Source organism: Leptosomus discolor, chromosome 3, assembly GCF_034619465.1.
Source record: "Leptosomus discolor isolate bLepDis1 chromosome 3, bLepDis1.hap2, whole genome shotgun sequence".
Taxonomy (NCBI): Eukaryota; Metazoa; Chordata; class Aves; order Leptosomiformes; family Leptosomidae; genus Leptosomus; species Leptosomus discolor.
Window position 1 is genome coordinate 65335275 of NC_141393.1, and position 144179 is coordinate 65479453.

At 40.2% G+C, this 144179-nt stretch overlaps 1 protein-coding gene across 2 annotated transcripts; it reads right to left on the reverse strand.

Moving 5' to 3' along the window:
- Positions 1-42485: 42485 nt before the first annotated feature.
- Positions 42486-116929, reverse strand: PLA2G4A (phospholipase A2 group IVA). 2 transcript variants are annotated; one of them, XM_086462587.1, is made up of 17 exons: positions 116897-116929; positions 109855-109936; positions 91350-91498; positions 87552-87665; positions 80671-80708; positions 78413-78554; positions 70609-70745; positions 66597-66819; positions 65156-65270; positions 60785-60922; positions 60373-60465; positions 56916-56987; positions 54713-54955; positions 49316-49500; positions 45664-45859; positions 45309-45466; positions 42486-42712 (listed from the first exon to the last, which is right to left on the reverse strand). In XM_086462587.1, exons 1-17 carry the CDS (start codon positions 116927-116929, stop codon positions 42581-42583), a joined length of 2250 nt encoding a protein of 749 aa, XP_086318713.1. In that variant the 3' UTR covers positions 42486-42580. The 2 variants fall into 2 exon arrangements, with proteins under 2 accessions (XP_086318713.1, XP_086318715.1); XM_086462589.1 differs by lacking the exons at positions 78413-78554; positions 80671-80708.
- Positions 116930-144179: the final 27250 nt, after the last annotated feature.

A 144179-nucleotide genomic window follows, 5' to 3' on the forward strand; every position in this document is an offset into this window, starting at 1 on the left:
TGCAGCTTTGTTAATCTATAGCAGAAAGAAAATTTACTGCATGACAGCAGGTGCAAAATACCAGTGCAAAACTTAATGTGAAAAAGAAGCAATAACACTCAGGAGAGAAATATGTGCTATGTGTACATATAATATGGACATTTTAGAAATACTTATTTGCTAGTAACAATTACTGGAGTGGGGTCAGATTCTAGCAGCAGTACTGCTTTGGACTAATACCTTAGCCTGGTACTGATCTGGAATTTTTAAACTAGACGTCTTATGCCAAATTATTGTGATGAAACTGTTCTTTGTATAACTAGCTGCAAGTTACACTGTAGTCTGGCAGTTTTGCCATGGTTTGCAGTGGGACTATATTTACAATGATGTGTCATATTGCATAAAACTGGCTGAACCTGTCCATTCAAAAGGCATTTTTACTTTCTTCAAGTAAGGTATGTGTAAAGCCATGCAGTTTAAAAATCTCCTTTACCTCTTTGTCTAGTTTATATGTACGCTTGGAGACAGAGGTGCAAGACAGCATTCTTTTATCTCTGCTAATGTAATTTGAATCTTCAGAGTTTAGAAATCTGGAAATCCTCAAGTAAGAATGTATGTGTGAACAAGAATGTTTTAAGGCCATGTGGAACCTTATCTGGAAATAGGAGGAAGACAATTATGTCCTAAAAGAATGTTGACATATATCTGAAGAAAATTATACAAAAATGGACAGTCAAAAGAGAAACAAGTTATTTAAGAAAAGAAACACTGATGGATAGCAACTTGAATGAACATGCTATCAAAGCAAAGAGGAACCTCCTGTGCAAACCAATTAACCTTGAGTAGGGAATCATGATTCGTACACGCGTAAAAGTTGACTATAGAAATGGCAAAGGTGGAGCTACCTCTAAACTGGATATCTAAAAGTACAACAAACTGCATTTCTTCAGAACTGGAGGGACAGAACGGATCATGTCACTATTCCACTTATATACTACTATATAGATAAATACTGTCTTGTTACCATTGAAAGGGAGCGTACCTTAGTATTTGGTCTACTTATATGTACACTGTTTGATTGTTCTGGTCATCTAACCCTTTTGGGTGTGGTGATTAAATCTGGATGCCACTAGGAAATGTCCAGGCTTTGCAAGCCTATCTCTGGTGATGGTCTTCTGATACTTAAGAATCTATGTGAATTATTGCATTGGTGGATGTGATGCCAGGAGTGAAGCCGAAAGCAGACAAAAAAGCAGGAAAGTTCAATAGTGTGTCTCATTCTAGCTGGCAACAATAACATCGACCAGGAATTGTACAATACCATAGATGGATATCTACAGCATGAAAAACTCCCATAGCTTGAAATTTCAAAAAGGTGGATGAGCTTTCTATTCCCACTATTCAGTAAATGAGGGAGAAAAGTGGGTACAGATCTACATTGCTTATGGGCTTATACTGCTCATATTTTTCCAGCAAGGGAAAATCTTCAAGGAACTACTAGGTTTCTGCTTGCCATCTAAAGAACCAGCACGTTGTAACTTTGCATCATTGACTGAAAGTATAGTGTTCATAAAATGGCTGTCAAGGGACCCACCCTGGCTGAATCTCATTCTAGTTGCTTCCAACAACATTTATTGGAAAAGCTACTCTGACAAAATACACAAATAATAAAATCTACTACAGCAAAATTTAATACAGGAAAAAAGAACAGGAAAGAACAAAAAGGAAAGAAGACATTCATCATTATGCAGACAACACAGAGACAAAAACCAAAATCACCTAAACCAAGTTAAAACCACTAGAACTGAAAAATCAGAAAAAGTTTTTCTTTGAATATTGAAAGTCTAAAAAGTCTTATGACATACCTATTTGCATGAGAAAGTTTAAGTTCAAGGAGATATTTTGGACAATTAAAAAGAGATACTAAAACCTGCATGTTCCTTTAAAGGTAGTAATGTAGGTTTTTGCAATGAGTTTAAATTGATTCAGAAAGAATTTAGACTACTAAAAAAAGTTTCTAAATGGAAATATGCTGAAATAAGGGGGAGGGAGGGAGTATGAACTTGCAGGATGGATTTTTCTACCTGTTGCACTGACTTTACAGGTTATCTTTTAAAACTTCTGTAATGCTTCTAAATCTATGGTTCATCCTTGTTACATATTTTAAGTGTGGAAGCTTTGAAATTTAAGCCAGAAGGATGCAAAACATACCAGACCTTTTTCAACTTCCCAGTTAATATTTGATAATTGGCTATGAAAGCATTTATTTTAACAGAATCCAGACAATCTCAAGTATTTTGGGTAACTTTAAAAGCAGTATTGTTATACAACTTACAAATGGCAATTTTCCCATGCCAACTGCAAATTATTTTTAGCAGTCATTTGGCACAGTGTGTGTCTGCTGCATCATTATCATGGTAAATGTTTTGTTTATTGAAAACCCACTCTCTGTGAACAACTAAGCCAACTAACATTAGGTATTAAATAGCATTCTTCACGGTGGTCCCTGAGCAAATGCTGTTGCACTAATGTATTCAACTACATTATTGCAAGCAGCAGAATATTAGCTACTGCCAAACACTTAAATATTCTTTTTTAAACCAACTATGAATGTCTTAAGGAAACTAGCTCATTTGAGAGATTTGATGTCAAAGTTAGCAGAGCTGAGGTGATGGCATTGCCATTGCCTCCTTGTGCACAATGATGTACAGCGTACGGAGACATGAAGTAAAAAGCATGTCTTGGGGTGTCCCGGTTCCCAAAGGGTCCGGAGCTGGTTCAGCTGAGAGTGGCATGTGGACAGAGAACGGCCTTTCCCATCCTTCTTATCAGCAGGGGAGAAGGATGGAAGAGGTAGCTGTCAGGGACATGATCTTTCTGAGGAAGAGAAAGAGAATAAATGAATTTTTCTTGTGCATTGAGCTGGGAAAAATAGGATTTGTCTCTCTACTATATTGTCTTCCATTAAAAAAGATATAGATAGATAGATAGATAGATAGATAGATAAGAACAAAGAACAGGAACCATACTGAAAGACCTTGAAAAAAACCCCAAAACCAACAAACCACACAGGAGCTGTCATCTTGGATGATCCACCCCTTTCTATAAACCTGAACACTGCCTCCCTTTTGGCAGGAAAGGATAATTTTAAACACCCCTAACAGACATGCTTCACTGCTCAACACTCAGGTTTTCTTACCATATAAAACCATTTATCACAAGTCAGTGAAGACCCAGGAAGAGATGAAATACTAAACTGGCTGAGCTCTCCCCTGTTTTTAAAAATCAACCTATATATGAAAAAAGATATCAAATTTCTCACAAGCACTACATTTCACAGGTTAAACCATAAATGTATTCAACCAAGTCAGCCTTTGAAACTTTTCATTTAGGTCTATGAAGATAAACAGTAGATCAGCATTTTCATTAAAAAGAAATGTCATGGCTCATTCCTTTCTGTGATTGAAGAGGAAGTAGCAACATCTTTCAAAACTCAGGAGAGAAACATATGCTTGCAATGAAAAATAAATAAAAATGTGATTGTTGTTCCATTAAATGTTTCAGTCTGTGATTATAATTACTTCCTGAATGGGAAGAATTCCCATGTTGAAAACCCTATGTAATAGTAGCTAAAGTAGATCGAAACAGAAATGTTAAAGCTCACTGGATCAGCCAGGGGTTGCTTCCCTAGACAAGGTGCAGGGAAGGAAACATAACTGCTCTTCATATGTTCTTTTTTTTACTGTAATTGTGCAGCTGAAGAAACTTTAATCACCCAATACTTCTCTGTTTTCTTTCTCCAACCCATATAATTTAGAAAAGACCTGGAACAAAACTACTTAAATAGCTTAAGTTACAGCAGATTTTGATTGAGACAGGTCAGAAAATCCTTACACAGGCAGTTGTAGAGGAGGAATATTATTTAACAGCTGGGACTGGCCAAGGCAGTGGACTCCAGCTAGCACAATGGAATGAAATATAGGTCCTTCCCTTTGATATCAGCAACAGCCAGATTGGGATGGCTCAAAGACTGGATATGAATGAGTCGTTGTCCACAAAGGAAACCACTGTCATGAAACAGTAGTCATTCTTCATATGTGGGGCCAACACAGATCCTGCAGACTGTTTTGTAGGGCAATGGCCTGTGATAAAAGGATACTGAGGTACAAACCAAGGAGCAAATATAGAGCAAAGAAAATTTGGAGATTTTTGGCAAAATGTCTTCCTTCATTGCAGATCATTTGAGATGAGAACTCTTCACTGGAGGGTATGAGTTTCAAGGAAGGATTTGTCAAGAAATATTTCTTCAGGATGAAATGACTGATTCAAATGAGAAGCTTATGGAGAAAATGAGGGAGGAGGAAGGAGAGAGCCTCAAGAAGCAGTAGCTGACCTTCCCAATGTTATGAGCAGTGCATCTCATTATTATCATAACCCAAAACCATAACATGTAACATGAAAAGCAGGAGATACAACAGCTCCTTCTTACAGGCAACACATGACAACTCCTCTAGCATCCAGAGCAGGATGACATTAACGGGGATGTAGCCAAGCTTCAGGCAAGCTTAGCCAGACTGTCCTCAGCCTCCCCTCAAAGCTGCTTGCAGCCCTCAGTAGTGTACCTCCATCCTATTTCCATTACTCTCCTCCCGGCAAACCCCTCTGCTAGTAGTCTGACACAATTCAGAATGGGAGTTGCACTTGAGCTGCTGGGTATCAAGGTGGTAGCTAATGCTTCACTTATTTAGACTGCAGCATGGCATCAAACACCTAGGGCCACCAGGGAAGCTGCACAGGAGCTTCTGCTTGTGTGGCATGTTACAACAGAACTAGTCAGAAGTGATTGGAAGGAAAAAGAAATGGCAGGTTTGGCTTTAGAACCCTGAGAGAGGCAGAAGCAATAGAGTTAGGACAGGCAGTAGACTATTGACTGCAAAAAAACTGCCTACATGTTGAATCCATCTTTCAGAAAGTAGAACTCCTGGGAATTTGTAAAAACATTGAAAACACAAAGAAAATCTCGTAACTGTGCATCAGTGATTGAATGCTCCACGTGGTAAGCTGGAAGGCAGAGGCCTCCAAATTTCTCTTCTTGAGGAGCAGTAAAATAGACACTGATTACTCAACAAGAATTGCTGAGCAGCCTCAAGCCAAAAGTAAGCTTCTAAAGTCCATACTTTTCTCCCTTTTACTGAAGGCTTCTTGCCCAGCTTGTGTCCAAACCCCAGTCAAGAGCAGAAAACACTAGTAATCTTCACAGAGCATCTTTCTGCAAGAATCCAAGCCCAAATTTGCAAACCAAAGTGAAGACCTGAAAGCGTTTTGGATGTTTATACAGGATTGTCCTCCAGCTCTTTAGTACTGTAAGGTGGTATACTAGATTTTAACATAAATATCTAACTGTACATAAAAGGTATATACAGACCCACCCAAAAAAATCATCCAGAAAACCTACAGTAAAGGAACTGGAAACCTTTGGTGCTGATCATGACTACTTTGTTTGTGTTAACTTTAAAATAGTAATTATTTTCTTTTATTTTAAATATACAAACAAAGAAGTAAAACAATGTCAAGTCAGATGAGAAAATCCTAAGTCATTTCAAACAGTTGACATCTGATGCATATCGTAAGTACAGTTCTGCTTTCAACAGATTAAAGTACTCTCAGATCTATTTTTTGTTCTAGTCAAAGGCAGACACATTGCATAAAACATCAGGGGGCTTTCTTTGATCAGATGCATATCTTTACATTTCGTGTTAAAGAGTTATAAAAATAAAAAAGCCTTTTAAGAGGTAAACTCAGGGGATATTTATACTTTCCAAATGACAGCTCAATTGGGTCTTGAATTTAGTACCACTTTCGAGGTGTAAAAATAATTATTTGTACAGTAAGTTTTCAAGTTATATCTCTAAAGGAGATAAAGGAATAATCCACAGCTCTGTGCAAAACAAGTCCCACTTGGAAAGGGTTGTTAGCTTCACTGAAATAAACCTCTGCTTAATATCGCCAGATTAGAATAGCAAGAGCTTCTGAGCATTAATAGGGCCTTCTTGTGCTAGTCTGGAAGTCCATAGGAATGATAAAACTGTCTTAATTAAGTCTAAAGATTTTCTCAGCATAAGAGATTATCCCTCTGAGAGACAGCCAGAGCAGTTCTTTGTCTTCAACAATTAGATTAGATCTGACGTACAAATGGCAAAGCCCAGAACAGGAGTTTCTAAAAATAAAGCAGGGCAAGGACGGGGTGGTGTTCAGCCTCAACATATAGCCTCATTTATCAGTTTTTTTAAGGCTTTTCCAAAAATAAAACTGCATTTGAGCTATCAAGTTTTTATATTGATTTTCCTCTGTGTCGTGAAAAAAAAAGTTAATCAACTGCTAAGAAATTAGAAGGAGATTAACCATGGAAAAGAACTTGTAATACAAAGGAAAATGGGGCTGTTAAGACCCTCATACTTAGAGTGAGACAAAAGCTATGCTGGAGGGAAGAAGGTTGATGTCTCCGTCCTTTTTTATCTTGCAGCTCTGCAGACTTTAGCACCCAGCAAAATAAATCTAACCATGCAATGAAAGCTTGCTTTTCCTCAGACCACATTTGTTTGTTGGATAACCAAGCTGCACTGAGCACCACCGATGCATGGTAACAGTTTTCCTTTTCTGTGTTACCTAGGCAACTTAGTTTTGACAGTGGAAGAAAAAGAGAAGGAATTCTTCCTAAAACATCAAGAAATCATATAACATTCTGGCAGATTAAAGGAGTTTTATCCTTGTTTATCTAAACTACTCATCAACATACTTAAACTCAAAGAGATGTAGGGCAGCTGTTCTGACCTTTCTTGAGCCATATCTGAAACCATGACAGGGCAACCTCTTTGAACAGCATCTTCTCAGCATTTGCTTGCCAATCCCACTGCTTGTCTCAGAAATTGTAACTTTCATCATCTGAGACATTTAGGGATTTTTCAGGAGGGCCATTCTTAGTGGTTTAAAAGTGTACTTTTTCTTGTGACAGCAATATGTTGAATATCAGGTAGCATTTCTAAAGTCTTGGTCTTTCAAGAAAAATGCTTACTGGTTATGCAAATAAAGGCCAGCTCAACAATTTATGTTTTGAGTTAATCAACACACAGCAATGGATTTATGCAAACAACTTTTTCAGCCTGTAGAAAGCAATTTCATCCTGATTTGCAAGACCGTGGCTAAGAGCTATGAGGATCTGTCCACTAAGAAATCCAGAGACTTTTGATTCATCTTTCAACTGTGTATCAAGCATTTAAGGATAAACATCCTCCTGGTAAACAAATACCTTTGGTCACAGAGCTTGGGAAAAATAGCTCCATTGTGACAACTTCCAACATTCTTTCCTGTCCATGCTTGTGCAAAATAATTTGCAAATACTATTTACGATGAGGTAGGGGTGAATGATGAGAAAAACTCTTTTTTGTATTCATAGGCTTCAGTGTATTCTTTTCAAGTAGTTCAACATGGCTATGTGTTAAAATGCTAATGCCAACCATTTGCGTATCTCGTCTGAATAATAAAACGAGAAGACTTTGAATAAGAATCATACTGTGAATTCCATGTCTACACAAACACACTGCTGACCTTACAGTCTCCTTTACCAACTTCAGGACATTTTCTTGTTTCACTTTCTTGGGAAACCTCAAGCGATATTTTACCTTTATTTCAATGTTTATATTCACTATGATTTATCCTTCACTGCACTGATCCCCACTGCATGTGCTCCTTCACTCCTTGGAAAACTTCTCTCCACCCTCCATGGTTTGGTTTTCACATTGATTTTGACAGTTCTTTCCCATATCTGCGATAAAATCCTGGATTTTAAGTAGCAATAACTGTCCAAAGAAGAAATTCTGTCCATAGTAGCAAGCAGTTACAGAAGGCACTGGGAAGAAACGCCCTCTATCTCACAGGACTACATCCATGCAGTGACAAATAGGAGCATGTTGGCAAACCAACCATTATATGGACACAATAGAAATTTAACCAACCCTCATCTTTGTCAGCTGGCTTTTGGAGCCATTTGTCTATGAAAGTTGGCTACTATATTCAATTGTTCATTACAATTATGCAAAAACAAAGCTATGTGGAAACTAAGTTTCCCTCTGGCTCTAATTCTGCTATCAGAGAATTTTTCTGAGCTGAAAATGCAATGTGAGGCCATGGTTGAGACAGTAAACCTAATTTCATTTTGAGGGGGGAGTCGAGGGTAAAAGAATCATCTCTAGGATGATTAAAAATCTATAATTCTCTCTCTCTTTCAAAGTAACTGCATATAAGGCAATATGAAACAAGCATACAAGCAAAGCAGTTTGCAAAGCATTTGATTTTACCTGAAGTTTCTGCCAGGACCTAGACTCCAGACCTCCATACATTTAGCCTTGCTCACATGAGTCGCCCAGCTACTGCATGGGTATGGTGGAGGTGGTTCCTTGTAGGACATGGCTGGAGGACACATTGTTTTGCAAGATGGAGCTTGTATTATGGAGAACCAGATTTCATGAACGTATTTCAAGTAAGTGTTAGAGTATTACACTTCACCAAGGTGCAGATTTGGGTCTGAACAGGAAGGACCTCACAGCTGCAATTAGACAGCATAACCCAAAACCAATTGTACTAATTTCAGTTAATGAAGCAGTGCAGATGAAAACCTCTTAGATAGCTGTTACACACATACACCCCCCTGGTAAATCTTTGCAAAAAGACTGAAATCTGTTCATAAAGTCAGCAGCACACATTTCGTAGATGTGAGCAAGCCAGGATGTTGTCCCGAATTTTTGCATCTTTGCATTGAAAAAATCATTGCAAACTAAAATCTGTGTTGTGCCTCAATACTCTGGGAAGTGTTACTGCTCTGTAGGTTTTGTGAGGTGGGGTGGTCTTTATTTTCTAAAGACAGCTCATGTGTGTGTCAGCCAGGTCAGAGGAACATGTGGCCTCTAACCCAGGGTCATCAGCTTTCATTCCTCTAATTACTTATCAGAGAGTATGAGAGAGCACAAATAAGAGCTGAACACGAACAAAAAAAGTACGGAATTAATGAATGGATACACTAAACTTCAGGGTTATTCACAGAATGACAGAATTTTGAGGCTGGCAGGGTCGTCTGGTCTAACCCCCCTGCTCAAGCAGGGCCACTTAGAGGCAGTTGCCCAGGAACGTGTCCAGATGGCTTTTGAATATGTCCAAGGATGGACACTCCACAATCTCTCTGGACAACCTGTGCCAGTGCTTGATCAATCTCACAGTAAAAAAGTGTTTCCTGATGTTCAGCAGGAACCTCCTGTGTTTCAGTTTGTGCCCTTTGCCACCGACAAGAGCCTGTCTCTGTCTTCTTTGCACCCTCCCTTCAGGTATTTATATACACTGATGAGTTCCCCTCTGAGCCTTCTCTTCTCCAAGCTGAACAGTCCCAGCTCTCTCAGACTTTCCTCATAGGAGAGGTATTCCAGTCCCTTCATCATCTTTTTGTCACTTGGCTGGACTCTCTGCAGTGTGTCCATGCCTCTTTTGTAGTGGACACAGGTTCAGTTATTAAGTAGGAGCTCCAGTTTTTGACTGGGAAATAAGACTGAAAACAAGAGGAGGGAGTTTCTGTTTTCTCCCAGGCACAGACCTTCCCATGCACTTCAGACAATTTAACCTCAGCTTCATCTGCTCTGCAACTGACCTAGCAATATCCATGCACTCCATAGGAGTGTAGCTGAAGTACCCTTGCATATCCCTTATCAGAAAAGTTTGACTAAGTATCATGGGTGGCTTGATAAAGTAACTGGTACTACAGAAAAAACATTATGACATATGCTACATAGCTACCTGGCAGCTCTTGAAATAACACTGTAAAGTGGGAAGGACACAGAATGGAACAGGAATATTTTCAGCAGGGATTAATTGCTGGTTTTCATAGTTTTGTTAGTGATATGAGGAAGGAAAACTTTCCATCATACCCTCACTACAACTTGCAGGGGAAACAAAGAATTGGGCAGGGGAAAACATCAAAAAGGAGCAGTTATTTATCTTACTTTTATCTTTACATCTATCTTTAGGAGACCTGGTAAAGCAAGCAGCACTCCTCTAAATACAGAGAAACTTAAAATTGTACATCTGTAAGCAAATGGCAGAGCTATCAAACAGCAAACCCCATCTTGTCTTGATGCATATGATTCGAAAATCCTACTAATAAATCAGAGATTTTGGAAGTTTACTACATGTGGAAACAGTCCAAGACTTCAGTCTTCTTAGTTTAACCAAAAGAGAAGTCAAAAGAAGATTTAATCATGATCTATAAACACCAATATAAGGAATTTATCTGTGGCAGCGGACTCTTCAATTTTAGCTAATAAACCTATGAGAAGACACAAAGATACAAGAATAGCCATCAAACAAACTAAGGTAGAAGACAGATTCATTTATTCTAATAGTTCTAGTGGTGGCACTTTCAAATTATCCCAGAAATTTTTATACCTAAATATTTTCAAAAAAGCCTTTTTTTTTTTTTTCTTAAACAGATATTTTCTATCCCTTCTTTTTAATAAAAAAATCACTGAGGTCAACTGTGAGCAAATATTATCTGCCATGAAGTGAACCTTGTTGTACGAAATCTATTCTTCCATACCAAAAATGTGGCGTATCTAACCTGAAGTTTGCAAATCTACTACCATCACCACCTAAATAAACTCCAGTGAGGCACCAAGGCTGATGTTGCCCTTGCTTTGAAAAGCACTACACACTTTACCACAGTACAATGTTAGAAAAATGTAAGACCAATCATAGCTCCTTTATCTAGAAAGTTTCTAAAAAGGGTTATGTAATTACTTGAACCAATTTAGTCTTAAGCTTTGAGTTCCTCTCCCTTACCCTGACAATATGCAGGTATGTTTCCTGTGCAAATTCAAGGGAATTTAATTATTCTCAAACTTTCCCTTTAATTCATGAGAAGGAAACAGCAAACTAGCCAAGACCATCACAATGCTTCATGGCTTCTAAATAACAGAGCCAAGAGTTGCTGCAGTTTCCAGTCAAGGTTTTTAAATTAGGATGATCCTAAGTAGAGGTGCAAGTAAAGCCCAATAGGTTCACTTCAGGTGGAAAGTGAGCTGTTATAAAAGGATGGACAAAGAAAAGTTAATAAAGCCTTGCCTGACATTCAGGTTGAGCCCTAGTTAAATTATATGCAGAGATATTACCTTTTAGAGAAAATAAAAGGTATTGCTGACATTGATAGATCAGAGCCAAAGCTGCACAAGTCCCAGAACTGATAGGATGCTTGATTTTGCCCAAATGAGGGAACAGGAATTACAAATGGCCAACACTTACTGCATTACTGATTTTTATTCTCTGCTTTTAAGCCTGTGAGCATAATTTGAAATTTCTGTTCTATTTGTCCTAGACTGAAGGTTTCTGTCAAGGCACCATCTGCAGCAATGAAATTCCCATCCAGTTCCAATTCCTGACACAAACTAAACCAAACCAAACCAAACCAAATGAAAATTATACCCACAAGACAGATACTTGAAAGTACACAACTTCAAAATACCAAAGTCCTTACTTACCATATATTTACACCCTGTATAAAATGCCCACTGGGATGATTTGGAACAGCTACAGCCAGTAAAAGCCTCAGCAAAAGCAAAAGATCTGAAAAAGTCTCACGGGTCTGCGTCCCCAAGGCTCTGTCTCCAAAATCACTCAATTTGTTCTTTTGGGGGCAATTGGGATTGTATGGGTCAGTTCAGCAACTGCAGGTGCGCTGATCTCTGTGCGTACAGACAACCACGTGCACTGTACAATCAGACACAGGTGAGACGAGCCGTTAGGAGAAAAAGGAATTGTTTCTCATATAAAATAGCATATCTGAATTGCTGTGTTTTATTTTATTTCTTTTTATTTTGTGATCTTCTGGAGGAAGTAAATGACTGGTGATGGGAAGAGATCCAGCAGTCTTGCATAGGTTTTTCCCAGGAGCATTCAGAAAAGAATTGGACTCTCAGCCAGGTAACAAAAATAGGAATGAATATCTTACAAGAGAAGAAAGTGCAGGGTTTTCAACGCTTCATATTTGGCACACCACAAAGCCTTCTTGCCTAAACACAACATGTAAGCAAAGAAACTTGCCCACATTCTTGGTTCATGCTTGCTGAATTGTGTTAGAGAGGAAGGGAAGGCATTGTAGCATGCTCCTGAGCTCATGCCAGAGCCATTGTGCAACTGACTACTACAGGGTGGAACCAGGAAGAGCTCTAACCAGTAGGGTCATGCTCAGCACTTCTCTCACCTCAGTAAATATTAATTATTTTGGGCTGGTAACCCAGCAGAACTGTTCGGCATGCGTGTTTTTTTCTGTCCTTTTATTATTATTTTTTTTTACTGTTAATTAACACATGCTACATTCAGCTGTGACTACAAGTCCTTTACTCTGGTCACTGCTGACACTGACAAGGAAGGAAGGGCTGGTGTGGTGATTAAAAAGTAAGACTGGAGAGGCAAGACAAGGCTGAGGCCACCCAGCAAGTCCCTGATACAGGAATTCAATCCGGGTTTTAAACAGCTTAACCCTGCTAAGGCAAATATCTCTCTGCATGTTGAGACCCTGAACAACCTTAGAAGCTGTTGCTGTTCCCTAACGCTTTAGTTGCAGAGATAGCCATTGATTTGTGATTTAAGGATAACCAATGCAACATAACCTTCGTGAACCTGCCGACAGCCTGAGACAATTTTTGTGCCATTCAGCGGGATATATGGATGGTTTACCCTCCCTAAACTGCCCAGTGTGATAGCAGATTGAAAATCTACTCATGACTTTCTGCACTAGCATGTTTTATTGAAGGTCTCCTAATCAGATTGAAGGAAACAGGGTAGAAGTCAAGCTTGTGAGATAAAACTTAGGAGTTTTACAATGAATTAGGACTGAGCCTACCTAGCAGGTCAACAGTGCCAGAAGCAATAGGCTCACTCCTTCCCTCCTTTCTCCAGGAGACGCTTCTTGCTGTCTCTAGCCAACAGTGGAACTCCTTAAATGCCAGCAGAAAACAAAACTCCCAAGTAGATGGAGGATGGGATCCTGTCCCCTGCCTCCTAGTGTTTACCAAAAAGCTCACTTTTTCAGTGTGAAGATTTGCAGATATTTTTCTAGATTTGCAGGGATTTTTTCTGAATTGGTTTTCTGTTCGATTACTGACAGCATGAGTAAAGTCCTGAAGCTGGTGTAGTGGAAGCCATGACCATGTGTGACAGGACCGAAGTAAACAAATAGGCTTGTGCTAGCCCTCCTCATTTGGCTGTATCCTTAAATGAGGGGAAAGAGGGAGGACAAACATGACAGAAGAGATGCAAGGACACAACAGTTCTCTCTAAAAATAAAATTCCCTAAATGCTAATGTTACAAAACAACAACAACAAAAAAAGATGAAAACATGAGAAACCAAAATTAAAATTAATGACGAACTTCACAACATACTCCTTTAATCCCTGTACTAATAATAGAGAATGTAGAACTCATTAGTAATTCTTCGCAGGATTGAAGTCATAACCTCACAGACGAGTTAAAGAGGATAGCCTTACTTTTTGCTGTTTTTTTCTTTAAATTGTTGCCATGTACTGGATGCATTTAATGTGCTGAGAAAAAGGGCAAGAGAGGTCTCTGCAACTAGGAGATTTAGAAGAAAATTGTCACTTTCTGCTTTTAAGTAACAATTTTGTAAATTCTAGATGTGACAGTAACAATTGAAAAAGTAAATGGGGGGGGGGGGGGGGGGGGGAGGTTGCAGGTGTTGGGAAAGGGTTTGACACAGAAAGAGCTTCCCACACTGAGTTACAGAGGTTTGGTCAGGAATTTAGTATAGCTGCTATAATACACTTCTACAGAGCGATAGTAACATCTAGTGGATGTGGAGGAAACTTCCACAGCAGGACCTTGCGGCTCTATATTCACCATTAGGAATGGAAACAGATTTAAGGAGAGAATAAGGGTATGCCCTTACCCCTCTGCCCCTTTTTTTAAATATATGCATACATCTACTTAAACAGCCATAATCAAATCTCACTGCCACTTTGCCAAATTTAAACAGTATACTTTGACATTTCTGCTGGCAAGAGAGGTAAATTAACTACCTACACGCCAAAAAAAAAACAAATACAAACCCCACAGCAGGTGGGGAGAGGATGATGGGTTGCAGGAAGGGAGAGCTTGGAGGAGGTGCTAAAATCAGTCTGCATGCACCCAGCTTCTGCACTGAAATACTAAAATGAGTAGCTCCCTGAATTTATGGAGTCTCAGTACGTTATTGCCCACACTGCAAAAATGTATAGGAAGCTCAATGCAACAGTTGTATCTTAACACTTTGCTAAGGCAAGCACTATACTTTTACATTATTTATTATTTACTTATACATGCTATATTATTTGTTATAAAATAAGTTCATTATAACTGACAGAATGCACAAGCAGAATGACCCAGTATTTTGCTGAGCTGCTGCAGCTGTATGGCGCTAGAAAAAGATCTCCCTCCTCAAAATCCATAGAAAAAGGCAACAAGCACACAGATCGATGAGGGGGAAGTTGCCACAAATTGCACAGGACTTCTTAAAAGGCCTGAAAGTAGAAATGCAGACTTCTGCCTTATTCTAACACTGAATGCTTTTTGGTGGAGTGTTGGGCAGTTCGGGTCCCAAAGGCTACATGCACGTTAGGAAAGGAGCACAGCAGAATATGACGGGCTCCGTTGAGCATGGCAGACAGTGCATCTTTGGCAAGATGATTTCCCCAAGGGCAAAGCAACTGAACTGCAAACTTGACACCTTCCTAAGAGGAAGCCGATTTTATCAATTGCTGTCTTATAGCATAGTCTGAAAACTTGGAAACTCAGGGAAGGGAAGCAAGGAGAATTTTATTTCTCCATTCTCTTGGAGTCAACAGCTAGCAATGGGAGAGGCACTGTTCACCTGTCCCAGCAACCTGTTGAAGCCTCATCTCTGATGAGAAAGATGGAAAAACATTAACTCTTGTAACAAAATATCTGAAAATTATCATTTGAAACAGGAAACTAAATTTAAAAATGGATATTGGGAAATTTTTAATATTTTAGAAAGCGAAGTGTGAAACCCTTCACATTCCTTTGCGTATCTTCATTAATCGTTTTTTAAAAATGATCTGAAAGTTTTTTGGTTTTTTTTAAAGGATGCTTTGTTTTTTTACTTCAGAAGTAGCTTTTATATCAGAGTCAGTTTTCACTAAACTCAAATATGATCTTGGCTGTACAATACAACCTGTGTCTTTCTCAATAGGAAGAACAATTTCCTATTAGCTGAAAGCAAACAGATTTTGCTGGATCTGCAACCTTGTTTGAATATCACTGTGCTAGAAGATATTCAATATAAGTTTTGGGAGGTCACCTTCTCCTCCTTTCTTATTTTCTTACACATTTACTAGAACTAGGATCTGACTTTTTGTCCCATAGCTCCCTTTTGAGAACCAGAATCCAGATGTTTCAGATTCATAAGGGCTTCAGCAGTAAAATTCCCTCCAAGATCCTTATCTTGACAGATTTCAACCAATTCAACCCACTTAAACATGCAGCTCCTATCATGACACAGAGTGGACCATGTCTCCACTGAAAGCCAGTTGTCTCCAGCCCTTTTGCTTCACTTTGGCTACATTTTTTAAGGAAATTTCTACAGGACTTGCAGTTTCTTTGCTGAAAGTGGTGCTATTGCAATCAGCTGGGGTGAAATTCATGCCACCTAAAAGAATTTCATTCAGTTCAGCTAAAATATTTTACACTATCCATACTCCATTTTTCCTCAGTTGCTGAAAGGTATATAGTCTTCAAAATTATCGTGAATATTTGTGTGTAGTTCAATTTTAAAGCCTTTCCTAGCAAATAGTTTTAGGAGATAAGATCAATCAAGATGTGAAGGCATTGGGATCTATTCCCTGTAGGCCTTTTGGCACTCTTAGTACACACTCAAGAGACAACCACCCATTATAACTGTCTGACTACCCAAACTTTCATAAACCTTATTATTTTTTCTTTTATCTTCCAATTTTGCTCTTTACAGTCAGGTAGCTCACGGTTAGCTGGCCTGGATGACAGTCTTTACTAGGTTCTTTCAGGTGTTTCATCCTGGCTAGCCTTATAATTGCCCTGTTTTAGAGGAATGGGTCACAAATATTAACATTTTCAATAGTAACCTCTTTTAACTATTACATTAGTAGAGAAACATCTAGTTTTAACAAACCACTTGTACTGCTTTTCCTGTTTGTTCTGAAAGATCATAAAAAAGCTCTTTATCCATCACATATAAAATCCAGATTTTACAACAGCCTTCAAGGGCAGACGATGTTACCAACACCCTATTCAACCTATGTGAGCCAAAGAAATGCACTTGATATGCAGGGCCAAGAATTTATTGATAGTCTAATTAAAGTCTTGACAGTCTAATCCAAGAATTATTACTAGTCCAATTACAATCATACTAACATTTATAGTCCAAAGCATCCAATTTTAACAGTTCTTTTGCAATGATGATATGATTAAAATCCATACATACTGAACTTTCTCACATCTACCCCTTTTTCTAGCGTTATGCCCACCCTTCACTGAAGGTCATTACGTTGTCATCAGCACCCCACATTCCTCACCAGGAGGATCATAAACATTGATAATGGGATTTCTTCCTCTTCGCTCCTGAGTGTGTGTGGTTTATTTTTATGACTTTCTTAACATTTTGCTTACTTGCTCTCTCCTCATTGGTGCATAAATTCCATGTTATATCAAGTAATAATGTATATGGTAGAGTTACTGTATGTTGGATACTTGTTCTTTGTTCCTTTTGTTATACCTAAAATCAGCTTTATCCAGTGTCCATGGTCACAGCCTTTAAAGACCAGTAATGACCAGTCATTGTATGTGTCTACAAGTAGTTACCCTTCCATGCCCCACACCCTCAAGGCCTGTCTAGCATCTCATGCTTGTGTTTTTCAGACCCTCTGCTATAATCTTCTATTTTTTGTGTGCCAGTTAGTTATTAGCACAAGCTAATTGCACATACATCCTTGTTCCAGGGTCACTGAATGTTGCACTCTAAAAATAGTAATCCATTAGAAGATGCACATACACGTAGACACGTGCAGACACACTACTCTGGTAACCATTTACTGGCAATACCTACATCAATTTCACTGGTATACCATCAAGACTGTTCTACAACATATTGGACTCCCACATTACTTAAAGAGCTCATAGCAGGTAGCTTTCTTGCTGCTGGTATGTCCTGGTGAAGAACTAGAAGAAAAGCCACAAGCTCTAAAGGAAATGCTACACTTCTCTTACTTACACATGAAACCAACCATCTCTAAATTACTCTACTACCAGCAGCTCTTGATATTTAGTTTCCTTCAATCTTTTGTCAATTTAAGACATCCTTTCTACTACCTCCAGATCACTCTCCGAACTTCAGCTCACCCTCTCTGGGGCAAATCTTGCGGGACCATCAGATTTGGGTTCATTTATTCTTTTTCCTAAATGTTTGTTATTGCTCACTTTAGGTTTCGCTCTAGCTCCTTCTGCAAAGTTTCCAGCAGTGATAAAGCAAGTGTCCAGAAGGACTGGTATCTGCTCCATATGTGCTTTGATTAACAGCTTCTAGCAGCTTCTCCTGAAAATTGCATCCCATCTATGGTGGTCTCATGCTAACTCTTAAATATATCAAGAATTGTGAGATGATTTTGCCAGGAGTCAAATCAATGGTGGGAATGTTGCTTCTTGGTAGTTTCTTTGTTGAAGTCAGACTACTGCAGTCTGGTTTCCCCCACCAGTTCATAACACATTAGATGTCTTTCCCTTACCTCTACTCTCTTCCTGTCATCCCCAAAAATATATTACACTAGCTCAGAATAAGTGGACTAGATCTGAATAAGTGATTTTTTTTTTTTTTTTTTTTCCCAGAAGTAAGAAAAAACTGATTAAGTTTGCCTCAAAAATTCTACCACCAGGAATAAACCGGAAGTGGCATTCAGAAATAGAAATCAGCTACGCCAGCCAGCAGGGCCCTGTGAGACAGACCAGCACTCACCTCAATATAATATACCTACTCAGGCAGGAGTGCCCGGGGACTCACTACACAAATGTGCTGGGCCTGGGGTACTCCTGAGGACCAAGCTACCAAAAGAAAGAGGTCAACGACAGCACTGAACTTAAAGGCTACCTGAAGTGAGAGACACCAGAAAAAGTCTGCGCGGTCTTTTAGTGTCCAACAAAAAAAATAAAAAATTGCATGCTATAGTATGCTAACCAAGCAAATTGCAAGCAGATATATTCCTGCAGAGAGTTTCTCCACCGACTCATCCACCGGGAAAGCAATAAAGCTTTATATCACCTTGGATGCAGCCTTAGGTACTTCATGCAAACTGGGGCCTGACTAATAATACAGCCTTGAAATCAAAATTCCCAAACACTCCATTTTAAGACCATCCAATTTAGTATTCAGGGTTCTTCAGCTGAACTGAACAGGCTGTTTTGCAGCCCTGAGGGACAACATTTTACTTCTCTAGCTTTAAAGATAGATATGATATCTAGAAGAGACTGAATTCTGTTTTACTGTAAGACCAATTTAGCAACATAAATGTGCAAATGAAAGTTTATCCAATGGCATATTCAGTGCAGACTTGCTAAAGTGATACATTAACATCATTCCCATCTCGATCTCTTTGACTCCCTCCCCTCAAAGAAATAAAAATGTAATTTTGAACAAGACGTTATGAGCTGACAATATTGATAAAAGAAAAATTTTGTAAGACTATATTCATTTTGTTACTTACTGCTTGCTTGGAATACAGATCACCTCCTTCAATGCTAATCTATCTTTCCACATTTATTGTTTGTATTAAAATAATGACCCATGGTCAAAACTGAGGTTAAAATTAGAAAGGGAAATTCGTAGCATCTCAGAGCTTTCATAAATATTGACTCCTTGGGATATTTCCTTCAAAATTCCACTTTGCAAGATCAGATCAAAGCACTAAACAATTAAACTGTCCTTTAAGCCACTTGAAGTTTTCCCTGACTTTACCCTTATGTGAATAAATGAGTGGAATAAAATTTCAGCCTGTATTTGGCCCAGAATATACACCCAGACTTTCAAAATCATAGAATCATTAGGTTGGAATAGACCTCTGAGATCATCAAGTCCAATCGTTGACCTAAAACCACCATGCTCACTAAACAATACCCTGAAGTGCCATATCTACATGGTTTTTTAACACCTCCAGGGATGGTGACTCCACTACTTCCCTGGGCAGCCTGTTCCAATGTTTGACCAGTCTTTCAGCAAAGAAATCTTCCCTAACGTCCAATCTAAACCTCCCCTGGTCATTTCCTCTTGTCCTATCGCTAGTTACCTGGGAGAAGAGACCGACCCCCACCTCACTACAACCTCCATTCAAGTAGTTGTAGACAGCGATAAGGTCTCCCCTCAGCCTCCTCTTCTCCAAACAACCCCAGTTCCCTCAGCCACTCCTCGTAAGACCTGTTCTCCAGGCCCTTCACCAACTTTGTTGCCTTTCTCTGGACACACTCCAGCGCCTCAATGTCTGTCTGGTAGTGAGGGGCCCAAAGCTGCACACGGTATTCGAGGTGTGGCCTCACCAGTGCTGAGTACAGGGGCACAGTCACTTCCCTGCTCCTGCTGGCCATGCTATTTCTGATGCAAGCCAGGATGCTGTTGGCCTTCTTGGCCACCTGGGCACGCTGCTGGCTCATGTTCAGCCGGCTGTCAACCAGCACCCCAAGGTCCTTTTCTGCCGGGCAGCTTTCCAGCCACTATTACCCAAGTCTGTAGCACTGCATGGGGTTGTTGTGACTGAAGTGCAGGACCCGGCACTTGGCCTAGTTAAACCTCATACCATTGGCCTCAGCCCATCGATCCAGCCTGTCCAGATCCCTCTGCAGAGCCTTCCTACCCTCAAGCAGAGCAGCAATCCCACACAATTTTGTGTTATCTGCAAACTTACTGAGGGAGCACTCAGTCCCCTCACCCAGATCACCAATAAAGATGTTACACATGACCAGTCCCAATACTCAGCCCCGGGGGACACCGCTTGTGACTGGCCACCAGCTGGATTGAACTCCATTCACCACCACTCTCTGTACTCAGCCACCCAGCCAGTTTTCAACCCAGCTTCGTGTGCAGCTGTCTAGGTCATGAGCCACCAGCTTTCTTAGGAGAATGCTATGGGAGACAGTGTCAAAGGCTTTACTAAAGTCCAGGTAGGTGACATCCACAGCCTTCCCCTCATCGACTAGGCAGGTCACCTGGTCATAGAAGGAGATCAGGTTGGTCAAACAGGACCTGCCCTTCATGAACCCATGCTGGCTGGGCCTGAGTCCCTGGTTGTCCTGCACCTGCCACGTGAGTGCACTCAGGATGAACCGCTCCATAACCTTCCCCCGCACCGAGGTCAGGCTGACGGGCCTGTAGTTCCCTGGATCCTCCTTCTGGCCCTTCCTGTAGATGGGCGGCACATTGGCAAGTCTCCAGTCATCTGGGACCTCCCCTGTTGACCAGGGCAGATAGATGGAGAGTGGTTTGGCCAGCCCCTCTGCCAACTCCCTCAGTACTCTCAGGTAGATCCCATCTGGCCCCATAGACTTGTGGATTTCCAGGTGGCAAAGCAGGTCTTTAACTGCTTCCTCCTGAATTGCAGGGGTTTGTTTTGCTCTCAGTCCCTCTCTTCTAGGTCAAGGGGCTGATTACCTAGCAAACTGCCTATCTGACTATTAAGGACTGAGGCAAATAAGGCATTAAGTACCTCAGCCTTTTCCTCATCCTTGGTGACAATGTTCCCCTCTGTATCCAATAGAGGGTACAGATTCTCCTTGGTTCTTTTTATTCATCCAAACTCTTACTCTAAAATCCTGTATTAGCTAACTAATTTCCTCAGCCTGTGCCTTGACTCTCATTTGTTCAACATAGACATTACGTATTCACTAAATTTACCTGAAATTTCTATTTCAAATCACATTTTTGCATTCATGTAGCCTTTTAATCTCCAGATTATAATTAGTGATTTTGTTTCAACTTGTTTCCAGGCTCCTGCCAAGTAGGAGAGAAAATAGAGATCACATGTTTTTCTTTTTAGCAAACTCCGTTTCAACCTGGTTTTCTTTTCTTTTCCTTGTCTTTTTCTCCACACACCCCCCCCCCCGCACCCTTCCCCTCTCCCCCCCCCCCAAAAAAAGGTCATTTTCTAGGTAAGGAAAAAAACAAGGAGATTTGATGGAATAATTCCAATTTTATTGTTTACTACACAGGAGCTAGAGGACGATTAAATCGAACACTCAGAAACAAGATACTGCGGTGTTGGAAGCCTTATGAGTATCTGGGTGGATAGACAGATATCTCTGAGCCTCCCAACTTTTGCATGTACCAGCCAGCCAAGGAGAATATAGGTCCTTAAGATACCATATGGAAAATGGGCAATGCCACATAACTAAGGCCATCCTAACGGGTGTCCTGTAGGATAAGGTGGCTGAACAGGCTGGTTCATCATGAATGTTTTACAGTTACATAAACTCACAGCCATCTTTAGTACCTAGCTCAGATTACAGGAAAGAAATTATATTACCCAAGGTGAGTAACGATCCCTGCAAGCTCTTCCTCTTCATGAAAACTAGTCTGCAATTCATGCCTTGAAATTCAACTCCAAGCATAATCCATTCACAACAATTTTACTTTTATAGAACAAAGCTGGTCCCTTGAATTGAAGACATAACCAGCTAGATAGATGATGGCAGTGCAGTGGATGTGGTTTATCTTGATTTCAGTAAAGCATTTGACACCATCTCCCATAGCATCCTCGCAGCTAAACTGAGCAAATGTGGTCTGGATGATCAGGTAGTGAGGTGGACTGTGAGTTGGTTGAAGGCAAGAAGTCAGAGAGTTGTGGTCAATGGGACAGAGCCTAGTTGGAAGCCTGTATCTAGTGGAGTCCCTCAGGAGTCGGTACTGGGAGCAGTACTATTCAATACATTCATCAGTGACCTGGATGAGGGAACAGAGTGCACTATCAGCAAGTTTGCTGGTGATACAAAACTGGGAGGAGTGGCTGACACACCAGAAGGCTGTGCTGCCATTCAGAGAGATCTGGACAGGCTGGAGAGCTGGGCAAGGAGAAATTTAATGAAATACAAGGGCAAGTGTAGAGTCTTGCATCTGGGAAAGAACAACCCAATGTACCAGCCTAGGCTGGGGACTGAGCTGTTAGAGAGTAGCATAGAGGAAAGGGACCCGGGGATCCTGGTGGACAGCAGGATGACCATGAACCAGCAATGTGCCCTCATGGCCATGAAGGCCAATGGCATCCTGGGGTGTATTAGAAGGGGTGTGGTGAGTAGGTCGAGAGAAGTTCTCCTTCCCCTCTCCTCTGCCCTGGTGAGACCGCATCTGGAATATTGTGTGCAGTTCTGGGCCCCTCAGTTCAAGAAGGATGGGGAACTGCTTGAAAGAGTCCAGCGCAGAGCCACAGAGATGATGAAGGGGATGGAACATCTCCCTTATGATGAAAGGCTGAGGGAGCTGGGTCTCTTTAGCTTGGAGAAGGGGAGACTGAGGGGTGACCTCATGAATGTTTATAAATACATAAAGGGCGAGTGTCAGGAGGATGGAGCTGGGCTCTTCTCGGTGATGGCCGATGACAGGACAAGGGGCAATGGGTGCAAGCTGGAGCGTAGGAGGTTCCACATTAACAGAAGGAAAAACTTTTTCACTGTGAGGGTGACAGAGCACTGGAATAGGCTGCCCAGGGAGGTTGTGGAGTCTCTTTCTCTGGAGACATTCAAAACCCGCCTGGACGCATCCCTGTGTGACCTACTCTGGGTGGTCCTGCTCTGGCGGGGGGGGTTGGACTAGATGATATTTCAAGGTCCTTTCCAACCCCTAACATTCAGTGATTCTGTGATTCTGTGAATTATGACTGGGGCAGCAGAAAAGAGCGAGTAAGAGAATGTTTTGTAGAGTTGACAGTCATCATTACGCACTTGAAACAATGCCCTTTATTTGATTGAGGAGGGCACGGGGGTCACACAGATCATTCCATTTTCATTTTAGGAAAAAAAACAATTTAAAAAAATAATCAAACCCTGGCGCTTTATTCCCCAGTGTTTTTCTCCTGCCATGCTGGTGTTGCTCTCCTAGTTAATTAAAGCTGTAATGATAGTAAACGATTGGCCTGCCAGAGATGTACCAATTTCCAATTCCTTTCCTTCTTAATGATCATACTGACTCTGGGCATAACTGAGCAGGCTTCTGCTAAATGTCTTCTGAAAGGGGAAAAAAAAAATCAAAAAGCAATGCTGTCACTGCAAGCTGTGCCAAGAGGAAAGCATCAGCTTACCTACTCTTCTTCATAGCATGCAAACGATGGTCTGCTGCACTTGAATAACACCACCGCGATGATTACAGCTTGTCTGAGCCCCTCAGCTAACAAAACCCTGCAGTTTGCTACTCACCTACAGAGCATGCAGGGAGCAGTGCTTGACCTCTCTAGTTGCAGGGTGTAGGTACTCTGCAATGAAAGACAACCCTATGTTTTGTAGGGCTGAAAGCTATTCCACTTTAAAATCCGGGGCTGTTCTCAGACATGATGGATGCTCAAGTCATACCTGTGAGAGGATTTAAGACTGGGTGGCAGGCAGATGGGGAGAATATTTACACTAGATTTTCACTGGTGCATCTTAATCCCATTGCTTTTTGCTTTGCCTTCACTACCTAGACTTTTTCACCTAATCTTTAAATATTTGTAGGCCTTTCTCTGTTCATTTAAAGCCTTCTATTGCTTCATTTAATGATTTCTTAATACTTGATTGAGATGATAGACTAATATGAAGGAATATCCTCATGCTTTTCCAGTCCATTCCACAGTCCTATAACCTGATGTTGCTATTAGTTGCACTGTTCTGTCTCTGCCTCCTGGCAATTAATGTTGTCTCCCCCAGCTAGAGCCAAACTGCAAATAAAGAGGAACATAAAAATGTCAAAGTCCCATCCATTACAAAACGCAGAGGTTGGCACCCCTTGTTGGTGGAATTTACAGACTGCTTTTTAGTTTTATCATTTTATCTCCCTTTAATGGCAAAATCAGTTAATCCTGGATAGCATCATAAAACTTGCAAACAGAGGCAAACCATAAGTCAGCAAGTCATTCTTAGAGCTTTGCAGCACAAATCCATGTTGTAAAAAGCAGCAGCAGTTAACTCATTCCATTTCTGGTCCCCTTTCAAGGACTTGAGGCAGGCTACAAAACTGTTATTTATCTAATTAGCACTACAAATAGAGCTGCAATTCCTTCCCTATAAAGGTAGAAAGTGACCCTGAAGGCTCAAATCTTTTAATTAGTCAGTAAAGTACATTCTGTTCTAGGATGGGAGGTGGACCTGATGGAAGGCTCAAAGGATGGTGACATTGGATGTCTCAGATACTGCAATGGCTTAGATAGTACAGGCACAGGGCAGAAGTGTTCATTTTAAGCTAAAATGCTCACCTTCCATCCCGCCTGTGGTTATGCAGACCTCCTTCATTTGCAATTCCTCAGCTAACACCCCAAGAGTCACTCAAGCACTCAACATTAAGGAACTAACGAATGAGATTTTCATCCAAATGTTAACATGAGATCCCAAGGGAAAGCCATCACCATCTGCTCAGTCTTCTCTCTGCGTGGCACTAGGGGCTCGCAGACCATTATGTGAAACTCTCCAACACATACCATGCTGAGAAAGTCTTCTTTCCTGAGAACAATAACAAAGGAACTGAAATGCATTGTCTTAATTGATTATTTAAACTTTAATCAGTTATATAAGAGTTTGGATGAATAAAAAGAAAAGCAACGGAGAACTGCACCTGTGCTTCTTTGCGTTAATAAAAAGGATGCTGAATCTCATCCTTTGATGTTTTCCCATCAGACTACTTTCCCCCTGTAGGGTATAGTGGGTTTCTTTGAAAGATCTGTCAGGGACTAGTCTTACGGGCTAAAAACCCCCACAAAATTAACAACAACAAAAACAAGCAAAGAAACAAACAAAACAAATGAAAACAAAACAACTAGACAAACCTGATCTGATCCAAAACATCAAGATTCTTGTTTCTGCTCACAAATGCGTGGTTTACACGGGTACTTTTGGAACTGGTTTCAGAGATGCAGGTTATTCTCAGTTCCTTGGTATGATGTTACTAAACTTCCAGCTGATGCTGCAGGGATGTTTCAAATGAGCTGCTGCCACTCATGTTGATGGGTCTCCTCACCAACAAGCAGAAGTCCAGGGCAGAGATGATCATCAGCCCCATGTTCAATGTCAAATGGAGGAGACTTGAGCACATGCCCCAGATGTCAGCATCATATAGAGAAGCTCAAGAGCAGGATATGGAAAATGCATTGAAATCATACAAGCATGATCCAATAACACCTGCAAGTTTTGCTGCCAATCTTCACAGGATATGGCCTACCTGAAGATTGAGTTGTAGAGTAGTGTTGTAATATTGCTCTGCTCTTAACAAAATGATGAATGATGTAAGGTTCTCATTTGCATTACATTTATTTTAATATTATGTTCTTGAAAGCCCAGTGTGAAATGAATAGATCGTGTCGAGAACAAGGACTTCTTCACAAGTCCAGCAGAAGGAATGATCCATCCCCAGCGACCAAGAGGTGGCGCCGAGAAACCAGTAAATGTTCCCTGCGGGACCGGTTGGAGGTGGAGGAAATGCACAGCAGAATGCTGCTAGGATCAGGGTTATCAAGGCAGGTGAAAAACAAGTATCAGAACCTGGCACATTTTCGGTAGACTGTATAAAAAGAGGAACAGCCCTTTTCAGCCTCGATTCGGCGTCTTTCCTGGCTCCTCAGCCTCCAAGCACCTACATTTCAGGTTACTGCAGCCTTGCATAGCCCAAATAAGCAATTTGCTCCTTTCCCACACCTGTGCTGACTGATTTATTTGAGACAGGCCCTTGTCTGCTTCTACTGGTCCCAGCTTCGGTTTTATACACACCTTAGAAGAAATTTGAACACAGAAAATGCAAAATTCCATTACAAAAAGTCCTTTAGGCTTTTTCAGTCCTTTTCCAGTTTCATTAAGCTGAAATTTCTGTTTAAAGTTAGAAGTGAATGTCCAATATTCATATTTTAAGCACAAACTACTGGAGATTCAAAGAGTTTGACTATACTGTCTTGAAGTTTTGGATACTCTTGATGTCTTGAGCACAAGTCTTGCATTTCTCTACCATGGCACTGCAATACAGATGTGGTTGAGTAAAATATATTTACATATAGTCCAGTTCAGAGACAAACAGCCAACAGGGGCATTCAAGGATAAAATAAAAGTAGATGCACAAAATATGTGGGCAAAAAGAAAGACCTTTCAAGGTAACAAAAGGAAATAGTGTTCAATATTTGGAATTAGCGATAACAGGGTGGAAAACACTAAACATAGTATAATGTAACCTTGTGGGCTCTGCTGCCAGCCAGCCATGGGGAGATCTCCATCACCGTGTGCCTCAGTTTTCCTGAATAGAGGAGGTGAACGGATAGGTAACTGGCCTGACTTGCGGCTTCAGGAGAGATGGAGAAAAATAGACCTTTTAGTGTAGAAATAAATAAAGCTAAACAAATCAAAGAGCAAGACTATCACTTCTTGATCTTTCATGCTGTGAATGCAGGCTGATGATCATAAATACATTGAAAGAGATAAAAGAAGAGAATGGGGGGAGGGTCTGTTTAAAATTTGTCTATGAAATTCACTGTCAAGAGATTTCACTGAGGCCACGACATTATAAGCATTTAAAAAATAGATTTTTATACAAATAAAATATTGGCAGGATTTTGCGAGATTAATAGGCCAGTACTTCAGAGTACCCAGTCATTGACTAAGAGCTATAATTGTTATGGGCTGATTTTTCTATATCTGCTTGTATTAAATGAAGACCATACCAAGCTTAACCCCAATTAGCAGCAAGAAAAACATCACATAAATCCACCCCATGATTTTATCAAGGCAAAGGAGCTGAAGCTGCAGAAATCTTTTAACAACTTTATTAAAAGATATTTGCCTAGATTCGTAGCAGCCTCATAGCTGTCGCTTGCCAAAAACAAGAAAAAAGAGGGGAGGGCTGCCAATATTTGAAAGTGCTTTTGAGAAAACACTGAGATTTCATTCTGCACTGAACCCAGTGGACCCTATTCTGACTCTTGAAAAGGAAAACAGCTCTGGATGTTTCACGCTGTAGGCTTCATGCTGTATACACCTGCTTTAAAGCCATATTCCATCTGGAGTGCTGTAAGTGTTTTAATTAAACTATTTTCATGGCACAATAGCAAGACAACAGAGCAGTAAAGTCAAATACAGCCATACAGCCTTCTTTCCTTTGCACATAATTCCTGCAAAGTCTATGGGTTGCTTTTCATCCTGTGGCTTAGGCTTTTTCTCTGCCTGCATGGTGTACAATTTTTTTTCTTCTTTTTCCACTTTGATTACTCTCTACCTAACAGTGGGATGACAAGACTCAAAAGCCATTAGCAATCTTCGTGCGACGATGGTAAAAAACAACACAAGCGTAAGTAGCTAGTTTGCCAGCAAGGTGCTGATTTAACTAGAAATTCTGCAAACAGGAGAATATATTTATTCTCCCTGTGAAGCTTAACAATACGGTTGAATTATTTCACTTAAAAAGGGAGTCTTTCATGCATGTATTAATATGGCAAAAGCCTATTATATTCCTCCATTCCTTATAGCATACTTTTTTTGACTTATGTCTAGTCACCTCCAGCTGCCTTTGCAATTTGCTTGATCTGCTTACTAGCAAGGAATCAGCGAAAATCTCTACCACTTTTCGTGTCTTCTACATTTTTCTCCTCAGCATAAATTACTTTGGAATACCACTCTCTGTCTTCACTATGACATTTTTCAAGCACAGGAAAATTAACCTCTTATCCAACACAGTGTGTGCTCTGTTTTTATTTACACCATTTATCATGAGTGCCAAGCAGTGTAAGAGATAAGCAGATTCCTTCAACGTACTCACAAAAATGACATTTGCATTTAAACACTTCAGCTACCAGAATGAAAGGCCTTGATTGATGTATTTTCTTCCTGCACCCCACCCCCCCGTGTTACTGGGTCTGCCTTAACTTTTCTATCATTTTGATTTAGATGACAACATACAGAGGACAGTTGAACACTTTTGGAAGGGTCAGCTGGACAAACCTTCAAGTAACTGGAGTAGTATGGCAGAATCATTTTGTTTAAGAGGATGAGGAGCAGAATTTGAGCATTGCTGCCATCACAGGATCTGACAGACCTTATAAAGGAGAAATGGTGAAAAAATGTTGGACTCATGAGCCGTTACATAGATTTTGTGTCTACACTGGTGGACTCAACCAAGCAGGGTTTTATATATGGCATGGGTAGCATTTGTGTTAGCACCAGTCACCCCATGCAGCCCAAAAGAGGGAAGGCTTTGGGGCTCATCTAGGCCCTAAAGCAACAGCTCTTACCTCATGAGACACTGGGCACAGCCCCAACCCTGCCATGGGTCTAGACCTACTGCTCTCTTGCTCCACCCTCAACAGTGATGACAAACAGTGCACCACCACCCAAAGGAGTGCAATGACCTCCTTGCTAACCATGAACATTTCCAGCACCCCCTGAAACAACCATTTCTGCAGCCAGATGCCAAACAGCCAACAAACAATGTGATGGGAGGACCTGTTCTCAGCTGGGAAGTGGTCTTCTCTGGTGAACCACGTACACAAACAGGCCTCTGCAAGCAACCAACACCTGCAGAAATGCTACTTGGTTCCCCTCTATAGGGTGGGGGCAGAACCAGACTTAACTTGCAAATTCACATTCACATTCATTTTAGAGCTAAAACTGCCTTTAATTAACACCTTCACTGCAATAACAACAGTAGTTCATGCAGGTGAACTAGCCTCATCTTCGAGTCAACGATCTGTAAAAGTAACTCAGGAAAAAGTTTAATATGTTGTTATTCCTTCTATGGTCATCACTGCGGTTTAGTGTTTGCAGAACTTTAACCATGTAGGATTTCAGCACCAAGCCTTATCCTCAACTGCCTAATTGGTTCCAACTCTTACCAAGTAACACTATGTGGAAGTAAGACTTTCTAGAAATAGAATTTGAAGTTAACTTATTTGCACTGACAAAACCATCCGTGGAATCTTTTTTCATTTTACATGAAATAGAAATATCCTGTATTAATTCTAAAACAAGGAGCTGTTAAAGTAATTGTTAAAATTTTTCATCCTTACAAAATCCATGACCTTTCGAGATATTTCTAGTGGTTTTTACAATTCTGAAAGTTTCCTTAAATTCTGAAACACTGTCATTATGGACTTATTGGGTGAATTCCAAAACAAATTTAGCTATTAATTGGAGAGAGATTGTTTTGAATAAAAATACAGATCTTAGTGTGACTGTCCTTAAGCAGAAATCCAGATGAATACAAGCTACAGTTGATAAAAAAATTTAGTTGCCTTCCGGCCTCAGGAAAAGAAAATAAAACAGGTAACTATTACAAGACAACCTGTGAAATAATCGCAGCCTTATTTGCATGGGTAAATATTAACTAAGAAGGAACTAAAAGTTTGTTTAGTTCTGGGTTGGAGACTTAAAACAATGCTGTACATACCTGGGAAAAACATGATGGCTAATTAGTATTCCTGTTTGCTGAAGAACCGGGGAGTTTGAAAGCGTTACTAGTTAGCAACTAGAAAACAAAGGGCAAGATGACTTTCATTAGTCTTTTGATGGATGTCCAGCTGTTAGAGTCATCTATGGCTATGTTTGGGGAAAACATGCTGAAATTTATTCTCTTTTGCTTGGTCACCCTCCATCACCCCTACTCTTTCACTATCCCTGTGTCTCACTTTGAAATTCTGATAAAGTACATATTTAATCAGAGATTTTCACCCACTACTTGCAAAATCCAAAAAGTCCCACAGGCCACTAGGTGGTATACTCAACCCTCAGAAGCAGGGGAAAATAAAGATGGGAGAGAAGTTGAGGAAAAAGTGCAGGAATTTTTACTACTGGTAAAAATGGAGTTTGAGATTAAACTTCATATTATCAGTGCATGTAAATAATCTACACTACATCTGAATTAACCTCTTTGGGTTTTTTTAAACAGCAGATTTTATGTATGAAAGTATGGTATGTCAATGACAGCAGCTGAAATTGTGGCAGCCTGCAGTAGAGCACACCCAGAAGGCATTGCCCAAGATACAACCCAAAGCCCATAAAAAGCCAGGGGATCCTCCACCGTCTGATATTAAATCCACACATTTTGAATGTTATGTCGGATCTGTCACTTCTAATAGTTGCAATAAATATATGTGTGCATGTGTGTATATATATATATATATATTTACATACAAAATTCTTATGTGTCTGAATTAAGTCCAATGACAGAGTGTCATTTTCTTTCTTGCCTATTTGCATAATAATATATTAGCAATCTATCTGTTAGGTCTTCACAGCTGAAAATACCTAAAGGCAGGAAAAACAATAAGGCACAGAGTAAAATATTAGTGAGCCTATGAAAGAAACCCTTTCCCCATGGATTTACCTTCCATTCCTAAGACCAAATCCTCAGCAGCGATTGATCACAGGAGTTGACTCACCTGGTGCATAGATGTCCTACATTTTCTCTATTTTTTAATGCCTATGTCTGAAATTCACCCTACTATTAATGCATTTGAACATGACAGTGGCATGGGAGTTTATTAGGTGTAAAACACAAGCAGAGACCCCAGAGGACACAACTGTCCTTCAGTGGCCCACATGCAGATATGGCAGTAACCTAAGACATGTACACTGATAGCCCCGGCAGAGGGTATGCGTGAGGATCACACACATTGGTTATCAACAACACAGCCAAGGCCACCCTCCTGTGTGGACACTGACTCACCACCATTCCTGTTAGATAAGAGAAAGGGCGAGCAGCTCTTCCTTGATTTGTCACTGCCACAGAACCATTGGAAATCTGAATTTTCCTACTTTTAGAAGCAGAGGTTTATTTTCTTTTTATTTGTACATGCATTTATCATCATTCATAACATGAGTTGCAGGCTGGCAAAGATTTTTAAAAGGCACAGACCTCTACAAAGCAAAAGGACTGATATGTAAGTAACTTAGTAAATAACCATACTTTACCTAACTAAAGTAACAGTCTTGAACAGCACCTACAGGTTGAGTGAACCGGGGTAAGCCAGAGGCTCAGTGAATGGAAGCACTGACAATGTCTTCTCCATGTTCTCGCTAAACCGCAAAATCCACAAAATGCAAAGCTGTTGAATAATTCATTCATTAATGTCTTGTATCCATATACATAATTCTACTGAAAAAAGTGAGCATACTTACAATTATTTTTATTGCAATACTACTGAGAAGCAGAAAACATTTTGGGGTAAGATTGCTGAAAAAAAAATCTTATGACAAATTGACAGACATGCCTTACTGTAAAAGAAAACTGAAACCAGTTCAGTTTTACACTGAAATAGTTTCTATTCCAAGGTTGATCAGCCTTTTTGCAGCTCAGTGGACTGATTCTGTGGTGGCCTGTCCTCGAGTCATGGGAAGGCCTCATTCAGTTACAGCAGGTTGTGTGCTCCTCACCTGACGGGTGACCAGATTGCTCAGAGGCAATTAGTGTTAATATCCTACAAAAAGTGTGTTGGTGCATCCAGGAGAAAACTCATGAATCATTAAATCCCCATTTACTAAGCTCATACATCACAGCATTTAGCACCTTGCTCTATCTGTGGGAAGGGCTTTATCACCTCTGCAGGATGAATGAAGCTTGAGCTTCCTCAGGCTTTACGGGGAGTAGCACATCGCTCCCTGGGACTAGCTTTACCACACTGGATTACTTTGCTCTGCTGAAAACCATCAGCCTACAGCAGTGAGGAGGGGGGGTTGGTGGTGATGCAACCACCAGAGGAGCCAAAGTTGGCATTAGGGAGGCACTTTAGCACTTCACTGAAGTTTCCTCCTTCTGTTGTGAGATGAAGACCAGAATTTTTAAGTATTTTTATTTTTCATAAACAACCTGTGTTTACTTTGAAGGCAAAAGACCATCACTTGGGTATTACCTGTAGAGCAAAGTTTTGTGTTTTGCAAGAGCTTTCCTCAGTGTCCTGCCGCACAGGAAACTAGGAAAATATTAGCAAAAGCTGTTTTCCACTGTTTGCCATTAGAGAACTGTGATTCAATTGCATCTATTAAGTCACAGCATTTTTGTGGCTGGGCAATGAGTAGATTGAGAGCAGCCCTGAGAAGGACTTGGGGGAAGTGGTTGTTGAGAAGCTCAGCATGGCAATGTGCACTCGCAGCCCAGAAGGCCAACCGTATCCCGGGCTGCATCAAAAGAAGTGTGGACGGTGATTCTCCTCCTCTACTCTACTCTGGTGAGACCCCACCTGGAGTACTGCTTCCAGCTCTGGGGTCCTAAGCACAGGAAGGACTTGGACCCATTGGAGTAGGTCCAGAGGAGGGCCACAAAGATGATCAGAGGGCTGGAGCACCTCCTCTGTGAGGACAGGCTGAGAGAGTTGGGGTTGTTCAGCCTGGAGAAAAGGAGGCTCCAGGAACACCTTATAGCAGCCTTCCAGTACTTAAAGAGGACCTACAAGAAAGCTGGAGAGGGACATTTTACGAAGGCCTGTAGTGATAGGACAAGGGGTAATGGCTTTAAACTGAAAGAGGGTAGATTAGATGTAAAGAAGTAGTTCTTCACTGTGAGGGTGGTGAGATACTGGAACAGGCTGCCCAGAGAAACTATGGATGCTCCCTCCCTGGAACTGTTCAAGGCCAGGCTGGATGGGGCTTTGAGCAGCCAGGTCCAGTGGAAGGTGTCCCTGCCCATGGCAGGGCGTTTGGACTAGATGATCTTTAAGGTCCCTTCCAATCCAAACTGTTCTATGATTCTGTGATTTTTGCTGTGTGTATCTTACATCATGGGCAAACATAAAAAGAGATTTCAATTAAGTTGAATTTTTCAATCTGACATTTATTACGTTACACAACATAGCAGAGAAGTTGGCTTTCATCAAACTGTAGAAAATAAATGTTGAAATTTTACATTGGAGAGAAATGTTAAAACTTTTCCTAAGATGAGCTGTTTAGAAGTGTTTCAGCTACTGAACTCCAACTGCTTATTCTGATATGAAAGGAAACCAAAGTCAAAATAGCAAATTCTCTTCAGGTCTATATGCAAGGTTCAAGCTAGCAACTCTTCTGTCCATAGTTCTCTGTGCATGTTTTTCCAGCTTAGCTGACACTATATATTTTTGCAAGAGCTTTGGCCTCACCCTTCCAGCTATAAGCATGGAAGGAGACACTGCGTTTATATCTTGCCTTTTTTTTGCATTCCCTTCTTCCTGTTACCTTCTGTTTAAGAAATAAAACAATGTCTGGTGGATGTTGTTTAGATGACAATTGTGTTCCTTGTTGACCAGATTACAGTGGTTAGCCAATGAAGGGAAACCCCTCAACTGTCACTTAAGCTCTCTGGCAGCCTTTCTGTACCCCCATCCACATGTTAAAATTAAGGTTGCAGAATGAAGCACTATGCTCCTGGTCTTATTTTATTTCAATCAGCTCCACTCATTAGCTGTCCTGTTTTCTCCTCTGTTTATCATCCATGTCATTGTTCCAGTCCAAATCTCTTCTGGTAAATCCTTTGAAGTCGGTACACTGAAATGTGCTTTAAAATGAAGCATTAAATGAAAAAAAAAAAATTAAAAAGACACTGATTAAAGACCACTTGCCACCTGGGTTACACCATATCAGGGAGGGGTCAGAACTGCCTTGGTTTGACAGAAGGGGAACTCATGGCAGAAAAAAGAATAGCTAGTTTTAGTGTAAAATACAATTATAAAGTCTGGGCCTTTGAATTTTTATTCAAACTGATGGAAATTTGACTGATACTGTGGGCAGCTAGTTATCGTTGCTTGTAAGAAAAACATCTACGTTGAAGTGTATGCTCTATGAAACACCTGAAGCCACAGTCTTCAAGATGGAGAGAGGCTTTCTACCTCTGTTAGTGTGTAAAGCACATACCAGGTGAATCAGTATCCCTCAGTGTTTACCTGTTTTTCACATCCTCCCAGTTTTTAGCCATTTTATTAAACCTAGAAAGACACTTTCCTCATATTTTGCTATATGCACAACTCGCCCTTCTCGCTATGGGTACCAAATAATTTACAAGCAAAAAGACAAAACTCTGACCCTGTCACTCTGCTGCCTTTGGTGACACATGAACTAAACATCAGGGAAATAATCTTTTTTACTTTTAATATTTCCTTTAGCTGGAAATGTGCACTGGTCCACAGGGATGAGAAGAAAAGTGGGTTGGGTTTGCTCCTGAGAAATGACAGTTCATAAGTTGAACATAAATTTTAAATATATGTATCTAGCTGTATAAATATCTGTGTTCTTCATCTAGATGATTATAATTCTTGTATTTCAACCAGTTGGTGGAGACCTTTTAAAATAGCTTCAAACATTGAAATATTTTATTGCTTCATGGCAGCTGGATGTAAAGGGAAGATTTCTATTTTTCCAAGGGGGCTTGAAAGCCAGAAGTGGATAAGGAAGAGGTAGGATTTGTGAAAAAGACAATTGCCTTATTTCCCCTATATACTTCCACTTTGCAAATACAAAGTCTAAGGTGAGTAATGGTATATTATATTTTTGTGGAATACAGGTGAAAAGAAATCATCCAAAGTGTCCTGCAAATCGCAGGATTTTATCTACAATGGGTAGAGGAAAGGAGGGGAGCTTTTTCATGCACTAGCCTGCCTTTAGGTCCTTGCAGCTTGGAGACTTTTGGGACACAGCTATTTACACATATTCCACATATTCTGTTTTGATGATTTAGTGCAGAGAAGGACCAGCACCGTGTCCAGGCCCTGGCTGGGCCAGGGCTGCGGTGCGCGAGCAGCATCTAAAGAGTGCGGCTCAGGGAAGGGGATGCCACAGCTCCAGCAGCAAATCAGGAGAGCAGGAAACCATATCAAGACTACAGGGAATGGTTGCTTCCAAAGCTTCATGTATCTAAATCAGAAAAAGGTAAAACACACCTGGGCCCTCCCACTGATCTGGAGAACAGAATCTCTGTGGACACTAACCGCCCGCCTGCTCTCACCCAGTACATTAGAGCAGATGGTGTCAGCGGGAAGATGAGCGTGCTGGGGTGGGCAGGGAAATGAGCTGAATTTTAAGCTGTTTTTCTGTGGAATAAAGAAACATTGGTTGTGACAGTTTTCTGTTTCTATTAATCATTTTTGATAATGTGACCCACGATTTCTATGATCTCCTTTACTGCTGGATGCGGCCTTTACCCGTTAGGGACTTAATGAAGCCTACTAATTACAGGTATCTCACTAATCTGGGCATTGTTTCTGTATCTTGTTTCAGAATTGACGTGGAAGACTGACAAGGAAAAGAGAGCACAGATGTTCCTCTTGGGGAATTCAGATGATACAACACCGGTGAACAACTTCTCCGTCTCGCTGCTGAAGCCCCTGGCCACACAGCCCTGCAGGCACACCATTGCTCCTAGGGTCACCACTTACTTGCTGTCAGGCAGCATTTGCTTGGCGTAACACGTCAGACTAGGAAAGAAACAGTTCAGGCTCAAAAAGAAAATAAAAACAAAAGAAAAAAAGGAAGCGACTAATAAAGATGCAGTGAGGATTTCAGATGCCAAGTGACTATCTAATCTCATTTATTTTCTGGCAAGCCCTTGTCCCACGCTGCCTGAAAAAAAGGTAAAGAAAATGCATGCAATAACAGAATTGCAGGCATGCAATAACAGAAAATGGTCTATGGTCCAGTGGGTTATTGAAATCTGCTCTAAACCAGCTTGAAAGAAATTTCTCCACCTAAAAACTGGGGGGAAATGCAGCTTTAAACAAGATGTTAAGAGACTTGAAGCTGAGGGAAGAATGGCAAACGAGTTTATCAGCGTTACTAAATTTTGGACCTCTGAAAAGTCAAACAAGCACCAGTTCAAAGCAGGAAGAGGTTACTGGAGGTAAAACTTCTTAATTGGAGTTTTTCAACAGCTATATTAGGCAAATGGAGGAACATGCTAAACACTGTGCAGGCTATTGGGCCATTGATTCCTCCCAGCCTTAATCATCAGCTGTGAGTGCTGCAACGAGACAGCAAAACAGACTTGAGAGGCAGCCCATGGCACGCATCGCACTTCAGCACTGACGTGTTTTTTTTACCCAGTGGTTCAGACCTCGTTTCAGCCTCTGCTCCCTATGCATTTTCTCATCCCGCCCCAGGATCCACAGGCAAACAAGGTTGTGGCTCCTCCACAGCCATCGCCCATGGTGTCCTACCCAAAAGCAAGAGCCCAGGGGCTACAGACAGACAGATGGGCTTTCACATCCGCATCTGCCAGTGTGAAGATACTACTATCTCAGCCATTCAGGCTGTGTCTATTTCTGTTGACAGCTAGCAGAGATTAGTTAGTGTCATAAACAGCTTTTGACTGTAGCACAAAAACGACCTGTAGCAAATCCCTGGGGTTTAGCAAAACAGGTCCAGAAGGAAAGATTTGTATTAAATCCACAGCTGCAAAGAATCAGTGTTTCTACTTCCCAAATATGTTGGCAAAATACACGCCTCTTTTAATGTTATCACGTTAATTCCGTTTCATATTTTCCAGAACACTGCCTAAACAACGTGTTGGAAACAAAACATCCATAATGTGTTTAGCACAAGCTGGATATGGAACATGGCTCCTATATTAACTTCCTCATCTTAAGCACGTGATGACCTGCCTTATGGAAGAGGCAAGTTTCCATCTCCTGTGCAGAGCAAGTGCTGGCCCCATCCATCTGTCCCTGTGACCCCATCCAGAGAGCTGCGAGGAGCAGATATGAGGATAAATTAGAAAATGGTAATAAAAAAATTCTATAAGTTTACTCATGTAGCTTGTTCTGCAATGGCAGAAGTTACAGTTTCACACTGAGTAAGAACAGAGATGCCTATTTTTCCCTGCTCACTTTTGATTTACCTAAAAAATACATCCGGCTGAGAATTAGAGGGGAATACAAGGGACAAATCATCCCAAAGCACTTGGGTTTCTGCTTCTAGCTTGGCCACAAGCTTCAAGGAGCACACATGGGAAGAGCATTGCTCTGACTAAAGGCAAAATATTTTTTGACCGTAATGTTAGTTCAATGTTCAGTTCCCTGAGTTTTTTTCTGACGGGTCTGGGGCAGACCTCACAAACAGGGCTGATTACTCCAGGTGCAGACAGAGTCACAGGGAAGCCCAAGCACCAGCAGGATGGTTCCCCTTTGCAGATGTCAGATATCCCTCCCACCCCAGCACCCAGTGGTCCCACCACAGGTCCCACCCCAGCATGCACCCTGTTTGCCCACACCTGTTTCTCAGAACCAGCTGTGTATGTGGCACCCCTGGGGTCCAGGTCTCCCCTCCCATGCTGGGTCTTCCCCAGCTCATGACTGCCTGCTTCTATTCCCGTACATCTCCTGACAAAACCTAAAGACAACATAAGTCTTTTGGCTTGGCCTTTGGTCCCTAATCTCTGTTTGAGCCAAGTTCGCGTGGCTTGGCACTCATGGGTAAAATGGTCATATAAGGAATTCCTGTTCCCATTGTACTGAATATCGTATTTTTTGGTTATTCTAAAAGTTAACAAGTTGCTCTGTCAACTTCATTGCTCACTGCCTGTTCTTCACCTGCAAAATAGTCTCATGGTTTTTTGTTGTCATGGGAATTCCTTGCCTGTGAACGATGACGACCTTTAATTTTTACCTCGCGTGAGAGGGGCCACTGTACGTAACTTAACTGGATGAGTCACACAAATCTAGCCCGTATGTGAAATGCAAAAGCAGTAAGAGTGATGGGTGAATTTACAGCTTCAGGAAATGTCTACATGCTTTTGCTTTGAGTGAGCATCAGAGAAAATGTGTTATGTAAATGCACGTTGTTGCACAACTCATTCCTCAGTGTTAACTGATCTCACATCCACTTGTGTGTACAGAGCGGCTGCACAGCTCTCATCAAAAATGAGCCTACTGCTGCTCTAAAAGCAGAGATCTGTGGGTGATCTGGCCTATGTTGGAGAGAACACTGCAGCCAGTTTACACTGACTTCTCAAGTTTCATCCCACAGACCAAACACGCTGGGTCAAAACAGAAAGCGTGTCTGTTGCAGCCCCATTTCCCTGCCAAAATGAATTTTCTTCTCACTGATGCAAACACTCTTGAGGTCAATGCTTTTGCACTCTCATGCTTTCCAGGTCAATAGGATTTTATTCTGAGCATTTGCTTCCACTGCTAAAGAAAAATGCCAAGCAGAGATTTCAGATACCTACCCCAGCAGTGAGAGACCGCCTGAAGATCCTACAGAAAATAAACACAACCTCAGGGCCAAGTTTGGTGCCAGGCTTCCCTGGAGTGGGACAGACACATAGTCCACATCTGCTTTTCAAGAGCCATGCTTCCCTGCAAGGCTGAGCTCTTTGCAGTTACTCCAGGCTAGCATGATAGCACTTCCATATCCTGCAGGCATCACCTAAAATAATTTCTGACACCTGAAATAATTCATTCTCTAAATGCACTTTTTGTGGTCTTCTAGGTATAATATGTTTGGTTGGAAAAAAGTGTTGCAGGCATAAACCAGATGAACCAGGGACTGCAGGAAGGGAAAATGAGAAATGAAGGACTAACTTTTTAGGCCAAGGAAAAAATATGTTCTTGGTTTCACATCAGCTGTCAGAAGTGAAAGATTTTCTTTTCTGCGTTATTATTCTTTGATGTACTTTTTAATATAGTGTGACTAAGACTGTTAAGTCCTAGTATTCTGCTCTGCAGCTGAATTGAAATAAGATTTCAATTTCTAAGTTCCTGATCATATTAACATGGATGTTTCCATTTGAAGTTTATGGACACAGAATTAAGAGAGGCTTTTTCTTCAAGACTGTAGTGAAATTACAGCTGTGAACTTACCAATGAACTTCTGGGGAGCCCAAGACACTTAAAATGCTTGAAAAAGTTAGAACGAGGGGGGTGTTATGACAAATTCAATTTTAGGAGAGGAAGAGAAACTCCTGCCCTGGCAGACAGACAATCTGCTCCACAATGAGAAAACCCACACCAGTACCTACAGCACTGCAAGGTCCCAGCAGTGTTGGCTCAAGACAGTTTGGTGCATACTGAGACACTTGTTACTCCCTCCACAGACGTTTCAGTCCACAAGGTTTTCATGGCAATATTTTACTCTTAAACCTATTGGTCACAGCTGACGCTTAGCCTTATTCACCATGGAGTAATGGCAGAACAGAATTCATACATTTTCTATCAGAATGATGCCCTTGCATTTTGAAGTACCTGCAAATAACAGACTGCTCCCAGTTTTCAGCGAAGAGAAGCAACAGGCCAGCAGCTATTTGATCTGAACAAGTTTGGAGGAACTTCCCTCCTTGACCTGCTTTTTAAGAAATCTGAGATTAAAGCCAGCAAAGACCCAACACCCATACTGTTACTCACTGTAGTAGCTCTTAACAGAACACCTCAAAATATCTGGCAGCATGCTGATAACAAAATGTATCAGTAAGAATAAAAACAGATTGATGTGCTGTCCCCACACACCGAACTGCTCAAAAAAGTTGTAGTTATAACATCTAAACTAAAAAGACAGAATAACAAGCTAAACCTTGAATTTCCTGCTTGTGAACTGTCCCACTAGGTTCCACACATCGAGTTGTTCCACATCTCTTCACAAAAAAAGTGGAAATACCATCTAAATGATTACCATGTAAATGATCAAAATAACTGTCTGAAAACAGTAAGTGCAAATATACTTAAGTTTTATTTTTTATTGTCTGTTAACACTGTGATAATATAAACTGTATAAAGCATGATAAAACATTTCCATAAAACAGAGTAGGTACATATTATAAAACAAAATTTAAAAATATTATATTAACATAAGAAAAAATTGAAAAGAAAATATTACAATAAAATAATGGTACCAATTTCTTCCTGTATTCCAAAATTTATTGAAAATGTTTAAATTATACAACACTAAGATAAGTTATTTTTACCTTCTCTCTTGATTTTAAACATGCACTAACTCAAACAGAAATAAAACCTTATTGATCAACACAGAAATTGTTATTAATCACATAATATTGCATGTAGATTTAAGAAGGGATGATGCAGCGGCTGTTAAAAGAAATGCATTATAATTACTTCCCTTCCCATGGTGTTACAGATTTTAGCAATTAAAAAGAGCTCAGAAATTCACAATAAAAAGAACAGCCACTGAACTAGCAATAAACTGATAAATGAGCAGTTATTGTAAAAACTGTCACACAACTATCAAACAAAAGATCAGCTACGCTGCAAATAGTCTCTGTGCAAAGTGATGGCATTCATTGTGACCACCATCTTTGTGCTTGCTAGGATCCTGACAGCCCTATCAGAAAGATAGTGGGTGAAATCTGAACCCTATTAACTTCAACAGAAATCTTGAGACAGAAATTCCACTTACAGCTCTTGAAGAGAAACATGCATGTCTTCTGACCACGATATTGCAAATAATCCTACTTAAAACGTGCTTTGTTTTCACCATGATGATAACCCAAGTGAAAGGAGTGCTTTTCTTCTTCTGCTGGGCAGCGTTGGACAAGTAACCTGCAAGGCAGCTGGGGATGTGGTTTTCCCCTCTCACCTCTGCAAACACCTTTGTATGTTCTTTTGCACTACAGAATCACAGAACGTTAGAGGTTGGAAGGGACCTCTGGAGATCATCTAGTCCAACCCCCTGCTAAAGCAGGTTCTCCTAGAGCAGGACACACAGGACCACATCTAGGTGGGTTTTTTGAGTATGTCCAGGGAAGAAGACTCCTGTTCCAGCGCTCTGCCACCCTCAAAGTAACTCTCAGCAATCTCACCTTGAACTAAGCTATTCAGCCCCTACTATCCTCTTCAAGCTCCAGAAGAAAGCAGCTAAGGAACAACTGCCTGGACTGCCAGGTGCATTTGCTGAGAGTTAATCCCAGGAACTTCAACAAAATGAAACAAGCTAGCCACGTGCCCCAAAACCATGTGACTCCTAGATCTTGCACACAGTGCAAGGCCATCAGTGACCTCATCAGTTCCTTATGCTTTTTCCTATGTTACACACTTGCCAATTACATTATTTCAAAGCAGGCTGCAAGTTTTCAGAGGTGCGACTGCATTTTTCTATGCATTTGCAGAGTTATCTCGACACTTGTTGAGACGGTACTAAAATAATCTATGTCCATGAACGGTCTTTCATTATTCAACATACTAAAAATGTATTTTTAAAAACAGCCCTTAACACATTAACTACTCCACGTTCTTACCTAGGAACATTTTATCTATCCCCTGTAAACGTTGCCACTGTCCCTTTGCAGAAATGTGGTGCTTTTAATCACGATCACTTTTAGTTTATCTATAAACATTCTGGTCAGAAATACATGAACTAACAATAATTTAACACACAGGTGCTACTAGCTCAAGAATTCAAGCAATGTAATTTTGTGGAACAAAAGAGAAAAAGAAAATATAAGAGGTTGGATTTTTTGCTGAGTGGATACATACATTCTTAAACAGTAGTAAAGTGGACTTCAATTTTGTGAAAATACTTGAGATGAAAAGATTCACGAGCAGATCCTTTTTAGCATCAGTTACAAAAGCTCTGCTAGCATTAATAACCAGCTGAGGATCCTAGTTACAATATCAAAGATGTATACACCCTTTTTTTTGGATACTCATTTGTTATCAAAAGTTTGTTGTTCTTTTTAAGAGACACCACTCATGCAAGAAACATGAAATTTGAAACACAGCTTGATGATGGAGCTTTGGTAAGGCCATACAGGTAATGGTTATTACTGAGCAAAACCCCTTCCAGCATAACAAATCAATCTTAACAGACCTAGCAAGCAGCCAAGTGACTTCATATACTAGGAAGCTGCTGTTGCCTTGCAGTATTTAGCAATTACTGACTTTTCAAACCAAAGTCAGAGAAAATCTTCTCATTCATACAAAGCAGAGTGGAATCTGGCCCCAAGCCCAAGTATACATGTTGTCTCTGTTACTAAAGTTTTATTCTATTGTGTTTCTAATTCCATCTAACAATTCAAGATATGCCCAGTGTACATCAATTTAAAATTAGGTAATTGCCCACTACAAGAAACCAGCGTCTACAATTTTGTAAGGAAAAACAAAAAAGACACTGAACACAATGACCATAGTCAAAAGAAACTAATTCTGTACATTTTAAAATAAGGATATCAGCATACTGAAATGTTTTCAATGTTTTTAGTTTTAAAAAAAAGAAGTACAAAATTATATTGAAACTTGAAAATTCACAAGAAAATGTTTTCAAGAGTTTTGCACAGCCCTGTTCAGGAGCAGTGATGCTCTGATAACGTCTTTTTGACTCCAGTTATAAAGTTAGAACCAGTTTCTTGAAGGAGTGGGACCTAGGACACACACTCTATGTATGGTTGTTGTTAAGATTGTTCTTATTAAAGAATCTCCTTGCTTCAACACTGCTAAGAGACACAGAGCAGCGAGATGGATTCTCCTTCCTGTATTCAATGCTTTCCATCATAGCTTGTTTGATCACCTGGAAAACAGTGAACAACGTGTTATTCAAGGAAATAACTAACATTTAATGATTTATTAACTGATAGAAAAGACCTCTTCAGCTGTTAACAACTGTTGCTCCCAATTTTAACACTGCTCCATCATTGAACAATGTGATTGCTGAGTATTATTATGAATACTATTTCTTGATTGTATAAAACACTAATTTTAGTGTAGTTAATAAAGATATGACAAGCGTGGGAAAATAATACAAGATTGGCAAGGAGGATTGTAAACACGCTAAAGTAACTTGCAGATAGGGTATAGAAAAACACACATAGCATACTAACTGTTGTTTAGTTCTGTGTGCTTGAGAAGTAGAACATCTGCGTCTAGATAACATAGGCCTGCGATAGACTCAGAGGCACCTTATCAAACATGCTTGAGATTCCTGCCTTGCTGCAGGAAAGGTCAAGGCTAAAACTACGCCTCCAAAAAACCCTGATATACAGATGAAAGCAGGAGGTTTAGGACATTTTAATTCTCTAGCAAGGACTGAGCTCTGTGGTGCCTTGTGTCCTCACTTGTGTGCCTCTGTCCAGGTGCCGTTTTGGAGATCATAGAATCATAGAATCATTAGGTTGGAATAGACCTCTGAGATCATCAAGTCTAACTGGTGACGTAATACCACCAGGCCCACTAAACCATGTCCCAAAGTGCCACATGTCCATGTTTACTGAACACCTCCAGGGATGGTGACTCCACCGCTTCCCTGGGCAGCCTGTTCCAATGTTTGACTGCTCTTTCGGTAAAGAATTTTTTCCTAATGTCCAATATAAACTTCCCTTGGCGCAACATCCCCTGGCCGTTTCCTCTCGTCCTATCACTTGTTACCTGGGAGAAGAGACCGACCCCCACCTCACTACAACCTCCATTCAGGTAGCTGTAGAGAGTAATAAGGTCTCCCCTCAGCCTCCTCTTTTCCAGACTAAACAACCCCTGTTCCCTCAGTTGCTCCTCCTAAGACTTATGCTCTAGACTCTTCACCAGTTTCGTTGCCCTTCTCTGGACTCACTCCAGCACCTCTCGATCACTACCCTCGAGCCAATCAACACTCCCACCCAATTTAGTGTCATCTGCAAACTTACTGAGGGAGCACTCAGTCCCCTCACCCAGATCACCAATAAAGATGTTACACATGACCAGTCCCAATACTCAGCCCTGGGGGACACCGCTTGTGACTGGCCACCAGCTGGATTGAACTCTGTTCACCACCACTCTCTGTGCTCGGCCATCCAGCCAGTTTTCAACCCAGCTTAGTGTGCAGCTGTCTAGGCCATGAGCCACCAGCTTTCTTAGGAGAATGCTGTGGGAGACAGTGTCAAAGGCTTTTCTATAGTCCAGGTAGGTGACATCCACAGCCTTCCCCTCATCTGCCAGGCAGGTCACCTGGTCATAGAAGGAAATCAGATTGGTTAAGCAGTGTCCTTCATGAACCCATGCTGGCTGGGCCTGAGTCCCTGGTTGTCCTGCACTTGCCATGTGAGCGCACTCAAGATGAACCGCTCCATAACCTTCACCGGCACTGAGGTCAGGCTGACGGGCCTGTAGTTCCCTGGATCCTCCTTCTGGCCCTTCCTGTAGATGGGCGTCACATTGTTACTTGACGCCAAAGGAAACAAAAGTGAAGATTAGGTAGATCCCCCTGGTTGCAAGTTAATGTGAATAAATTTATTCTTTGCATTGCACCCTTCGTTTTGTGGCTGTTCCTGTGTTCTGCCTGTGTCGGCTCACATAACAGGATACCACCACCGTCAAAGAGGTCACACAAGAATATACACCTCTTGAACTGAGTCCCAATGGAATTCTGAAGTGTAAATCAAAACATTGAGAAAATCCATACTTAAAGGATATAGAAAATAATTATTATCTTGAGAAAGATTAAGTCTTCACTTTTGCTTCCTTTGTGGTCAAGTAACAAGATTTCTTTACTATATTGAGAAAAAGAAATAGTTTCTTTATCTGGCATGATCATCTACACTTGTGAAGACTGTAAGTCACTCTACTTTCATCTGGAAAGCACCTCTGGCCTTTTCAGCAGCATATTTACTTAGTGGTTTATTATTGACAGAAGATCATGTATGTTAATGCTTCCTACAACACTGATACTTCAGTACTTCAGAAATAGAAGTCAAGCAAAAAGATGAAATTCTCTTCCCCCAATTCTGCATAACTCATCCAATACTCTTCAGATAACTTCAGCAACTGTATTAGCTACAGTGACTGGATTCTTCTTTCCTTCCCAGGCTGGAAGGATGCAAGTTGACCATGCCACAGTTTCTACACGCTTCTACACAAACTCATGAAGAACTTACCCAGGGTATACTCCAGCCTTCATTAAAATAAAGAAGATTTTTTTCCACTGACTATAAGGGGCTTTGATCCAGCCTTAACTTCAAGAATAGCAAGGGGCACAACTAAATGCAGGAAGCACTTTGTATGTCATAACAATCAGGCAAACATTGAAGTAAACCCCTGTACTTTCTGTATGGCAGATTTAGAGCTTTACTCACATCCTCTACTTTCCCGCATAACAATCTAGACCGTTTAAGCCCCTTCCACACCGGCATACATACATCTATGTTATTGAGGGTGTTGAACTCCATTAGATCATGAAGCCTCTTGAAAGCCTCATTGGGATACTGGAAGTTAAAGGTAGAAAATGGTGTATTCGGATCATCAAAAATGTCAAAGTCTGCAAAATCCTTCTCTTCCTGTGTTTCTCTTGGGATGCCTGCATACAGAACAAATACAAAAATACAATCTAAATGTTCAGTCTGAGGACTTACCGTCTTATTTTTTAATAAGACACCTAACTACTACAAACAGACGAGTTATTTCAGAGACAAAACATTTCTAGTATATAATCACTATGTCATTCTAAAGCTTCAAAGGAACAGCTAGATTTAGCACCAGAAACTGTGTGCTCACCTGGAGCTTTGTACTTCCGGAAGTTGATGTTGGCCAAAACAAAATGGATTATAGTTGGACAATCTTTCTCTGAAGAGGCATCCTTTGGTTTGAAAACATAGCACTCCTTCATGCCCTCTCGATCAAATACATTTGGGTCTATTTTTGGGAAAGGAAGCTTGTTCATTTTGGCCCATTTTTCAGCAAGCAAAATTTCCTGAAAAGATAACAAAGACTCAGGTGCATATAAGCATCCACTGCAAAGTGAGATTTTATGTGAAAAGACACAGGTCAAATTGATTACTAGAAGCAGTTACATTAACTCACGCTTCTTTACAGCAGAAGGACTGATCAAGTCAATCTTTGTACAGACGACCCAGTATAGTACACTGAGCATTCAGCCTGCCCAAACTTCACCACCTGCGATGATTCACAGGAAGGAAAGAGCTGGTCCGTCACATAAATCTTTGGGTGAATTTACAGAGCTGACAGCTAGAAAAAAACACTCGTAATTTTACTTGCAAACTGAGTATCAGTGCTATGGAAACCAATGAGAGTTAATAAACACCAATCCACACATTGTTATGTCCAGAGTCACATCATAGCAGTGAACGCCATTTGAAAGCATGCTAAGTGAAGAAGTAAGTCTGGAAAACAGGATTTCTTTTCCTCGTGACAACTCAGTAAACAAAATAATTTGTAAATAATGACTCAAAAGCATGTAATGAGGGTGTGTGAGAGGGAGGAGAGGGAAGGTCAATGTTTTTAATCTTGGTTTTGAATGAAATAAGACCCTTCTTTAGGCAACTGGTTTGGATACGCAAGAGATTAAAAGATAGTGGGTGTAAAGTGATAAAACAAGAATAGAGTCATTGACTTCATCTGGCTGATTTCCCTATGTGTTTGGGTAATAAAAGTATCTTAGAGAGCTACCACAGATACAGGCCAACTCTTGAACTGGCATTAACTCTTTGTAATGCAAGCACAACCAATGGGAATGCACAGCCAGTAAACAACACTGGTTTCTGTCCTTTAGGTCATTAGCGTACAGCCTCTGCTCGTGGACTGTGTGTTAGTTGGAGATACGTCACTCTTTTTATTATACACATATTTACGCTTGAGAAATAATGAACCATTCCCTTCAACAGTGGCTTAATGAAAACCTAAGGCACCATTTAATTTTCCCACCATTTTTTCTTGCATAAGAGGATTTTGCCTTTTCAAAATTACAGTTTACTAAAAAACTTTCACAATACCACTTGACTTCCAATCAATCCCTCCATGTTATGGTATGTTCCCCAAAATGACACAGACAATTGCAGGTGACTGAAACAGAAAGCACCATGCATGGGCTAAGAGTAATACAGACGACTATACACAGCCTTTTGCTCAGCCTCCCTGTGTAGAACAATAACAAAGGGAGGAAAAAATGTATTTCAGAGTAGATGGCAGTGCTATGTCAGTAAATTTAGCTGATGGGGAAAATATTCAGCCATGACAAGAAGGGCCAGAAGGAGGATCTGGGAAACTACAGGCCCGTCAGCCTGACCTCAGTGCCGGTGAAGGTTATGGAGCGGTTCATCTTGAGTGCGCTCACATGGCAAGTGCAGGACAACCAGGGACTCAGGCCCAGCCAGCATGGGTTCATGAAGGACACTGCTTAACCAATCTGATTTCCTTCTATGACCAGGTGACCTGCCTGGCAGATGAGGGGAAGGCTGTGGATGTCACCTACCTGGACTATAGAAAAGCCTTTGACACTGTCTCCCACAGCATTCTCCTAAGAAAGCTGGTGGCTCATGACCTAGACAGCTGCACACTAAGCTGGGTTGAAAACTGGCTGGATGGCCGAGCACAGAGAGTGGTGGTGAACAGAGTTCAATCCAGCTGGTGGCCAGTCACAAGCGGTGTCCCCCAGGGCTGAGTATTGGGACTGGTCATGTGTAACATCTTTATTGGTGATCTGGGTGAGGGGACTGAGTGCTCCCTCAGTAAGTTTGCAGATGACACTAAATTGGGTGGGAGTGTTGATTGGCTCGAGGGTAGTGATCGAGAGGTGCTGGAGTGAGTCCAGAGAAGGGCAACGAAACTGGTGAAGAGTCTAGAGCATAAGTCTTAGGAGGAGCAACTGAGGGAACAGGGGTTGTTTAGTCTGGAAAAGAGGAGGCTGAGGGGAGACCTTATTACTCTCTACAGCTACCTGAATGGAGGTTGTAGTGAGGTGGGGGTCGGTCTCTTCTCCCAGGTAACAAGTGATAGGACGAGAGGAAACGGCCAGGGGATGTTGCGCCAAGGGAAGTTTATATTGGACATTAGGAAAAAATTCTTTACCGAAAGAGCAGTCAAACATTGGAACAGGCTGCCCAGGGAAGCGGTGGAGTCACCATCCCTGGAGGTGTTCAATAAACATGGACATGTGGCACTTTGGGACATGGTTTAGTGGGCCTGGTGGTATTACGTCACCAGTTAGACTTGATGATCTCAGAGGTCTATTCCAACCTAATGATTCTATGACAAAAAAGGAGACTATTCTTAAACAAACAGAAAATTAAAGGAAGAAACAGTCAATTATGGATAAATTAAAGATCTCTGCACTAGTAAGAGACTTCTCAAGTGCTCTATTCTTCCAAGTAGTCCCCAAGAGACCTAGATATTACAGAATGTATTCGTTTTTATTCTCCGGAAGTTTGTTTTTCTTTGCATTTGAAACCATTGATCAGGAGTTCATTTTGCTACTGCTGTTATTTTTTAACAGTTTGGGGGTTTTGTCCCTTGACAGCAAGAGGAAGGAAAAAATACTCTGTTGGTTCTAATTGAAATTTGCCTGTAAAGCAACAAAGAATGATAGTTGTTTCTCAAACAGGCATGTTTTATTTGTTTCCCTAAAAATTCTTTTTAAAAATCAACACGGGTTTCAAATAAATACTGCTTCTTTTTTGAGAACCTCAATCGTCTCATAAATGCTGCTTTTTCTGTGTCAGCTACTAAAATGATCCAGCATTAAGCCTTTCTGATCAGTTGGAGCTGTCTGGTTGTACAGATTATACTGACTAACAGCTGTGCTTTCCATACCTGCTACAGAAAACAGCCGTGCCATTTAATCCATATTTTTCTGTTGTTGCTTTGCTCTGGCCTAAATGAATTTAGGAATCCTACTTAAATCAGTACTGGGATTATCCTAGTCAAATGTAAATGAACAGTTAGCCCCACTCCCAAAATGTTACATATTTAGCAATACCAGAGTGGCTGAGATACACTTCTGCAAGATGATGACAGAAAACCATTCACTTACATCACAGAGGCGAACAGCTGTAGAGCGCTAGAGTACTAGAACAACGGTAAATGGCTTAATTAATTGTTTAATATTGACATAAAATAAAATTCTGCAATTCAGTGTGAAGACAAGACTTCCATAAAAACAACAGAGCCACGACTTCAAATGAATTATATTAGCCTTCTTTGTGTCAGTTGTCTCATGTGAGTCATGTAAACAGGAACTGAGGCTGAGTGCAATATTCTGCCTTGACGTGGAAACAAATTGCTCCAATGCTGTTGATACGCCAGCACTAAGGCCTTCTGGAATCATGAAATGTGCAACCAACCTGACTGGAAGAATACAACTGAGTCCACTTAAATTTCTGAACCAAAGAAAGGAATGGCCTATCTCACTTACTTTGAAAGGAGGACTGGAATCACTTGGCCTTGCTGAAAAATCAAAAGAGATGATGAGATCAACACCTCTCTGAGGTCTTAATATAAGTGGGTAAGGCAGGTTAAATGTAAGCCCACTGTCCACTATATGAATCTTTTTGCTCTTCACATCTAGTGGCTCATATATCCTCTCAAACTCATCGGGATCTGTGCAGAACAAATGAAAACAAAACAAAACAGGAAGACAAGAGTTAAGAATTCAAATTTTGATGGGCTTTCCAGTGTTTCCCCATGTACTTAAGATTCCACAGAATTTAAAATGCACAGTACCACAGCTAAACATACCACGTACTCGTGTAACCTTGACTCTCGTCTTAACAACTGGAGAATGAGGTGAAAAAATAAACAGAGCTGGAAGGGACCTCAGCAGGTCAAGAACACAAACATTCTGTCCCAAGGCAGCAGCAGAGTTGGCTCGAGGCAAAACCAAAGGGGACAAATGCCCAGGTTTGACCCTAAGCCTTCCCACCTTTACCCCATCACCCCTAACAACCCCTACACAAAGGGAAGTGTTTCTGGGATGTTAGCAGACATATTCCTAATGTACACCCCCACGGAGTCCTAACACCTGCCCAAAACTCTTCTCCCATGTTCCTTCCCAATCCTCCATCCTTCTCAGCTTCTCTTCCCAAAATAACTGAAATTCGCCTAAAAAGCTTTGATGTGGCTCTGCTCTTGTGTGACACTTCTCCGTGTCTGCTTCTGTCCATTAAAATTAGGACTATTAAGTCTTGTTTTTCAACCTACATGAAATCTCATGACCTCATATTCACTACTATACTAGGAACAAAAAGAAGCGGTAACCCATATCTGTATCTGAAATTTAAGCATCAGGTAGATTTACATGTCAGCCACTTATTGCTGTTACTGTCACAGTATACTATAAAACAGTCTCCTATCTCTAACGCCGAAACTAAGGGCTGAAGAAGATGATGTTTCACCTTTAACCCCGATATTCCCTTGGTACAGCTCAGGAAAAAACAAGCGTTTTTCATAAGTGTCTGCAGTTATGTGTCTCTGCATACTACTAAATGATCCCCGCAGCGCTTAAAATTTTTCTCCTGACATTCTTTTCTTGCTCTAGATCTTAAAAATATTTCCAGTGCATGTTTTTGCCGTTTGACTAAAAACTAATGCTCATATCTGTAGAGGGCAGTGTAATCTAAGGAATGCTGAATAGAATAATATAATTATTTCTTGTATAATTCAATTTTCACCTACTTATTGGCAACGGAAGTAATCTGAAAAAAAGTTATTTTAATGTGAAGATAATCCATAAAAAACCAATTCAAACTCTAGTTCCTATCATTTCAGGATTAATGAGAAAAATTTATTGTTATGAGCAGAAAAAAAAAATCTCAGAACAGATATTCTGACTTTTTATTTCTGTTCTTATTTATTACAGTACACTTTGCTAAGAAATGAGGCACCAGTTCCCTAGTATTTGCCTTGATTTCTAAGGGAGAAAACACTTTTAAATAATCACCTGTTGGTAAAGTGCTAAGAGTGTTTATAGGCCTATTTTAGAACCAGATATATTTCATAACCATGAATTAGTATAAATAAATGAAAATATATTAGTTTTTATCAAATTCATCATAATTAAAAAAACGCTGGTACAAAATACACTTGCTACAGACCCTTTCAGAACAAGTAGACTAGTTTTGTTTTCCCCCTGCTTTTCTAAAGACAACATTTCAAACAATTTCAAACATAACTTAACCCTTGTTCTCACAGAATTTCTAAAAATCACAGAAACATTTTTATTCAAGTTTTGTATGGTCTTATTTTACAAAATTTGAATTTGAAAGTCAACAGTGATCCTTTAAACAAGAATAGTACTGCCTATAATAATGTTTGTGATAGGAGTATTACTGCATACACAAACTTCCTACCAAAAAGGCATTGAAGACCCAGACGGTTCCTATTGCTTACAGCCTTCACGACTCTATAATCAAATTTATCATAATAATTTTATGATATTTTAAATAATAAAACATCATAATGCCATCTAAAAATTTATGTTTACTATATTGATTGTCTTTATTAGTTGTAATCTTCCATGATTACAGCAGAAATTTAACTTAAAGGTTTTTCTTTTCCATATAATTCATTCTGGAAGTACATTTCTAATCTTTAAATTGAGAAGAAAAGTTCAAACATGCAACTTCTGTCCATGCTACAGAGTCAGAATTCAAAAAGTGATGAAAATAACACGGTGTTATTTCAATTACATGACTTTAAAGGCACACTCAGAATGTAATTTGATTTGTTTTACACAGGATCTGGAGCTGAAGGCCAGAAGCAGGACACAATACCCCAGTGAGACATGGCAAGCAGGCAGACTGAACTGTGGGTCGGGATGCTGCAAGTGAGCCTGCAATTGCTCCTGGGAGAGGTTTAATGTACAATAAGTATCCCCAATGCTAAAAGAAGTGTCACCTACTCTATAACCTGTACTGTAGTTATTCTGAAGGGCTGAATAAGAAAGCTTTGTTCTTTTCATACTTTACAACACATGAATTCTATATACTATAGCACCCCTGGTAATTTAATCCATCATTATTCATCAAACAGTATGAACACTGAATGGATTATTTATGCTCTAAGAGCCTGGGACATTAATTTTCAGCCCATGTGGACTGCTTTTATGAAAGATGAATCCATATTACGAGAAGCTTTCAGTCCATCAAACAGCAAACAGGGAGAAGCACAAGATGTTTATTATGTGAGTACAGCTCTATGTAAAACCAGCACAGCGTGCCTATCTGATTTGCTGTAATCAGATACACAAATTGATGTTAAGAATTGTTTGGAAATAAAAAAGAGAGTGTGTTCTAGAGACCACACTTTGTCACAGATGGCAGCTTCAATGGAATTATGGGAGATGAAAAGGTCATTTGCTACTGACGTGCATCTACTATAACAGTTTCCATAAATAAGGAAATAAGGAAGCAGAGATTATGAGGGGTTTTTTTTCCCTATTGTTATTCACTTGGCACTTTCTCAAGTGATTTTGGTGTGTTGTAATATCAAGGCACAGAAACAGAACAACTCTGAGTTCACAATGAAATCATTCAAGGGGTGTAAAGTCTGAGAGCATATTTGAGATCAATTAAGAAAATTCTCAGCATAAGTAGAATAGCAAAGTAAAGCCAAGCATTTTGCTTTCAGATCAAGCAGCTGGGATCTCTGCTGTATGCACTGCATACCCTAAATTAAATCCTCAGTAATGACTGTAACATCAGCTTAGGCCTGCCACAGTTCATCCTCTGCACTGCATCTACAGAAGGTTTGAGACAAGCGAAGATGTAAAGTATTATCTATGTCCTTTTTCATTTACTTGTTTCTCCTTTGGAGTGTCTGGTAATAAAGTAAGCATTCAGACTTTTCTCTGTACTCCAGCTGACAGGTAAACTGCTAGTGGTAGAAATAAATATGCAAAGCTTAAATGTGTCTTGGTAATATACAGTATTTTAAATTTACACCAAAGTTTCCTTTATCCTCCAAGGCTCTACATATATTAGCAAAATTCACAGCATTAAAATGTGGATACACCTATCACACAACTGAATGATTAAATTTTATATTAACTACTGAAATTTCAAGGATTTCATAACTATTCTTGACCATACTATTGCAACTATGCATAGCTGTTAGATTTGAGTTGTTAGTTCAGGTTTATAAGTGTAGGCTTCAGCCAACACTAAAAAACCTGCAGTTATGTCAAACTTTTGCTGCACATTTCACCCCAAAGAAATTCAGGCACTCAAAAATAATTGTCTCAGAGGTGCAGGCTTGTTCTGTCAAACCAGCATTTTATTTCAATTGAAATTAAAACCCAGGAAGTTGATAGTTGATTCTGAAGATTATCCACGTCTTAATTATGCAAATTCTCATCAGTTGTCATTTTTTCCAACCATAAATTTACTATCTGCTTTCCTGCTTCTTTTACAACTACTGTAAATATTAAGATTACTCAGCTGTAAACACCTCTGAGATGATAAAAATATTTAGAAAGTAGAGCACAGATGGAAATTACTATACAACCACCAAAGAGTTTTGTTACATTAACAAATACACATTAGAGCGCGTCTGCTACTTAAGCTTTTAAACGACATCTGGTATTTACTATTGCATAATGACCAGCTAGGACAATTTCTTTCCTCTGAATAGAAAATAAGGGTTGAAAGGGACTACTATGATTACGAGGGATGGTTGGTAGTGCTGTGCTGCCACACAAGAACATAGAAGGAACACCACTTTCAGAGATTTGTAGTTCCTCATCTTGATGGATGTCAGTAATAATCCATAATAATCCAGAAGCATTACAGTTTGCATCATAGAAACTGTATGTGGAGACTCCACCAAGCATGCATCTTCATTGTGACATAACTTTTCTATAGGGCAACTCACATTGTTAACTCAGTGCTCTGTTGCCTACTGATGAAGAAAAAAAAAGCACCAGTGCCAGAAGAATACTAAGAAATTAAGTGGCTTTCATTGAGAAGATTGTAATGTACACTGCCTATAGCAAATCTTCAAAATACTAATCGAACGTGATTCCTAATTCTTTGCAACTACTGTCCCAGCCACCGTATACTTCATGGAGCGGGGGAAGACATTGAACTTCTTTTGCAAATTAACAATTTACTGAAATTCTTATTTTCCATCTGCATTCTTGCTTCCTGCTTAAACCAACATGAAATGTGGATGCATCTACACATCAGTCACAAGCAAAATGTGAATGCACCTGACAGATCAGTCACACTGGGAAGAACATGGTGTTAGCAAAGTGAGGATCTACAAGTAGTGTGCTGCCTTCACAGGTTTTTCAGAGGAAGACAAAGACAGCAGAAGAGCTATTCAAATTTTTGTAATAGTATAGTAGAACAAGGAAAGGTTTTATTTCCACTTAGAAGGCTTAGCACCAGTCAGAGAAAAGGCACAACACAGGATACCTATTGGAGAAGTCCAAGAGAGTGAGAAAGTGCCCTTAATGAAGGGCACTACACACAAAAGCAGCTTGGTCACCTCTGCCAGCAATTCCTTCAAAAAAAAAAAAAAAAAAAAAAGGAGCCACTCTCCTCCAAACAGTACTGACAGTTCTGCACACTCTGCCAGGGGACAGGGGAGGTATGCAACAGAGAGAAGTCACTGTGCAGTGCCCTTTGAGAGACCCAGTCACATCACACCCTCTGCTGCTGACCAACACTCACGACTGTCACTACAGAAACTCTCTCCTGCTTTCTGGTACGTGCTGTTGCAAGCTTCACAGTTTGATGTTACCACACTGAGAACTCACTGTTTCTGGTTTTACTAATGAATATGCAGCAACACAGGCTTTCTGTGAACTAACCTGCAACAGCTGCATCTAGTTCATCTTCCTCCACCGACTCCTGAGTAAGAAGCTTTGCCAGAGGAGAGAGCGGGTAACAGCTGTTGAGGTTCAAACCCAGCATGAAGTTGTGCACTTTCCCAGCACGCCCTTCCCTGGTGTTGAAAAGGGCGCTATCACCCACCAAAGCCATCAGCATTCGCTGCACCCAGCTTTCTTGGCTGCTGTTTGGATATTCTTGATTTGCCTCAGCATTTTCAGCGCCTGTAGAGGAAAATTAAAATAACCAATAGTGAGACGTTAATGTATAAAGTATAAACCCAAGATTTCTGGGTCTACTAAAATAAAGACCTATTAAAATAAAAGGAAATAGGTCATAGCCTTCTTTCAAGGAGCCACAGACTGAATGAAGGAGCTTTGCTGCAAGAATTTCAGAGGAATGAAGAGAAACCATCCTCTTAACTTCACAGTCCAGTGAAAATTTTCACGTAAGGTATAGCAGTGTGGATGTGTCTATCAGGAAAATAGATTGGGAATGTATTAGATGACCTGTGCCAGACTTAATTAATCTGACTGGAAAGGGCAATGAGGATATGGATTTATCTGTGCTAGCACCCAGAATGCAAACTGTCATGGGCTCAGGGGACAAACTTGAGTTGCCAAGATCCATATTCTATGTCGATCTAAATTCATCGGATGTGCATTGACATCCTTCTCCATCCTCTGCTGATTGGTAGAAACCCAGCTTTCCTTAAGAAGGCAAAGTCAGTCTGCATAAAAGAGAATGCTATAGCATAGAAATTCTAAAATATCTGAAAATACACTTACAGTAAACTGTAGACTACAATCAATATCTGGTTTTAACTAATTAAAGAGTAAAATGAAACGTCCAGACTTAGATGTCTATAACTAGATGTCGCAGCAAAAATTACTTGGATTAACATCAACTTGCATGCATAAACTGCCAAAACTTTTGAGGTGTTTTGTATAAGAAGATAATTCAGGCTTGGACTTGATACTTTAAATCAGGCACTGAAATGTGCCTCTCTAATCCAGGCTTTAAAGGAGCTGATTTTTATCTAAGTAGAGAGAGAACAAGCATCAAGCACCACAAAATTTAGAGGTCCAACACTTGTACAATAATATTTTATAGAAGTAAGAGGAATTACCAAGTGTTTACAAACGACAGGTTTGTAGGTTGTCCACCATGGCTACAAACTATGAGAGAAATGTAGCGTTTCATGCTGGCTATAGTGCTTAAACAGGAAATCCACAAATAAATGCAAAATATCATCCTCTCCCTATTATTTCACATATAAGGGGAACTGAAGAAGTAATCATTTAACTGAGCTAATGACATAATTCACTGTCTCATCGCATAAGATTTTCTTTTCTTCCTGTAGATCCTAAAATTATAAAGAGTTGCATTCCTATCTTTTCTTTAGTTGATAAAAATAGAATCTATTTCTTCAGGTGAAAATCACTGTTGTCCCCAAAAGTATCACCAAATACAGAAAGCATTATTTAGGCGATTTAGGTATCTAAAGATAAATTTCAATAGCATCTTTTCTTGCCACTGCCCAATGTTCCCCTTGTGGTCGTCCTTCTGGGAAACTGGATTTGGGCATCATTTAAAACATTGTGCTAAGCACTAGGAACTTCCTGTATCAGATGTCATTTGTAAAGGTGCTAGAAGACATCTGTGAGTGCTGGAAAAAACAAATTAAACCATTCTCAGGCAAATATTTGATCAAGGAACTCTTGAAAACAATGGATAGTGTTAACTTGCTGAGCTGGTAACAATATCAACGTGCCTCTGAGCTCAGCAGCTTGTTGGCAACGGACTTCTGGAGATCACTGGCTCAACAAGCCTGATTTTTGAGTGTATGTTAAATTGCAGACATCTGTGAAGCCCTGTTGGGCTGACACCAAGACTGAAGATGTGCAAGAGAATCATTTGACCATCAGCTTGAGCAGGAGGCATGAAGTCAAGTCAAAGGCCCTCCTGAGGTCTCTTGTTGAACATTTCTCTATTTTGCTGAGCCACTGGCTCCTTTAAGATCCTTGGGCTAGGCAATCAAGTTTTACCATTATAAATGAGAGCAGAGACTATTGGTGAGACTAAGGAAAACCAACTAATTACCAACATCTGTAAACTTGACCATGCTACACAAAAGCTGACGAAAAAACTAAACTACGAAATGAAAAGTGAGGATTTCCTTACCTTTTGGACGCTGTGATTCATCTTCACTGTCTGAACTGTCATTGCTTACAAGGTGCTTTAGCCTAATATTTTCTGTTGGAAGAAATATAAAATTACTTTAAACTGCTAGGGTTTAATTGTCAGAAGAGCTAAGAATTTCAAAACAATGAGACATAAAGCTATCATAGTCTTCATAATAGAAAATACAGCTGAAGAGATTTGATCTGCTGTGGACATCTCTATGTTCAGAACCTCATCAGAATATATTTGCTTTAGCCTGCAATTTTTGCAAAGCTCCTGCACTAAGCAGATTAGCCAAAGGTCTGAGAAAACAAAATCCTAAAGCAGTACCTACCACTCACCTCTGCACCACATATCCGACACATTTAATTCACCTCGATTAAAATTTAGATGTATAGCTTCTCTTCTCTCAGTAACTCCTAGTGAATTACAATAACAACATTAACTTCTGCTAATTACCTGCTAATTTTAGGAAAAAATAACCTCATTGGTACATATATGAATGTGTACCCTTAAAAACAGTGGGGTAAAACAGAAGGCAAGGTCCTTAAAGAAGTTGTACTGGAGGACACATGAAAAATAAAGGCCAGTGCAGTTACACGGGTTTCCTCTCATAACAGTCAGTAAGAGAATAAAAACAGAACTTCCCTGGCAAAAATCTGCATTTTGTTAGGGTTAACAGCTTTGCTTCCGAAACAACCACAAAGTCATTGTTAACTGTTCATTACTATCCCAAGGGATTACTTCAAAGTCAAAATGAATACTGAAAAAGCAACATTCCACTCCTCAGGTAAGGTTTGTAGTGGAGGTGAATTCATATGAGAATGGATTGATTATAGTCTGACAACGTTATTTTCGCTAATTATGAAGGGAAGCCTTTCTTGAAATATAGTAGATTTGCAATGCTTTATGAGCAGCCTCATCTTGTAAGCTTATATCCTGCAGAGACTGGAGACAGGAACTGAATTCCACTGATGCAAATGTATCCAAGGGAAGACTTTTGAAAACTAAACCCCTTTATTCCCTAGTATAATGTATGCTAGGAATCATCTTTAATTGAAATTTGAAGCCAGTTATAAATAAACTGAATGAGGGTTGTTTCCTAATGAACTTGAACATATTATCAACTAATTGTTTTTTCCATTAAAAATTTAAAATAAAATAACCTCTACGTTTTCTCACAGAAGGATAATGTAGATGTTGGTCTCTGGTGGCATACCCCTGCTTTGGGCTCTAATTTCCAACAAATGCTGTAATTTCTATCAAACGCAGTATCAAAACAATGGCAATTACACTTTGCACTTTTTGCTTAAGTCTAAATCTAATTCCTATAGGCACACCTGGTTGAAAGAGAAGACTGAAGAGAGATAACCATAATATCAAGTGTAAAAAAATACAGCTTTACTGGTAATGAATACTGGATACAGATGACCACCACTGTTGCTTTTTTTTTTTCTGAAGAGGATTATGTCCTCTTAGACTTACATACAACACTGTAAAAATCCCCACAGAAACACAAGAGCTTAGTCATCATACTTTTTTTTTTTAATACTCAGTAGTAACACCACCTATGGACAAACATGCATCAAAGACAAACACGCACAAATACTTGAGTGATGACACAGGAGACAGGTCAAAATAAAAATTAGTGACCAAAAAAGGAAGGTAACAAAAACAATAAATGCAATTTTTGGACATCAGATCTTCTCTTTAAAGCCACCCCTATGCAAAATTTATTATTTACTGTTCTAGGTGTGATTTACACACGCTGTGTGCAACAGTGGCGCTTCTGATGTCCACTGGCATTGTGCCATTCATTTTGGTGTGGTACCAAGGTTTCATTGGAATATCTTAAGCTCCGGTAATAGATTGTGGTTCATTAGTATTTTCACATCTAATACCACTTCAAAGCATATTTTTTAAACTATATGTAAAATGAGCCACGGATGAGAGATAACACTGTCTCTCAACATCTTAAAACGCAGTAACACAGACTATTCCACTATCAAATTTATTAACAGAGATCCTCCATTAGTAGGTGTTAACCCTCATGAGTTGTATCAGAAATACGAATCTGGAGGCTCAGGTCTCATTTTCATCCATAAATAAGTACATTATCAAACAGATGAATACCATCTATTAGGAGACAGAGACAGCTAAGGGGCTTTGGGTTTTGCTGTTGTTTTTTTTTAAATCAACTCAATCTGCATTTTCTCTCCAAGCTCTTCAGAAAAATCTGGCTCTCTAGTACAATTTATTTATTGGTTATATATTTTCCTGTAATGCCGCCTTCGGAACTAGGAAAAGGAATTCCTAATTTTTAATTCCTGATTAAGAAAAGAAGTATAAAAAACCCCACAGAATTACAGAATGTTAGGCGTTGGAAGGGACCTTGAAAGATCATCTAGTCCAACCCCCCCTGCCAGAGCAGGACCACCCAGAAGTAGGTCACACAGGAATGCATCCAGGTGGGTTTTGAATGTCTTCAGAGAAGGAGACTCCACAACCTCCCTGGGCAGCCTATTCCAGTGCTCTGTCACCCTCACAGTGAAAAAGTTTTTCCTTCTGTTAATGTGGAACCTCCTATGCTCCAGCTTGCACCCATTGCCCCTTGTCCTGTCATTGGCCATCACTGAGAAGAGCCCGGCTCCATCCTCCTGACACTCACCCTTTATGTATTTATAAACATTAATGAGGTCACCCCTCAGTCTCCTCTTCTCCAAGCTAAAGAGACCCAGCTCCCTCAGCCTTTCAGCATAAGGGAGATGTTCCACCCCCTTCATCATCTCTGTAGCTCTGCACTGGACTCTTTCAAGCAGTTCCCTGTCCTTCTTGAACTGAGGGGCCCAGAACTGGACACACTGGACATCCCTTTAATTGTCAACTGCATTCTCAAATAAAACACAATAAAGTCTATCCAAACCAAGCTACAATTCTTTCCTCACAGTCATTATGCCATTTGTGCATTAGGAATGAAACCAAAGACACTAAATTAGTAATCAAAGGATCAGATACTAACAGGTGACTTGTGGTTATAATGGAACACAATCTAATAATCCAGAAACCATAAAATTTGGTTTCACTTTACTAATCTGTTGAATACTCAAGAGACTACACAAGCAACTATCAAGTATTTGTCAGCTTCTGATCTACAAAAACTAGCATAACAACATAAAAAAGACAGCTGGATTCTTTTAACTTCATGAAAATAGCTGGATATATGCATGTGACTTTATGTACCTCTGATACTGATCGAAACAAAAGTGAAAGAAAGAAAATTACTAACCCTCTTTCTCTGATCTCGTCAGCCATCTAGCAATGTCAGCAATTAAAGTTACCTGAATTCCACATCCTTAAAATTACTACCAGCAGAGTGCCATCCTTCCACAGAGTGAGAGGGCACTAAATCTTGCTAGTAATTGTTTTGCATAGTAGAAGAATTATTTACTAATATTACCTAATTCTTCTTCCATGGTGGGACATTTATTTTGAGAATTGGAGACGCCCAGCACTCTGTTAAATAATATAGAAAATGCACTGCCCCAGACGCCTGAAAGAGAAAAAGCAAACAATGAATGGAGGCTGGCAGAAGGAAAACAAATATATACTGTACTATTTCAGCAGTTGCCTGCTCTCTGAACACACCTCTGATTTTGGAGCATGCTAAGTCATAAGCTCAGGTGTACATACCAGAAACCAAAAAACAGGGAATGTCAATCCATGTCTGTGAAACTTTCAAATGGATGTCTTCCAACAAATTGAGGACTCTATTTCTTGTCTGACATTTTGTGTGATTGCATTTAAAAGCCCTTGTCCATGAACTACTGAAATTAGTTTTATTTTTAAGTCTCTTTCTGTCTCATACTCACCCATCAAGAAATGCAAGGGATTTTCACTATACTTCTTCACCACTGTTCCCATAAAAAATTTGCTTCCAAACAAATCAGGAGACATAAAAGTGCCATACTTTGCCATACCAATCTCATATGGACTGAATTCCACCCAGTCTGCAAAATAAGAAACAAAATTGTGTTTAGTTAGCAATCTGAATCTGAGTAGAAACAGAGGAAAACACATATATGAATGAAACCTCTGTCCAAGAAAAGACATTTTAGTTAAATGGGAAACTAAATAACCAACAGGAATATCTCTCAGGTTGTGAAGTTGTAAAAATTTTGATTTCAAATGAAGGACAGTTGAATGTCTCAGCAGAGAAGGAATTCTTTCTCATTCTCTCTTATCACAACGAACTTTGGTGAAAAAACCATGAAGTTGTAAAAACAGAAATATAAGTGTAGTGGTCACAAATGAGAAAAAAAAAAAAAAAGAAGACATCTGTTTTTCATCTCATGCTTCAGTATGATTCCCTGTGACATGAAATGCAATGTGGGTCTAAGTTCCAAGTTTCTTTTCTTTCACTGTGATTCTACCAAAAATGTGGAGGGCAGTGACGAAGGCGGCAGAAAAATTATTTAGTATCACAAAAGTTGTGAAACAGTCTAGAAGAATAAACCTAAAGTTTCTAGTGAAATGCAGTATGAAAAGGCAAAGCTGAGAGGCAGCTGAGAAAAATGAGAAAAATTACTAATACCAAACAATGCCGAACATTTTTTTACAGTACATGCTATTTTATTGAATAGAGACCTCAATAAAGATACGGAATAAAATGTTCAAATGTATTTTTCTGATCTTAGCAAAAAATTTCAGAATTTATTTTCATTCCATGATGTATGACTTGTTTGAAAATGGACTTCAGCTGATTTTGAAATATTTTCTTTGATACCAGTGGAGTCGTTTACATCAGAGGATTCATTTCGTAAAAGGAGCAATAACAAACAAAACATACCCTACATTTAATCTACTTAATCTAGGGTAAAAAATACCCTACCTATTCATCTATTTTATCTTCCATATTTTTAGTACTGATTGATTTGACTACTTCTGTAAACAAATTATAAATAATTCTGAAATAGAAAGGCAAATGAAACAGCTTTGAAAAATCCCCACAAGTCATAGAATGCCATCCACTCCTCAAGATACTGTATTTCTGTTGAAATGTTAAGCATAAGGTTAACTACTTGTCTTGAAAAGGAAAGATTTAATCATGTCTGCTGAGAGTTTCGTTTCATGGGGCAATGCTTATCTATGCTAAATCAAATACAACACCCTATTTTCCAAATAAACCACCCACAAATCTTCACATTTATTGGAGCAGAAGGAAATTCCTTTGAAGACTCAGTCCAGGAATTTAATGCCATTTCCCTTTAGATATATAAACAGGAATTGGGAGACATGTATTCATACCCATGTTAACAGTGAAACTGAATTTAGAACTAGAATTAATTTAATATGTGAGTCCGCTTTCATTTTGTATTTGCACTGAAGAAGATGATTTCTCAAATCACATATCCTGCTTAAGGAAGTAAGATTTCTGCCTTGAAATTAAAGGGCTTCAGCATTAGCTTCTGCCATTCCAGGAGCTCCTGAGACAGTGGCCATTTAAAAAAGCTGGACTTGAATGTCACAAGAGACAAGAACTTCAAACCAAGAGAAATACTTAAGTATTTATATCCCAGTAAACCAGGCTAGTTTCTTGGCTGTGGCTTAATCCAAAATGTACTAAAGTCAAACCTCTCAGCTGTATTCACTGCATTTTGGATGTGACCCTGATGTAAGCTAAATCATAACTCTACACTGCTTCACACCAGCTGAAGATGCAACAGATTTTTCATGTTCTCAGGATGGAAGCCAGGGAGGTAACATTTTGCCAACATTGAGCCTTTGGCAGATTCAGGATTGGGCATACATATGCATGGACTAAACTCATACACTGAGACCAGATTCACTTTGCAGTCGAGCTTTGCTGCACGCAGGCAGATCAAAACTACATACCTAGTCCAGTATGTGTGATGAACATGGCTAACAGAGCACTGACTGAAGGACCCCTCTGAAACCTGGAGCCTGGAATCCAAGTGCTATGAATCCATACCTCAATGCAGCCCTGCTTCCCAAATGAATTCTGTAGCACTCACTGGTATGGAGCAACACACACACTCATCCTCTCACAGATGTAAGTTTACTATAATAACTTTCAAGAGCAAAACCCCAAAATCCAGATTTTGACGGCTCTGCCATTGCAGCAGCAGCAACGCTGGCGAATGAGGCTGTTAGGGGATGGAATCACGGAATGGCAAAGACAAACATTAAATTCTACTCCCCTCTTTAACACTGGGTCAGTATCTTCAGGTAACTTCTTATCATTAAAGAAGCTATAGTAATAATAATAATAAAAAAAGCTGTCTACCTAAATCACTGTAATTATGCTCAGTTAAAATGATTACTGCAGTTTTGGGTACGGCTGGCGCCACCTGGGTCAGAAACACTATTGGTAGGGAAACCATGCAGAGCCTGAGGCATGAGAGCTATTAGCAGCTGCACGAAATCTTGCACCATTGCTCCCGGAAGGAATGTTATCTCATCTAATTAATGTGTTTCAACTTGAAACAACATGGAAGATCTCACCTACATCCATAATCTAGTAAATAAGAAAGTTAAATATTTCTGTTCAAAACTTACTATCTATTTCACATCAAGAATAGCTGTTCAGTTCTAAAAGGAGAAAAAAAAGATTACAACAGAAACAATCAAGATCTAGCATCCTATATAACGATACAGATGATAGTCTCAAAAAAGCAAAACCAAGATCCACTGGCAAAGGCAATTCCCTTTTTCAGACCAATTGCTAAGGCTAGAGAAATTAGACCAGCCTTCAGGTGTTTCTGGTCTTGCTTAGAGAAAGCCACTAATAACTAAAGATAATTTTGTTTTTAAAATAAGTAACCCAAAGAAAATTCCTCAGAAAACAGAAGCTCATCAAAAAACAAAATACTTTTATTTTCAAACAAAAAGGTTTCAGTTTCCTAAGCAGGAAAGTACACATACTCCCATGAAAAATTTAACCTAATTCACAACCTCATTTTCCCACAACCTCATTTTCCATTACGAACAAAGTTTTGACAGCAACTTTTCCAAACAATCTTTTTAGGAAATGTGGATACAATGTCTGACTTACAAACTTTGGGCAAGACACTTGATGTTTCCCTTCTGAGTGTTATATATAACTATATAGATATACATATCCTTCTTCTTGTTGTACAGCATCTAGCACAATTGGACCCACTCTCAACTAAGGCTATTAGATGGGATTAAAACTTACGGAATAAATAAAAGCAAAAGCCCCTTTTGTGTTACCAACAGTACTTTACACTGTGTAAGAAGTAAAAAAGAGGAAGTATATCTAATTTGTTCAATCCTCATTTCACTCTTCTTAGAAAGAGGATTAATCCTCTACGAAGACATTTCCCTTGACCTGTTTGATATACTAATGTTAAGCAGCTTTCTGGCTTTCTTTTAGTCTTGACTCCTGCAATGTACTTAGCTACTTCCAGGATAAGCAATATTTCTTTTCAATTTGTAGGAAATAATTTTTTTGTAACATACACTGAACAAAACTTGGCCACCACTTAACATTTCACAGAAACCTAAAGAGGCTGTTATGGTGTTAAGACTTATTTTCAGGTAAAAAAAAAAAAAAAATAAATTGATGGTTACAAAATGGTCTAAGAATAAGTCTCCAAAACCTAAGAATGACAGAGAAATAAAAGGCTGTTAACCCAAAATACAGTCTGTCTTTCCATGGACAGGAAAAGTTGCACCTTAAAAGTCAAGAAAAAGTTCAGTCCACAGCCATGAGGAATACATCCATTTGATGCCTGTTCTCCACAGCCCTGTAACGTTGGTGCAAACACTGCACCAATCAAGTAAGTATCCACCTACCTAAGTACGTGATCACTTACCCTGAGTAACTTCTTGTTATCAGACTCTACTGTCAGATTCCCAGAAGCTGCTGAACACAAACCTGTCCATTAAAACCCACCAGAACAGTCCTCCTGATGTGCCTGTTTGGTGTATCCTTCAACACCCCAACTTCCTGTTCCTTTTATAAATTAAAATCTCCCTGTACTTGGTTCATAACAATGCAAATTTTGTTAAGCCCTGAAGAATGTTTCATATCACGGCAAATTCCTTCCCAATCCTTGCCATAAGACTAATAACTTCAAAGTGTACCAAGTTGCAGGATACAATTATTCCCAGAAGTCTTAAAAAAATAGGCTTTTTGGTCAGCCATACACTTCTCTCTTCCTTTCACAAGTGACTCAATACACAGACTGAAAACATACCTGCAAACATAAGCTCTGAGACATCTGGTTTGACATGGAGACATGTAAAGAGTGGGAGAGCACATTGTGCGTTATTGATTTTCTGTTTCATGTTGCTCAAAGTGGTGTCCATTCTCTGCGTGAAAAGAAAGACATTATGACCAAACGGATCCAGAAAAGGCCTGCTGATATTTGGGAGACTACTCATTTCTCTGAAATTCTCAGAGAAGGAAAACAGACAAACTCAGATACTTCCAAGAGAAATAGAACAGAAGAATTTGTATGAATTCCTTTTAACTGCACAATTCGGGAAGGAAGGAGTGGGAGAAGACATGATAAGAAGATGAAATAAGCATATGTTGTAGAGTCCAAAATAACGTGGCCAAAAAGAACAGTATTGCTGAACAAAGCAACTTCTTTCCCCCTGCTACTGTAAAAGATGAAAACAAGGAAAAATCTCTTGGGCAGAATCGCCATTGATGATCATGTTTTTCAATCTGTGTTGTTTCTGAAAAGTTAGCAAAGATAACTAAGAAAAGCAAATGGACTATTAAGAGGCTTACATTTGCTAACCAAGGAACTGCATCTCTGGAGTCTGCAATCAAGAAAGACTGAAAGTCATTAGGACATAATAGTACTAAGATGTGTTATTTATGAATAATCAAGAGCCTGACTGTGTCAGGTTCAGATTTAAGCTAAACTACTGTGCAGTTGTTTAACACCTTAGTAAACCGGGACTTCTACTCAGCTCACACGATCATTAACATCCCTTCATCATCAGGAACTCACCCTATATATCACAGTTACTAAAAGTTATGTTGCCTGTTTTTCAGTAAAGTGTTTAAAACCTAATGGCAATGTATACTCATGAAAGAGAGAAGTATATAAGACACATCTGCGAATCTTTTAACACATTTCAATCTTACCATAAGATCAAATCCAAATTCTGCATGATTCAGTCAACTAGGATTTTTCAATTATAAAATACAACAGTACAAAGCCCTGCTATTGTCTCATTTCTGAGAAAAACAAGTAATAATAAATAGAGATGTGGATCTTTCACCTTGAAAGTTAGTATTTTGTTAAGCAAACGCTGCTTTTCTTATAGCCAAATGTGCATAAAGAGGTTACGCGACTTCGCCATTTTTGGTTGAAATTGCTTGAGCAGTAATGTTAATGGATGGTACACAATGTTAAGACCTTGCTGCAGTGGCTGAGTTCATTTCTGTTGCATGATGTTTTCCTAGCTCTTAAAGAAATAAGTACCATTCAGAAACATGTTCCAAAGCAAGGAAAGCATTTTACAAGTTTCTTATCCAGTATCTGTTCAGCTGTAACTTTAAATATTCCTACTGCTAAACACGCTTTGTTAAATGTTACCAAGGTCACTTCAAAAAAATAGTAACAGCGGTTATTAAGCAATAGTTTCACAACTCTAATAATCATTAGAAAATGAACTCACATTATGGATAAGTGTTTCACCTATTAGCATTCCAAAGATATCTGTGAAGGTGACAGGCTGCCCTGAGCTTTTCTTATTCCACAGTGCTTCAATGTAGCGTTTGACTTTCTGAGGAGTGAGCAGCAGAAGTGGGTTGTGACTCACAGAGTTCATCAATTCTTGATTAATCTCCTTTGGTCCTTTTTCTGGAAAATCTGGGTGTGAATACAAAGTTGACATGTACCTGTGATGGAAAATAGGCTCTGTAAGTATCAAAGCCTGGTTCAATGTCAGCTGCCTGAAATGTATAATAAGCTTGTAAACAATTTGATACAATTATTATTTAAATCAGATTAATTTACTCACCATTTATACAGTGAATTGTCATTTCCTTTTTCTCAAGGCATAGAAAGCTAAACAATTTGTTCTAAACATAAGCATACAATAAACACTCAACATATATTTCCATAATGTGTACGATGTAAAAGATTAAAGTGTTCTCATTTATCTGTTTAAGGGATAATGGACAGAATCCTGGTAAGTTGAAAAAAGAGATTTTCAAGTTTTCACAGCGTACCTACATTTGTCGGACTGGAAGTCCCATAAATATACACATGCAGTTCTTTCACTGTAAGATTACCCCTCTCTCTCTTTCATTTTCCACATCATTATCACTATTCAAAAATTCCTAAAATATATTAGTATATGGCATGCACAAAGCACAGTAACTACAACCTGTGCAGAGATTTAATTATCTCTGAGGATTCAGAAGAGGCCTATCAGGCAAATCTTGATTTTATCACTGAGTAACTCTGGAAACTGAAGTTTTGTTTACTCAAAAACAAAGTTTAGACACACATGCAGACAACTGCGGTTTGCATTTGGTTGGCTTAAGTAACACTATGGGTGAAGACTCAACATAGGCTGTCCTGATCTACTAGACACTCATTTCACTAGTATTTATTCAATTACTTGGTTCAGGTATACATACCATACTGCAGGCATAATTCTGCACAGCAGTGAGATACACACTGTGTAAACTTGGCCCTGAGATCACTGCCTGGCAATTTACTTGACAGCATGATGAATCCTGTCAAATGCATGATGTAATAACTTGATTCATTAGTCCTCGCACAGTCTCTAAAGCTTAGCATGCACGTCAGCTCGTGGGTGGAACAAACACAGCAGCAAGCTTCCACGTGAGCAGAGAAAGGAAAATGCGTGATGAAGAATTCAGTATGAGGTTGAAGCAAGATGACAGAAGCCATCAAGGAGGTGAATGCATTGCTCCAAGATTAGGCATGCATCTGAGTGGACAAGCAAAAACCTGCCTCTCCTGCCAGGAAAGGAATTCTCCACCCTTCAGGAAAAAAAAAAAAAAAAAAAAAAAAAAGAAAGAAAGAAAAAAAAAAAAAAGAGCATTATTCCCAAGTAATAGACTGCATAGAAAAAAAAGAAAGGGAGTGCTGAAGTATCAATTTATTTATTTATCAAGCAAAAAAAATCTGAGTAGGTGACATCACTAAGACAGCAAAAGCAATTTTTTTTCCAATACAATTTTTTCCAACATATGTTTCTGACTGAATCAGTTCAGTTAATCTTGCTATTTTAAAACAGATTCTACAGGTTTACGTTAGATCAACCATGTATTCACACCTGGGTTTTCCCAAAAAACGACCTCATGGCCAGCTGACTGATGTCTTTTCAGAACATGGACTACATACCATTCCCTACAAACACAATGAGATTTTTTTAAGGCATTTCAAAACCTTCTGACATTCTGAAAGCTTTCTATCTAGTCTGGGAGGGGGGGAAGCAAGCTTCACACAAGTGAAAAATAATTGGGAAAAAAAAAAACCACACAAGGAATAGATAGATCATTATCTATTTTAAAAGAGTTAACAATTTTGGGGTTAGAGTATTTCCTTAGAAGGTGTGGTACCAAAATTCATGTACTTCCTTCAAGTTAAACCAGTGGATAAAACTCATCCCAGGTAGATTCCCTGCTCATTTATACCTACCTATTCCAACAAAAGTATTTTTTCCTTAATCTTGAAGAAATGAGACTTTTATATAATCTTATAATTTAGACTGGAAGGAATCTTGAGGTCCCTATTCCAACCTCCTGCTCAATGCAGAGCCAACTTAAAAGTCAGATCAGGTTGCTCTGGGCTTTGTTGAGTCAAGTTCTGCTTTCACATGAAGTATTCACTGAGTTAGATAGGAGAGGATGACACCTTACCCAACCTAGTCAAGCAAGGATGAGGCAATACATTGCAGTGCTTGACCACTCTCACTGCAAAATAATTCTCCTAATAGCTAATCAAATTTCTCTTGCTGAAACTTGAGGCCGTTGCTCCTCGTCCCTTCTCTGCGCATCTCCAAAAAGAGTTTTCTTTACAGCTACTCATTCCATAGCTGAAGATAATGGTAAGATCTCCCCACCACCATTACCTTTGCCTACTCCTCAAGCCTAAATAAATCCAGCTGCCTCACTTTCTCATGTGCTCTAGTCACCTAATAGCCTAGGTGGTACTCTGATGGAATTAATCCAGTTTGTCCATACCTTTCTTGTACTAGGTGACCCTAAACTGGATTCAGATGCAGCTCCAGTATTCAAACTGGTACAGTTATGATAAAATCGTATCTTGTGACACTTGTGATACTCCCTTGAAAAGTTCAAAATTTTCTTAAGATGTAACATCTTGTACTGCAACTTGATACACTGACATTAAAACCAAGTTTAAAAGCTAGACAAAAAAAAAAGTCTGCAATTTTTCACTCAATGAAAAAAAATGTAGTATTAAGGACTCCAAACAGGAAATTTGGACTAAATTTGTTAGATAACTTTGGCTGACGAAAAATACACAGCTTTTAAATATGTTATGTCATTTCATTTAAGAAATATCAAAACAAATAATTTCAACATTCGTAATAAGCATAATTTGGGACAATTTTTATAAAAGCCAAGACGACAAAAGGCTGCAGGTTCATAGCACTAGGCAGGGAAAAGAGAAACCCTCTCACTCAGAAAAGTAGTTGAGGCAGACATAATACTGGGGTTCAAAGCATTTTCCTGCCCACAAAACTCTGAGCTCATAATGCCCAGAGAGTGCCTTTCACACAGCTACTTCACTCTGATTTTCTCCTGTTGATGTTGTTCTTGTTAATGGGCTGAACTATTCTTTGAGTCAGACAGAAGGACACTATACTTAATCAGGGCATTCTAATTGAGACATCTTTGAAGATCTTTACTCCCATCTGAGTAACAAACTTTTTTAAAAACAATGTAATTTCTGAATTAAACAGTGACAGTAAGAGTGATACAAGGATGCCTTGCAGCACGGCAGTAAGTCGGTATTTTCCTACAAGCTGAAATACATTTGCTCAAATCTCCTTATGCTAAAAAAGAAGCAGTGAACAGGTCCTAGACATTCCCAGTAAAGCCACTAAAGGGACTACTGAACCTAAAATAGAGCAAAAAAAATCTTTCTGCGATTTTGAGAATTTCTGAAAAGTCCCCCAAAAGTACACAATCCATTTTGGGTTGAATAAGTCACCATCTCCAAGTCGCGAGGAATTTTTTTTTTCCATTTCATCAGGAAAATAAAACAACATAAAAAATATTTTGGATTTACACCAACTGCTTGAATTTTTAATTTTTTGGCTATCAAGATGAAAGAATCAATTACACAGTCCTAGTATATACAGCATTGGCTGTTGATACAGAAATGTGTGTCATATGTGTAGCACCTCTTTTCATCCTTTGCTGCTACCAAAGCTCCTAGGAAGATCACCTGGAGACTGATCTGTCCTTGCCCTTCAAGGCATTCTGAAACACCTCCACCAGCAGCCTTGCTCCACTGACCCACTATGCTCCAAGACAGCTGTCTCTGTATGTCTCTTCCTTACTGGTAGTATATGCGTAAAATTTGCTGTGAATTATAACCTTAGAAATAAGCGAACTCTCATGAAAATTTATCTTGAACTTCCTGAAGAAAAATAGAAGAAAAACAAAAGAAAAAACCCTTACCACGTGGATCCTGAGAGACCAGCAATGTAAGTTGCACAGTCTAAAACTCCTGATTCATAAAGCGCTTTCATGACTCCAGCAAATCCTACCATGGCACGAAATCCACCTCCTGAACCCAGTATCGCTATCACTGGTACCTGCATAGATGAGAAGAATAGCATATCACCACATCAATTCTGTTAAAGACTTAAAAGTAGTAAATAAACATTATTCACCAATCACTTGCCAAACATACCAGCCTTATGCAATTAATAGGTCGCAGAGATCCTCACAGCAAGAAGAAACCTGTGCTTTTCCGAACCTGTGTACAAAAGTTCTAACAAGCCAAAAAGAATGTATTCTGCAGTCTTTTAGTGGTACATGTGTAAGAGTGGCAAAATAATTTAATAAAGCACTTTGAGATATGACTTTAAAAACTGTACATGCAACAGAACAGTACCGTAATCCCACCGATGAAGTTACCTGACCTCCTTAGGTTCTCTGGGCCCAAGAGTGATATATAATATCTGTACGTCATTTACTCAGTCCCTTCTGCCTCACAAAGAGCTAGATGGCAGAAGTACTTTTGGACTGCAGCATGGGAGGAGAGCACTGCTGATCATCAGCAAGGGAAGCCAGGAACCACCCAGCAGCACGAGAGGTTCTGCCAAAGCGGAAAACTCACGGAGGAGCAGAGCAGACTTCTTTCCAGCTTCCTATTTATTTTGTACCTAGGGACCATTAGCAACCGGAGGTGCAAACAGATGGCATGTAACAAAGCACCTGGCATGGAGGGATGTAAAAGGGAAGATAAATGTGCCTACTTCCCATGCAGGCAAGAAGGAAGATATGACTGAGCCAACACAGGTGAAGGAAGAAAGCATGAATTCCCAGGAGACGGAGAGCTGCAAGCTAGCTACTTCTGGCAGGGAGAGAAGCCTCCCCTTCCACCTGCAGCTCTTCACCTCAGTTCAGAGCCCTGGTGACAGAGAAGGAACAAATGCTGTCAGGGAGGATTTTGGACAGTATATCACAGGTCAGTTGATAAGAAACAGTGCTACAAAGTGACAAGCGACAATAGCTGATGACTCCCTCTTCTATGGGACACAGGCCAACCTGCCAGCTGGACTGATTGTTTAGGGAGGTTTGCTGCGTGCCCAGACTCTAGATCCACAATGGCATGGAGAAATGGCTGAGTCTCACCTGGCCTTCCAGATGTTACTCTTCACTGCTAATCCATGTAGGCAAGTGATACAAGCATGAGAGGCCCCAAACAGTTGAGAGGTGCTTTGCCCCTGTTGGAGCAAGAATGAGGGGCATGGGCGCCTGACGCTGTAGCCTGTGGACTTGATCTTTCTAGTCTGAATGAGGAATGGCTCAAGCAGAAGCTATCAGGCTCAGGTGGCGTCACTAGTGAGACTCTTGGCTTCTTGACCATGAAGCCTTGCTTGTTAATGAAGATGGTCCACGGGAAAATAAAGAATCTACATGACCAGAGTGAGGAACACCTTCATGAACAGACTGGCTAATTTAATGAGGAAGACTTTAGACTAACTTATGATTGGGACCTAGGTGAGCAAAGGGGGCAAATGCAGGAGGAATGCACGGGAGAAAGTTAGTAGTGAGAACTGCATGTTCCTGCTCAGACGTAAGAGTGTTCAGAGAGTGCTGTAAGAGTGTTTGAGACTGCTGACCAATGCGATGAAGTGGGCTTTCTCTAAAAACCAGAAGTCGTCTCCTGATCCGGCTGTGGTCCTTGCAGGGGGGACTTTAATCCCCTGCTGAAAGGTTAGCATTGTGCAAGCCATCCAGGAAGTCTGTAGATGGCCTTGCTGACAATTTCCTAATGCAAATGCTGGAGAGGCTGACTAATGCTGTACCTCACTTGCTGCTCAGAAATAGTAAAGAACCGGGGCAAATGCAGCCACTGGCAGCTGCTTGGGCTGTAGTCGTCACGAAGTGATTGAGTTCAGGATCAGACCAAGGCTCGGAAATGAGCATCAGAGTTAGGACTCTGGAATTCGCTAAACTCTGGATTGTCCTGGGACTTGCTAGGCAGAATCCCCCTGATCTTCTCTGCTGGCAGTAAATTGAGTGTTGGCAATAGTGCTCCTTCCAGAGACAATTGGAATTACCTGACCTCCAGAGGTCCCTTCCAAACAGTATTTCTACAGCTCTGTTATATCTTGCTACTTGCTAATAAGGCACAATATTACCAGTGTGCAGAATCCTCTATTTTAGGTTCCTTAAGGGCACAAAAAGGTAATGCCTGATTTTTCTGATTCTCCAGGTTAAGTAGTAAAATATATATGGAGAGATATAGTGAAAGTCAAATACTATCACTATGACCCTCCTTAGCTTCCTGTCTACTGAAATAATGTATAGAATTTCAAGTTCAGTTCACTCACACAGATTTGTGGCACTGCTTCAGGTCTCAACATATAACTAACAAGTGTATAAACTGGTGAATAAACCACATCAGGTTTCAACAACAGTAATTTGTTGTCACCTTAGAACTCTAATTGTCTGGTATCTGAAGAATTAGAATTTATTTGAAGAAGTTACCACTTGTATCAAGATTTCTAAATAAATATACACTCAGAATTTCTTTAAAATGTCTGTCCTTCTTATCCAAAAATTAGAAGATATTAGTTATTAAATAAACTATTTAGCTACAAAACCACAGAAAATTTTTAAGCAATCCAAACACCAGCTTTAATCCAAAACAAATCTTTGTGAGAGAGTCAAAAGCTGTAAAAGTTACTAATCAGAAACAGAAAAGAGACCAATAGTATTTGGCTAGGAGTTTAAAAACACACTTTATAATAAAACCATCTGATATTACCACATAGCATAAAGACAGACTCAAAATTACAACTACCTTGAAAAAACTACAGAAGAGGTAAGGAGAATTTATGTGTATCTATACACCTACTCAGCTACCAAGAGATTGCAAAGTGAGCAAAAGCAGACCCAGTTACAAGTGACACCATATTGAAAATACATCTACAGGGGTTTTATTTTACACTTTTTTTCTTCCTACTTCCCAGCCCTTCCAGCCCTGACTTCAAGGCTGTTCCCTCCCACTGCAAGGTTTCCCCAAGTATCTCGAAAGAAGAAAAAATAAAATAAAAATTCACTTGCTACCATCATCATGTTAGACTATGTAAAGATCCCATCTGGTTCCCCGTTTCTGAAAGCTAGAAGAATTTTCCACTGTTCAATCGTGATAAGCACAAAAAGAATTATACAGTCGTGCAGAAAGACCCTATCTGATCAAACTGGTAATCAGTAAAAAAAATCACTGAAATGCAATTTAAGGTGCCAATAATGGGGTTAGTTATAAGAAAAGGAACTATGTGACTACTGAGTTCAGTTTCTTTCTGCAGACTCCACACTCCAAGCCATGAAACTCCCCTGCAGACTGAAAATGCAGTCATATGGAAACGACCATGCACAATGACCAAGTAAGTTGAGACATTTCAAGGCTTCCATTTCTCAAAAACTGCTTATTCTTGATGCAGTAAGATTATTTTATTATCTTCTTCGTAAGTGTTAAGCTTTAGTAATAAAAACCACAGGTATTTACTGGCATCAGCATTCATCATGCACCTCCAGAGATAGCTATCTATCAAAAAAAATGACAAAACAAAGGTAAAAATTTAGGACATGCCTGTTTTGTTAAGCCAACACCCCAATAACGGAGCAGTTGCTTTGAAAAGAAGAGCCATATTAGTAATCACAAATTTAGTAAAATATGTTAGGCTTTGAAAGCTCTTTATAAACACTACCTAATTAACCTATACAGACAAATCCCAACAGGATGAAGACGGTGGTTTGCAGGTGCAAGCCTGGAAAAAGTATGTGAGAACACTTCCAAAGCACCACTGTTCAACAAATCTATTCATCAGTGAAGTGGCATGAGTACAAGGGAAAATCTGAGTTTTCTTCAGGATGCAAAGAAACCTGTAAGAAGGATCGACAAGGAATGTTGAGAAAAGTCACTAGCAACCTGACGGCAAATGCTTCCTGTATACTTAATCCACAGACATTCTGGGTATCATAGATTCCTGTACTGGGGGAGGGCGGGTACCCCAAGAAGTAACTGGATATATAGTATCTCTTCATTTCCACTTGCTACTAAAGTAACGTACGAAGAGCTGCAAACACTACTTTATTTCCAGAAATGAAATTCAACTAAAGAGCTCTAGAGCAGAAAGCAGCTGCTTAAGAAAGCTTCCCACAGTAAACAAAGCTTTTAAATGATGAAAAAATAACTGAAGAGAAGCATCTACTGCACATTTACATGCATTTATTTCAGCCAACTGAATACAAGTTGACTTGTAGGTATAACTCTGGTGATGAAGGTTAAGAGTCCTTTTCTGCTTTGCAGAGGAAGGTAGAACACACTTCCAAGCAGATAGGTTTGTTAAAGCAGCTCTTTAGCTGCAATTCTGTTTCCAACACGTTTAAGGGCAAGAAACGGCAAAATTTGAAATTACATACACCCCTCTTGGCTTCTAGGATAAACAGGGCAGAGGCAGGGGGGAAGTAGCTGCAGACAGAGTACAAAGGATAAAGAACCAAGAAGCCATCTCATGATTGAGGAAGAATGGAGAAAAGATAGGATACCAAGGCATGCACACTTCTCCATGTACGCAGGCTGGGGATGATGCATTCCACTCTTTGAGGCACTCTGAACTTGAAGTCCTCTGTACATCAGTAAAACCGGGGGGCAGGGGTACTAAGCCCATTCAAGCAGTTAGTAAACTTAGACCAAAAGGGTAAGTGACTCGCAAGAAAGTGATGCAGTGAGTCAATGGCAAAAACATGAATTGAATTCAAAAGTCTTGGAGACAAAAGCCCACTGCTCTAATCCCTGGCCACACTGCCGCACTCAATTCTATATGGTTGTGCCCACTTCTGAACAAACAAAAGGCCATGCCAGCATGGCCTTCTTTTTCCTATGATTGGTCTGCATGGCACAACGCTGAGGGACTCAAGCTAGTTTTGAACAAATCAGCTTAGGTACCATCCAAACCCACTCCACTGAACAGGATTTAACAACATTGATGAAGTGTTTTGTCAATACATCTGTACTGTTTCTAGGATCTATGGGGCACTGTACTGTGTGGACAAGCTCAGCGCCATACAGTTCCATTTCAATCAATGGGCACCTGATCACAACAAGTGGTGATCGCTTAATCACTGAAATGGGCATGAAAATGAAAAAGATTTGGGAAACAACATACATTCTAAGAAAAGCGAACTCTGAAAAAGGCATCTCAACCATATTTTCCAGTAATCTGGCAAAAAAAAAGCTAAAACATATTAAACCTTGTTTTGGGAATGAGTGGTGCAGACATTTTTTTCCAAATGCCCTGGAAAGACAGTGCACAAAATCTGGACAAGAATACTTGTGGTGGAAAAAAGTTGCCACGGGGTACACAGATGATTATTAAAAAATTATTTTGCAAATCCAGTCTTAGAGAACTATATGCTTGCTTTAATTGATAATGGTATTTTTAGAAAATTGTTTAAAGCCACAAAAATTATAAAAGTAAACTCAGCAATAACACAGATACAAGAAATCTCATCCTCTATCTTTTCAGCATGCACCTCAAGATTAAGTAAGGAAATTTGGAAGTAGTCACTTCCCCATCCAGGAATGTATAATTATTTCATAGGTATTAAAGTCTCACAACATCGCTGCAAGGCACACGTATTGCCATTTACAGATGAAGAAACTTAGATGAACTTTGAGTAAGTGACTTGTTTAAGATTAAACAATGACTCATAGTCAGCTAAGAATACTCATTATGTCTCCCAACTTCTGATGCCATGTTAAGACTATAAACATCCTATAAATCCTCCTGCTATCTTCCATCTGTAGCAATAAAAGTAAAAATGACAGGCCAGAAGGACAAAACTATATTTTAATTAGAACAAAAAGGTTTTTTTCATTGCTAGAAGCAGCAAAAAATTCTGACAAGTCAGCTTAGAAATACACATTTGGCAGATGAGAAACAGGAGGATCATACTACCTCAGTCCCTCCCAGGTTGATAAGCCTACAATTAGAGATTACTGTCTGGTCTTGGAAGATGCAACTCAACTGATAAAATTTCAGTATTTGAGACAGTAAGGGATACTAAGGGAAGATGATGACAAAAAGAATATGAAATCTTACCTAGTGCTTACAGTAATTAATGTACACATACCACCTGCATAGAACTGGTACTTCAGGCACTGAGTATCATGCCAGTTCTAACTAGATATCTAAATATCTGCATCCTTTCTGAGAAAGATATTATTCTGCTGTAGAAGATCAGACCAATATCATATTCACAAATATCTACCCTGATAAGATTTGCATGTGTTAAGATTAAAGTAACTGAACTGACATGTAAAAAATCTTGAAAATGTTCCTTTACAATATGCACAATAAACATCACTTCAAATAAAATATGTACGATACTTGCCAAATTCCTTCATCTTCCTCAGAAAACTCACACAAGCATATTTTTTTTATGCAAGACAGTTCAAAAGCATACAATAATAACACATTTACCACCTGCACAAGACTTCATAGAAATGTAAAAAGAATTCGTCAGTGTTAGTTCCAGTTTCTGTAAAAGACTGTCACATTCTGCATAAACATGCAGAATCAAAAATGCATGCAAGAATGCACAAAAGGAATGATTATCAATGAATTAATCAACGCAGATTAATTCATTGACTCTGTTCACTGCTTAGCCTGCCCCATCTTCCTATCACAAGAAGAACAGGAGGGGGAACAAGCAAGGAAGAAAGAAGAGGGTGGAAAAGCTACTACAAAACAAGTGGATCTGTACCAAATGTATTCTTAATTAACTCAAAATAATGCAATGTTTTATGAAACCACTGAATAGAGCAGTAGGGTTTGGCACCCTTCCTCTCTTTGAAGTGACCCAAACCACCATTAGTCCATCTAGATCTGTTGGCTTAGTTTTCTGTTGGCTTGGTTGGCTTGTTGACTCACAGAGCATCAGTGAGTCAATGAAAGCTGCAGTTTCTCACATTCTGTAAGAAATAAACTTCATAATCCTAATCCTATAAAACGGGCTAAAGGAAAAGAAGAAAGGAAAGAAAGAAAATCATTTCTAAGATGACTGTAACATTAAAACAGCTCATTTCCTGCCTAATCTTTTGGACACAAAGTCCCTTTTAAGAGCACAGGCTGGATATCAAGCATGCAAGGGCAGATTCTGCAGTTGGGCACATTCCCAGAGCCACCACAGGCTTCTTGTGCAGCAGATACTTCACACACCCTTTAGGCATTTTTCAGATGACAATCTCAGCTCAGAACCAACACCTTAACAAAGCATGAAATTTAGAATCAGAGTAAAATTAAAAGCATGGATTTATCTCCTTTGCCCAATTTTAACTTAGGCACAGCCCGTTAAGGATTAAAACAAGAAAGAACCACACAAAAGTTACAGCAGTTTAAGGTGCCAGCGCAAACGAAAAGCTGTGCTTTCTATCCTACAATGGCATTTACACAGCACTGTCCTTTTGCAGATAATGGGTATATCTTATTTAAGTGCAGCTTCATTTTGGCACGGGATTTTGTCTCCTTAAACTTTAATCTATAAATTTAGAGCACAATAAAAAGTATTCTCCAGCCTAAATATTGTATGTGCATAGAGGAAAAAGAACTTTTTTTTGCTTCTGACATCTGTTTTTACATTGAACCCTTCTACCCCATTTGTCTCATTCATTCCTTTGAAAGACAAATGCAGGACTCCAAAGGTGATACTAATCTTGATGTAAACTCTTCAAACTTACATCACGGGAAGTGGTCAAGTTCTTGCTGTTTTCCTCTCCTAGAAATGATTTCATACTGTGCATGATATTATCTTTCCGCTGTTGCCGAAATGTTTTCTCCTCATCACACAGAGCCATGCTGAACCGGAGATCAGTTGAAGAACTATTTTACAAAACAGACAGACTTTAAAAAAGGCATAATTCAAAACAGAATTAAAAATATCACCTAAGGAAATTAGTACAAGTAAGAGTAAACTCATCATTAACTTACACAAGATAAAATAAAATAAAATAAAATGAAAGTATGATCATTCACGTGACAATTGCATCAGCTGATTCCATGGAGTAACGTACGCAAAATACAATTGTATACCCTGTCTTTAAGATATGCATTTTATATAGAAACCTCATCATTCACATACTAGTGAAAAATCAAACCCTAAATATGCAGCTTCTAGTGGTATATTATGTGGTCTCAAAAAAAAACTAAATTAAAACATAGCAAGTGAGTTCACCACTCATATACAATTATTTACGGTCTAGAAATTTGAGTTCTCTGCTTACCCACTGAACAAAGAACTGCAATGAAAAATTTCATATGTTTCTACTAACATAAACTCTTCTTAAGTTAGAGGTTCATGCTAAGGGAGGAGAGGGCAATTTTGACTCTGTATCCAGTCAGTCTTACAATCAAAAACTGCACGGATCTCAGCACAAATTGTACTGGCCGGCCACAGGAAAAACTAAGCCTTTTTCTCTAGCTTTTTCCCCACATTACGTGATCAAAAATGTACATAGGGCTATGTAAAGACCTCAATGCTGTACTTCAGTAAAAGCTACAACTTCAGCTCCCACTTCTCATTTCAGGTATCAAGGCAGGATAAACAATTTGAACTGTCACCTCATCTGGACTAGTTAACTTACTGAGCCTGTATGTCATTCCAAGGGTTTGAACTACAATACCTCCCAGCAGCACTGCCTCTAGCAGACAGCAGCAAGGAGGAGTGTATAAATTCATCCTGGTATCCGTTTCATTGAAATTCCTGTATTTATGAAGATGAGCTAAAAATATTTGTGGATACTTTGACATGTTAGTTACAAGGCAGCATTTCTAAGCCTCCTTTATGAAAAACACACAATGGTGAAATGAATCTGTTTAGACACAGATAGTAATTCGTCAGACTTTTTGAAAACCTGTTACATAATAAAATAATGGAATTAAGAAAAAGGGGGGAAAAAGAGTGCCTAGAAGCAAAGTTCCATGAAGGTATGTATGATTCTGTGAACAAGAGGTCCACACAGAATCCAAAATCCATGCGGCCACCCAAGAATAACAGAGCAGAATTTGATCAGATCCTTCTGTTTAACATATTTCAAAGCCTACCACCTAAGAGCAGCAAGACATAGCCAAGCATCTTTTGTTCATTTAATGTCAGAGACATGAAATACTTGCAATGTACAAGCACTGGAAGATTTAGGGGTAGTCTCAAGGACCACTGACATACACATCTTTGCTAGTACAATATGATGAGCAGAAATGATCCCTGGGAGATGTTTGTCAGTCTCTGGAGTCTTTATGAAAGACTTCTACATTTACAGTTACAGTGCTCAGCACTGCTATTTACAGTCTAAAAGATATTTTTATGGTTATGGCTCAAGGTGGTTTTGGTCTTTCGCTAGACAGGCTAAGAAAGAGGGAAAAAGACAATTAGAGAGGAAAAAAAAAAAGGAAGAAAAAAAAAAAGGTAGGCATCTGCTTAGGTTTACACATGATGAAAACCTGGCCCTACTGAGATCTTCACCTTTGACTTCATGCATGGTATTAACATTTGAATACATTTCAGAGCCAGCTTTGTAATGACTGAAAGTTATAGTATATGCTGAAAGTTAATATGAGAGGTAAAGTTACTATAGAAGGCAAAATAATGAGGATTACAGCTGAACCTGATGTCTATGAGCTTATTAGAGAAAAAGCCCCTGAAAAGGAAAACACTTAAGACAAACCAGGATGAGAAATTCATATATGATAGCCTTGTTCCTGAAAACATTTGGAAAGGGCACACCTATTAGTACAAGTAATGGTGTTTATATCAATGATAGAATTACGATGTGAAAATAACCCCCAATTTTAAAATCTTCTGACTTTAAAGTACATGGTATTTCTATGTTAAAACAAGGAATTTTTGCACTCTACCTGACATGTTCTTAAGAAAATTCTAACAAACAGTAAAACAAAAAAAAATTTTCACCTTTTCTTTTTTTAAATATGAGATACTTACCATACTTCAAGAGACAACTCCAATGTCATTTCTGTGACCTAAACAAGAAATACTTAAATATGATTATACCACTTACAGAGGGGAAAAAACAAAAAACACACCTGGAACATAAACTATTACCATCAGAATTTTTCTTTAAACCACTTTTTTTAAAAAGGAGGACATTTCTGAAATACATGAATGAGTTCTTTTCTATGGAACTTTTTTTTTTTAAAAAAAGTACACAGTGTGATTCCAAAATACATCACTAGAACTGAATACAGTAGAAAATACTGCTAGGTGCTACCAGGTCCTGACTTTCATTCATCAGATCCCATTGTCTTGGTTTTCTTCCACTGATAATCACTTTTTGACAGTGCAATTCATCTTTGGCTTGAAGGGATCTAATTGTCTTCACACACTTATGATCCTTTGTTTATACTGCCAGCCACAGTCTATCTGCCACTTTCTTCCCAGTTCACTGGGTAAAAGTCATACTCAACTTGTATCTGAAACAGACTTGTAAGGGAATGACTGCTCTGTGTTCCACATGACCCACCAAGTGTCTTTCCACAGTTAAACACACTTAAATTATCTATCAGGAAGAGTGATTGCTTACAAGTTTCTGAAAGATGCAAATAAACTAATAAATGTCACTACATAATGATTTCGCTTACAGACCACGTAGAACTACCTGACCCATAAGCTATGGATTGGTCTCTTCTGCCTTTAACAGGGGCTGCCTGCAGGCAAAAGGTTAAAAAATGATGGTTAAAGCACCAATTGCATGTTAAGCAAATCCAAGAATTGCTAGAACTAAGAATGGACAGGCATTTTAACCTCCCTGAGCTCTCTCATGTGCAATGGCCACCAACACATTGGTACAGCCTTGTAGGGGTGTAAGAGACTCACACACAGTGTCTTGTTTCAATCTGCCTCTAGCTATAAACAGATTATCCTCCTCATTTGTGGTATGTGATTGCTGGGAATGGAGCTAGAACAACTCAGACTGAACATCTGCTTGACACTTATACAGAGTAGCTAAGGATACAGAAGTGCAAAGCTATCTCTGGCCTCCCACATCTCGTGTACCTGCCAATCAGCCAGGTAGAACCTGGCACTCCACTCCTGCCTTCTGAAATGGGAATTGCAAATGAGGTAGCGTATTAACAGGGTAGTGGGAGAAAGAAAAGGCAAAGAAATAATGAAGGAAGAACATGAAGAAACAGACTGAAGAGTCATTTACGGAAATACTTCAAAGACAGGGTAGTAATTACATTATTCCAGCACCTGATATTACTAATTTAGAAAGCACTCAGAAACTACACAGTGATCCAATGACTGAAAAAAATGTACAGTATCAAATAAACACTTGGAGTGAAATGTTCCAACAGAGAAATAGCATGCCATTTTCTATACCTCATACAGACAACCACAGAAATCTCAGGAATACATTCTGTATACAAATTGTCTACATTGGGCTCAACCTGACTTGATGTTCCCTTACTGTTTGCTTATAAATTTCAGAGTGTATTTGGCTTTTTTCACTGATTTTTTCCCCCTGTATTCTCTACCAGCTTTGCTGAGTGCTGTTAAGACGTCAAAGCATACCTGTAATGTGGCAAGGCCTTGTATTATGGCATGAGCTTTGTAAACTGTGTTTTCAAAATTTATTCATCAGCTCCTTCTCACTACCTCACCTCGTACCTAGCAGAACCAGGCCTCTGCAGTCAGCCTACACTCTGGAAAGTCCAAGAGTTACTGAAGCACTTAGTGAAATAAATATGCAGAAACTTCAAAAAATGCAGTAACATTTTTTTTTTAAAAAAAAGGAAAATAATGGTATCAAACTTCCAACTGCCCTAAGGCTATGTCTAAATAAATTCTAAATCTTACATAAGAAACTCTCCAATTTCCAATATATAGGCCTTAACCAGTTATTTGCTGTACCACATGGAAAACAGCAGAGCGGTCACAAATCAAGACCTCTGATGATATAATAATAAACCATAGCCCAAAACAGAAATGCAAGCAGTATTTATTCATATAGTATATGCATACATTATATATATATATACATATAAAAATAATCAGATGTAACAGATATAACTACAAGTACTGAATTATGTTCAGAATGGCCTGTGATATGTTACTACAATAGATGATATACGCAGAACAAGCTCAATTACACACAGATTTAACAAAAATTTCCAGGAGTCACCACGCAAGCAGACAATTCCTGTTAAACCGACTCCATCTCTTTGGTATACGTGTTTAAAGAGAATAATCCAATTAGTGCATTATTGCATGTTAACTAGGGCTATGTTCCAACAAGCCATTTATTGAAAGTGAAATACATAATAATAAAAGAATTTCCATTAGCTTTCAAGAAGCCATAGGTGTCAGTAGTAGAGGTAATATACTGACCAGAAAACTCTGTGTAACCTCTCATGCTAACGAAGACCATTAAACTAAATTGGATCAAGCGCTGCAGAAACTGGTTTAGCAAGCGAAAGTCTGAAATGAGACTTTTAAAGAGGATTCTCTCAGCAGGGACACTAAAGCATTCAGTTTTTCTTAATTCTCCTCTCAGCAGGACTGTAAGCAGATAAACACAGTGCCTTTAGGCCACCACTGTGTTTAACCATGGGCAACAGTGAATGCTTAGAAAACGAGCTTTGGAACAAGGTATGCAGAAAGCAATCCTCATAGAATCATAGAATCATTTTGGTTGGAAACGACCTTTAAGATCATCAGGTCCAACGATTATCCTAACACTACCAAGCCCACCACTAAACCATGTCCCTAAGCACCACATCTATACATCTTCTGAACACCTCCCGGGATGGTGACTCCACCACCTCCCTGGGCAGCCTGTTCCAATGTCTAACCACTCTTTCAGTAAATAAATCTTTCCTAATATCCAATCTAAATCTCCCCTGGTGCAGCTTGAGGCCGTTTCCTCTTGTCCCATCATTAGTTACATGGGAGAAGAGACCAACATCAGCCTCACTGCAACTTCTTTTTAGGGAGCTGCAGAGAGCAATAAGGTCTCCTCTCAGCCTCCTCTTCACTAGGCTAAACTATCCCTGTTCCCTCAGGTGCTCCTCATAAGACATGTTTTCCAGACCCTTCACCAGCTTCATTGCCTTTCTCTGGACCCGCTCCAGTACCTCAATGTCTTTCTTACAGTGTGGTGCCCAAAACTGGACACAGTACTAAAGGTGTGGTCTCACCAGTGCTGAGTACAGGGGCACAATCACTTCTCTACTCCTGCTGGTCACACTATTTCTGATACAGGCCAGGATGCTGTTGGCCTTCTTGGCCACCTGGGCACACTGCTGGCTCATGGTCAGCTGTCTGTCAACCAGCACTCCCAGGTCTTTTTTTGCTGGGCACCTTTCCAGCCACACCTCCCAAGCCTGTAGCATTGCATGGGGTTGTTGTGACCCAAGTGCTGGACATGGCACTTGGACTTGCTAAACTTCATACACTCAGCCCATCGATCCAGCCTGTCCAGATCCCTCTGCAGAGCCTTCCTACCCTTGAGCAGATCGACACTCCCGCTTAATTTCGTGTCATCTGCAAACTTGCTGAGGCTGCACTCGATCCCCTCATCCAGGTCGTTGATAAAGACACTAAACAAGACCACCCCAAAACTGAGCCCTGAGGAACATCGCTTGTGACCAGCCGCCAGCTGGATTTACTCCATTTACCACTACTCTCTGGGCTCGGCCATCCAGACAGTTTCTAACCCTGCAAAGAGTACACCTGTCTAGGCCATAAGCCATCAGCTTGTCCAATAGGATGCTGTGGGAGACTGCGTCAAATGCCTTACTGAAGTCCAGGTAGACATCATCCACAGTTTTTCCCTCATCCGCCAGGCGGGTCACCTGGTCATAGAAGGAGATCAGGCTGGTTAAGTAGGACCTGCCTTTCATGAACCCATGCTGGTTGGGTCTGATTCCCTGGATTTCCCGCACTTGACATGTGAGTGCACTCAGGATGAACCGCTCCATAACCTTCCCCAGTACCGAGGTCAGGCTGACGGGCCTGTAGTTCCTCGGATCCTCCTTCTGGCCTTTCTTGTAGATGAGTGTCACATTGGCAAGCCTCCAGTCTTCTGGGACCTCTCCCGTTAACCAGGATTGCTGATAAATGATGGAAAGTGGCTTGGCAGGTTTGTCCACCAGCTCCCTCCGTATTCTAGGGTGGATCTCATCCAGCCCCATAGACCTGTGAGTGTCCATTTGGCATAGGAGGTCATTAACTACTGCTTCCTGGTCTCCATCCCTGTCCTGCAGCTCAGGGGGCTGATTACCTTGAGGGTAACTAGTCTGAATATTAAAGACTGAGGCAAAGAAGGCATTAAGTACCTCAGCCTTTTCCTCATCCTTGGTGACAATGTTCCCTCTCACATCCAATAAATGATGGAGATTCTCCCTGGCTCATTTTTTATTGTTAATGTATTTGGAAAAACATTTATTATCTCTTGCAACAGTGGCCAGACTGAGTTCTAACTGGGCTTTTCCCTTCCTAATGTTCATTCTGCATTATCTAACTAAATTCCTGTACTCTTCTTGAGTAGCCTGCCCCTTCTTCCAAAGGTGGTAGACTCTTCTCTTTCCCCTAAGTCCCAGCAAAAGCTCCCTGTTCATCCAGGTCAGTCATTTCCCCCACCAGTTCCTCCTGTTTGTTGCCCATGCTGCATGCATTAGTGTAGATGCATTTGAGCCAGACTAACGATTTCTCTCACAACAGTGGCCTGTCATCCTTAGGCTCAACTCTGTCGAGCCCGGTTTTATCCCCTTCCCCCTTCAGATCTAGTTTAAAGCCATTTTAGTCAGTCCTGCCAGTTCATATGTAAGGATCCGTTTTCCCCTTTGAGACAGATGAACTCCATCTGTTGCCAGCAGACCCTGTGTAGTGTATCCCGTGATCAAAAAACCCAAAATTCTGCCGGAGGCACCAGCCCCTAAGCCACATATTAATCAGCTGAGTTTTCTTCCTTCTTTCAAAATTCTTTCCTGCCACTGGGGGGATTGAGGAGAACACTACTTGTGGCTCCTGAGCCATCAAGCGATCTCTCCAGGGCCTTGAAGTCCTTTTTAATTGCTTTCAGACTTCTCTTTGTAATTTCATTGCTACCAAACTGGATAAGCAACAGTGGGTAGTAGTCTGATGGCCGTACCAGACCAGAGAGTTCCCTAGTAACATCTCTAACCCGGGCTCCAGGGAGGCAGCAGACTTCCCTGTGGTGAGGATATGGGGCCCTCTGTTCTCCTCAGAAGGGAATCACCTACTACAGTTACTCTCCTTTTCTTCTTAATAGAAGTAGTCCTAATGTGCGGCCCTGACTGACTCACTTTGGGCAACTCCCCTGATGGCCATTCATCTCCATTCTCATTCTCCTGACCCTCTATTTCCAAAGCCCCGTACCTGTTGTGCAAAGGCAGCTGGGCAGGTGTGGAAGGCCAAGAGGGGATTCGCCTGCCTCTCCAAGGAGGTATCTGTTTCCATTTCCACCTTTCTCTTAGGTGGCAGGAGGAGAGGAGATCCCCTGCTTCTTGTGGAGCCTCTGCCTGCTGCCTTTGGCTCAGGGATGGAAGGGTCTGACTCCACCAATCTATCTCCCTCTCACACTCCCTTATAGTCCTCAGCCTTTCAACTTCCTCCTTCAGCTCAACCACCAGGCTGAGCAGATCATTCACATGGTTTCACCAAACACAGGTGTTGCCACTGTCACCCTTGGTTACAAGTGCCGGGCTCTGGCACTACAGCCAGAGACCTGGACACCTGAATGTTTGCGTGGGACCTCTGCCTGGGCCGCCACATTTCTTCTGCCAACAGCCTTCGCCTGGGTTGCAACCATAGCTGGTCCTGTCCACACAGCCATCCACTTAGACTGCTGCGCCACACCCCATTTGCTTGACTTGCTCAGTGTGCAGGGATCTTAGGATGAGCACCCTTGGCTTCTCAAACCGGCTGAGCTTCAGTGCCCTTCCCGCGCACCCTGCCCGAGAGAACTACTGCGCAAACTGCCGCATCACACTCTGGCTAATGCGCCACGCTCTGTTTGTCCACTCTGTTTGCAGCACTCCTGGTCGTTAGCTCTCCCTAGGCCACTTTTTGTAGGCATCAGAGAGGGCAGCGTTGTTCTGGCAATGCCCAGGTCTCGCCTGTGTCTCCCACAAGAGCTGCCAGCTCCAGGCAGGCCTCTCCACTGCCCTGGTGTCTCCTTCCCTCAGCAAAAAGCCGCTGTGCGCTGAGATCTGCCGCTCCGTTGCACGCTAGGCCGGCTCTGGAGCACCTCCCCTCAGTGACTGACAGGTATCAACCATTACTCCTGGTTTAAAATTCCCAGCATTGCTCATCTGAGATACCTCCTCCCGTGCCCCCAAATATTCAGCTATTTCCTGACTGAAAGACTGCCACCCTTACCCCTTCCATGACATGTTCTAATCCCTTCTTGAATTCGAAACTTAGCTCTATATTAAGAAAACACATACAAACATAGTACTGAGGTAGACTGATGGGATCAGAAATAGCCCAGGATTTCCTTTCATCTAGGAATATGTACTTCTGGCGAGTATCAAGACCAGGCCAAATGTTTTTCTTATGCTTCAACAAAATGACTGAGGGAATACTCGAGTAACATCAGATTCAGCGACAGACCTTAGGACACATCACTTAGCCTTTATAAGCACCATCCTCTACTCATTTGTGAAGCAGCTTTATCCAACCAGAACATGGCACAGATAAAATTCAGACACCTGATAAAGGACTGAAACTTGGTACATCCTGGTCTTCACAACAGTTTAGGTCTCAGTTCAGGTGCACTTTTAACGCATCATGTTCAAAGATGCATGAACAAAGGCAAAGGTATGAATGTTGCAACTTACATCATTGAAAGTCAACTGGACCTCCTTCTTCTCTCCCAGTTTCAGAGAAGATATAGGAAATGTGGATGTGCCAAGAGTCTCATCCATAACATAGTTGGCATCCATCAAACTAACCTAGAAAAGATACATAGGTATTCAATTCTACTTCGATAAATCCCTTTTTAATTCCATACAGCCTATGCTGAAAGTAAAAAACAAAATTATATGGAAAAGGAATAGGCCTAACCCAACCCAGTCAATGCCCAATGTCAACAAACATGTTCTTTTAAATCAGGATAAGCTCGTGTATAGTATAGGTAGCACCTTCAAGGCATTCAATTGCATGAGTACAACAGTATTATTTACAAAGGGCTTTTTATCCAAGCACCTTTCTGTCAGTAAATCTCACCATCTTTCTAAGCAGACATATTAACTTCAAATTATTTGTATAAAATATAGAATTACTTCAAATTTACAGTTAGTAAAACTTTTCTATGGAGAAACATACAGTTTTAAATGTGATATGCCAAAAAACATACAGCTGTGTGTTTCAGTGAAGACAGAATCCATACAACCTAGCCTTGTATCTACAGACCAAGATTTTTATAGCAATGACTTGGCAAAATGTGCAGCATTCCAAATTACACAAAGCTTTTCTCTGTATCCAGCAAGATTTTCAAGTCTCTTCTCATATTCTCCATGTCAGAACATATACCTTTTCAAAACGTGATACTATCCAAAGATGTATGTGGATACCGCAGACACTGTTCAATGCTTTTGGTCTAATTCATGTGGGTCTACATCTAGCAGTCTTTTTTTTTCTCAGTGGCAGCCTTCCAAGTTCTCAAGTAAGATATTCAGAAAGAATTTCAAATTACCATTTACATGGTTTCTATTAAATGAATTCTCCAAACTCATTTGGCTTGCAATTTTTTTTCCACTTCATGGAACTGTATCTTCTAAAATATTATATGTTTGCAGCTTGAACCATATCTTTTGCATGAAACAAATGGAATCAAGATACAATCACTTGAATAACTAGTTGCTACATCTGGGTTCAGCCTCTTCTCAGCTATAAAGAATCTTCTTCATCTTGTGCCACAAGCAACCCTTTGAAATGATGAACTGCATTTTAGGACAGAACTCATTATTTTAATGGCATCTAAGTTCTTCTGTTTCCTTGCAGAACTTTACACTCATTGATGTAACCTCTGTGGGCTGCCTTTCAAAACCAATAGCAATAGTAAAAACTTCTTAATGGGATTTTGGAGAGCTTCTTACATATCAGAGTGAAAAATGCACTTGGGTTAGAGCTGAAGACTTAGACTGAAATAATCTGAGGAGTCAAGAGGATTGTGGGGTCTGTGTGAGCTTGGGAATCCCAAATTCAATTCCCTGGGTAGAGAGGTGGTTTCACGTGTTTGAATTTGGACACTGCACTCCATGCAGAATCCAAAGCCTCTGCCAGGCACTGCGTGTGTGTACAACAACGGCAGAACACAAACAGTTTTAACCTAAGGACTATACCTGTCATGGTGAAGAGAATATTTACCATGAATAACACATATATGTGTATGCAAATATACATTCCAACCCCATCCACAATTAACCATTATTACATGGTATCACCAGCTCTTTGCAAGGAATTTTCATGGAATTTTATAGCATGCGTCTCAGAAACCAGCAACAGTTCTTCTATTAGTTACTGCAAAGATACATTCACAAATTCTACTTATAATTAGTCTTGTTGTGTTCTGTTACAGAAGACAGAGACTTGCAGAACCTGGAAGTATGCTATGGCCATATTGTGCTGGAAATCAACAGCATGCCAGCTCATAAAATCCTGTACTTTATAATTATATTATATACAAGTAAAGTTATAAGTTTATAACTGCAATAAAACCATGCTAAAAACTGAGAAACACCTTACAAAATGTCAGCCAAATTACAAAAGAAGTTTTAGTAACTGAGGGTTCTCACTCTGGTGGGAAACGAGCTAGTCACAGAAGGAAGTGAATGACCCAGGCCTCCACATGGTCAAAAATATCTGAGATCATGTAACAGTAACAATTAATAACTTGCCAGCATCTCAACTTCATCTCATCAGTATGCATAAAGACACAGAGTATAAGAGGTGGTTCTATTCCAAAGAAGGCAGCAAGTAAGCCATTGGCCACTGCTGTTTGTGACTTTAATAATTTATCCTTTAAAAAACCTTGAACTAAATTTTATATTCAACACATTCATACATTACTAGGGAAGCTGCCTAAGTGATACTGCAAGCAAAATCTGACCCAGTCTTTATATGATGCCAGTAAAAGCAAGGGACTATATTTTAACTATTATTAGTTATTAGCTACTCCTCAGTTTACCATTCTGCTCATTTCTTGAAGATCATGAGAGCTACTATAGATCGCATCAATTATTTAGCCAGATGTGGCTCCTGCAGATCTTGCAAAAAAGCACAGGATCTGCAAAGAGACAGGTTAAACTCTCTGCCCTAGGCCTTCTGTTAGGATCCACAAAGGCTTTATCAGGTGAAATTGAAACAATTTTTAATTCCCAAACTGCAACAAAGGTAGGTTGATGAACCCAAGTTCTTCTTTTCTTCTTCCTATTTCCACAAACACTTTTGCATGAAGGTGCCAGAATCACTTCATTCCTCTTTCTAACTCCTTATATCTATTCACCTGACTTGCTATTAGAAAGCAAGAACTAAATCAGTGATTTCAAACTTTTCTCAAGTTTTGTGTGGACAGCTTGCATGTCTATGGTCAAAACATTTAGTAAGAATCAACTCAGGTGACTTGCATCTGACCAGCTGGTGGAAGCTATTTTGGGTAATCTGCTTTCTGCAAAGCCGCAGCGAAGTTACTGTTAATTCCCTAGTATTGTTGCCTGTTGTGCAGGATGTATATGATTTTTCTTCATGCTCCATTAAGCTAATCATAGGATTCTTCCTCCCCGAACTGTAGAACCTACTCCTCTCCCCAGGAACACAGGGAGCCTTGTAGGAATCACAATTCAGTTTTCAGATCTTGAACAGTTTGACCCCTAGAGGTTAGGGTTACTAGCTCAATGAAAAGATTCACAGGCTTTAGCCTCTGTACCAGTTGGCCAATTTAGACTAAAACTCCATAAGCTTGGGTCAGAAGACTTCACATTTTAGGGCCATCTCCTTTGAAGAACCAAGCTAACAAAGGACTATAGATAACCTTGAATTCTTGCCACGAACACTTACGAAATAGCTACATTTAACACTCACCTTTTGTACACAACTCGGAAAGGCTTAACATACTGAGACAATGTTAGCTTTGTCAACAAGCCTGCACATGGAATAAGAGTACCCAAAACATCACTGGATGGGCTACTCAGCCCTTGGCTCCAGGCATAGAGAAGACAGCAGAACCATGCTTCTGCTTTCTGTCTCCTCAGGGAGATGCAGGGAATGGGCAGAGCCTTGACTTTACCCCCACCTATTCACTGTCCATAATAGTTGAATCAGTGTAGAAAGCAGAGAGAAAATAATTTATGGCTGATGTGAAGAATAGTAAGCTACTAGCCCTCAGAAGCAGTCCAAGAGATGACTTGGAGGCATATCTTTAAAATGACTCTCAAGGCTACTCCTTGAATAATATAATTCATACAACACCCCTTGCTTAGCATCATGCCTAAAGGCAAAAACCAGTCTTCAATGTTTAAAAAAGGTTGTGATCTTGAGACAACAGATGCCATACACGTACAAGCACCTGTTATCTTAACCTTCCAGATATTGTACAACTTCCATTCTCACAGATGCAGCTCAGCCATGTGATTTACCTCAAGAACATTCTCTTGGTTGGGGTCCAAAATGAACTCAAAGGTCTCATTCCACGTGGGATTCACGTTGTTATTGAAATGTTTCGTTCTCTTCCTGCAGTCAGGGGCGGATGGGATGAACAGCTCCACGTAGGGATCTGGAGTGTCAACTACAGAGCAAAACAGATGTTTAAGTTAGGTAAAACTCAAGTTTGGGTTGTAATAACGAATATAATGATGTGAAACCACAGATCACCTCATGGTCTATGACACAAACATATTCGACTATATAAATCACATAAATACAATGACACGAACAATATAATGATACTATGCACATCCCAAGAAGAAACAGACATAATGCTTTTAAGAGAGGAGGACAAAAGCCTTGAACAAACAGAATGACACTGGGTCTGATTCAAGTTTATTGGAGATATGTATACTTCTATCAGGCAGTGGTAATTATTTTTAAAAGCTTTTACCCCTTCCTCTCTTTCTAACCTTTAATTGCTTTGGCTTGTGTCACAGAAGTAAGTATTCCACAAAAACAGTCTTCGGTTAATGAAAACAAGCAGCCTGGTATACAATTTTGGATCCTCTTTCACCTTTGCTGGTTTGGCAATCATAAAGACATCAGTCAGGCCACTTATGTACTGCTAAGCACAGTACAAGGACAGTTGTTCAAATCTGAAGCCAATGCAATCACCAGAGATTTGTAGAGGTCACCACAGAATCCAGATCTTATTTTCACAGTGTATTTGAATAACAACTGTGCAGAACACTAACTAAAAACATATGCCAACTATAGCTAAGCAGAATTATCAGTGGGAGAAAAACACATGTTGATAACTCATCTGACATGTCTAATAATAGCCATTCTTGAAAGCAAAGAATCACAGAATGGCAGGGGTTGGAAGGGACCTCTGGAGATCATCTAGTTCAACCCCCCTGCTAAAGCAGGTTCTAGAGCAGGTTGCACAGGACTGTGTCCAGGAGGGTTTTGAACGCACTGTTGGCAGCCCTAAAAATCCCACCTTTCCAACCAGTTAAGGCATGTGAAATTTTTCTGTCCCATAAGGACTTTTCTGTCCCATATTTCCTGTCAAATTGGGCCAAGGCTGATATAGTCCCTTACAGATTTCTCCAAAACATTGCTCAGGTGCTTCACAGGAGATCATGAGAAGTTACTTCTGTGGTTCTGGTGATCATGAAAAGCCATCTGCTCTGCTGTGGTAAAATGCGCACATCTTTCCAGCATCCTCTCTTCAAAATTTGCCCTCTGCTTTAGTGAAACATTTTCAAGCAAATACAATACCCACCAGAAACAAGAATACTTTCCTTAAAAGTGTCTTTTGAAAGAGATTTAAACCCATTACTATGTAAAACAGGTCTGAATATTCTTCCTTGTACTCACTTTAAGTCTAAAGATACTTTTTTCAACAAAGCCAAATGTTTTAGAGACTCTTGGATTTCAATAAAACATTATCAGTGAGATTGCTAAGGCCCAGAACCACATGGTCATTTCAGCTGGGAGAAGGAGGAAGGGGAAAACAAAGAAGTTTGATATTTCCAAATGGGAGCCAATCATCTTTTGGGAAAAAAAAAACACAATCAAACAAACAAAAAAAAGGCTTTTTGAAACCACTCAGGAGGTTCTGTACGTATACCAGGGCAGAACAAAATCAAAACTCAAAATGTTTAACCTCCCAGCAATTCTAAGGGAGAACATCAGCCAGACCTAACACGCCTTCTGATGCCATCGCCAAACATAAAAGATACTGAACTTACCCACAAAGTACTTCAAATATCTCTGGAGATGCAGAATAACACGTAAGGGTCATGCTTGAATTAAGTATTCCTCTAGCTAGGAATACTTTAGTGACAGTAAACAAACCTTCTCCCTAGACTCAGGGTCACTCAATTAAAATTTTACATGTAAATAGACTTCACGATTCAAAGATGTCACTGTGTGAGAATTTCCTTGGGCTGCTACAACACTCCCCAGAGCTTCTTAGGGAGTTTTTCACTGCACTCCATATCTGTGGGGCTTAGCTAATTGCTACGATTTGGCAGGTCACACTGCTACCTGTATAATTAACAAGGAGCTATTTAAAGTTGGGAATCAGCATGGAAAGCCTTTAAATAGCAATCTTTATTAGCTCCTAAGAATTTCTGTCTGATCTTGTCTCTTAAAGTCAGGCGAACAGGGGGATCAACCCCCAAGTGTTTTTTAAATCTCTTTTCTCGCTAGCAGATGTAACTAACTGCCAACTTTTACTAAATACATTATCTCCCTTGAATTACTACACAAAATTGTGCCAGAAAGAAAGGAATCAAGGCCCTCTGGAACTAAACAATAAAGTATCTACCAAAATCAGACATGACAAGATCTCATGTGGTACGTCTGGATATTGAGCACTACTTTGTCAATAAACAATACAGACTTGCTCTGCCAAGAGACTGAATTTGCCTACAAAAGCTTGGGTTTTAACCAAAACACTGGTGCTGAACAGTGCTCTGGGCAAAATGTCAATGCTTCCCTTTCCGTTCAATTTTTTTTACGTGATTATGTGATCAGCCCTAACTATAAGTTACAAAACTCTAATTTTTTCTTTTAAACACTAACAGCAAATGGTTTCCTATCTGCACTCAAAATCCCGAAGCATGTGGAAACCCCGTACCACTGCACAGCTAGCACACAGATGCCATTACTAACTTCCTGTCAGAAAGACTCCAAATAAGTATTGAAACAGAATCTAAACCCAAGGCACCAAACAACTAAACTTAGAAAAATCAGTCTTCATAACTCAGTGTTGACAAGCCACCCCCTCACTCCCCGCCTTTATTATCTTTTTTGACCTGAGGCAAAGAGTTAATCATCTGCCCTTTCATGTTTGAAAGTTTATTTTGTGCTATTTTCTATTAAGAAAATTAAAATCTATTCTTTTATAACTTTCTTCTTCAGATAAAGAGGAAAAATACTGAAAGACTGTGTGCTTTGATTTAGATATTGCTATAAGCTATACTATATTAATCAAAATCTTGCTCTTTATTATTGGTTGAGGACCAAAAACTAGCTACCAGCCATCTGGCAAGTAACACAGAAGTATTCACTTAATGTATATCAAAACATTAAAGTTATCAAACACAGTTAGACAGTGTGTGTGTATTCTTTTGCATGGATGTATATATTCCTGCTTGTGTTTTTGCTAGTTGATTTGCCGAGTATGTTTTTAAAAAAAACTAATCTGAAAATGTAAGTGGAAAGCAGCTTGATCACTGCTGTTATCTATATTTTGATTTTAAAAAGAAGCATCTTCATGAAATGGTTTATGGGTCAATAGCTGATGTTTCGCGAGTGTGGTCAACACAAGAGAATTATCTATGTAGAGACAATGCAGTCATGGAATTGGTCTTTTATTTTAGCAGCCTACTTAAAACATCAACCACAGACTTCTCAAACAAAGCAACATGTAAGAATTTGCACTTTTTCCTCAGGACACTTCTGACAAAAATGAAGTTTCTATGCAAGCTCAGCTAGGCTCCAGGCTATTCTTTGCACAAGCATTCTCACATGACTCCTCCATAATTTGCGGGCTAGCTATCTGCAGTGTATCTCAACTTTTTAATGTAGGTAAAGTTTGGAAGGTTTGCAAATGGACACATGCACTTCCATAGGACAGTGACTGTATGGTATGATTCCATATTCCTCTCTTCCTGGCACTCTGATTATTTACAGTAAGTGCTTCAACATGTGCATGCAACTAAAACGCCATACTGTTTCCCATGTCAAAGAGCTTCATACATAACAGCATAGATAATGCTCTGGAATAGAGGGACCTGACTCCATTAGTACTTCTCAGGAAAAAACGAATATGAACTGACAACTAAGTACAAGTGTATCTAAAACCCCACCTTTACACTGAAAGATAAAATGAAGAGTTTCAGCATTGATGTCAACGGAACTAACAGAGGGTCCTGCAATCAGCAGCTTATAGCTAGATGAATTATAAAGGTAATTAATAAAATGTTCATAATAATCCTTTTGTAAGATTTACAGCATCCACCAGATCTCCAGGGGTTGAAGACAGATATCCAAAAACAAAAGCAGAATCAGCATCTAAACTGTTATTTTTAAACACACTGGCTTAAGAAATGGGTGAGAGGTAGGAAGTAAGGACTCAATGACTTTTCCTCATTTGATTTATCTCCTGATTAAGTAACTGCTGTAGAATTCTATCTCTAAATTACACTACAAATCATAAGTGAAACACACAATGGACAGTAATTAGAAGCAATCATTTTCACATTGAAAACGAGAAATGCTTTAAGCAATCTATCTATTAAAGAACCTGTAAATTTGTCTACAAAGACTGGGAACCATTTGATCTTATGTTACTAATTTGAGATGACTGTCATCAGGCCCCCATATCAATATAATTAATATTTCAGACATATAATTTATATTTCAGTCATTCCAGTTTCAATTATTTCAATAGCATAATAGACATAAACTATAGAAAGCCTGTTCAAATATAAAATACAAGGATGCAGCCCCTACCATCATATACTAAAATTTATCTCATTTGTCCATCAAAAATTGAAAGAAATGCAAAGTTCTTAATGTATTCCAAAATCTGGTTTGCTGTAAAAAATTCTGCACCATAAGAATTTGTCTTTTTTTTTCCACATGAGCATGTCATAAGCACTTGTGATCATAACGGATATTAAGTAAAACTGTATTAACTTTAATTTCAGTTAACATATTCATCACTGTTATAGAAAGCGAATCCGGATCCAGATATTTTGGACCCATGATCTCCAGACATCATGCTTATGCAATTACAGGAATATTCCAGCAAGTACATGGCAGAACTTCCTTAAAGAACTACGTTAATTCAGTTCATTGGAGTTTTCTGCCTTCTGGTTAACCAACATCGTCGACCATTAAGTGCAATCCCATTCATAAAATCTTACTAGGTCCCGAATGACCACCTTTGTTTACTTTCCACCATTTTTTGGCTTATTGCACTACAGTACAACTTGGTTAGCACAAAGTTACATGCAGCTGAGCAGCTTGACTGAGGCCAAGCTAATAAAGGGAACTGCTGGACTACCTCCCTCTCCTTAAGGGGAAGGAAGTTAAAAAATGCCAACTACGCCTTACACACAAGCAGTCCTGGCTGGAGAAGGGAGCTTGAGCAGGCTGCGCAGCACATACTCACTGCTACCTGACTGCAGGGCTTCTCTGAATTTTACCGAAGTTATTAAACCTACCATTTCCCTAGAGAAACCTGAAGCAGGGGACACAAAGGCATTTACAACAGGTTGAACTAGTAACAATCAGAGCAAACCAGCATGGCGCAAGCTACATTAATCTCTTCCTAGGCCACAAACATAGTTTTGATGAGTGTTTAAAAATAATAACTGAATTTTTATTCAAATAGTGAGGCTCACTGGACAATATGCTTCGCATTGGCATGGAAATACGATCTGGTCTACTTGCCAGAGTCAGGTGAAAATGTAATGAATTTTAAAGTAATGTTTTTTCCCACTTTAATGTGATTTTCCAGTTTTTAAAAAAGGGAATTCCTAAAAGCAGTACTTATTAATAACCATAAAATATCAATAATTCCCAAATAATTAATGTTTCCCAAACAACATATTAACAAATATATGAATTACTAGGTTTGGTTTACCCTTGCTCTGCTGCACACTAGTGAAAGGACAGACTAACCCAAGGGCCTAAAAAGAGATGTGTCCTGCGTTCAGGAGAACATAGGCACCAGTAATTGATTAATTAATTCAGTATCAGACAGACAAAAAGGAATGGAAAATGGTAAAGTTGCAAGGTCCTCCATATAGCAGCCAGCAATGCTACCTGGCTGTGAGGGGATGGAGGAGATGGTAAACAGTCCAACTAGGCCACTGGGTGCTCAGAGTAAGACATCAGCTTGGTGTACCCTCCCTGCCACTTCACAGGCAACAAACAAGTATGTAGAGTCTTTGCTGCGGAGGCTGGCAGTGTGGTTTTGGAAACCGAGTTCTTCTCCCACCTGAAGAGGTGGAGCCCAGGAATTTCAGGAACAGAACTGGCTGTGTCAGGCTGCCACGTATAAGCATCTCATCACCCTCTTAGGTAATCTTTGCGTTAAAAACTACTGCAGCTGCACAATCACCGGAAGCCTTCCATTCAGTACCATAAAACACTGCAGCAGCTAACAGCAACAAGGGTGAACCTTTGATCTGTCTTTTTAGAGATGTTCTGAACTTCCATTTTCAAAGAGGACGGTATCTGAGTCCACTATGAATTCAGGCCTTCCATTCACACGGGGCAGATACTTCTGAGAGTTTTCAAACAGATAAATTCATGGTCCAGCAGTAATACAGACGCTAGACTAAGAGTCTGGAGACATGCCAGAAGGCCACAGGGAACCTAAAGTATCCTGGAGTACATATAGAGATTACCAATAAGGGGTCACAAGAGGAGGTGATAGGTTATTTGCTGCCTGCGTTTAAGGTACTATAAGGAATGCCAGGGCTTTCAGCCTTCATCTTCAAGAGGGATTTTGCAAAGGGGATGATGCAGTGCGAGATTTCATGAGCGGAAGGTGACTATAAGTGAAGTAAGACAGCTCCCAAAGCAGGAGCTATGCTATGAGAAACGCTGTGATTGAGCAATACGTTTATTAGAGAGTATTAGTGTCTTTTATTATAGTGCTTTTCATCTCCGGTGTTACTTAAGTGAAGGAAAGAACTGAACTCCCAGCACAGGCATTGCACCACCACTCAGTTTACTGGGGTGCGACATCACTAGCGGTTTTGTTGACCGAGCCTTGAAAGGAAAAAAAAAAAACCCAGACAAGTCAGCTAAATCCTTCATAGGTTCAAACCAAATTCATAGAAGTGCCAAGACCAAAAAAATACTCACTTCTCTAGGTTCGCTTCCGCGTACAGTTCCCTTTGCAGACAGACAGCAGTGAAAAGTGACTAAAATATGACCTTGCAATAGTCCAGAGAAAAATCTGTTTTCCTAGTAGTGTGCCAAAAGCTAAGGGATTTGGTTTGGGTTTGGTTTTTTTGTTTGGTTGGTTGTGGTTTTTTTTTTTATTACTTTAAATGCCTAGTTCTTAAGAGCTTTTTCAGTGTTAAACTTGTGAAACGTCTCACTTCACCAACAAAGACAAAAGCAGGGGAGAAGGAACAGACAGTGTTGCTGCCGAGCTCAGTTGTGACTGTGGGTCCATGGTAATACCAGATCTGGACAGTGACAATTTGGTCTAGAGTAGGTTTAGGCATATGATCACATTCCTGGTAAATTACTCAAAACCCACAATATGACTTTCATTCCAGATTTATGTTAGTTGATGGAGTATAGATTATTCCTAGTCTGGCATAAAGTCTGCTAATACAAATTTAAACTGGGAATGTTTTCTGAATACGCATAACAAGTTTACACTGGATCTGAGTAATGTATCATGAGGCTTTAGAGGTTTTGGTCCTCTACCAGCAGCCCTAGAGCTTGATTTACTTCATTGATGAAAAGCAGCCTCCAGGCCTTTGAGCAAGAAGAGGTTCCTCCCTTGACATTTTAATTCAGACAGTTGTCAGGAACATTTTAAAAATCTGGAGCTGTCCTAACTGGGCAGAACCGTAGCTAAGTATAGGCTCAGGTTAACTAAGATGTGATGTTTACATAGCTAAAACCATCACCATTGCTACTGCAAGCAGTTACAGGAAACTCAAAAATAAAGTGACACCTGTGAATTGTTTCTGGCCCAAGCTCAATCCTCAGTTGGGTTATTACAAGCATTTCATTTACAGGACTGAAGAATGGATTGTGAAGCACTTAGAACAGCGTGTGCACATCAATGTTAACAGGTCCATAAAGGGAAAGGGACAACTGCGCATGTGAGTTAATCTGTCCAACTAAGCATGGCACAACCTAGCATTAAGCAGACATTCCCTGTATTTCAATTGTCCTGTAACACTGTTAGCCACATGCTTTGATGGACCTTAGTTTTCAGTGACAGGCTTTACAAAAGTGTTCCTTTCTGTAATGATGAAGATAAGGAAGTTTGACGATTTTTTTTTCCTTCCCTTTCAGAACACAATTCTTTGATACAGATTGATATATGGGACAGTTAGCACCTTGCAAAATGCAAGACAGTAACCAGAGGATGCTTCAAATCACATTTTTAAAAGCCATTTTCAAAACAAAAGTCGTCTTCATGCAGTAGATAGCAATCTGCAGAACTCCTTATCAAAGGATCTGTGGGTGAGACTTATGCGGATTCAAAGAAAACCAGTGAAGTTTATGCAAGAGAAACAGTGAGGGCTACTAACTGCATCAGAAGCACATCCAGCTCAGGGAGTCCTTTACTGAAAACAGCTGAGTGCTTGGAGAGGTTCAGAGGAAACTATCACATGCTTACTCTGTTCATATTTTTCCTTTGTATCTGACTACGACTGATGTTCTTCCTGATTCTCCCTTAGGATCAGGCATTAGCCCAATCCTAACACAACTTCAAAGGCCTCCCTGGGATGAGAGGGAAAAGAAAAGAAAGCAGGAAGAAATCAAATTATTAAAGAGGACAAATGGAATGAAAGGAGAGAGACCCCTCCTAAACAGAGGGAGTGAAAGGCTCAAACTAGAGAACAGTGGTGTCCACAACTCTGTGGAGGAGAGCCCCACCAGGAAGTTCTGCCCAGAGACATGAAACAGAAACAGTTCCCAGTCACCATCAAGCTCTATTCTCCTGAGGCTGCAGTTGATCACAGCGTGGCAAGGGCTTCAAGCAGACAGACAAGGAAGTCCTTTAACCAGAAGGTCAGGCAAGATGGATCCTTGGTCTAAACCAGCATGACTGTTTTGATGTTATCATTACAGTGTAACAGAGTAACAGGAGAGCCTTCCTCTAGGACAAAAACAAGTTTTCACTAACATTTTACAGAAACAGTCCCTGCCTCAATAACTACATGGCAAGTATTCAGAGACAGAATTTGATTCTCATTGAAAAGATATTTTTGCAACTGGAAAGAGCAGCATTTTCTGGATCAGTTTCACTGTGGAACACATGAGCCTGCTTCCAACATGACTTTCACCTCTCAGCACTGCTTCTGGCTAACCCTACAACAGGGCAAAAATATTGCACATGTCAAAGTGAAATTTAGTCCACAGTTGCCTCAATGTTAGACTGATATTTGCAGTAGACATTTCATGAGCAGTTGTTACTAATATTGTTAATTTTTGAAGATATATCTTTTAAGGATACATATTTCAGTACCAGCCTATAGCTTTAGAGCCAGTCAGCTGCTACAGTTGGCAATGGAGCACAGACCACTGCAGGACACAACCAACAGCAGTGCTGGTACAAGGGCTGTTGGGAAGAGTCAAATCAAAAGCAGTTGCTGAAGCTCACAGAGCTTAGTCATCTTGGACTCAGTTGCCCATCCAGGCAACCCTAGATAGATTGGAGCAGCATGGGTCCAAATGGGAACATTCTATCCCCTTTCCTGTGAGATGCTTCCAGCTCTCCTCCTCTCCTGTGCTGTTAGGCATATAGTACATCTTACAGCTCCTGGCCACATGAAGATCTGTATGTGCACCTTGTAGACTGGCCAATTCTGACCTACTTTTTCCAAGTTGTTAGGTTGGTAAAGGGGAGGAGTTTGGCTTGATTTTCTCTTAAAGCTCCCTTGCAAAAAATCAGGTCCTGCTTCAGGGCCTTGCAGGAAGAGCATTATCTGATGACACCTCAACAGTTAAATCAAGTATACTGTACATGACTCAGGGTGCAAGACCAGCCAGATGTGATACAGAGAACAGCTGGATTAGTCCTGAATGAGCTGCTGTAACACAAACTGTTCTGTCCCTGCTCTAATACAAGCAGGCAAATCTCCAACTCCTTCCCTTACAGCTAGCTCAGGTTTAACACACTGCACACGTATGCCTAAACTGTGACTCTGGCTTTAAATAAGGCAACTTCAACACCAAGAGCTATGACTCATGGGGAACACAACCCCAGGGTAAAGGCCTGTGAAGAGAGAAATAGTGACAGAAACCGCACTGGGCATCACCTCCTCTTTCCATACCATTGCTGAAGCAGATCCTATAGCCAGGGCCAGGCTGGCGCTGCAGGCAGGGAACAGTGTGCACTTGTCCCTCACAATGCCACGGCTCCTCATTTCCTTTGGAGAAGCAGGAGGCAACCAGGAAGCATCTCAGTGACACTGTCCCAGTGGAAGAACATCTCCTTGACTTTGCAGGGGAAGTCTATTGCTGGTTGCAGCAGCATGGGCTAACCGTGCCAAGAGCCAGCTATAGGAGCTGCTTTCCATCTCTGTGTTAGCAAGTTTTGCAACCAGGGTTGAGCTCTGTTGACTGGACTGCTTCCAAGACTTTAACTGGTTTACCTGAGCAGCCTAACTACAGTGGAAATGCATCCTTAATTCCACCTAGCTGGACAGAAGCCGAGTACCAGAGCTATGAGCTACTCAAACTTTAAACATTTTTATTTTTAAGAAAATACTTTCTTTAAAATGACCAGAATTAGTGTTTATTATCATAGCATCAAAAGTAGATTAAGCAACTAAAAGCTGTAAATTCAAAACAGGATTAAGCAAGATTGGTGATCACTAAGAGCAGAATCATACAACTGGTTTCCTTTGTAGATGCTAGCAATTGTTTTGAAAGCCAGCATACTTTTAAAAGAAATAGATCTTTAAAAGTGTAAGACAAATTTTACAATTCCTTTGGCCCAGTTTTCCACCAAGCCCCCTGAAAATCCAGAAGGGGAGAGATCCTATGGAAAGAAGAACCACAGTTTGCAAGCATCTCTCTTCCAGAATGCTGCCGTTTGGGATTCACATCTTTTTCTGCAAGTTCTTGTACTGTCATGGAAGTAAGAAAAGGCTCTACAGCATGGTGTGGTATCTGGAGTAGGTTCAAAACTAAACATCCACTATATAAGAACTCAATGGACCGGAGGCAAGGGCTTTTCCAAAAGCTCCAGTCAGAGAAGTGATTTTACAAGATCTATTGACTCCTGCAACCAGCAGAAAGCTAAGCAACTAAGATAATCAAATCCTAACCAAAACCATGAAGATTGAGATATTCCATCTTGTATTGGGTTTATGTGTCAGGTTTTGGGCAGCAGACAGATGGGAGGGGCTGCAGGGGTGGCTTCTGTGAGAAGATACCAGAAGCTGTCCTCATGTCAGACAAAGATAGTTTTATCTGGCTCCAAGATGGACCAGCTGCTAGCCAAGGCTGAGTCCATCAGCAGCACTGGTGGTACCTCTGTGATAATGTATTTAAGAAAGCATAAAAAACATGGCGTAGTAGCTGTGAGAGAAGAAGAACAAAACGTGAGAGAAGCAACTATGCAGATACCAAGTCAGGAGGAAAAGGTGCTCCAGGTGCCAGAGAAGAGATTCTGCCATATTGACACAAGTTGCCCCCCTGCAGCCCGTGGAGGACCAAGGTGGAGTAGGGATCCACATTGAAACCTGTGGAGGATCCCATGGCTGGAGCAGGTAGATGTGCCCTAAAGGAAGCTGCAGCCTGCACAGAATCCACACAGGAGCAGACGCCTATCAGGAGCTGTGGCCCATAGAGAGGAGCCCACACAGGAGCAGATTTTCTATCATGAACTGTGGCCCATGGGGGACCCATGCTGGAGCAGTATGCTCCTGAAGGACTATACTCCTCAGAATGGGCCCATGCTGGAGCAGTTCTTGAAGGACTGCAGCCCATGGGAAGGACCCACACTGGAGAAGGTCATGAAGGATTTTATGCTGTGGAAGGGATCACACTGGAGCAGGGGAACAGTGTGAGGAAGGAAGAGTGTCAGACCTAACATGTCATGAACCAACTGCAACACCCATTCTCCATCCCTACGCATTGCCTAGGGGGATGCAGAAGAGTCAGCAGTGAAGTTGAGCCTGGGAAGAAGGGCAGTGTAGATGCCAAGGTGGTTTTAGTTGTATTTCTAAATATCCTACTCTGTTACAATTAAATGGCAATAAATTAGAGTAATTTCCTCAAATTGAGTCTGTTTTGCCTGTGACAGTAATAGGTAAGTGATCTCCCTGTTCGCATCTTGACCTATGAGAGCTTTTCATCGTATCTTCTCCCCCCATCCTGTTGGTGGAGGGGGAGCAATAGCACAGCGTGGTGGGCACCTGGCAGCCAGCCAAGGTCAACCCACCACACATCTGCTGCAGTTGCTCATCTCTTAAATCTTCTAGACTGTAAAAAGACTTAGCCAGAAGAGTTGAGCACAGCTATTAGATCAGCAGTCGCTAAAATAGAATTTAAATATTTTGTAAAGATTGCTCTGCATCAATTGGAAGCTGATAGGACAGCATCTAGAACGTGAGAGTCACTTTGAAATGGACGCTATAAAATTGAAATAGGTTAATTCAGTAAAGGAAGTAAATTCAGTAAAGGGACTTGAATGAACTCCTGGGAAAGAGGGAATCTGCTCTCAGACCTTCTTGCCCCCCACCCCGCCCTCCCCCCAAACATTCTGGGTCATGCACTCTTACAGTAATTCTCATTCATCATTCACACACACATATTCACAGAATGACAGAAGTCGTGTAAGTAGACTAACTTCATATATATATGAAAAGCATTTGCATGGGAAATGTCTATGATGCAATTATTGCCATTTTTCTTTATTTTGATGTGCTTTATCAGTGAGAAACAAAAGCAGCTACTGCAGCTAGGCTACTCAGATTCTGGTATGTCCCAGATTCAGATTTGATTGCTTGTCTTTGTCAGATCACGCCACAAAAATTTTAAAGCTTACAGACAACGGGAAATCTCAGCCAAATACAATAAAAATAGAGGGCTGGAAGTTACCCTAGCTCCAGCTTTCTCTGTTGTTCCAGCCACCCAGATCAACAGCAGGACACTAAAAATATGCGTTGAATCAGCAGTGCTGTATGTGAACTGTTCACCCAAGGAAACACATTGCCTGTGGAAGTTACAGTGTAGTAGTCATCTATTACCTAGTTTTAAGGATGACAGAACCATTTATGCTCTCCATTAATGAAGAGCTCAAGAAATCTTCAAAAACTTGCTTAAAATACTGCATATCTCCCCAGCCTAGGCTTGAGGAGACAGAGGTGTGGATAACTATGCCCAAGAAGTCCATACCACTATCATCACTACAACCAATTGGGGAATACATGAGGCCAAGCAGAGTAGTGTAAAGTGTGCCTCAGCTGTCTTCCTAAATGAAAAATCAAAAAACCAGCCACCTAAAGTGTATGTATACTAACACACACAGTCTGGGAAACAAACAGGGGAAACTGGAGCTCCGTCCAGTCAGAAAGTTATGATATCATAGGAATAATCAAAACATGGTGGGGCAACTCATATGACTGCAGGATTGTGATTGACAGCTATAGGCTACATTGTAAAGACAGGCAGGGTAGAAGAGGAGGAGGAGTTGCACTTTATATTAAGGAGAACCTTGAATGTATAGAACTCAACTATGGCAATTGTTGAAGTCCTATCGAATGCCTCTGGGTCAAAATCAGAGGGCTGGTCTCCAAGGGAGACCTTCCAGTAGGCATCTGTTACTGACCCCCCAAACCAAGACAACACGACCAGTGAAGCAATACTTGGGTCAATCAAGCAAGCTCCAGGTCAACAAAACCTGGTTCTTACGGGAGACTTTAACTACCCAGACATCTGCTAGATTAACTACACAGCAGTTCACCGGTCATCCATCAAGTTCCTGGAACGCTTGGAGGACTCCTTCATATAAATGTTAGATGTACCAACCAGGTATGGGGCGCTGCTGGACTTGCTGCTCACTAACCAAGAAAACGTGGTCTGTAATATCTCAATTAGTGGCAGCCTTGGCTGCAGTGATCACAACATTGTGGAGTTTGGGATAAAGCTGAGCACACTGAAGGTTAGTTCCAAGACAAAGGTTTTAGACTTTAGAAAAGCAAACTTCAGCTTGCTCAGGGCTCAGTTGGAAGGGATCCTGTGGGAAGCTTCCATGGAGGATAAAGGAGCTAGTGAGTGCTGGGAGTTTTTCAAGAACACTTTCCTAGACGCACAAAACCAGTTCATCCCCTCTAAAGGCAAGGGAAGTAGGCAGAGTAAGAGACCCCCCTGGCTTAACCACAAGCTTCTAAGTCTGCTCAGAACCAAAAGGGAATCATACCAGAGATGGAAAAGTGGTACATTATCTGTTGAAAATTACAAGGGCATTGCTCAGCTTGAACTGAAATTGGACAGAGATGTCAGAAACTTCAAGAAAGGGTTCTTCACATACATTAATAACAAGCAGAAACAGAAGGAGAGTATTGGCCCACTATTAAAAAGGAAAGGTGAACTAGTCATTAATAACACTGAAGAGACAGAGGTCCTCAAAGCCTTCTTCACCTTTGTCTTTACCAGTGCTGTTGGGTCCCAGGCCACAAGAACAAAAATCCAGATTGATGCAGACACAGACCCACCATCAGTGAAGGAAGAGTTAGTGTGTCAACTCTTACAGGAGCTTGACCATACAAATCAACGAGCCCGGATGCCATCCACCCAAGGGTGTTAAGAGAGCTGGCTGATGTTGTTGCGAGGCCACTCTCCATAATCTCTGGGAAGTTGTGGAGATCGGGAGATGTGTCTGAAGACTGGAAGAAGGCTAATGTAACCCCTATCTACAAGAAGGATTCCAAGGAGGACCCAGGTAATTATAGACCTATTAGCCTCACGTCAACCCCTGGGAAAGTTATGGAGCAAATTCTCCTGGGGACTATCACAAGTAAAACGAAGCATGTATTTGGGAAAAGCCAACATGGATTCACCAGCGGCGAATCGTGCTTTCTACAACAAAGTAACCCGTTTAGTTGATGCAGGGCAAGCGATGGACATTGTCTACCTGGACTTTTCCAAGGCTTTTGACACAGTCCCCCACAGCCTCCTCCTTGAAAAACTGACATGTTACAGTCTAGACAAGTGGTCTGTGCAGTGGGTGGGGAACTGGCTGACAGGCCATACCCAGAGGGTGGTAGTAAATAGTTCATTCTCAAACTGGCAAGCAGTCACAAATGGGGTTCCCCAGGGATCAATATTGGGCCCAATGCTGTTTAATACCTTCATAAGTGATTTGGATGTTGGGATCAAGAACACCCTGATGAAGTTTGCAGATGACACCAAAATGAGTGGGGTAGTTGACACTACAGAAGGTAGAGCAACCCTCCAGGAAGACCTGAACAGGCTGGAGGAGTGGGCTAGCAGGAACCTTAGGAAGTTCAAGGACAAGTGTAAGATCTTGCATCTGGGAATACATAACCCAGGCATGCAGCTCAGACTGGGATCCACCTGGCTGGAGAGCAGCCCTATGGAGAGGGATCTGGGAGTCTTGGTGGACAACAAGCTCAACATGAGTGAACAGTGTGCTGCAGCAGCAAAGAAAGCCAACAGGATGCTGAGTTGCATTAACAAGGGCATCACCAGCTGAGATAAAGAAGCCATTATCCCACTCTACTCAGTGCTGGTCAGACCACACCTTCAGTACTGCATTCAGTTTTGGTTCCTGCTATATAAAAAGACACGGACAAGCTGGAAAGGGTCCAGAGAAAGGCCACCAAAATGATCAGAGGACTGGAAGACCTGCTGTATGAAGAAAGGCTGAGAAAACTGGGTTGGTTCAGCCTTGAGAATAGAAGGCTTAGGGGAGACCTTATCACCACATTCCAGTATTTAAAAGGTGGCTACCAAGAAGATGGAGACTCCCTTTTTACAAGGAGTCACATGGAAAAGACAAGGGGTAATGGATACAAGTTACTCCTGGGGAGATTCTGATTGGACTCCAGAAGAAACTTTTTCACCATGAGGACAATTAGGCATTGGAATAATCTCCCAAGGGAAGTGGTGGATTCCCCTACATTGGCCAGTTTTAAGACTCAGCTGGGCCATATCATTTAAACTATATTTTTTACTTTGAAAGGTTGGACTAGATGATCCTTGAGGTCTCTTCCAACCTGTTTTTCTATGATTCTATGCCAGAGAAGTCAGGCCCTCCATGCCCGCCCACCCACAGAGCTGGGGCACCATGCACACTAGACTTCTCATCTAGAAGTCGTTGAGCATATGTAGACCTCAAATCCTCAAGATTAAAATATCACACAAACAGCAAAATTACAAGCACTTCCACATAGTTAATCAACTTAGATTTACTCAGATCCTTCACAGCTATTCCAGAAAGTCTTGGAAAGGCTGATATGGAAAAAAGAAGAAAAGCAAAACATTATAAAAAAATCTCTCATGTTCCCTGGGACCTCCATCACCACCACAATGTAAATTTACCTCTTGCCCACAGAGCAGTCACTGTCTACAAAAACTGGAGCAACAACAACAGAATAAACTAGGAGAAACCCACCAGAAGAGTCAACAGCTTGGTAGTGTCCATCATGAGAGCGCAACACTCAGGTACCCACCTCAACCAAGGCATTTCATATTATGCATCACAGTCATTCTCACTGGTAATGAATCCTACCCCTGAGATCAGAAACCCAATGTAAAAGAAATTTCTTCAACAAGTTAGTTTTGGCAAATCAAATGAACAAAAAAAATATTGGCTGGCATGATCAAGTGTAAAGACCCTCCACTGCTCACAGCTTCATGCATCTTCAGTAATTAACATGATTACTGATTTGATCAAAGAGCTTCCAGGCTCCAACACACCAAGCTTTGTATATACATGGGAAATAAAAAATTTTTAAATGTTACCAAAATAAAAACAGAAGCAAGGATCTGCTTTGGGTTTTTTTTGTTTGGTTGGTTTGGTTTTGTGGTGGTTTTGTTTTGCTTTTTACTTCAGAGGATTTATCAGGACTCCAAGAACAAGGCCCTGGGAACTTGGAAGCTCACTTAGAGACACCCCAGACAGCAGGTGCCTCAGGCTACAGAGCACTCATAGCTGCCTCAGACAGGAAACCAAGCAGGTTTCAGTGGCCCTTGAGCATAGTTCTGTCAGGTTTTATCAAAATAAAAAAAGTTCTTCCTGAGTAGTTTTTTGGTTTTGATGATTTGGTAAGATAAGAGTTTTGTCTTGAAAAACCCCAATTATATTGATGGATAACATTTTGAATTTATACTACAGGACCATACTTGTCCTGAGGGGAAGGAAAAAAAAAATAATAAAAAATAGCCAGAGTCTTCTGGCTTCCTTCACCCTTGCCGTACTCCCTTTAATATCCTGTCACGTGATCCCCATTTCAACCCCCTTTCTTCCCTTCCCATGTTCCCCACACTATCTCTTGACAGAAACTTCTGTGCCCAAGAACCTGTATCTTTCTGTTTAACCCATCTTCTTACAAACAAAAACCCATGGGCCCCCGTTTCACTCTTTTCCCAGGGTGGTCTCATAAAAAGACCCTCCAGAAGCCACCAGGATAACACCCCACTGCATCTTCTCTGTGTGCTTCTTGCCTTCACCCCACAATAGATGCTAAATAGATTCCAAATTACTTCTCTCCTTCTGCCAGGGTTCCCCTCTCTCCCCTCATACTTGGGGCTCTTGAACATTCCTCTTCCAACTGTCCCTCCCACTTTCCCCTCAAAGTGTAATATCAACAGTAGACACTAATTATGAAAAAAGCTGTTAATCCACTGAAGCAAAGCTGTGTGTCAGAGCACCTGCTGTAGTTTGACCTGAAAAGAGTTTCCAGGAATGTGCTGCCGGGAGAGAAACAATTGCATGTCAAACAAGCTTGATGAGAGAGCAGGAGTGACACACCACACTCATCCTCCCAGCCCGAGCCTGCAAGGCTTGGGCTATGTAATGCTCTGCATGAAGCACCAAGGAAAGGGAGAGACAACCTGACAGCAAAACTGTCATAATCAAGGAAGAGGGAATATTCTTTTCATAGATTCAGCCACTATATTATTCTCTCCCTCTTCCCTCCTTAAGAGCAGGCAAGAGTTTTCATAAGTCATTCTTCCTAGTGGTTTCCTGTTCAGACACTAAGTCCAGAGGCTCAGAAGCCTAGTAGAAAGGAAAGAAGTACTGGTGTCTTATTAGCTCTCCACCATGAGATTTGCTCATTCATTTTGGATTTTTTTTTCTTCTTTTTTTTTTCTTCTTACTGCATTGACTCAGCAGAGCTCTGAGCTTCTCTCTTTTAAAGTGTTCCCACCACGAAACCACAGCCCTTTGAAGACACAGCAATTGTCAGTTTCACTATACTCAGACCAGCACTTCCAACTGAACCAAAAAACTAAGTGTAGATGTTGCTTGCTTGCAGGCAAATTCTTTACAACTCACTGAGCTTTTTCAGGTTAATGGAAAGAAGGAGCAGCAATCTGCTTTCTGAGTTAGAGTGAGTAAGCAATGAAATGGGTACATTGCTCCAGCTTTAACAAGCAAGACAAATAAAAAAACCACCAACCCACTAACAATCACTGAATGCATGACAAGCTTGATGTGTCATCTACTCCTGCCTACAACAACAGTCTCCTAGAAGAAAGAGACAAAATAGAAAGAGAAATACTTACGCATGTCACCAATCGCTCCTTTCGTGACATTTGTGGCTTTCCTTACTGTCACAGTGAATATGTGTGAATACTGGTGTTCCACCTGGAAGTCAGAGAGTTAGAGGTGATTAAGCTCCAGAACCAAAAACCACCTATCAAAATAAGTTTCATTTTGTCCAAAAACTGAGAGAAAGAAATCACCCAGTCAAAATGTAAGTGAAACTCATACTGGATAGAGCATCTTAAAGCTGAACTGCACCCTGTAGCTTTACTGAAAGGTCAGACCTTATACTAGGGTTGCTTGATTTTCCTGCAGCCACACCTACTAATCTCAACAAATAACACACCTCCTCTCTACAGAACCTGCTTTAAGGCATTTAGTCAGTCAGGGACAACTTGGTGTGGTAAGAAAAAAAAAAAAAAAGAAACAAAAAAAAGAGTGGGCTATTGTACAGTATGCTTGTCTTTGTAATTACCCTCCCCCAGTAAAAAGAAGGGGTGTAATTATGTTAAAGTATATATTCTGTAAGATATATGCATACTGCACACACAAGAGATACAGTTAGTAACGCATGGAATATACCTTTTTATACAGATCAATATTCAAAGTGCAAGTGTCCTTAAGCCAATAGAGGGAATCTGAAAAGCAAGCTGTTAAAACATTCACAAGCAAATTTCACACAGCTTCTGGAACTTCCTGTTTCCTGCTAAGGCCAAGCACGCAGCAGGAGCTGCCCTTTTAAGAGCAGGTCTGTTCTGAACGAGCTAGGGAAGCAGAAAAAGATGTGAGATTAAGAAACAAGAGTAAAAATCTTAATGAAAAGAGATCAGTAACTCACATCTATTCTTAATTTATCTACATAGCTGTAAGTTTAACCAACTTGCTGAATACCATGATGGGAATCACCACTGCATATTGCAAGGCAGACCACGTTGGCCTTTCCAGGGACACAGCACAGAGTTTGGGAATAAGTTTGAAGTTTTATGTATTAGAGCCAGGATCAAGTCTCACACAATTACCTCTCAGCACTTACATCTATATTGCTTATCTTAAAGCCAGTCATAAGACACTCAAGCTGTTTGACTGCCCAGAGTGCCTAGACACTGACTCACATGCTGGTACAATCTGAAGAGTGCCAGCTCACTCTCCTGCAACATAAACCTCACCCACTGGGAGAGGACCACCTCACATCTGAGCTCTGCCTCTACAAAGAGATCAGGTCTAAGCTGCCTGGATTTTACAGCTCAAGCCACTGCATCAAAAGTATACCTCCTATGGAACCTCAGGTTGTCACCCATCATATACAGTGATATAACCCTACCTTAGGTTTCCATTTCTAAACTGAAACAAGGATATTTTCTACCTTTACCTAACCAGCCATTAACTTCTTGAAATATGTTAAAATAAACAATGCATATCAGTCATTGGGACCAAAACAACTAACCAAATACTAGAAGTCTTACAACATATTCCAATCAGAAGGAAAAGGGGGAAGTACCAGAATCAGGAAATTCATTGAAGTTTATTTAAAATGATTGACAATACCCTTGATATGGGACATGCTGTGCCTGGTGCTTTCTTGCTGTTTTCATCTGGATACTTTTTTTTTCTCTTTTTAAAACTTTTTAAAGGAACAAATAGGTAAGCCAACAAAACTGTTCAACCCACATGCAGCTTAGTTTAACAGTGGCACACACCTGTATTTGGCCTATTGCTGCTTCAGCTGCTAGACTTTACAAGGGCCTTCAGGTGGTTCACATTGCTATTTCAGAACTGGTTGTTTCAGCCAAGCCTTATTATTTCACATCTACAATGTGCTTACACCCAGAGACTAGAACCAAATTGCATCCCTCCCATACAAATAAACAAACAAAAAATAATAGTGTCTTATAGGTTATATATAATTTTCTCAAAAAAACAAAAGCCAAAATCAATCTTCTAAAGACAGTAGAAGTGGCTTGTGAATGCTTAAGTAACAGTTGAGTCAAGATGCATTAAAAAACAATGCAAATGATACCAACACAAACTATTCCACAAGTCTGTAGTCAAGAGGTCTGAAAAGGCATAGCCACATCACCATGGCAAAATATCTAGGAGAAAATGCCCAGTGATACTGAAGCTATGACTTCACCGCAGACACTGGCTCACCCAGACACTGAATTGTTGCGTCTTTATTAAGGCTGTAATCACCCACATGTTGTGACAACTGCTGGAGGGTCATTTCTTGATAGTCTGCCCAGCAGTAAATTTAAACTCTGCAATTTTCCCTCTGTAAGCTGTAGGAGTTGTCTGGTTCAAAGAACAAGTAAGCAGGCAGGGGGAAAATTGTGGCAAGGTAAACTATTACCTTGCAAGTGGTATACTGAAATCATCACTCCCCAGCAAATGGTTCACCAATGGCAGTAAAAATGGAATCAAGACTTTAACTGATTGTCCCAACCAGGACTGTTAACTCACCTCAAAAGTATCAAAACCAACAGGAAGGGTTTAGCTGTAGGAATTCAAATTTTCTAAGAAGCAACACCTATTTAATAGCCTGCCTTGTGCTAATATGAAGACAAACCAATGACATCCATAATCTTTTGCATCGCAGCTTCCAGGAGAGGATGGGGGAAGGAGGATGGGACTTCTCCCTGAACAAACTTCTGCCTCTGCCACATGGCAAAAAAAAAAGTCCAGAGTTTTCTATCACAGCAGGGTAAACAGGGATTTTAGTGGGTATCTGGGAACCACTGGTAATACTGTGAACACAGCTATGTAAAATTACCCCAGCTATGTCACTTACCCTCCTGCAAGTATTTTTACAAGCTATGATTCTCCAGAAAACGACTCTCACTGTCCCTTGTTTTCAGTTTGCTTCTTGAAAGCGCTTGAAGCTGTTTCATCAGCCACCTTCACACACACGTCAGATCAACGAAGGATCGGTTTCACAATGTGGCACAGACCTCAAGAGTTTGTTCACACAGACTGATGTAGTTCCTTTGTCATATACAACCTTATAATTAAGAGAAACAGCCCAAAGTACAAACGCACCACCCTTTTCCTTATTCTTATCTGTTAAGAAAGAGCCTGTCCTCACCAGAGATAACAAATCAGAGATCATTGAATATTTAGCAAAAAAGAGGAGGATGGAGTTATAAATAAGTTAAAAGTACGGGACATTGGCATGATGGATTTAGTTCTCAGCTGCTATGTGGAACTTGTGTGCAACTCCGGTGCCTCAGAGTCCTGGCTGTAAAATGGGGATACTACAAGATGCTCACTTACAAAAAATACTTCTGTAATTTTCTTGCATCTCCTAGTCCTACTTATGAAACTCATATGCCTAAATAAAATGCCTACCATCAAAACAAGGCTAACCCACCACTTACTAGTGTATTCTCATTACAGCAGTACAGAGTCCATCCCTACTTTCTATTACAAGTCAATAACTGTTGTGCTAACACCATAGTGAGAACTGCTTGTCATTGACTTAAGCAGCAAACCCTGTCGTTCCAGCTGTTGTTCTTCCAAGAAAGTTATGTCTGATTTAAGGTCCGGTATCCTCTGAAATGAACGCGAGTACACAGAGGTCTGGCAAAAGCAAAAAACATTATCTTCTTTCCTCACGCCTCACCAAAAATAACACACTGAGGCTTATAATTATAGTGTTATTAATATTTGGGCATAATCACACTCTTGGAAGAAATTTGCAACTACTAAAATAAATTATCTCCCTCTTAGTAAAAAAAAAAAATACAGAGAGATACACAGGAAGCTCAAAAGTCTGGATCTTTTCTTACCCCAAAATAAACATTTTTCATGCAACTTATGTGCAATTGAGAATGAAGGCAGTTTTCCACTTACAATCCAGTTTCTAAGGGTATTAAAAGGCCTAATGTCCATATTAACAGCTAGCGCAACTTTCAGAAGCATTTTTTGGTTCGTTTTCGGAAGGATTGAGTTCTAAAGAAGTTAGATGCCCCCTGAAAATACCACAAGAAATCTATTAACTCTGAATACCTTTATAAATCCAGCCCTTGCTAATTTAGATGACTAAGCTGCATTTTCTAAAGTGATTTATGCTCACCTTAAGTCTTGATAAAAATCTGTACATTGCCAACTCCTCAATTACTTCTGAAAAAACAGATGATGGTATATAAATCACTCAAATGTTGCAACACTGAGTGGAGCAACATCTGCATACCTTTAAAAATCTGAGCCAGGTTAAAAATTTCAGAAGCTCACAATTAACTCAAAAACCTACATCGTCTTATCGAAAGTAACCTAGCTTTACATATGCATTTCATTTCACTTCCTCTTTCTCCATAAATTTAGAGAAGACAGAAGAAAAAAGTTTTCAATATTCCCTCTCTGAACACGGGTTTTCTGAATTATGGAAACTCCTGTGGACAGTATTCACTCTCTACTGGTTCAATCCTCAAGGTTTTCCAAGTATCCTGCACAGCCATGGTTCAATATCGCCTATTCTCACACCACAGCTCTCCACCTCTTCTAACTCTTCCTCCCTCATTCCTCTCACACCTTTGACTGCTTTTTTACCTCCCAGTAAAGTTTCCCTAATTATCTGATTTCCTCTATTTTACATATCACTGCATTTGTATTTACATAAACACCATTACCTTCCCACTACGGGACTGGAAACAGAACAACATGCTGAGACCTCCTGTAACACAACTGGGTTCTACCTATGAACTTTCCACACTTAATTGAGAAAGCAAGGGATTTGCATGCATTTAATATAATATTTTTCATATCCCAGAATACCAAGTCACAAAAGCTAACTCAAACAGGAGATATACTTGCACACAAGATACCAATCAGGAAGCTCTGGTACAGACAGATTGTGTAATAAGTATTTATTACTTTTACTTCCTTAGCATTAAGGACACTTAAGCTGACAATTGAGCTGGACAAATTAAAATGTTTGCCTTTTTTCTTAAGTAACAAATTTTCATAAAGTTCACATTCTTCTTTCACAGGGTATGACAATTAAGATAAATATTTGCGCATGCACACACACAAATTTTATCTTGAAGTGACTTCCCCCATTGTATAATATTTATCCTCCACATCAATAACAGAAGATTTATTATGCATTTTAATTCTTTATTCTCTGAATCAAAAAGCATTTTTAGTACAGTCAGTTCTGTCTGTACCTGCAGTAACTTTTTGAGTGCCTTACTTTACTCCTCTGAGCCTTTCAAAAAATGAAGAAAAATAAAGAGATCAGAAAACACATAACACATAAGAGAAGGACTTTTGAAAAATGCAGAATTCGAGTCTTTTAATGTCAAATATCATTAAAAATTCAAGATTTTTTGCATTGATATGAGCCTGCTGCCCTTGACTGTTCTAAATTGTAGTAAAACTTTGCATGCAATTTCAATTTTCAAATTAAGAAACCTCAAAGATTTCCATTCACTTTTCAAGCAAATATAGGATCAGCTCTCGTATTAACAGTGTTCCTTCCTGCATTGGCAATATTCCTACAGCAGCAGTTCACCCTTCCCAGAGGACTGTAACTGTGTATACTTCTAAAACTGCTTTTTGCTCATTATGGAATATATATTGGTATCAAATAAGATCTTTTACGTGAATGATTCAATGAAATAGAGCTGATGCCTCAGAGACCTCTTCCATAAACGTACAGATCAGATCAAGCATTCCATCCAGAAGAGGGCACTGATGCAGAAAGGAAGAAGTCGGGAATTGTTTTAACACTGTTAAACACAGACATCAACCCGAAACTTGTCTCTACAGCAGTGTTCACAGGACTACGCAGTGAGTAAAACACAAGTTTGACACCCGCTGGCTGCAAACTCATGTAAAGGATGTGACTGCGTGGGGTAGAAACCACATAATTGATAAGAAACCATTTCAAGGAAGCATATGCTGTGTTTTTAGCAATGTAAGAGTTCAACGTTCTAACAAGTGTATGGTAACTATCTTTGAGTACATGTCACCTTTCCTGCCATGAGATTTTGCGACTGTTATGAAAAGTGTTTGATATGAACACACTCAGCTTGTTTCAAGATTTCAGTTTGAGCTGGAATTGCCATTTCAGTGTTTACTTTGGAAAGTCATTCAAGCAAAGATAATGTGTGAATATTACAGCCAAAAGCCAGCATTCAACAAGCTGCAGAGCCATTCCACTGGCTTGCCATACAAAGGGCAGTTCTGCTCCCATTTCCCTTCTCTTCCTTCCCTTGCCCCTAACTTCTCTACTTGTACAGGTTGTGCTCACATGGCTGTACCCTTCGCTTGGGCCAGCTCTGACAGCAGAGAATTAATCTTTTGCATTGAACTGTTATCCTGACAAATCGTCGAGGTCAATTGGCTCACTCCAATGACATGTGATTGATAGCCGATACAAGGGATGCAGCAGATACAGTGGAATAAAGCGTGAAGGAGGGAGCAGGAGCTTTTGGCAGCCATGTGTGGTGGAATGGCACAGATCGTTTCACTGATACGTAGACCATACATGCTACATTTTGAACATTCTCTTTGAAACCACATCATCGATACATACTAATTTAGGATCGAAATACCCAAAATTGCCAGCTTATCCCTCCATCCACACTAGTGAAAAGGAAAAAAAAAAAAAAAAAAAGTGTTATTCAGTAACTAGAATTCTACAAAAAAATTGCATTGTGTAAGGGAGAAAGTTAGACACATGTTAGTACTTTTGTAGACTGCAGTTCAGTTTGACAGTTTGTGGAAGAACTTCCGTGAAATAGTCAACTACAAGCACTTTGATAAAACACTTTGGACAGGAAAGTCCTTTAGAACAATACCTATGACATCACACACATGAGATTATATTCCATTTTGACTTACAGATGAGCAACTACACTCAAAGCCTTGACATGCTTTTGAAAAGCTACCTTGAACCTTTTGAATTTCATTCAAATAAATTTCTGAAGACATTTGCTCTAACCACGTTTACCATTTCTTTAAGGAATTAATGATAACTCTAATGCTGTGTGCTTATTTAGAGTAACTTCTAATAGGATAAATTATACAAGACAGTATATACAAAGAAGACTCAAAGCTACTTACCACAATGTGTTGATAAGGATCTATGATGGACATTTTTGCCCTACTTTTTATTCAAGAGAACTGTCAAGTGTCTATTTCAGTTCTAGACAGAAGAGACTGCTCAGTTTTCCAAAGCAGAGTTCAGTATGACAGATCCTTTAACTATTAAAGAAAAAAATATAATTAAAATTCTTATTTTCCTTTTAAATTACATTTTATGACAGAGCAAATTAGTTCCTGCACTTTAAGAGGATTCCCACAATTAATTTGTTTACAAAGAATTCAATTTCATATAAGCTATGGAGGTATAGATATTTACTTGCCTGAACCAGAGAAGTTTCTTGTGCTTGTTTCCCCTGCTTCAGGATAAGAACATGAACCAAGTATCTCGAATTCCAGTCATCCAAGTGTTTTAGCAGTTCTACAGATAAAGGAAATAATAGAAAAGATATATTTATCCATTACATACATTCAAATGCATATGCTTCCATGCATTACCATCCTAGTCTAAAGATTAAAAAAAATATAAAAATAAAAATCCACATTTAGTTAATAGCCTTTTTACTGTAGTAACAAATTTGTGGTTCCCATGCTTTCCTTCTATATCAAGATGCTCACACAGTCAGGACAGGACACAGATGAATTTCCTCTGTATCCTTCTCAGCACAGGAAAGTTCACTTGGCAGCTGCTCATTTAACTTGTCAATGAGCAGCAATAGTGCCCTCTGTAAACCTGAGAAGAGAATTCCAGCCGAAGCTGTGCTTAACCTCCCTGGCCACCCCAGTTGTCTAGAGATTCACAAGAGGCTTTGATGGGCAAACTGCAAACCAGCTGGCAGGATTTAAACAAGTTCTTCACAGGCCACTGTTTTCTGAACACTTTGTGAAGAATTCTACTGAAATTAGGGGCCACCAGAGGCCTTAAACTTTTGAACTTCTGTTCTTAAACTTAAACTTCTGTTTCCAACCATCAAAGTAAAATATATCAATGGAGATTATTTCTTTCTGCATCTCTACAAAAACATGGAAACTGCTGGACATGATCAGTTCTCAAATTCTGCTGAACCATGATCAGACCTGAACCATCAGCAGAAGATTCAGAGTGAAAAATAAAAAAGCACCATGTGGGGCTTGGTCTCAAGGAAATGATTCCTAATCCTAATTTTAAAAGGGCAGAACAAGCCCTAAAGGATAATGATTTATGTCACTCCCAAAACCCTTGCTCTTGAGCAATTATGTGCAGGCACTTCAATTAAAATTTTGTTTTGTTATGATCACTAGAACATAAGATATCCATTCTTTAAGCCTGTCTGACCTAGTAATAGCTTGAGGTTTATTTATTTGTTTTTATCAAAGGAAGTCTGAATAACAAAGAATTTAACATACATTCAGTTCATCGTTTTCATTCAAGGCAACTCAATGCCAGGGCAACAGGAACAAGCCATTTTTATCGTAAAGAGCAAGTAGCTTTTCAGACTTAAGGAAGATCTCCAATGCAAAAAATTATTATTTCTCCTGCTGCAATAATAATTGCAAAGACTTATTTTTATTCAAATTCTAATCAGCCAAATTCATTAGTGGTGTAAACAGGCAGATGGGTGGGAAGTAACATTATGTTTATAGGCAGACTGTGTAGCTGTTTTGTTATGTTCAAGTTTATTTTACCTCAGGTCCTACCTAAAGTATGACATTGGAGAACCTTGGTAAACAAGCCCTGCCATATCAGTTTTTGAGGAACTGTTGCAAACTTCAAAGGCAATTGAGAAAAGGGAACAGTGAGGGTTATCCAATCACTGTAATTTTAAGTCATAAAACAGAAAATACACTATCTCCCCTAACTGCACAGTTGACTACCAACAAGTTACCATGCTCATTTTTGAGAAGTTACACGAAACCAAACTGAGGATACTGCTCTATCTGCAGAGATAAGAAAAAGCGTTAGGCCTAGGACAAGAAGCCTGGTTTGAGTTATTGTTAGCATACCAGAGGCAGAGTTCCAGTCATCACTCAACTGGTCGACTGGCTTAGACATGAGATCATCTCTCTTCCTATAACCCCCTGCCTCATTTATTTCATCATCTGCAGGAAACACATTTGTGATCCTGCAAACAACAGTCTCTTTGACTACAGAGCCGTAATGAATCCCCAAGCACCATCTGTCCTCCATGTTGAATGAGACAAAGATAATGCAGACAGACAAATATGCAATCACGTAATGAACAACTGTATCACCAACACACATGCACAAACTGCAAGCTAAAGATATACAGGCAGAGTCTGTGAACAAGGAGAAAAGGGCCAGGCAGAAAGTAGACCGTTATGTGATATGCAAAGCCTAATACCCTGGTTTATATCCATACAGCTCCACCCAACAGCATGACAGAACCCAGCCCTAGCCATGCTGGTATTACTCCAAATTTGAGCTCTTGGTTTGCTGTCCTAATGACACTCTTTCAGGATGTAATAAACAGAGGCAGGTACCCAGAGATAGACATCCAGAGACATTTCAGACATGTGAGTATACCTGAGGCACCCTGGAGCTAGCAGATGGACAGGTATTCATGCTCTGCCAGAAGCCAGCAGGACATCTAAAGTGGCACCAGACATTTATGTTTCAGTGACTTGAATATTTCTGTCATTTACAGCAGACTTATTTCAAAACAGTTACTTGACCCTAATAGAGTTACACCACACCCTTTTCAAGCTTGTACTACACTATCAAGGGAGTTCGGGCAAAGCATACTAATGTATTTCTATATCTACAAAACTTAGTGTGGCAGAGGAGCCAAAATACAGCACTAACAGAAGCTACCTAATAAGCTCATCAAGAGCCACAAAGAAAGTCTTGAAGAATGTTTACTTTGCACATCTGCAGTAGAGTTGTGATCCCAAGATTATCTCACTTAACACTGCCACTATACGCTGTTAATTCCACAAAGCCTAATGGAAAAATCATCAACTAATTAAGGACTGTACTACAAGCACATACAAAGAACTGAACTCTAGGTGAAGCTGGTGGCAGGCCAACGCTTCACACATTGCAGAGGAAGTAGTGCCTTTAAGAAGATCTTCAGGGACACTTTAATATTATTAACATGCATTGTCCTGTTTCCCCAATACCTGGTGGTATCACATCAGCTGTGCTGTTCCCAGCACTGACAGCACTCCTTCCTAAAGAACTAGCAAAGCACCTTGCAGGCAGCGCCTCTGCAATAACATGAGCATAAATTCTACCAATTCATACAGTATCATCAAAATTAACTAAACTGGCCAGACTGATTAATGATCTATTTCTTGATGTTTTAATGACAAACATACAAGTTTACAAATTGTCCAAGTTTACCAAACACCATAGCAAACAGCCTCTTGAACAGGCCACAGTTTAGCTCGGTCATGTAATACAGAGACAGTTTTCTGCTAAATTCCTAATCTCACTTTCACCCAAAAGTGGACTCTACTTTTGTCAGTCCAAGAGCATTTAATTGTTAGGCACAGTTTCAGACATCAAAAGTAATAAGCTATTAGTGGACAGGTGGATCACTACTTAAATCAAGACTCTTCTGTGATCTTAGCTCATTTTCACTTGAGGTGACAGACTGAAATGGATAAGGAATCATTGTCTCTACAGACCAACAATAACAGCAATTCCACAAAAAGATTTACAGAAAAATAGAGATTATTACTGGAACATTTTCCAGTAATTCCTACAGTTAATTCAGTTTTACAGGCTATGTAGAGTACAAAGGACAGGAAGAATAATGAGATTTTCCTATTTCATGCTGAGTATGAGCTTACTCCACAGTTAGTCTCACCAAGCAGATAAGCTCTGAAAAATTAGTAAAGCACAATACAGTATAAATATCACCACCAGAATACATCTTCAAGATTATAAGAAAAATCATAAAAGGGAGATTGTTTACATCAAGCTGGCCAATTCTTCTTAAAAATCAGAGACAAGGACAATTAAAAAAAAAAATGAATAAGTGCGACTCACTGGTACAGTCATTAATACTCAATCCAATATGATAAGAGTAAGGGGTACAGAATAAGCTAAGTATTGACTCAGGCTTTTGGTATGAATATCACCATCCATTTTTATCAAATCAGATTAGAGTTTTATTTGGTTACAGATTATCCTGTGATTGTATAGCAGAAATAATAATCTGTTTCCACATGATTTTTGCCTAACATCCTGGAAAATCACTGTAATGTTATTTCTTAATTTAGGTCTTCCCACACAAGAGACAAGGTTTACATCTTACTCTGTGTAAAGCACCCAGCAGTCCATTTTAATCACAAACGAAAAAGTGTATCTTTGCTGATGTGCAATGGTTGTTCTTCCCAAGCCTTGTTAAGAGAGCATGGGTGGATGGAAGGATTCTGAGCAGCAATGGAAAAAGCTTGACCTCTGTGCCACACTTTTGAAGGATGCTCTGGGGTGAAGTCTGGCAAGAAGTTGACATAGCATAAATAGCTAGACAGGAGATTTTAAGACTGGGAAACCACATTTGACTTTCTGCTAAAGAGGACATAACAGATGAAAAGATCACTAATCTCTTTTTGAAATACAACCTGTCAGCCTGCAAGCCATTACTGAAACTACAGGCAACACAGAGTAACTAAGATTTCCTTTCAATGGAAGGAGAGTGCTATAAAATACCCTAACAAGGCTGAAACTCTGGAAACATCACAGAAATCTTGATAAAGGTAAATTTACACCTTATCTAGTGCTGGAAGCTACTTTAGAGGCCAAAGGCAAGGAAGACAGAAGTGGCAAAATAATCAGGCCAGTTCTCTATATACAGCTGCCCAGCACCTCTCAGAGAACTCCATGTTAAAGCAATCTTCTGTAACAGTAGGCAAGACTTGGCAAGCCCAGGGAAATCAGACATGCTCCCATAATAAGCTTCAGCTGTATTTAGTCCTAGAGAGAAAAAAGAAAATCCCTATCTTACATTCTGCAACGAATGAGCTTACCAACAGGAATAGTCAAGAGGCTGCAAGCATTTCTGCCTGAATATCTGCACCTATTCACAATGGCCATGGGATTTCCCAGCACATTTCCTACCCAGCCAAGTACTGTATTTACACCATGAACACTCACTACAGGCCTGAAGGAAGAGGCAATTGATTCAGGGTATGATGGTTTATCTCACAATTATACTGCTTACGCAAAGGACAGCTAACAAAAAACACTCACTGCAACAGTGTGTGAGAGGTTATGAGAAAAATCCATGTCATCATACAAGATTTCACCGTATAGCAAACTTGCAGAAGTATTAGAAAGTGGAACTGAGTAAATTCAAAGTAAGGAGTCAATTTATTCTGAGAATTAAAAGAGTTACTGGAGTTAATACCTCTTCATAACTTTTCTCCAATGTCTTACATTTTACTTCAATTGAAATTGCACTAGAAATACAAAACAGCCTTGAACGTAAAAAAAACCAAAACTCAGCTGAGGGACTCCAAGAATATTCTTTAAAACTGGCAAAGATCACAGTCTTTTTCTACAGAAGTCCACAATATGAATAGTTTAGATGGCAGGGTCTCAAAATTTGTCAAAAAACCTCAAGCAGCTGATCAGTAATCCCTACTGTGTAGGTCAGACTCCCTGTAGCTTACGTGGGAACCAGCTAGCTTGTTTTTCTAGCAAGAAGGCCAAAAAACCCCAAAAAAGAATATGAAAAATCTGATGGAAGTTCCATGAAAAAGAAGAATTATTAGGATATACCCCCGTACTGTAAAAATCGTAGTGAACTGTAAAAATAATTACAGTACACTGGTCAAGTCCACCTATTATTCAGATCACTTCAAAAAGATCGTCTATACAGGCTATTTGTTAAATGCACACTGCAATTAAGAAAAAGCAAGATTAAATAGTGCTCAGCATTTCTTTACATTAGGGCTTCAGAATTTAGTTAATTCACAAATAAAATTTATGTACGACAGTTATTCATTTAAGAGTATTCTCACTTTTGGAAGCCAAACTTAAGGTAGCAGAGAACAAAAACCTCATACTCCAAGACAATGGGTGCCCCAAGTACCTAGGATGTTTGAGATGTCAAGCCAGGCTCTCCAAAATGAAAAAACTCCATACCAGTGGCACCTTTAAAAGTGTTGCCAAAAATGCAAACACTTAAATAATAACCTCTAAAATTAAATTATATACATCTCAAGTGCAACACCTGACTGAACAGAGTTGTTTGTTGATTATATTCCTTTAAAACTTAGGTAAAGGGAAAAAAAACAGAAAAAAACTCCCCTGCATTTCATTCTTACCTGGATCTTTGACAAAGCTTTACATTCTTCTACTGTGCTGCAGTGTGCTGGTCAAGAGCTGTTGCCTGCCAAAACCTTCAAGAACCCCTTTAAGATGCCTCATTTGTACTGTGGAAAGAATTGCTGCTGAATGTTTTAGGACATCAGACTTAGACTCCAAAGATCTCAATCCGAATCCCTCACTCTCCCTTGGTAACAACAGGGATGTCATCCAACCCCTAAATACTTCTGGGCCAAGGCCTTTTAAAGATTTTATTAAAATAATGAGAGTTTGGTTCTTGCATATCTTTAACCTATCTATATCTTCATTTCTTCTTTGGCTTCCCCTGCAGTAAAACAGGATGTTTAAAAATAAAAAAATCATGGAAAATATTAGAATAAATTTTTATTTCAATATTTTACTTTTTGGGGGATGAGACAAGCATGCAAAGCTGCCTGATGCTCTCAGGCTTCAATTGCAAATGATAATCCTTCTGCATTATGGTTACGCAGTGGTTACACACAAAAGAACAACCACAGTAACAGCTAAAAATACAAGGAGCTGGTGAAATTAATAGCTGGCTTGTTAGGTAACACATATTGTCCCGATTTGAGCTAAACCAGAACTAATTCTGTTCAGTGATTTTATTTTTCAGTTAAGTCTCTTCTAAGTAACTGCACTTTCTGAAATCAACAGCATGTTTTCCAGACAGTATCTGCTTCTAGCAGTGATAGTGTTTCACGTGTATAGTTAATACCAAGGACTGGTATGCAGAGAGGCTCTTGCTTACACTTACTCCTATAGAAACCAAGGTCACTGCTAAACCTTGTACTCCATGTGGGGGTCCCAGAAGTGAAAAGGGTCACAAGCACGAAAAAGGTCACACCTGCAGGGAGGAGCGAACCAGACAGGTGACCCAAAATTGACCAACAGAGTATTCCATCCCATATACGTCATACTCAGTAGAAAGCTGAGAAATCACAAGGGTCAAGTTCTCTTCTTCGATGGCCGACATTCGAGGAGGACTCCATACATTCTTCTGTCTTTGATCCCAATCTGTGCATTCCTGAATCCAGTGCTGGAATCCAGCTCCTGATTCTAGTTTCTGTCTGCTTCAGAGTCCAGCCTGGGCCTGCCCCAGTGCCAGTCCTGCTTCATCCGTGGTGATCAGCAGCAGCAGAGGGAGTTGGGTTCAGTATTGGTTTTACATCTATTTGTATATATTCCATTGTTTTTCTTATTTTTATTGGTATCTTTTCTTTTACTGTTATTGTTTCATTAAAGCCATTTTAGTTTTCTTTTCCACACTGTAAAGTCTCTCTCCCTTGTTCTCTCTCCCTTCCCCTTCTGGGAGGGGAGAGGTGTTAATAGAGAGCGTCTGTCATTCCTAAGCAGCCAGCCAAGCCCCAACCCTTGACACGTGTCAACAATAAAACAAATTTAGCTGAAAGTTAGGCAAATATTTCCTTCAAATATCTCTTTTAATTCTTTTCCAATTCCATTAGCATCCAGAGCAAGTTATCCAAATTGCTCTTTTTTTCTGAATTTCATGGCATAGGCTATGTCATGCTGGCACCACAGGCTGGAGAAAGGACTGCACACAAAAGGTGTGTTTTGTCATCTTACACTCATAGTGTCTGTACAACATGACTCAACATTACAACTTTCATGATCTGGTTTTGGATTATTTACTCAAAATATGAGCTCTGGGCACTGTCTGCAATAAAGGGGACAACTGTGCTGCACTTCCTTTGGTCTATATGGTCATAACATTAAAAGCATGACAAAGTAGTTACAGTGACTCAAGGAAATTTGTCAGGACTTTCTAGTAAAAGTAGTCATGAACAAACTTCTGACGCTGAGATTTTTCAGCCTCTCAAATGATCTGAGTAAAATTTATATGGAAATATTTTATGGCTATTGCCAAGCTGGAGTTTGCAAAAGTAACATAAACGTATGTTTTACACGCAAACACATAGACACAAAGGCAAATACAGACACCCCTACTGTATATATTACATTCTTGAAGGGAGAGACTAAGTGGTAAACTTCATACTTTGAAAGATTTCTTTGCATTTTTCATATATAAATAATTTTATAATAAACTTATTTAATAAATAAGTACTAGACCTAGCAGGACAGCCCAACTGCCCTATCCATTTTCTCCAGTCTGCAGTTGGAGACTTTTGCAATAGAAAGTGCATCAATACTGGTGGTCTTCAACTTGTATCTAACCCCCAGCTTCCACACAAAGCCAAACAGCCTGGGGCAAAGCCTGCTTGACCGCACACAGCCAAGCCTCTAGCCAAAGAGACCTTCAGTCCAGGATTTGAGCCGTTACAAAGAAGCTCCCAAGTTACCAGCTTGTGTTTGAAGCCAAACTTAAACTGGCATAGCATTTGCTGAAGGGTTTTGATTTGCTCTACAAATTCAAGTAAGACCTTGCTGTAGCTCCTCCGCAGCCCTCGCCTCCCAGCTGGAGAGGGTAAGCAGCAAGCTATCCTCCTGCTCAGAGACAGCACAAGGGAGTGGCACGTTATTCCGCCCCTTCTTGAGCTTCCTCTTTCTGTACCATGCCTCTCATTTTCTCCAAAATCCACCCTGTTCCCCAGTCATCTCTGCCGCACATGCTCCAGCTGACAAGTGCCCTCACCTGCTCTTTTCCCAGGGCTATAGTGGCAGCATCAAAAGTGACTGAATTTTCTGATCCACCACTTCATCTGAGTTCAGAGTAACAACAGCAAATGCCAAGCTGCTGCAAGAGCTCTAGTGCGATATCTCTACTGATTTAGGAAGAAAGCTTTGAATCAGGTGACACTTGCTTCACTTTTAGACAACTAGCTCAAGTGCTACTGTTATCAACACAGTCAAGCCCTGAAAGGATGAAGGGAAGGATCTAAGCCACTATTTATCGATGCACAACATTACTAACTAAGGCTTTGGAGATAGGTTAAAACGGAAAATAACATTTTGATTTAATACGATTATTGGAAAATTTTCTATTTATCATAAGCAAGAAGATATAACAAAACTTACTGTAATTAGAGTCTACCAGTACTAAGAGGTGAGCCACACCAATGGTTACATAAAGCAAACAAAAAACACAGAATTAACAAAAAAGCAGTAACTGCCACCTATCCAGACCTTAAATGCGGCCTTCAGGAACGCGATACAAACAATCTGATTCACTAAGGAGCCACAAATGATGACTCAAGAAGTAAATGGACAGCAATCAAAGTCAGGAAGAAACCCCAAATTTACATATCCTCTTGTTAAACCAGCTTTGCAAAATCAGGGACATAAGGGGGACTTTCATGCTCTGCTCCGAGACATAGAGAATTGGTCAGCCAGAGAAAGATCAGCAAAACTTAGATGAACTATGACTACTCTCTTACCAAACTGTCTTAAGCTTTTAATTTAACTATTTCTTAAGACATCAAGGGCTCACTACCTCCCTTGCCAACTCAAACTCTCTCTCAGCATACTGAAACACCAGTTGATGGGCCTGCTCAGCGCCGAAAAGGAAATGACTACCACATATTACAGGACAGAAGAACACACAGTAGAGACGGTCAAGCCCTTTTCAACAAGAGTTTTTGTTCAGAAAATGTCAGCTTGTCAAAGCAAAAAGCTGTCATTAGAGAACTACATCAGTTTTAATAAAACCGTTTGGGGCATAAATGTGATTAAACCCTCCTCAGAACTGAAGTTAATTCAAAACAGCCAGTCTGTATGTGGCCAGGTCACTCTCAGTTGGGGGAGACTTCACCTTCCCACACTACTCATTTCAGAGCAGGCACGTGAATCTTGGTCTCCATCATCCCAATGCTTTCTCTGGTCCTTCATTTATGCATAGCAAGAGATACCAAGGAGGACTGCACCACAACCAATCACATATTCTGCTCTAGCATGCACAAAATTAAGGGTCAAATTGTCCATCTGAATTATGCAGAAAACAGGTTGGACACTGCTCTACTCCTGCACACACCGATGTGACAGTCAGCCCTGCCCTGCTCTGCTCTATGTAGCACCATCATTTTTTCTGAGCTTCTTTCCCAGCTTCTTTCCCAAACATTTATACAGTGTTATAGCTGATCATAGACAGATCTATGTAAAGCAGTAATTTTAAATAGAAGAAGAAACTGGAGAGAGAAGCACAGCTCAGTTCACATGAAACACCTTACTTTGTGCTCACTGATGAAAAAAGTTTTACAAGCAACAAAAACTGTTTTCCTTCCACTTGAACCATATCAAACATCTTTTTCATCCTTGCATTCTTTCAGTTCCTAAATCACAAGAGATAATCCTCAGAAGCACATAAAAGATAAGCCGAAAAAAAACCCCACAAACACCCCCCCCCCCCCCCCAAAAAAAAAAAGAACTCACACCTCAATTTTTTTCAGGCAACATCACCTAATAAAATTCACCGTAATTATAGTGGCCATTTTTTCACAAAACTGTGGATTTATGAGGGGAGAATGTCTAAGGTGAGACTATGAAACATGGTTTCAGGGTTTTATACATAATTTTGATTCAGATTTGATTTAATGACTAGGAAGAAGCTACTTAATTTCTCTATATCAAAAACACCCTTATAAAAATTAAACCTATATTCACTAGGCCACAGGAGAGTTGAAGAGCTCATTAATAAATTTGGGATTCTCGGGAAAAGGAATTTAAGTATAAAAAGCAAAAGAATACTTAGAAGAATATCATAGTTGAATGTAATCAGTCACATACCAAGAAGTTCTGTGTGAGCATGTGCTATTCAAAGTGGAAAATGACAGAGAAATGCAAGATGTTGGCAGATTTTGCAACTAGTAAAGAACTGGTTTTCCTTACTGTCAGCACAGACACTACACCAACTTCCTACAGGAACCTTAAACGGTCTGGTAAAAAACAGTGACTCTGCAAGTATCAAACCCAGAAAAATAATCTGGATATAAGGAAAGCTAGGACTCTTCCTAGTATCTTCCTCTTACACGTTATACAAGCTCCTGTTCTCATTTGTTGTTAGGTTTTTCACTAGCTCTGCCCTTGATTCACAGTTGCAGTGTTTCAGTTATGTGAAGAAAAAGTATTTTTCCACCTAAGATGACAGTCCAAAAACACCACGGTTGTGAAAACTTAGCAGATTCATGCCTTTATCAAAAGATAAAGGGGTGTTGCACTTAGTGCTATGCTTAGAAACTCATTATCAGTTCTCTTTGCATTAGCAGAAAAAAGGATTCAAAACAGCTGCATAAGAATGGTTAGTTTCATATTTTATAGAAATCACCTAGATCAAGATATGATCATTATTGCAGGCATCCATATTTATGAAACTTTAAAGAATAAAAGTGCCTCAAAAGTGCATTATCTTTTACTGTTCTCCATTACAGGTTATTTTTAAAAGATGGTACATAAGAGTAACAACTAGAAAATTTCTAATTAGTTAGATTCCACGTGTCTACACAGTCACCTTCTACCCAAAATGATTTGTAGTTCCGCAAGGTTTTTTTCCTAACGGGCTGCAACATTAGGCAGCAGCTGCTGATTTTGGATAGAGCTATATTTTTGCATGCTGACTATAAAGGCACAGTTTTTCTGACAAAGCATGCAAAGTAATGGTTCAGGCCACAGCGAGAGCTTCTCCAACAATCGGCCACAGTGTTGTTTGTTTTCCCACTAATGTTAATGGGGTTTGGAACAGGCCGAAATGAATCCTTTACGTTGGGGCATTTGTTTTTAGTATCCAACTGACAAATGCACAAGAATAACAGTTCTCATAGTTAAGCCCCATTTAAAACCTATATCCTTTACACACAGACATGGTAACAAGGGGGGCGGGGGGGGAGGACGGACGATGACAGACGGACCACCACAAAAAAGCCAGCCCACCCCCACACTTAACCTACAAGACTTTCCAAAAGCCAGATCTTCCTGTTTAACAGTCTGGCCGATGCAACAGCCCATACCTATGCATTCACTGTCCTTCATACTCCATCATCTCCACCTACCCCAACATTCCACTTACCAGTCTTGTTCAACGTGCGTGTCTTCTAAAATGCAACCCCTTCGCAGATGTGACTGACACTTATTACAAGACATACATATTTGTACAGATCTTCTTATAATGTGTGTGTGCAAATAAACACATAACTTTATAATCACTGTAAATATAAAAGGATATTATAAGAGTGCACATACCTATAGATCTTGGCTAAGGATATAAGCACTGTTATAACTGTCTGATAATACTAGTAGGAAAAGAAATAAATACTGATTTATGCTGAGATCATGTTAAGGAAAATATTAGAATGATATCAGCCAGTTCAATGGCTTTACTATCAGAAAACCACAAAAAACACAAATGTGACTGAGTCAAATCATGTATAGAACTGAACTTGTGTATGTGGAAGCTTTTGACCCTGTATTTCCTGTCTTCTTCCTAAATTTGTATTTTTAGGAGTGGAAGCTAGAACAACGTAGAGACAAGAATTCTTGTTTGCAAACAACCTACTTTATATTTAAAAAAATATGTTTTCAGCATCCTAAGGTGGTGAAAATAAACAGTAGCATTTAAAAACAGAAATTTTAAATTAAAATAAAAAGTAATATTTAATTTAGTAGTTAAGCCTATAAATGTTTGCCAAAGTAATTTTGTAATCAGCACACAAAAATTAGCACTGTATTCTCTGCTTTAAGCTCTAGGATATAACATTACCAATGTTACCACCCATCTGAAAGGGGGTAATGCCTCAAAAACTGAAAAATTTTTGAGTGCTTGCAAACAGAGCTGTGCAGCCTGCACTGGAGACTACTGCGCTCAACACACAGACACCAGAGGTAGGATTCACCTCGCCTAACTTCTAACACCTACCAATATAGAAGTCTTCATCTGTGCTTAGCTAGCAGAGAGAGCCAGAGGCACTTCTAGCACATAACTTGTGTGGCCTGTTGGATATCCACTTGAGGATCACATTAATTTTATCCTGGAAACATATGTTTTTCCTCCAGGGATTACTTGAAGAGTCTGGGCAACTCACATGTTGACTTCTACAGTGTCTGTATTTGTCAGTGCAGATCCCCAAAACTTCCGTCACTACACACGCTGACAATCTTGGAAGATGCAGCACATAGCAAAAGCATAAGCTGAGATGGAAAGTGTCACCTCAGCAACTATCTTTCTGGGAAAGGAAAACGTATTGGTAGAAAAACTGCAGTGTCCATGCCCCCCACCACACCTGCCAGCTGATACAGGACCAACACAAGCTTCAGAGTTACCACTGGTGACAGCCCATGGATTTCATTATGAACATTAGAGAAAATGTATAAAGTCTTTACAGTGATGGAACCACCATTTATCAATATATGTCTGGTATTTTTCCCCTCACCAACACTGTTGTCTTATTTTTTCAATAGAAAGAAGTAATTGATATTTCTAAAGAAAGTCCACCAATTCTCACTTGCAGCACTGCCACAGTATTTTCTATTTAAAAAAAAAAAAATAGGCTAAAGTTCAAGTGTTCATTAGTTATTTTTACTTTCCTCATAGTCTGTTTAAAATAAAATAAAAAATTTCTTTAGACCTTCTTTGTGCTTTGTTTGCTCCTGCTATGCAGACTACTTTCACATATCCTAGAGACCACCTCCCGTCCCTGCACCATGGGCTGAGTAACCCTGCTCCAGACGTTGACACACAGGCTACTGGAAACTGGTACAGTCAGGAAATTTGTATCATTTCTCTGAGGTAAATAGTAAATGAAAGCCCTCAGGAAAGTCTGAATACCACGGTGTTAGGGTTCTTTTTTGGTTTTGTGTGTTTTGTTTTCTTTTTTTAAAGAGAGAGTTCTTTTGAAAGTATTCTGTTACTACATCACGTTATTATAACCTAGGGCAGCAATGAGATCACTTCCATTACTAAGACAGGTTCTGGGATTTGTTTTCCAGACTAGCGAGAAAGACGCAGTTATATCACTGAGGCATAGCAACAGAGTTCATCACCTCTCAGGACAATGATAGTAAATTCTGCTGCTACTGCCCATAAAAATCAAAGGAAGTCCTTCCACAGATTACATGGAGCTTCTGTTTAGAAAAAGGCAAATGAAACAAAAACAGACCAGTTGTAAATCTAATTTAAAAATGTGTCTCATGACTGGTCCCCCAGGCTTAGCTGGGAGCTGAAACACCTGCTGAACCAGAGCTGTAGGAAAGTACGTGATTTTTATTGCTTAAATCATCTCCGGATGGTAAGTCACAGATATCTTCAACATGTACTTGTCTTTAGAGCAAGAACTGAAACGTGGTCTTCCCCATGAATGTCAAGTAAACAATTAGTCAAGAATTCACTTTTGCTCCTTCAAGGTCACTCCCTTCCTAGGATATGCCCTGAAGGATAAGAAGACTTCAATCCACATCAGAATGTTTTTTTATTTTGCAGGAATACCTCTGAAAGAAATAGTCAGGGCCCAATCCATGCTCATTATTTTTCCCCTATGTATGACTAAAAGTCATGAACTGAAGTATACTAAGACAATAACAGATTGCCTGAAACATTTCCAAGTCTAGCTATTTTAGCCAGATGACAAAACTTATCTGTTTAAAGTATCATGAAAATTCAAGGAGGGCATTTTATGATAATTATGTTCAATAAAATACATTCAAGTTAAGATGAAATCAAGTATGTAACCTTAGTGAAGCAGCAGCTTTTTTTTTTTTTTTCTTTTTGTCTAATTCTTCTAAGAAAAACCAAGTCATTAACAGCAGCTGGTGCCAGGAGTCAAACTGGTATTTTTCCAGTGCAGATTAACTGGCCATGCAGGAAGAGATTAAATTATGTGATTCAAGCATAAATAAATACTTCCATTTCTCTTTTGTTATCTACCCCTGCCATAGCAGAACAAGAGAGTGCAGAAAGGTGGTCATGAAGGAACAATGTGGAGACTTTGAGAGACAACAATGACAGAGGAGCACTCTGCTCTACACTGTACATTCAAAACCTTCCCCCTAACAGAAAGAAAACAAAGTAAGCACATCAGTTTTAAATTCACATTTTCTCTCTGAAATTCTTTCTAGGCTGAACAACTCTTGGTGACCACAAAACAGCTGACCCTATGAATCAGTTGTTTCATACAGTGGGTATCTGAGCCTACTGAGGTGCAGAAGACCATCTTCCTGCCAGGAACATCCACTGCAGTTAGAAGTCCTACCCACGCCATTGCTCCTCACTTGGCATCAGATTTTATCTAGTTTCAGAGTCTGCATGCCCTCACCTGCAAGAAGCCTCCAAACTGAAAGTCTCACACTCTGCAGTTCAGGTGGCCAAAGGATCTTCCCCCAAAGGTATGGCACAAGGTGCTGACAGAAAAGCTCTGCACAGCTCTACAGGGGTCACACAGCCAATAGGTACTGGAGCCTCAGCAGCTCCAGTTCACAGCCCTGCACAGTAGCTCAAACCCACTGTCAGTGGCTGCTCAAGGAAAGGCGACAGACTTTGTACCAATGCAAACCTCTGAGCTACTGGGGGTGAAGGACAGGAACTGGTCATACCACTGAAACAGCAGCTTCTCCAAATGATGCAGCAGGACTGGCCAGAAGTCAACCAGGACGACAAATACACCCCTACCAGTGAGTGTGCAAGTCTAGTGCCAAAAAGGAATATGTAACCTCATGAAAACAAGGGATTATGGTCCACAATCATACTTCTAATACATGCTAACAGATGCCTGCTGTAAGTCACAAACTTATGAACATTTTTTTCATATCAGACCCAAAAAAAAAAAGCTGCTGTCGCAGACAGTTTGTGAAACTTTTCCTTAACAGATGTTCTACTTCCCTATAAATTGCAAAATGATTGCTTCATCGTGCACGCTATGTGGGGATAAGTAAATGAGATGGCAGACTTCGCAGTATTTGTTGCCAAAATCAGTTCCAGTGACAGCGGAGGAAGGCAAACACGAACCTACCACCCCAAGACTGAGGGACTGATAAGTAATGCAGTTTACACAACTTCTGCAGTCCCTCCTTCCCTTTTGCTGCACAACACCACAGGCGTGCCCTCGTACCTCCCTCTGCACACGTTGCGCTGCTCTGGCACGCAGGGAGAGCGTTGCAAGCTCTTTACTACCTCTCGCTGCCTTTCTTTTACCTCACGAAAGCTTCGTTTTACGCGCGTATGCGCCTGGGGAGGGCGGACGCCGTACAACGCCTATGTTCCCGACAGAGGCGAGCGGACAGCACGCCCTCCTCAGTAGCCACGGCCGCCGTGCCCGGCGCGGGCGGGACCGGGCGGGCAGCGCGGCGGCAAGTGCGTGACGCGGCGCCCGCGGGAAGACGCCGCTCTGCGTCCCCCGGCGCGCCGCCGCCCGCCCTTTTCAGCGCCCCTCACAGAAGGGGGCTCGACCAGCCGCCTGCGCTGCCGCGGGGGGGGGGGGGAGGGGCCGCCGGTGCTTCTCCTCACCGCTGCGCTCCGGCCAGCCCCTGCGGGTGCTTCAACCGCCTCAGCCCGAGCCCTCCGTGCTCTGCCTGTTCGCGGGGTCGGGCGCAGCGGCCGCGCACCACCGGGCACCCCCTTGCCCTATCAGTCCTCCCTTCCCACCGCGCGGAGGAGCCGCTGCTGAGCGCGTAAGAAGGAGGCACCGCGCTTACAGTTGCCTGGGGTCCCGCGGGCTCGGCCATCCCTCTCGTCTAGAGCACGCTCCCGTTCCCCATTGCGGGCATACAGCACTTTTCACCCGCGCGGCGGGGGAGGCGCCAGCTGTCAGCTGACCGCCGCCTCTTAAGGAGGCGTGAGCCGCCGGCCGGGGCGGCTGTGGGGGCAAAGCGCCGGGCGTCGGCGCGGCTTTCTGCCTTGCGCCGCTCAGGGGGCACGGGCAGCGATGTGGGCGACCAGGCTCCGTGAAGGGGAAGGCAGCCTCGAGAGGCAGCGGGCAGCCTTAGGGGCGACGTGCCCGCCCAACGACCGCGGCGCGCGCTCCCGTGAGGAGCAGCGCGGTGGCAGCAGCCGGGCGGGCAGCGCGGCGGTACCGGCTCTCCGCGAGGCCTTTTCTCCAGCAGCGTTAAGTGGAAGCCGTAAAAGCAACCAGGTGCCGACTGTGGGAAAATAAATAAATTAATACACCCCACCCCAATTATCTAACAGGCAGCTAAAGGGAAGTTTGCATTAAAATAACTTTAAAAAAAAAAAAAAAAAGTCCACATCTGTCATTCCTGCAGTGACAATCTGTGGATATTCATGTGGGAATAAATGTGTGTTTATTTGCTCCCCAAGTGCCTGCAGCAGCTGTGCAGGGTGCTGTGGGAACAGGGGAGCAGCCGCTCGTGATGGCCAAGCCCGCTCCGCAGCCGGCCCCCAGCATGTTAGGGCGGCAGTGCTGCCCTCAGCAGGGCCTGGGAGCCTGCAGTGCCCGAGTCCTTGTCCCTCGTGTGGCTCCCCTGGCCTGACGCAGCTGCCTGAGCCTGTGGCCGCTGCTCGACGCAGGTGGAAAAGCAGCAGCGCTCTGGTCCATCACCCAGCAGCACGCTTCAGGCCTCACACCAGTCCTGTTTATCAGAACGCAGAAAGCATCCAAAATCTTTAGAGCTATGGACAGGAATGGCAATTCTGCCCATTAAACACAACATTTACCACAATCTCCTCTTAAAACTATCAGGTGATGCTTCCCTTCCCTTCTGTGGGCCTGAATTACAAAGAAAAAAGGCATCAAAGTGGGAGACTGACAGAATGAAATTATGCCCACTTTGATGCAGAGATACCTAAATTGATAGCACGGTAAATCAGTAAACAGGTAGTTCAGATGCGGAAGTTCTGTACCAATAGTGTATGCTAACAAACAGGGACATGGGTATTAGTTTGGGGTCAGTGCCCCATACTCATGGCTACACTGCCTGGGCCCAGCCTAACATACCTGCATGGCCCTGTAGTGAGCCACACACATGGGCTTGCAGGCTGCCTGCAAGGTCTCTGTGTCTTGGTCCATATAGAAATCCTTGAGCTCAGTGAGAAGAAAGTCTCTGCGGTACAGAATCTGAGTTTCAAGTTAGTATTTTACCACCCTAAGGCTTAGAAATGCAAAGCAGCTGAGCATATGCACACATGGAAGTCGTTCCTTGTCACTCTGAGTCTTTTCATTGTCAGGCTACTGTTTTCCCTCACACTTCAGCATTACTAAAAATTTTAAATCTGAACCACACCTCCATCATGCCTTATTTAAATTATGTCACTGGCCTCTCATCTGGCACATATAAAGTTAAAAGTTGCACATTTTGGCTGTGTGCAATGGTCTTTCCTGGAGAAAGGGGAAGTGGGAAGGAGGGGATTAAGGGAAGCAGCTGCCTGGTTTTGGTCATTTTTAATGGCAACATATTCATTTTTATTAATTCTATCACTTTTGCGCTTTGTGAAGATTTAAGATTGTTTAGCCTAGTGAAGAGGAGGCTGAGGAGAGACTTTATTGCTCTCTACAACTACCTAAAAGGAAGTTGTAGTGAGGCTGGTGTTGGTCTCTTCTCCCAAGTAATCAATGACGGGACAAGAGGAAATGGCCTCAGGCTGCACCAGGGGAGATTTAGATCGGATATTAGGAAAGATTTCTTTACTGAAAGAGTGGTTAGGCATTGGAACAGGCTGCCCAGGGAGGTGGTAGAGTCGTCACCCCTGGAGGTGTTCAAAAGACGTGGTGCTTAGGGACATGGTTTAGTGGTGGGCTTGGCAGTGTTAGGATAATGGTTGGAGTTGATGATCTTAAAGGTCTTTTCCAACCAAAATGATTCTGTGATTCTAAGATGACCTTAAAATTCCCTTCCACATTTTTTCTGTTTTGCTTTAAAGGATTCAAAATTGAAGTATTTTGAAATATACAAAAGAATATTTATAAATTGAAGTATTGTACAATTTGCTGCATCATTAATGCACAAAAAATATTTCCTACCTGGGTTTGTGGGCTTCACAGTGAGTCAGTGGGAGAATCTCACAGGCTTGAACCTCAGCTGCTGCTCACCCATAACTAGTGCTCTCAACCTAACAGATCACAAAGAAGCCAGTTCTTCTTTAGATGCACCAAAAGACGAGACTGAATTTCACTTTGATGTTGACATCAAGCTCTTTCCAAATACCCAGTATTATCTTGGAATTTGCTGGGGCTTTGCACATACTTAGCATCTAAATAGGAACTCACTTTTTTTGAAAAATATGGGCATAAAAAAGCAACTAATAGCTCCTCAAAGCACAGAAACCCAAAGGGTACACTTCCACGAATGAGAGGTAAATAAGTGGCATACACATTCTGTTAAAAAGATTTCTTAATGTGTAGTAAATTGGTAGCCACAATTAGGACAGCAAGCCCTCCTCCATGCAAAGTAATGCAATCCAGAAACCTCATTTTCTCCATCTCGTCTCCTGCTATGATGCACTGCAAGAGCTAAGCAACTCTGGCCATTACTTTTAACCTAGTTTTCTGTCTCATCTTGTAAGGAAAAAAGGCATGGTAGGAAAGTGCTGTCCTATAAGTGCTGTCACAAAGAAGGACAAGTTTATGTTTAGAAAACAAACATAGCACTGACAGCTCAGAAAGCACTTTGATGTGGACAGCCTCTTCACCCACTTCCTCATCGTGACTATTTGAAGGAACATTAACCAGAAAAATGCAGGAAAACCATGATGGTGTCAATATTCTGGTCCTTTTGACTTCCACGTCAACTACCATCTGAAGATCACCATCAACTAGTCTTTTGGTAGGAAAGGACACTTTAAAATGTGTCAGAAGAGCTCAATAATGGTCTTGAGGCATGTAGAAATGACAAAAGGCATGAATATGATTGATCTTAGCAAGTTAGTTACTCTCTTCCCTTTGACTGGTGATTGACTGGCAAGGCTGAGAGTATGACCACCTTTCCTGCGCTCTAAATCCCCCAAATTTTCTTATTTTGAGGTGTCCGAGACATGTACTACATACTGCTGAGTGCTGGAGAGGCAGAGTTCCCAGAAGCCGCATATGTCTCCGAGGTGACCGTAAGCCCCCACAACTCCAGCACAGATATGAGCTGTGTTCCTAGGGGTCTTGTTGCTCAACTTTCTCCCAGGCATCTCCACCCTGGCTCAGTCCTGATCCAGCCGCATAGAAACTTCTATAGAGTCACATGTTGCCCACAGGCTTGATTAGCTGTCCCTGAACTATGCCAAGGAAGGGCTATCTGCAAACCAAGGCTTAATCTCCAACTCTCTTTCTCAGCATTTTAAATTTACGCAAAACACAATTCTCAGGGTACGGCTCTGCTATATTCTTTCTTTGTGGTTTTACAGATAGCAAATGCAAAAATAAACACAGAACCCAACAAATAGGGGAACTCCATCCAGTATTTCCATCAAAACTCCCTGATTTAGTTCTGAGTAGCAAAACTCTGATTTCTCCCTTCCCAAGGAAACAACACAGACTCTTGATAAGGAGCTGACTAACTAGCGAGCAAAAATTCCTCTTCCCTTCTTTTGACGCAAGAAGAAATTAAAAGCTTTCTTTTACATTATGACTGGTCCTGTTATTTCATATAATATTATGAAAGTTATTTTTGGTCTTAATCCTATTTCTTCAAGAAAATTACAGGTAGGTTTTCATGATTTCTTTTTTCCTGTGACAAAACAAGTTTAGCAGATGCCTTCCCCCAGCTCTCATTGTTCCACACACACTGTGGGTCCTTACTCACCTCATTGTGCCTGTGTAAGACTTTGTGGGGTGCCTCATCAAACTCGTCTCTGAATGATATGGGTTAAGAAACCTCCTTGCATTCCCTTTTATGTGAAGTGGGTTTTTTTATTATTATTCCAGACAATTTCAGCCGACTGACAACTACCTGCTGCTGCTGTTCATTCTGCAGTACCGCAGTGTGAGATGTCACTTCTGCCCTCCACTGATCAACACATGCTGTATATATGTTTTGATCTGCCAAAGCCCCCAGACCACAAGCTGCCTCCTTAGCTTCCTTCGCTTTTCTCCCTGGCAGCGGTTGGTCCGCAGTGGAAACAAGCCATGAACTGCGGTGAGGCAATTAGAGGGTATGGAAAATGGCATTGTGAAGTACAAAGCACACACACAGTATGAAGCCTGCTTTTCTGAAGCAGACTTGTAAGGGAAGCTATGACACATTACAGAGGCCGTTTTAGTGTGCTGTTCGAGAGCATCAAAGCTCAGACACAACTTTAGGCAAACCATCAAAAAGTGAGACTGGGCATATCAGGACAAACAAGCAACTAAGTAAATAAAAAAGGAAATTTTGTCAGATGCTTAACACAAACCAGTATTTTCTTCCAGTCATTTTTAAGCACAGACAGTTCACAATGTATCAGGAAAAAATATCACTCTCTGCTCAGGCTTGCAAATCCCAGCTATTCCATAGAGGACTACCTCCTGCTCCACTCCATTCCTGAGCCCTCCATGAGATCTGAGACATTTGCTTTTGTCAAAATATATCTCTTTCTGTGATGAAAATTATTTAATCCATTGTACAGAACACCACGGGGGGGGGGGGGGGGGGAATGGAATTGTAGATCTTGCTATTCACAAGATTCACTAGATTGCTTCTAGTGAAAAATAGCCACTTCCTTATCAATTGCATAGCCTGAAATGGTGTAGCTGGGTCCCTGCCTAAAGCTGGATTTTCATTTAACAGCAGCTATCCTGTGCCTTTGACATTTGGCAGAATAAATGCACTCTTAATTTCCAGTTTGCTCCTCTAAGACAGTTTATCAGACATATCGGTACAGCAGAAAACTGAAATTTCCTCTAAGCCAGTTTGCCTCTGCACTTACTCCCCCACATCCACATGCAAACATTTCCCCTATCACTTAAAAAACCCTAATCATTCTGGAGGACTTTCCACTGCAAATGAGGAAAATTTGCACTCAAAGGGAATTCTGCTCAGGTGTCTGATTCCTTGGCAGACTCCTTCTTTCTGTCCCTCCTTCCACCTACATGATCTTTTTCTGGGCTGTGGCCAAGTCACCCATGGCAGTTATGGAAACAAACATGAAGGTCTAAAATAACAGCAGGCTTAAGACACAATCCTGTGATCCTGAAATATCTTCTGAGAGCTTGAAGTTCAGAACAACAGGTGAAACCTTCATATTAAGGAAGAAGTTAGTCTCCATAATTGCCTGCTATTATATCTATAACGTCTGACCTCATAAAATGATAGGATTGTAGGATAACTGGCTGGAAGGGACCTCAGGAGGTTTCTGGTCCAACCTCCTGCCCAAAGCAGAGGCAGCTCTGTGGTCAGACCAGGTTGCGCTGGGCTTCATCCAATGGGAACCTGAAAACCTCTGAGGGCAGAGACCTTTCTGGGCAGCCTGTGCCATGGCTGGACTGTCATTGTGGAGGAAAAGTTTTCCTTTAGATATATTCTGTACCCTTCTTTTTTCAGCTCACACCCATCATCTAAGGTCTCCCTGCAGGCAGACCTGTTCTACTTCACAGTTTCCTCCTCCTTTTGGCTAATCAAAAAGAAAAAAAAATACAAACAATGCAACAACACAAATGACTTGCATTTCTATAAATAGTGTGTATTGAGATTTCCAGGTGTTGTATATCGACTGACTTCAATGAAGCCGTGATAATTTACATTATGCTAAGAATATGTCTTCCTTTGCCCTAAATGGTCAACTCTACCATGTTAGTCCTGCAGTCAGATCCAATAGCCAGGTCTTATGGTCATCTTATTCAACACTACAGAAAAGGTCTGCCAACAGACTAATTTTTTTGATGGAATACCTTCAGTGTCTGTACCTTCCTGCGTCTAGAAATTCCACAATTTGAGTCAATAGAAAGCTTACTTTCTTTTGTTTGTCTATTGGTTGGTCATTTTTTGGCTGAAGCTGAGTTTTCATGCTGTAAGTGAAAGCAAGTAATTTCCTATACACCTTTTCCAAATCACTGACCACTTACAGACTTTTGTCTGTCACCCCTTTCCTAAGCTGAAGAATCCATGTTTATTTAGGTTTATTTCCTGAGGTGCATAAGTTACTGGTTTTCATTTACATTTTCTGTCTTCTATAATCTTCGTAAGACAACCAAGTAGAGTCACACACATCATTTGAAACATGGGCTAAATGTGAGTTCATACAGTAACAATGGTTTTGCTTGTTTTCTGTTTCCTTCCTAAATATTTTTAACTGAGTTAGCCACAATGATGACCAGCTGTGCTTCCTAAACAGTAATACTCCATTTGGATCTACATCTGTTTATATGTACTGCAGTTCTAACTAGACTGAATAATTCTGTTTTAGCTGCAAAGCCAGTTCCTTCACTATCAAACCTTTTTTTTTTTCCTGAATGAATATATTAAATAGCACAGGCTCCAGCAAGAGATTCCACTGGTTATTGCTCTCAGTTTTGAAAACTGAACACTTCTTCCTATCCTTTTTCCCCTCTTTTAATCAGTTATTAATCCATGAGAGGACTGTGGATATTTTACCTTCTTTTTCAAAAATCCCATTTTATCAAATTGGATCACCTAAAGGTGGTTGACATCTTCAAAGTCAATTTGTGAGGCATGGTTTCCCCTTGAAAAAATTATCACATATGTTATCATATATTTATAGATATAATTTAATATTGCCTGGGAAGAAGTAAGAACTCACTGGTTTAGAAGTCTCAGCTTTGCCCTATAACCATCATTAAAAAAATCAGTACTACACCAGCTACTGGCCTCAGAGTGAAACTGAATCTAGTGATGGGCTGCAAACATCAAAATTAGCAGTTCAAAATTTTGCTATATGAGCTATGCTTATATTTGTGTTACCAATCTGTCCCAGAAGAGACTTCCCCTCTAACCCCGCTACATGAAGAACGGCTCCACCGTGGGAATCTCATTGACTTCTGCTGTATGGAGGACAGATACACTACATTTATTTCGTTTTCCTACAATTCGCTTTCATCCTTGATTGCTCCTGTTACATCTTGCATGCATCTAAAGGAATAGAAAAAGACAGTGTGAACAGAAAACTATATGAAATACATTTCAGTTTGAATTTCAAACTAAAAATCACTAACTAATGAAGACTTTGTGATCTGAAAAAACTGCACCAACACAGAAATCAAAAAAAGTTAAGTCAACCCCACTACTAAACAGTAGAGTGGTTCAAAATGTTCAAAGCAAAACATCCAGGAGTGTGGAAGGCCTCATCAGTGAAAAGCAGAGAAGTACACATTGGGACTGTGCTCTGTTCATCATAGCAATAACAAGAATATGAATATAGTACATTCAGGGACTTCATCATGTTCCCTCCTTTACAGTCATGCCCTTGCTGACAAACCCTTATTCATGGAATTTGTTCAAATAAAGAAAATGCTGCTAATCTTGGGAATAAGTATTTTCAGGACTCACTGCTTATTCTATTTTTGGACGTGTTTCACATGTAAAGAGACTTATGAAGAAACTGCATGATTCAAAAAATGTGGAATTTCTAGAAATAAGTTTCTGACATTGACAGTATGGAGCAGCTTGAACATTTGCTGTGCTTAAGTGCATCATCCTGGAGAGGGCTTCAATCAAGCAAATGATCTTTTCTGCAAAGAACTCACACAAGTATCACAAGAAAACTGAAAGGAACCCATAGTTTACATTTGAGAGACACTTTTCAGGAGATAAAATATCTTTGTTAAAAAGCTGAAGGTAGTGTTTGGACAACCTTGTTTGCCCTTTTCAGAATTATTGTATAATAAACATTGTTTTGACACACTTATTAACATCATGGGTCACTGGTTTTCTGCATACTTCATTCAAGTTCTTCTAAGGCAACACTCCAGTTAAAGGGTAACTTGTACATTTCCTCTCCTAAATGAGAGCATTTCTGTTATAATGTCGTCTTTTTTTTTTTTTTTTTTTGTGATGGCAAATATTCTTCTTACCTTATTTATGATAAAACTTCCACTACTGTAACATACCACTGCAAGCAAATCTCCAAAGTCTCATTTTGGCATTATTTTTTCTGCTGAAGTATTTTTTTTTTAAGTGTTTCTTCTTTTGCAGTAAAGAAGACTGTTTCAATTAAACATTTAAAATACTCCAGAAATGTCCTTCTTATTCGGATTAATACAATTCTGTTTGTAGTGGAATTATTTTCTCAGGCAGTTAAGAAAGTGAAAATGTGTGACAATAAGAAGGTTAAGCATTTTTTCAGCTGCATCCCTATCAATGAACATTTCAGCTCCAGTCTTCTCTGCTGTCTTTGTCACTTAAGCCCAGACTTCCAATTTATACCCTAAAAGGATTTTTTCCATTACTCTTCTGCTTCTTCTTTGACTAAAATCTAAGTTTTTCTGTGACCACAAGAAGAGACTCAACACCCATATCAGAAATTATAATAAAAACCTATAAGTAGTGACAATCTCACTCTATTTCCAAAGATTGCCACATGCTGGTAAAGAGCAGAGAATTCTCCAGGGAGTGCTCATTGCCCAGGAACCGAGGTGTGACAGACCGATGTGAAGAAGCTCTTGAGAAATGTGTTTGTTGAGAATTGCATCTTCTGCTGATCAATTCTGCTTTAATCTTTTCACGTTATTTTGCCTTCATTCTTCTGAATTTTACTTCATTTGTCTCATGTCCATAAACTGTTAGACATAAAAGACCTACATCAAAGACCAATATGAGAAACTATACTAGGCAGAGAGGTGGCTTTATTTTTTAATATGTTCTAATATTCATTAAAGATCCTAGATACCATGAAAGAGTCTTCAATTATCAGGAAACCTTATTCCCCAATGCCCTATATCTACTATGTTATTATGACAAAAGCAAAGCACATAAAAATATGCACAAAGAAACACTCTGTAAAACAAGTTAAACTCAAACAGGAAATTGTTCTACCAGCAAGAGTTATGGACCTGCAGTTCTTTTCCATTACAAGGAAACTAAAACGTTTTGGTGTATTTAGGCTAAATTTGAATTTTCAAAATACTTCTAGAATAGCTGAACCTCAATGTACAAATGCTGTCCAGTACCAAGCATCTAATAATCAAAAATAAGTCTTGTATGGAACAATCTCTCAACCTGCAATTTTTAAAGCTTGGGAAGAATTCAGTCCAAAATTTGAAGAATACACACAGAACAGAAAATTTTTTACATTTGCAGAATGAGAAAATTCTGTATCTTTTTCTGGCTTTGTTTTTGTCTTGTAGTACAGGGAATCTATCATTTGAAAGTTAACCATGTCTCAGATGGTTGCCTTAATGTACAAATAAAAACAAGAAAATCAGGAGCCATCTGTTTCTCAGAGATTATCAGACTTACATGTCTCTGACTGAGAAACTATAAAATACTTTATCTTACAAATTGTCAAAGGGACTCCAGAATAAGAACAAACATGAAGGCTTCTCACTAATTGAAAGCTGAATTTTTGTGTTGCTGTTACTTATGAAATTGATCCTGGCAGTTAATTATACGTACTTGTCCTGGTTTGGGCTAAACCAGAACTAATTCTGTTTCAGTGCTTTAACTTTTCAGTTAAGTCTCCTCTAACTAACGGCATTTTCTGAAACAGCAGCATGTTTTTCCAGAGAGTGACTGCTTCTAGCAGTGATAAGGCCTGATGTGTACAGTTCGTACCAAGGAATGGGATGCAGAGAGGCCCTTGCTTATACTTGTTCTTATAGTGACCAAGGCCACTGCTAAATCTTGTACTCTGTGTTGGGATGTGGGGTGTGAAAAGGGTCACAAGCACGAAAAAGGTCACACCTGCAGGAAGGAGCGAACTGGACAGGTGACCCAAAACTGACCACTAGAGTATTCCATCCCATAGACATCATATTCAGTATAAAGCTGAGAGATCACGAGGGTTAATCTCTCTTCTTCGATGGCCAACATCTGAGGAGGACTCTGTCTGTTGTTCTGTCTTCGATCCCGATCCGTGCATCCCTGAATCCAGTGCCTGGGTCCAGCTCCTGCATCCTGTTCCTGTCTGCTGCCGTGTCCAGCCTGGGACAGCCCCAGTGCCAGCCCTGCAGTGTGGTGGTGACGTATCATCATCAGGGTGGGGGCAGTTGGGTTCAGTATTGGGTTTGTATATATTTG

Bases quoted from the DNA above. Each gene is read 5' to 3' on its own strand.
- PLA2G4A (XM_086462587.1), bottom strand. From the start codon at position 116,929: ATGTCCATCATAGATCCTTATCAACACATTGTG. The intron at 109,937-116,896 runs GTAAGTAGCTTT...TCTGACTTCCAG, and splicing joins ATCCTTATCAACACATTGTG to GTGGAACACCAGTATTCACA. The intron at 42,713-45,308 runs GTATGTATGCCG...ACTGTTTTCCAG, and splicing joins ACACCCTCAATAACATAGAT to GTGATCAAACAAGCTATGAT.